Here is a 144179-nt window from a genome sequence, read left to right as displayed (position 1 = left end):
AATGATTCAGCAAAAAACAAATGTGTTTACGTACATTCATTGTGTGCCCGCCATTTGTAAGAGAGCAAGAAAAGGCAAAGGTGGCAATTATTGCTAAGTGAAGGATATACTGTGTATACCATACTATTCTTATAATCTTCCTGTAGTCTGAAAGTTTTCAAACTAAAAACTTGGGGGAAATACCAGAGAAGAATACAGTTTAGATTTGTATAGGCAAATAAGGGCTTCCTAGCCAGTGAGGATGCTAGTGAGTGTTTATTTTATCCTTAGTAAAAGGTCACTCTTCTTTGCTATGGCAAGATACAGACTACCACTTTCTATAAAATAAAATCCCACCTTTTCTCAGCATTAATATAGGGTATGTGAAATCTACCAATTGTGACAGCACAGGAAATTAATGTCTAAAGAACTGTGTATTATAGGCACATTTCACGAAGGGGCAAGCTGGTTTCTTACAAGGAACCATATGGTAATCATCAATATGCCATTGGCCTATTACTTGACTTTGAGGAACTACTTTGTAAAGATTATCTGGTGCCCAATTAAAAAGAAAGAAATTAGACTCAAGTTTAAGATGCCTCTGGTTTTCTGAAAGTATTCTGAAAGGTCATTCAAAAGGACTTCAAAATTTATATTTTTCATTCATGTATTTATTCCACATTCAAAATAAATCACAATTTAAAGCCATAACATTTTGAAAAGGTAAAGGAGAATCTGTGTCACAGCTGCATTAATAAAACACACTGCTCTAAAGTGCAACACTAAACAGGTGTTCTCTGTTCCCAAGGTGGAATAAATACATAACAATTACACATAAAATTTCACTAGTGATCGGAGATGAGGCAAATAACCCTTGGAAACAAACTGCCCGATGAATAGAGGCAGGCAACAAATAATTTTTCTTAACATTTTGTCACAAGAAGGAAAAATCCCTAAGGTGTCTACTAACTCAAACTCCTGTTTCATGCTCCTGGCCTTGGCTTCTGTCTTCCTTCCTCAGTCACATCCAAATCCAGAAAGGCTTCTGCACCCCATGCTCAAAAACACCACCATAAGTCCCTAAGGATCTCCGCACAGACTGCTGTTAATGAGCCTGTGTGCAACCTTCATCCAGAACCTCCAGGGAAATCAGGAGCTCAAAAAACAGCAGCATTTCTTTAAACAATAGTCTTAACTATCCAATGAGCTCTGATGGACCATATGCATTTCATAAACAAACCAAAATACAGCCTTAATATCTATTTTTCTGGGAAAATGTTAAGTAAACCATTCAAGTAAAAAAGAAAATGTTTACACAACAATGAAAAATGAAAATTCAAAGGGTTTATGCCAAAAAGCAAACCAGTCCTCTGCAGGCTAACTCATTTGTTTTTGGGCTGCGAAGCCATGTAGAGAGCAATCAGGCAGTAGATGGTCCCTCCCACTGTCAGCGCCATGGTGGTCCGGTACAACATTTGGTCAGGCAGGCCTCGTTTTAGGTGGATGGGCACACCGTCGGACTTCTGGAAAGCAAGGATTATCAAGGACATGGTTAATAAGAAGACTTTACAGTTTAGGCTAATAGGTCTTCATAACTAAGCCATCAACACACTGCAGGGGAAAAACCCCCAATCCCTTACAATCCTGACTCAACAGTGGTGTACATTTTCCTAAATATGCAACTAAAGCTTGGAAGGCCAAAGTCATTCTCCAAAATGGGGCCTCAGGAACCTGCATGCAACAAATTTCAAGTTTCTAAGGAATTTATCATATATTGCTTAACTAGGCCAGTCGCACTGGTGAATTTCTTTTAAAGGCAAAAGTAACCCACAGCTAAATGACTGCAGGCACAAGACATGCTCCACATTTAGTTTGACTTCTGATCATTAGTCAGTGATGTCTGAGCACACCAGGTCAGTTAGTAGGCTCAAGTCCATGTTGTATTCAGTTTCTTTCCATTAAGCTGGTAAACCCTTGTTTAAAAAGAAAAAGACTCTAGGGGCACCTGGCTGGCTCAGCTGGTAGAGCACGTAACTCTTAATCTCAGGGTTGTGAGTTCAAACCCTGGGCCTGGAGCCTACTTAAAAAGATAACAAAACCTTTAAAAAAGAGAGTCTCCATAAAATGTTTAATCCATTATTTTGCGAAGTCTCCAAACTCCCTCCCCCACTATAACTCAAGACTCCAAATGCCCAATCAAGTCTTATTTATCAGATTAAAAAGGGATTAACCTAAAAAAAAAAAAAGGGATTAACCTGACCAAAAGTCCCCAAGCCAGTCCTGAATCTACACATATTTCTGAGGATATGGGAAGCTACCTTCTAGCAACAGCAATAACAAACACTCACTCCCACAGCACCAGAGATGCAGCCGGGCCACTGACCTCTCAATTATCTGTATGTAGATTAACATTAATAATATTCTGAAATCCAATTCTGGCTGCTCTCTGTTGATCAGCAAACCCAAGAGAGCCTCTTCTAACAGCTCAGTGAATTTTAATATCAAGCAAGCAAAAACAATTAGAAGAAAACTCATTGCCAAAATAACAAGTCATTCTCTAGTGTCTCCTCTAGTGTTTTCTCTCACCTGGAAAAGCTTCTGCAGCTCAGGAACTTTGTTTTTCCCAGCATAATCATACGCAGTAAAATCAGAACTCAGTTTGGTGGGTGTGGCAAATATGATAGGCGGTGCTTCTGTGGAAACCACAGGCCTTAATCCCTGTAAGAAAAAGGAAAATGTCAAGTTGAAAGCATGTCTGGGCATATGAACAACCTTCAACAAGCAGGCTATCTGGAATCATGGAGGCAGTCATTCAACCACACAAGAGGGAAGGAAAGGCTCTCCAAGTTTGCATTACAAGGCCTTTAATTTTAAGATTTAAAGTCCTTAAACTTTTAACAAAACACTTTCCCACAGCAAACCCCATCAAGAATTCCCTGCCATTAAGATGGGGGTTTGAGGTGAGGGAGAGAGAAGCAAACAATCACAAAAGCCCAATCTGAGCTTCCAGAAAACCTATTATGTCTACCTTCCTATCAAATCAATAAAACATTTTTAAGATTTTTATTTTTGAGAGAGTGAGTGAGAGAGAGAGAGAGAGAGAGAGAGAGAGAGAGAGAAAATGAGTGGGGGAGGGGCAGAGGGAAGGAGACACAGAACCCAAAGCTGGCTCCAGGCTCTGAGCTGTCAGCACAGAGCCCAATGTAGGGCTCAAACTCATGAACGGTGAGATCATAACCTGAGCTGAAGTCAGGTGCTTAACTGACTCTGCCACCCAGGTGCCCCTCAATAAAACATTTTTAACCTGTATGAACTTTTGGCTACATTTCAAAAGGGACCTGGCTGTCCCTTTTCTCCCCCTGGGTGAGCTGATGTACTAACACAGGATTTCTAAACCCAGAGTAGACTTCAGAAACTTTCCAGACACACTGTAAAGAAAAAGCCCAATCTGGAAGAGCCTGCAATGTCTTTCAGGACCAGAAACAAAAAAATTAGAGCAACTGAAATTTCCGGCATTAATAAACCCATAAGTTAAAAAACAAATAATAAAACTTAAGGAAACTTCAATGTTCTCATCTGTGACATATATACAAAAGTAATAGTATCTACCACTGAAAAAACAGCATGAGATAATAAATATGTGCTTAACATTGAATATTTACAGTCAATAAATATAAACAGAAGGAGACTTGGGAGTTAACACAGGTTTGCTATTAGCAACTCCCAGAGCCATATGGATAGAAGGACCCACAGGCTTAAAAAGAACTTAAAGGGGAAGAAAAACAAAGTACTGTTACAGGCTATGCCAAGTAAAAGAAGCTAGTCAAAAGACCACAGATTATATGATCCCATTCATATGAAAGTCCAAAGCAAGAAAACCTAGAAAAACGGAAAGTAGATAAGCAGCTGCTTAGGGCTGGGGAATAAGCAATAGGGGGGTGATAACTGCAGGTTATAGGTTTCTTCTCAAGGGCATGAAAATGCTCTAAAATTAATGTGGTAATGGTTGCACATGGTTACACTAAAACACTGAGCTGTACACTTTAAATGAGTGAATGTATGGTATGTGAATTATATTTCAATAAAGCTATTTAAAAAAAAAAGGAACCCAAGGGAAACTCTGGTTTTCTATCTGATGGAGTAAATCTACAGTGGCAAATACAGATAAAGATGGTTCTCCAAAATAACCTGCACATTAAGATAGGAGCTAGAGTTACAAACCAATAAAACACATCCTTTTATATTAAATTCTAACTACAAAAAATAAAAACTTAAAGTTAGGAAGCAGAGTTCAAGCCCACCCTCTTCTATTTTACAGATGAAGGAGGAAAAAAACCCTTTGCTCAAATTAACATAGTTGTCAGACCCCTGGTTCTTGATCTCTTCAAAGAAATATAAATTTACCTATAACTGACAAGACCTAAAGATCATATTATTGAAAGCCTCAATGATACTCCTACCAGGTAAGCATTAGGATCAACAGGGCAACAAAAAAGTATTAAAGCAAACTTGGGTTTCGGTCCTAGACGGCAGCATAGAAAGACGCTGAACTCACCTCCTCCCAGGAACACACCAGATCTACACCTACATAGAGAGCAATTCCTCCTGAATAACAACTGAAGGCTGATTCAACAGCTTCCACACAACAAAGGATAGCGTGACCACACAGAGAACAGCTGGAGACAGAGATGGGGGGAAGGAGGGTGTTAACAGTAGAAATGTAACAACAGGAATCCCACCCTGATAGGAGGAACTGAAGTAGGGAGGGATAGCACAGATAGGCCTGCACAGATTCACCCAACCTGAGCCATGGCAAAAAAACCCAAAAAAAACAAAAAACAAAAAACCGCACACACACAACATAAACAGTAAATAGACTGTAAGTGAAGGAAACCCATTTATTAACCCTAGAGCAACTACTAAATGGTAGGGGAACTGTTAGAACTCTCTTTGGTTAGAAGGTGCTAGCAAGCACCATTATGTTCCCCCCTCTACCTTGATAGTGCAGATGGGAGCAGGCACTCTAGCCAGCCTGTACCCTCTAGCCCCAGGCCCTAGCCCACACACCAGCTCCAGGTGTCCCCCACCACATGCACCTGCCTCACTTCCAACAGTCCCACCAAGGTGCTACCCCAGCCTGCACCAACTACAGCCCTAGCTATCTCACCAAGGTGGCCCAGGCAAGAAGCACCCTGGGACACCCGGGCCTGCATCTGCTTCAGCTCCAGCCAGCCAGGGTACTTCCTATGCAGAGCACCCCAACCCATACCTGCCCTACCAGAAGCTCTTTCAGCCATCCCACTAGGGAGAGGCCCAAGGTGGAGAGCCTGAGGACAACCCAGCTCCTGCTGTCCCAGTAGGGCAGCACTGGAACCAAGCACTCCTGAACCACCTGGTCTGAACTCACCCCAGCTCCCACCATCCCACAGGGAATGTGCCCTCAGCCCATGCCCACTACAGCTCTAGCCAAACAAAGCCACCAGGCACACACAGTCTATACAAGGCACATTCCTACACAAAGCTACCCCTTTAAGACTGGAGAAGGTGGGGCGCCTGGGTGGCGCAGTCGGTTAAGCGTCCGACTTCAGCCAGGTCACGATCTCGCGGTCCGTGAGTTCGAGCCCCGCGTCAGGCTCTGGGCTGATGGCTCAGAGCCTGGAGCCTGTTTCCGATTCTGTGTCTCCCTCTCTCTCTGCTCCTCCCCCGTTCATGCTCTGTCTCTCTCTGTCCCAAAAATAAATAAACGTTGAAAAAAAAAATAAAAAAAAAAAAAGACTGGAGAAGGTAACTGTTTCACCTAATTCATAGAAACAAACATAGACCGTCAACAAAATGAGAAAAAAAGAATACATTCCAAAGAAAAGAACAAAACTTTAGAAAAAGAACCCAAAAAAATGGAGATAAGCAATCTACCTGATAAAGAGTTCAAAGCAATGGTCATAAAGATGCTCACCGGAATCGAGGAAGAGTTTAAGAGAACTCAAAGAAGAACTAGGAAAGAACCAATCAGTGTTGAAAAATAACAGTAACTGAAATGAAAAACCACTAGAAGGAATCAGCAGATTAGAAGATACAGATAAACAGATCAACAATCTGGAAGACAAAGTAACAGAAAGCACCCAAGCTGAACGGCAAAAGGCAAGAATAAGAAAAAATGAGGATGGGGCACCTGGGTGGCTCAGTAGGTTGAGCACCTGACTTCAGCTCAGGTCATGATCTCATGGTTCACGAGTTCAAGTCCAACATCTGGCTCTATGCTGACAGCTCAGCCTGGAGCCTGCTTCAGATTCTGTTTTCTCTCTCTCTCTCTTTCTCTGCCCCTTCCCCTCCCCCGCTCACACACTCTCTCAAAAAACATTAAAAAATAAAAGAAAAAAATGTGGATAGGTTAAAGGGACCCATATGATAATGTCAACTGTACTACTATTCACATTATAGGGGTCCTGGAAGGAAAAGAGAGAAAGGGGCAGAAAAGTTATTTAAAGAAATAACAGCTGAGGGGCGCCTGGGTGGCGCAGTCGGTTAAGCGTCCGACTTCAGCCAGGTCACGATCTCGCGGTCCGTGAGTTCGAGCCCCGCGTCAGGCTCTGGGCTGATGGCTCAGAGCCTGGAGCCTGTTTCCGATTCTGCGTCTCCCTCTCTCTCTGCCCCTCCCCCGTTCATGCTCTGTCTCTCTCTGTCCCAAAAATAAATAAACGTTGAAAAAGAAATAACAGCTGAAAACTTCTCTAACCTGGGAAAAGCAGACATCTAGGTTCAGGAAGCAGAGAAAGTCCCAAACAAGATGAACCCAGGAAGGTCGTACCAAGACACAATAACAAAATGTCAAAAATTAAAGACAGAATCTTAAAAGGAGCAAGAGATAAGCAACTAATTATGTACAAAGAAAACCCCATAAAGGCTATCAGCTGATTTTCCAGCAAAATCAGTGCAGACCAGAAAGGAGTGGCACAATATATGCAAAGCATTGACTGAAAGGAAAAACCCTATAACCAAGAATGCTCTACCTGACCAGATTATCATTCAGAACTGAAGGACAAATAAGAGTTTCCCAGACAAAAGTTAAAGAAGTTCATCACCACTTAACTAACCTTAGAAGAAATGTTAAAGGGACTTTAAGTGGAAAAGAAAAGGCCATAACTAAAAGAAAATTATGAAAGGAAAAAAACTTCACTGGTAAAAACAAACATAATAAAGGTAGTAAATCAATCACTTATAAAACTGGTATGAAAGTTCAAAGACAAGAGTAGTAAAATCAATTACATCTAAAAAATTTGTTGAGGGGTGCCTGAGGGGCTCAGCGGGTTAAGTGTCCAACTCTTGATTTTGGCTCGGGTCATGATCTCACAACTCATGGAATCAAGCCCCATGTCAGGCTCTGCGCTGACAGCATGAAGGCTGCTTGGGATTCTCTCTCTACCTCTCTCTGCCCCTCTTCTCCTCCTGCTTGTGTTCTCTCTCAAAATAAATATTAATAAAAAATTCGTTGGGGTGCCTGTGTGGCTCAGTCAGTTAAGCGTCCGACTTCAGCTCAGGTCATGGGTTCAGCTCAATCTCACCGTTCATGGGTTCGAGCCCCACGTCAGGCTCTGTGCTGACAGCTCAGAGCCTGGAGCCTGCTTCAGATTCTGTGTCTCCCTCTCTCTCTCTGCCCCTCCCCTGCTCACACTCTGTCTCTATCTCAAAAACAAACATTAAAGAAAATTTTTTTTAATTCACTGATAGTCATAAAATAAAAAGATGTAAAATATGACATTATACACATAAAACATGGGGGAGGGTTTATTATGTAGTGCTTTTAGAATGTGTTTGAACTTAAGCAACCATCAACTTAATATAGACTGCTATATACTTAGGATGTTATATATGAACATAAAACATGGGGGAGGGTTTATTATGTAGTGCTTTTAGAATGTGTTTGAACTTAAGCAACCATCAACTTAATATAGACTGCTATATACTTAGGATGTTATATATGAACCTCATGCTAACCATACACCTATAAAAATCCACAAAGAATAAAAAGAAAGGAATCCAAGTAAAACACTAAAGTCATCAATTACAAGAGAAGCAAGTAGAAGAAACAAGACCTACAAAAACAATAAGAACACAATTGACACAACAGCAATAAGCATAAACCTGTCAATTATTACTTTAAATGTAAATGGTCCAAATACTCCAATCAAAAGACAAGGTGACTCAATGAATAAAAAACAAGACCCATCTATATGCTGCCTACCAGAGGCTCTTTCAGTCCTAAAGACACATACAAACTGAAAGTTAAGGGACATAAAAAATATATATATTCCCCACATAAATGGAAGCAAAAAGAAAGCTGGGATAGCAAACTTATGTCAGACAAAGTAGAATTTAAAACAAAGACAGTAAAGGGGCACCTGGGTGGCTCAGGTGGTTAACTGTCTAACTTGAGCTCAGGCTAAGATCGTGTAGTTAGTGAATTCAAGCCTCACATTGGTGTTTGTGCTGACAGCTCAGAACTTGGAGCCTGCTTCAGATTCTGTGTCTCCCTCTCTCTCTGCCCCTTCCCCACCCATGTGAGAGCTCTCTCAAAAATAAATTAACATTAAAAAAATTTTAGAACAAAAATTCTAATAAGAGACAAAGAAGGGCATTATATAAAGGGATTAATCCAACAAGACGATATAACAACTGTAAATATCTATCCATGCACCCAACACAGGGGCACCATATACAGAGCAAATAGTAATAGGCACAAAGGGAGAAATTGACAGTAACACAATAACAGCAGGGGACTTTAACAACCCACTTACATCAATGGATAAAGCATCCAGACATAAAAATCAATATGGCTTTGAACAACATTAAACCAGACAGACCTGGCAGATATATATAGAATATTCCATCCCAAAACAGCAGAATATACATTCTTTTCAAGTGTACGTGGAACATTCTCCAGGACAGATTACATATTAGGCCACAAAACAAGTCTCAATTAATAAGACAGAGTATCTTCTCCAATCACAACAGTATGAAACCAGAAATCAATTACAGGGAAAAAAATGGAAAAAAACAAAAACACATGGAAGCTAAACAACATGCTCCTAAACAACCCATGGGTCAAAGAAGAAATCAAAAGGGAAATTTAAAAATCCATGGAGAAATGAAAATGGAAACAATGTTCAAAATCTCTGGGATACAACAAAAGCAGTTCTAAGAGGGAAGTTTATAGCAATGAAGGTCCACTTCAAGAAACAAGAAATATCTCAATCTTAACTTTACACCTAAAGGAACCAGAAAAAGAACAAAGACCAAAGTTAGTAGAAAGAAGAAAATAACAATTATAGTAGAACGAAGTTAAACACAGACTAATAGTAGAAATAAGTGAAATGGGGACTAAAAAAAGACCAATGAAACTAAGAGCTAGTTCTGCAAAAAGATAAACAAAATTGATAAACCTTTAGCCAGACTTACCGAGAAAAAGAGACCTCAAACAAAATCACAAATAGAAGTTACAACTGACACCACAGAAATACAAAGGATTATAAGAGACTATTATGAAAATTATATGCCAACAAGTTGGACAACTTAGAAGAAATGGATAAATTCCTACAAACATGCAATTCTTGCAAGACTCAATCAGGAAGAAATAGAAAACCTGAGCAGACCAATTATTAGCAGTGAAAGTGAATCTGTAATAAAAAAAAAAAAAAACCCTCCCAAGAAAGAAAAGCCCAGGACCACACGCTTCACAAGCAAATTCTACTAAACATTTAAAGAAGAGTTAAGGGGCACCTGGGTGGCTCAGTCGGTTAAGCATCTGACTTTGGCTCAGGTCATGATCTCTCAGTTCGTGAGTTCGAGCCCTACTCAGGTTCTGTGCTGACAGCTCAGAGCCTGCAGCCTGCTTCAGATTCTGTGTCTCCCTCTCTCTCTCTGCCCCTCCCCTGCTCACACTCTGTTTCTCTCTCTCTCAAAAAATAAACATTAAAAAAAAATAATAAGAGGGGCACCTGGGTGGCTCAGTGAAGCATCTGACTTTAACTCAGGTCATGGTCTCGCGATTCACGAGTTCAAACCCCATGTCAGGCTCTACGCTGACAGCTCAGAGCCTGGATCCTGTTTCAGATTCTATTTCTCCCTCTCTCTATGCCTCTGTCACTGTCTCTTAAAAATAAATGTTAAAAATTTTTTTAAATAAAAAAATAGTAAGAAAAAAGAGAGTTAACACTTATCTTTCTCAAATGATTCCAAAAAACTCTTCCAAATTCATTCTACAAAGCGAGCATTACCCTGATAACAAAACCAAAGACAATACAAATTTTATGTATATAGATATATATAGATATATAGATATATCTAACAGTCCAGTATCTCTGATGAATACAGATGCAAAAAATACTCAACAAAATTAGCAAACTAAATTCAACAATACATTAAAAAGATCATTCACCACAATCAAGTGGGATTTACTCCAGGATGCAAAATTGGTTTCATATCCACAAATCAAAGTGATACACAACATTAACAAAATGAAGGATAAAAATCACATTATCACCTCAACAGATGAGAAAAAACATCGGACAAAACATCGGACCCATTCATGATAAAAACTCTCAACAAAGTGGGTTTAGAGGGAACATACTTCAACATAATAAAGACCATATATAACAAATCCACAGCTAACATCATACTCAGTGGTGAAAAGTGAAAGCTTTTTCTCTAAGATCAGGAACAAGACAAGGATGTCCATTTTCACTTTTATTCAACACAGTATTCGAAGTCTTAGCCACAGTAATCAAACAAGAAAAAGAAATAAAACATATCCTAATTGGTAAGAGAAAAGTAAAAACTTTCACTATTTGCAGCTGACATAAGAAAAAACCCTAGGGGCACCTGGATGGCTCAGTCAACTGAGTGTCTGACTCACGATTTCAGCTCAAGTCATGATCCCAGGGTGTGAGATTGAGCCCTGCTTAAGATTCTCTCCCTCTGTGCCTCTCTCCTGTTCATGTTCTCTCTCTAAAAAATTAAAAAATTAAAAAAGAAAAAGAAAAAGGAAAAGAAAACCCTAAAGGCTCAACCAAAAAACTATTACAATACATGTAAAGTTGCAAGATACAAAATTAAAGAAACCTGTGGCATTTTGATATCTACTAACAATGAAGAAGCAGAGAGATTAAGGAAACAATCCCAATTACAACTGCATCAAAAAGAATAAAATATCTAAGGAATATATTTAACCAAGGAGGTGAAAGACCTGCACTTCAAAAACTATTAAGACAGTAATGAAAGAAATTGAAGACACACATAAATGAAAAAATATACCAGGCTCATTAATTGGAAGAATTCATACTGTTACAATGCCCACATAACCCAAAGCAACCTACATATTCAATGCAATCCCTATCAAAATACCAATAAGATTTTTCACAGACCTAGAATAACCCTAAAATTTGTATGGAATCACAAAAGATCCCAAATAGCCAAAGCAATCTTGAAAAAGAACAAAGCTAAAGTTATCACAATCGCAAATTTCAAGATATACTTAAAGCTACAGTAATCAAAACAGTATGGTACTGGCACTAAAACACAGATCAACAGAACAGAATACAGAGCCCAGAAATACAACACTGACACTTATATGGTCAACCCTACAACAAAGGAGACAAAAATATACAATGGGGAAATGACAGTCTCTTCATTAGTAGTGTTATTAAAACTGGACAGCTACATGCAAAAGAATGAAACTGGGGGCACCTGACTGGCTCAGTGGCACAGCATGTGACTCTAGATTCTAGGGTCATGAGTTCAAGCCCTACACTGGGCGTAGAGCTTACTTTATTTTATTGTATTTATTTTTTTAATGTTTATTTTTCAGAGAGAGACAGAGCACGAGCAGGGGAAGGGCAAAGAGAGAGGGAGACACAGAACCCAAAGCAAGCTCTGGGCTCTGAGCTGTCAGCACAGAGCACGATGTGCAGCTCAAACCCATGAACTGTGAGATCATGACCTGAGCTGAAGCTGGACACTTAACCAACTGAGCCACCCAGGTGCCCCTAGAGCTTACTTTAAAAAAAAAAAAAAAAAAAAATGCTTTTGACTTTTGGCGGAGAAGGTGAAGGTGCAACTGTTTTTGGTCATCCCAAATCTGGGTTCATCCAGCCACCTTCACCAGGCCACCTAAGTTCAACCCTAATGAGATCAAAGTCATATACAGAGGTGCACCAGTGGGAAAGTTGATGACATGTCTGCCCTGACCCACAAAATCAGCTGCCTGAGTCTGACCCAAAAAAGGTTGGTGATGACATAGCCAAGGCAACTGGTGATTGGAAGGATCTAGGGATTACAGCAAAACTGACCATTCCAAATAGATAAACCCAGATTAAAGTGGGACCTTCTTGTCTCTGCTGATTGTCAAAGCCCTCAAGGAACTACCATGAGACAGAAAGAAGCAGAGAACTATTAAGCAGAGTGGAAATATCATTTTTGATAAGTCTGTCAACACTGCCTGACAGATGTGGCACCAATCTTTAGGGGCGCCTGGGTGGCTCAGTCAGTTGAGCGTCCAACTTTGGCTCAGGTCATGACCTCACGGTCTGTGAGTTCGAGCCCCGCATCGAGCTCTGTGCTGACAGCTCAGAGCCTGGAGCCTGCTTCGGATTCTGTGTCTCCCTCCCTCTCTGCCCCTCTCCCGCTCATGCTCTATGTGTGTGTGTCTCTATGTCAAAAATAAATAAACATTAAAAAAAAAAAAAAAAGCAAAAATAAATTGGGACTACGTCAAACTAAAAACCTTTTTGCACAGTGAAGGAAACCAACAAAACAAAAAGGCAACCTACTGAATGGGAGAAGATCTGTGCAAATGATACATCCAGTAAGGGGTTAATATCTAAAATACATAAAGAACTTATACAACTCAATACCAAAAAAACGTACAGAAGACCTGGAACACACGTTTTCCAAAGACGACTTACAGACGCCCAACAGACACATAAAAAGTTGTTCAATATCACTAATTATCAGGGAAATACAAATCAAAACCACAGTGAGGTATCACCTCACACCACTCAGAATGGCAAGTATCAAAAAGACAAGAAACAACAAGTGCTGGCAAGGATGTAAAGAAAAAACAAACCTCATCCACTGTTGATGGAAATACAGACTGGTACACCCATTATGGAAAACAGTAATGCAGGTTCCTCAAAAAATTAAAACTACAAATACCATACAAACCAGTAATTCTGCTTCTGGGTATTTACTCGAAGAAAACAAAAATGTCAGTTCTAAAAGATAAGTGCACCCCTATGTTTACTGCAGTATTATTTACAATAGCCAAAATACAAAAACAACTTAAGTGTCCACTAATAGATGAATGGATAAAGAAGATGTGGAATAATATTCAGCCATAAAAATGAGATCTTGCCATTGGCCAACAACCTGGATAGGAATGAGGGTACTCTAAGTGAAATAAGTCAGGCAGAAAAAAACAAATACCATTATTATTCTACTTAAGTGTGGAATCTAAAAAATAAACAGGGGCGCCTGGGTGGCGCAGTCGGTTAAGCGTCCGACTTCAGCCAGGTCACGATCTCGCGGTCCGTGAGTTCGAGCCCCGCGTCGGGCTCTGGGCTGATGGCTCAGAGCCTGGAGCCTGTTTCCGATTCTGTGTCTCCCTCTCTCTCTGCCCCTCCCCCGTTCATGCTCTGTCTCTCTCTGTCCCAAAAATAAATAAACGTTGAAAAAAAAAATTAAAAAAAAAAATAAAAAATAAACAAAAAATATACACAGACCCACAAATACAAAGAACAAACTGGTGGTTGCCAGAGGGGAGGGGGATCAAGAGAATGAAAGAGGTGAAGGAAATAAAGAGGTACAAATATCCAGTTATAAAATACATGCCAGGAAGATGAAAAGTACAGTATAGTCAATAATGCCATAATCGCTTTGTAAGGTGACAGGTAGTAAGTACACTTACTGTAGTGAGCATTTTGTAATGTATATAATTGTGAAATCACTACGTTGTATACACCTAAAACTAATATTGTAAATCAACTACACTTCAATTAAACTCCCCCCTCCAAAAGTAAACTTGGTTTCTATTTCTTTGACATAGTCACACAAATGGGAATTATCTGCACTGCATTCACTCACTCAGCACATATTACTGAACACTTAGTGAAAATACACGATGAAGAAGACAGATACGATCTCTGCCATTATGGACATTAATGTTATGGAATAACAGCCACTAATTATCTACTGAGCCCTTGTTATACACCCAGCATCCTGTCAAGCATTTCACAGCATCATCTCATTTAATCCTCCCATTTAAACCTACCAAGATGTTACTGTTTCTATTTTATAGAGGAGAAAACTAGATGAGAGAGGGTAACTTGCCTAAGAGCATGTTGCAAAAAAGATGGAGTTTAGTGCCAAAATTCAGGCCTCTCTAAAGTCCAGAGACTTGGTTTGTTTTCTGCTTTTTAATTTTCTTTTTTAACATTTATTTATTTATTGCAAGAGAGAGAGAGAGAGAGAGACACACACACAGAGTGAGCGAGCACGCGCACATGCGTGCAAGTGTGAGTGGAGGAGGGGCAGAGAGAGACAGAGAGAGAGTCAGTCAGTCACAGATTCAGAAGCAGGCTCCAGACTCTCAGCTGTCAGCACAGAGCCTAATGTGGGGCTCAAACTCATGAACTGTGAGATCATGACCTGAGTTGAAGTTAGATGCTTAACCAACTGAGCCACCCAGGTGCCCCTGAGAGACTTGGGTTTTTAAGTATTCCACTACCTGCCCCCACTGCCCCTCTCAACTACTGCTTAAAAGCAATAATTCATGTAAAGTTTGGTGAGTAAGCCACTAGTCTAAATTTAGTAATATAATACACTCAGACTCACAAGGATTCAGAGATGGGAAGAGAGGCCCTAACGACTGAGATAAGAAGGCAAAAAAGGATCAACATGTGAGCTCTGTATTTCCTCCTCTAAGGATTTCTCCTTGAATGCAAAAATTGAAAAATCCTTTATACCAAGCATCTTCAAAAATGGTTTGAAATTAAATTCTTGTTTTGACAGGACTAATGTGGAGCATTTTTAGAAAGGATTATACCTAATTGCTCAGTGTTTGTTCACCCATCAAGTGATTCAGAACTACAGCAGCTGTTGAACAATATCTGAAAACAGGAGTATCAACCATCTGAATGGTTTTAAGTAATTCCGTATTTAGAATACTGTAAAAGTTTGGAATATAGAATTTTAAAATTACCTATAATCCCATTACCTTATCCCATCAACCATTATGAATTGTATATTCTCCTCCAATCTTTCTTCATATGCATATTTTAACATCATAAAATTCTACATCCTCAGAATGCTACAAAACCTTCATGAATATTCTTCACATCAACCCTGTAAATAAGGTATTATCAGCCCAAGCTACAGATGATTAAAACAAAGCTCAGAGATTCCATTAGGAAGGTGGGATTCAAACCTACACAATTTTATTACACCATACAATCAATAATTCAACTGTCCTGGCCCCACCAATAAAAGGAATGGACATTCATCTATCTGTCATTAAACCTCCTAACAATTTAAGAGCAGTCAATGTTTCCAATGTTTCAAGGCAGCTAGACAAGACTGACACTGGGGTTCTCAAGAGTGGACTTAATTAACCAAGAAGCTGTATTTACAGGAAAGTAAATCCCTTCATGCATGCCTCTTCCAGGGTTGCAGCTGTCCCAATATAGAATTATGAGCCTCCCCATCTGAAAACTGACAACAGCACAGTTACAGGTTTTCTGGCCCAAATCCTTGGAATCATTCTGAATTCTGCACACACACTGTAAATCCTTATGGCTCTACCTTCAAAATCTATTCAGAATCTGACCACGTCTCACCCATCTCCACCAATGCATACTCTGTCCAAGCCCCTGGATTTTTTTTTTTTTTTTTTTTTTTTTTTTTTAAGTTTACAGAGAACAAGATCAAGGGAGGAGCAGAGAAAGAGGGAGATTATGACCTGAGCCGGTGTCAAGCCTCGAAGGCTCAATCAACTGAGCTACCCAGGTGCCCCCAAACCCCTGGATTTTTATGACACCCTCTTAACTGCTCACCCTCCTTCCATTTCCACACTTGCTACCCTGCATTCTACTCTTAATGCAGCAACCAGTGATTGGAGAGATCACTACTCAGCTCAAACCTCTCCCAAAGCGTCCTATCTCACTGAGCTAAACCCAAAATTACTACAATGGCTTCCAGGGCCACGTGAGATGCACCCTTCAAACCCTACCACCCCGCCACCAACATCATCCCCTCTCCCCACCCCAGCCCACTAGACAAGCCCCTTAAATCTCCCAGGCATCAGGCATTGTTCCCTCTACCTACAATGCTCTTCTCTAGGTATCCACGTCGCTGGCACCCTCACCTCCTTCAGGTCTTTGCCCATGTGTCACCTTCTCAGTGAGACATTCCCTCACCACCCTTTTAAACTGCATGTCCTCCCACTTACCCTCTTTCTCCACAGCACTTATCAGCACCTAGCATATTGTATTTTACTTCGTTTACTGTGTCTCCCCGACTGCAATGGAAGCCCCATGAGGGCAGGTTTTGTTCACTGCTCTTACTTTCCTAGACTTAAAAAAGCAAAAAGCACATCCAATATCTGTTGCAAGTATAAATAAGCTATAGCTTCACAACAATGTAGACCTGAGTATTTCAGAACCAAAGTCATGTAAACCAAATCAGCACTTGATGGCAGAGCCTCCCATACCTCCCACGAAGAAGAAAACTAGTGAATGAATGCTGTTCTTAAAATAGTGGACTGTAGACCAAATGGAAATCACAGGTTTTGCTGGGGTTTTTTTTATTTTTATTTTTTTAATGTTTATTTTTGGAGAGAGAGAGAGAGCACAAGCAGAGGATGGGCAAAGACAGGGGGACACAGAATCCGAAGCAGGTTCCAGGCTCTGAGCTGTCAGCACAGAGCCCGACGCGGGGCTCTAACTCACGAACCATGAGATCATGACCCAAGCCGAAGTCGGACACTCAACTGACTGAGCCGCCCAGGCGCCCCGGTTTTGCTTTTTAATAGCAAATCTCTTAGCTATTTACACAATCACTACCCCTACAGTTAAAACCATTCAACCACAACCATTTAGCAGTTGAATTCTTCTTAGTCTAATTGCTCCAAAATAATTTTTAAGATTTTATTTTTAAGTAATCTCTACACTCAACACAGACTGAAACTCACAACCCCAAGATCCAAGAGAGCCAGTTCCACCAAACGAGGCAGCCAAGGGCCCCTACTACTTGCTCCAAATTTTTAGAGAGACGTACGCTTGATTTTTTTCCCCCTGAAGTTGACTGGCCCAAGTTTCCCTTTTGCTCTACCTTTTAGGTTTGAGAAAGAGAAGAAATAAGAGAATTACCCAATTTTTTTAATTTTTAGGGGCACCTGGGTGGCTCAGTCAGCTAAGCGTCCGACTTCAGCTCAAGTCATGATCTCACAGTCTGAGTTTGAGCCCCGCGTCGGGCTCTGTAATGACAGCTCAGAGCCTGGACCCTGTTTCGGACTCTGTCTCCCTCTCTTTCTGCTCCTCTCCTGCTCGTGCTCTCTCTTTCTCTCAAAGACAAATATTTAAAAAAAAATTTTTTTTAACTGATAGAAACCAAAAACCTCTTGCACTCTGATTTAGGACTAGAATCAAGTTTCAATCTGCAGTGACTCAAGTTGTTCCTGTCAGCTAGATATCACCACCTCCAATGTTTCCCAGACACGTCACACTCTGCAAGTCCTAAATTCACCCAGTTTCTCACAAATCTATTCAGGAGCCCCCTGTTTTTAAGGACAGCACCACCCTCCTCTCATTACTGTCATCTCAGAGTCCTCCTTTCTCATTTCCACAATCCCCCTCATCAGTCACTAAGTCCTTATCTCCCAGACGTCTGTTTTTCCTTTTCCCACTCAGAAGACCCTGAACTACTCTATGGGTATAAGAGGCATCCCTGGCACTGGTCTCTCCCAGTAGACTAACTTTTCGAAGCACAGCTCTGGTTATGATACTTGTTCCTCCATCATAAACCTTCATGCAACTAAAGGTAAGAAGTATGTCTTTGTTCCAACCTCTGGATAAGACTCTACCGCAACTTTCTGCATCAAGTTGCTTTGCAAATTCCTATTTGTTTCTCACAAAATTAAGTCCTACCATCCTAGACCCTTCATGACCTATCTCCACCTACCACAGCTAAACTTAATACTCAGTGATTCCCCTGCAGCAGCCCCCACCCCATCACTCCCACAAGTCCCTTTACCTAGAAGGTCATCCTGCCCTCTTAATTAGAAGAACTGTTGGGTCATAAGGTAAACACGTTTCTTTTTTCTTTTTTTTAATTTTTAACGTTTATTTATTTTTGAGAGAGAGTGAGTGTGCACACAAGCGGAGGAGGGGCAGAGAGAGAAAGAGAGAGAGACATAGAATCTGAAGCAGGCTCCAGGCTGAGTTGTCAGCACAGAGCCCGACACGGGGCTCGAACCCATGGACTGCAAGATCATGACCTGAGCCAAAGTCGGACACTTAAATGAATGAACCACCCAGGCACCCCAAAATGTTCACTTTTTAAGAAACTACTGGACTATTTCCAAAGTGGCTGTGTGGTAGGGTCCCCTCCCTAAGGAAAGAAAAAAACCTCAAGGCAACCTGACCTATATGCATAAATGACAACATCCCTCACGACCTTGTTAACAGGAGACCACTTAATCAAACTACGTGTTTGTGTGTTACCATATATGGGAGACAAAGAAGTAAAAAACGTCTTTAAAAACTACGCCACGTGGCATTCAGGGCTCAGTGCTTTGAGTACAAACCCAACTGAGCAGTGTCGGCAAGAATAAAGTTGCTTCCTGGAAAGAAAAGCCTTGGTGTCACCACCCCTGTGGGAGAATCCTGCTACAGCTGAATCATTTTACATTCCCACCAGCAATACGGTAGGGGTCCTGTTTCGCCAATCTAACACCTGTTGTCTGTCTTCTGATTTTAGCAGGTGTGAAGTGGTATCTCACTGTAGTTTTGATTTGCATTTCCCTTATGACTAATGATGTTGAGCATCTTTCCGTGTTTATTAGCCTCAATTTATTTTGACATAGGACACAAAAAGGAAAATACTTTTCTATCAACCACTGGAAAATACAATTACTTATCAAATTGATCTGCCTGTACCATTGTAGCAAACTAGCCTTTCTATACCACGTTATTCAATGCATGTTAGCTTATTCACTTTAGGTAATACTGAGAGTTACAAACATATACATTTTACATTGTTAACATTTCCAGGAAAGGAAAAACTAAAGTACTCCTAATTACCAAAGCCAGAACACCTGGTTTGGGGGTGGGGGTGGGGTGTGTGCCTGTCACAAGCACTCTGAAATCCATAAAGTCTACACAGTATACTTCTTTCAACATGGCTTAAGAAATCCTTGGGCACCTGGGTGGTTCAAAGAGCTCTTCATTTCGGCTCAGGTCATGTTCCCAGAAACCTGGGATAAGCCCGCATAGGGCTCCGCAAATAGCGTGGAGGCTGCTTGGGGTATTTTCTCTCTCCCTCTCTCTCCACCTTCTCCCCGCCCTTGCTCGCGCTCTCTTCAATCAATCAATCAATCAATCAATCAATAGGGGCGCCTGGGTGGCTCAGTCAGTTGAGTGTCCAACTTCGGCTCAGGTCATGATCTCACAATTCTTGAGTTCGAGCCCCCGCATCAGGCTCTGTGCTGACAGCTCATCTTCAGATTCTGTCTCCCTCTTTCTCCGCCCCTCCCCTGTTCGCACTCTGTCGAAAATAAACATCAAAAAAAATTTTTTAGTAAAAACAAATAAAAAATTTAAAAAACTGATTTAAAAAAAAAGGAAATCCTTAAGTGACTAAGAAGCATGAAGCCTGCTTGGGACATTCTCTCTCACTCTCTCCTTCTGCCCCTCTCCTCCACTTGCTCACGCTCCAAAAATAAATAAATAAAAACAGATCCAGGGGGAAAAAAAGGAAATCCTTAAGTAACTAAGAAGTTTAAATTCTCAAGAGAAACACAATTTAAGAGGTGCTAAAAATCTGAAGGCCCTATCTGTACCACATGCATTTCAGGGTAAAAATCTCTGCTAATCTCAGGGTAATCTCTGAGAGCTAATTTCAATATATGCTGGGGCGCCTGGGTGACTGCTGGTTAAGCATCCAACTTCGGCTCAGGTCATGGTCTCGCGTCATGAGTTCAAGCCCTACATCGGGCTCTGTGCTGACAGCTCAGAGCCTGGAACCTGCTTGGATTCTCAGTCTCCCTCTCTCTGCCCCTCCCCTGCTCGTACTTTATCACTCTCTCAAAAATAAACCAAAAAAAAAAAGTATGGAAGGACAAAAAAAACCTTACAAAAGAGTAGCATGTGGTTCCACTTCCCTGAAAATCAGAAACATGCAAAACTATTTATAAAAGTCCGAATAGGGAAGGGAACTTCCTAGGGGTGATGGAATGTCCTATATGTTAATAGGGCTGGAGGTTACAGTGTATGCATTTGTCAAAACTCATTACACTGTAACATTTAAGATCAGTGCATGAAAACTACCTCTTTTGAAACAAATATGATAGAAATGGCTATTCCCCTGTAATCTACAAAATAAATAAATCCCTATGGACAATTCCTTCTTTGACCTCCTTTGATCTTTCTTTGACCCAATTTGGCAGTCAGTGACACCACCAGGATGATTTCCCTTCTAATCTTGGTTTGTTTTTTTCAAAATGTTTATTTTTTAGAGAGAGAGCACGAGCAGGGGAGGGGCAGAGAGAGAGGGAGACAGAATCTGAAGCAGGCTCCAGGCTCCCAGCTGTCAGCACAGAGCCCAATGCTGGGCTTGAGCTCTTGAACCTCAAGACTATGATCTGAGCCGAAGTCGGACACTCAACCGACTGAGCCACGCAGGCGCCCCACCTGGTTTGTTCTTTTCATAAATTTTCCTCCTCTACCCTCCGCTTCGCATTTCTGTAGCCTAATCATCTTCCCACCTTTCTTCCTTATATGCTCCCTGGATGATCCCCTCCCCACCACAGATTCTACCAATTATGGGCTGAAGACACCCAGCTCTATTAAACTTCATATTCATAAATCCAGCTGGTACCAAACATGACATCATCAAATGGTCAACATTTATAAACCTGGACCCTTCCTCCCGAACCCCACACTCCCTCCAAAACTTGCCCTTTTTCCCCTCTCTACCCTAGTTAACATTAACAGCACGTCCAATCTTAGACTGAAATTACTCTTAAACACCTTCCCCACTTAGGCAAGCCGCTGTGTCCCCCAGAAAAAGGAGGAAGTAACATAAGAGAGCATTCTTTACACCCCACCTAGGATCCTTACCATTCCAGTCCAGTTTTCCAACTGCGTATTTCACGAACCGTTCCCACACTACTCTATGAGGATAAGGAATATGATGGTATCTAACACTCAACTTCTGGAGAATAGCTACCACTTATCAAGTACCAATCACCTGCCAAAGACTGCCAGTCATTTCACTTAACCTGTAGGAAAGCTGCCCTAGATGAAACTAAGCTCACGATAAAGTAATCCTGGGAAAGGCCATAAAATCAAGGCATCAAAGCCACGATGTTAGCTCATATTAAGAGTCTACAACCGAAGGGGGACCTGAGTGGTTCAGTCGGGTAAGCTCTTGATTTCAGCCCAGGTGGTATCTCACACTTATGAACTGGAGCCCCCATTTGGGCTCTGTGCTGATGGTATGGAGCCTACTTGGGATTCTCTCTCCCTCTCTGCCCGTGCTCTCTCTCAAAATAAATAAGTAAACTTAAAAAAAAAAAAAAAAAGTCTACCACTGAGACAAACTTCAACTGGCAAAATCTGAATGAAATTGGAATACTTTTTAGACTCAAATAACGGCCATCAACCATTTCACGGTTGGGAAACGTTAAGGTCGTTACACGTAACTGCCCAGGCTCACCTGGACATTTGAAAGAACCCATTAGGTCTCTTAATTCTGATCCTACAGCCTCTCCTGCCCCTATGGCTTCCCTCGGTGCTGTCATCCCAGCTCTCCAATCTCATGCTTTGATGAGGCTTTTGGGCTACACAGGGTGGGGTAAGCAATGGAGCACCGAGGAGACCAAAAGCGAGACCTCCTTAAAAAGGACAAAGCCGAACTTCGGGGTCGCATTCTGGGCCACGCAGACCCCACAAGCCACCCCGAAAACCCAGAAGCAGCGACCTCGGAGGTCACCTTGACCCCAGCTGAGTGCCAGGCCCAACTTCCGCCCCGGGCCAGCCCCGACGGGGAAGCAGCTACAGAATTAGGAGCCTTTATGGCCGCCGCAAGACGTTGAGAGGCGCCGGGAGGGGTCGTGCCGAGCTAAACCGAACCGCAGGCAGAAACCCCACCCGGTTCCGGCGCCACGACTGCCTGGCACAGAGGCTCGGGCAGCCACTTTTGTCCGAGAGGGCCTGGAGCTACCTGTACCTGAGGGCTGTAAGCGTCGGAAGCCCATGTTCCAGTCAACTTCTGCGTGAAGCCACTAAACTTGTAATACATGACGCCCGGTGACCGGCTTCCCGCAGCCGGTGCCTGCGCGACTGCCTCAGAGAAGGACCCTGCCTTCCCTGCCGTACGCCTTAAGCTTCAGCCCAAGGACCCTGCGCCAGGAGACGGGCTGCCCGGATATCGCCTAATTTATAACATGCCCTCTTCAGTATATGAGGGAAGAAGAAGCCGGAGTCTCATGACCAAGAAAGGCAAAAACAAAAAAACAAAATAACAAGCTCTTGGAGAGTGCAGAAAGCCGCCGGAGGGGTATCTGTAGAAACCACGAAGTTCCCTGCCCCTTACCCACATTTAGATTCGGGCAGTGCCAAGACGCCTTAAAAATGCGCAAGCGCCCCACGAAACCAGGATGGAGGCTACGGGACTCGCCCGGGTTGAGTGGGCAGGCCCTGGGCGGGGTTGAGTGGGGCGGGCCCTGGGCGGGGTTTGGGCGGGCCCTGGGCGGGGTTTGGGCGGGAGGGGCGGGGAGAGCTAGTGTTGAGGGGCTGCCACTTGGTTCTTGGTTTGAAGGCTTCTCTTCCTTTACCAAATTTAATTTGCTCAGTCTTATTTCTTTCCTTCCTTCCTTTGGTCACCTGGTGAGGCGCCCAGCTCTCACTCAGTCGGAGTATGAACCCGTCCGCCGGGCTTCTCCGGCAGCCTGGGAGTGGGGGAGCAAATAAGAAAATGTGGAATCTTTTGCTGAAAGCTTTGTAGTACACAGGGCTGGCTGTTAGGGGTTTCGCCCCAATAATATAAAGATAACCTCTTGTGCTTTGTGCAGAAGAAATACCTAGTGACCTAAACTTCAAGCACCAGGATGTATATTTTGCAAAGTTTCTCAGAACTAGTTTTTACTCTTACTTGAGTTTTATGGGAATTGGTTGGTTATTCATCCTTTTTCAGGCCTCTGCCCTTTGAGATGAATGAGGTGGGGAGTAGAGGGAAAGTAGACTAAAAATACTTGAAAATACTTGAAAAATCCTTGAGGGGCATCTGGTGGCTCAGTCAGTTAAGCCTCCAAGTCTTGATTTCAGCTCAGGTCATGATCTCATGGTTCCGGGATGGAGCCGCCCATGCAGCTGTGTGCTGACAGCACAGAGGCTGCTTGGGATTCTCTCTCCCTCCCTCCCTCTCTGCCCGCCCCCCCACTTGCAGTCTCTCTTTCTCTCTCTCCCTCTCTCAAAAAAAATAAATAAATTTTAAAAAAGAAAAGAAAATTTTGGACCTTGAACTTGGAAGATCTAGGACTACCATTTTAAGTTCCAGTAGTATTCACTTTAGTTCAGTATAAGATATTTTTAAATTAAAAATGGAAATACCATACGATTGAATAATTCCACTAGTATTTACCCAAAGAAAATGAAAACACTAATTTGAAAAGATACGTATGCAGCCCCATTTATTGCAGCATTATTTACAATAGGCAAAATATGGAAGCAACCTATGTGTCCATCAATAGACAAATTAATAAGGAATGTGTGTGTGTAGATAGATTATAATGGAATATTACACAACCGTAAAAAAGAAAGATCTTGCCATTTGTGACAACATTGATGGATCTAGAAGGTATTATGCTTAGTGAAATAAGTCAGACTGGAAAAGACAAATACTATATGATTTCACTCATAAGTAGAATGTAAAAACTTTCGAATAAGCAAATAAAAAGCAGAATCAGACCTATAAATAAATACCTGGAGGGGAGAGGGGTGGGAGGTTGGGCTAAATGGGTGAAGGGGAGTGGGAGATACAGACAGGCCTCCAGTTACAGAATGAATAAGTCACAGGAATGAAAGGCATAGCAGAAGGAATAGAGCAATGATATTGTAATAGTGATCTTTTGGAACAGAGAGTGGCTACACCTGCAGTAAACATAGCATAATATGTTAACTTGTCCAATCACTATGTTGTACACCTGAAATTAATGTAATATTGTGTCAACTATACTCAAAAAATAATATGTCTTTTAAGCCTCTGCTATGTGCAAGGTACTGTATGAAAGGAGTATACTAGTTTCCTACCTCCAGGGATAGAGCAAGGCTTTTCTTTATCGTCTAACTGCAGGTTTTCACAAGCATATTATAATGCATTTATGAAAGCATGTAGAAAACTGATAGATGATACTAACCTTTATATAGCATTTTCCACAAACAAACTCATTTAATCTTTACAACAATCCTATGAGGCAAGTGCTATTATCATCCTCATCTTATAATACAGGAAAAGGCCCAGAAAAGTTAAGTGGCTTGCCCAGGTCAGCTACTAGTTAGTAGCAGACCTAGTCATCTGGCTCAAAACCCGTACTCTGAAGCACTACGTGATAGAGAATAGACATAAATCCATTCTGAAGAGGATGAAGGCTGAGTGCTCCAGATCTAGGGTATACACCAGCATCCTGACTTTGCCAGGTATAAGCCCGAGAACCCCAAGTGTTCAGCACTGCCAGTGCTCTTAAGAGCAAAGGTTTCAGGCACATTCATATGATCAGCTCATCCAAAGTCGCTGCTTTTACAAAGCAACAGTGTGGTATCATGGAAAGAACATGCAATTTGGGTTTGAGTTGCAGTTGCAATTTCCTCAAGGCTGAGTGGTTTGCAACTAGTCATTTCCATTTTCTGAGCTTCCCTTGCCTCTTCTGTAAGGTAGGAATCATCGTCATCATCATCACCATATTTTCCCCTCACTAGTGTTCTGAGAATCAACAGTTCAGTAAGTTATAAATTTTTTTTAACGTTTATTCATTTTTTTTTGATAGAGACAGAGCGTGAGTGGAGGAAGGGCAGAGAGAGAGGGAGACAGAATCCGAAGCAGGTTCCAGGCTCTGAACTGACAGCACAGAGCCCGACGCGGGGCTCGAACTCACGGACCGTGAGATCATGACCTGAGCCGAAGTCGGACGCCCAACCGACTGAGCCACCCAGGCGCCCCAACAGGTCAGTAAGTTACAAAGCTTACACAAATGTTAACTTGCTGATCTTACCTTTCACTCATTTTATTTTTCCACAGTTCTTGATGATATGTAGAAGTCTTTTCTTGATTAATGTAATTAATCAATTAATTTTTTAAATGCTGGAATGACTCATAGTAAGAAAGGGGCATAAGCTTGTTAAAAAATACCAGGTGGAAGGAAAGGTGTTTCACAGAGTATGGATTGAAAAGAGAAAATTAAATGATTTAGGACAGCTCTTTGTTTCCGTTCTACTGTCTTCTGGACATACATTCAAGAAATAAGTAGAAAACATTCCCCAACTCTTAGTAGCACTCAGGTGTACCAGCTTCTTGAAGTATAAAGGTGCCTGTCAACACTGGTTATTTTCTTAAAGTTCCTGCCATCTGATTTTAGATCCTGCAAGACATAAATTAAGAATCCTGAAAATGTTACAACAGCCGGGCTGTTCAGTGGGAGGTAAAATGTCAGTAGCAGAGTGTGGGTTGGGATGTCACATGGAGTGGCTGATCATAGGAAGATTTTGTCTCATTTCTCAAATAAAACACAGCACTCTGACAGCACTAAAGCCAGCTATTCTCATTCTTATTTGCATATCCCACCCAACATCAAAGCATGATCTTTCTTTATATCGTGATCCCTTCAGGTTGTTCGCTGGATCCTATTCTGAGGGGAAGTGACCGCAATTCACCGTGCAGACGGACTTGTCAATCATCAGGCGATCTAGGAGAGCGTGCAGGCGGGCAAGTTCAAACGCCAGTCTGGCTCTGGGGGAATCAGACCACTGCCGCTTCTCCATTTGTGAGGACGGTGCACTAATGGCCTCTGGCAGGCTGCTCTGTGAAAGCACTGGACAGTGGATGGAAGACCAGTATAAATTTTAAATTGGTTTGTGCTGGATATAAATAGAAACTGCCTCCATGTGAAATAGTTCTTAATTTTTTTTTAATTCTCCGCTTTTCCCAGAAGTGACTTTTTAAAAATGGACGCTTGGTGGGTCGGGCCAAGTTGTAAAGCATGCAGGCCCTGTGGTAGTTGAGGGAGGTCATCGTGGGCTCCTCTCTCCGATTCCTTCGATCTTTCCCTGTCTTCAGAAGGGTTCACATATCACCTGGCCTCGGTGTCACCAGTGGGGAACAGATGTCTGCGTAATGAGCGTTTGTTCTGGGCTGATTTACCCTGGGGAAGGCGTCTCGGGCATGCAGGCCTCCAGGAAGCCCCGCTTTCCCCACTTTTATGGTTCTTCTGCTGCCAAAACTACCAACTGAGTAACTTTCTAAGCTGGGGAGGCATGTCTGTGCCTGTGCATTTTGCCCATTCTAATGTAGTTTCCCCGGTGGGAAATGGACTATAATAGTGTCATGTGTTTTTTATTGTGGCTTCTGTCTATCCTCTCTTTGGCAAAAAGGAAGGCAGAGGAAAAACATTTTCCCAACGTTCAAAACAGCTAGTGATGTCCCCAAGAAAAGCATCCCCCGTAAAACACTGGAAAACAAAAGAGAGAGCTACACACATTTTATGATTTTCAGAACGATGACACCTGCCATGCAATTATTTGGTAATTTTCATGTGGCAGAATAGGCATCTCAGCTGCCATCTTGTAGTCTTTTTGTCAAACAAAGCCCTATGGGGTGTGTGAGTTTAAGTTTGTCTTTGAAACCTGAAATCTAGATTATATCGATATTATCGGAAAACAATGAAACCTGTGTTAAAGCATTGTAATTTCACAGGAGGAAGTAAGGGTCTGAATGGCACATTTCTCACCCGTAGGAGGGGAAAAGGCAGTTGGGGTTGCAGTTGCTGGGACAGCTTTATTGCAATAGAGGATGAACATATTGACATCAACTCCCTGCTCTGACCTTCTCGTTGTTGAATGTCAATATGGTGTGTGAAGCCGCCTCACTTTCGTCTGCCTGCTTCTCGTTATGTGCAAGTCAAAAGCACATCCGCAGAGATTATGGATTTAACTCAATTTTGACACATCACATTTCATCTCTCTCGTTAAGAAAGGCTGAGGTATGACTCATAATTTATTTTAAATCATTTTAAATATACTTAATTATGCATAGAAAAAAAGTGGAAACCCAAAATAAGATTCATGCAACTTTACATTAACATCATCTATTCAAATTTAGCATATATAACATAATGTCTTGTACAGAGAATGAAAGAAGGGGCCTTCTCCAGTGGGGGTCAGAGGGTGATTCCTAACTCCTGGAGATTCTCACTCTGTGTCCTGTATGCCTGCAGCGTTGCAATATTTTACAACGAGCCTTAGTAACCTTTTTTGTAAGTCCATATGCACACAGACAAATAATACAAAGTCCCCAAAAGGCATAAAAATTAGAATTTTCGTATGTTTCCGTGTACTTATACCCCAAACCACCAATTAATTTAGAATATTCTTTTTTTCCTTAAACTTAATGTTTTTATTTACTTTTGAGAGAGAGAGAGACACAGAGTGCAGGTGGGGGAGGGGCAGAGGGAGAGAGGGAGACACAGAATCAGAGGCAGGCTCCAGGCTCTGAGCTGTCAGCACAGAGCCTGATGCAGGGCTTGAACTCACCAACCTTGAGATCGTGATCTGAGCCAGAGTCAGATGCTTAACTGACTGAGCCACCCAGGCACCCCTATAATATTCTTTTATCATCACTTGCATAGATGTGAGGAGCCTACTGAGTGACAGTCTCCAAGTATTAAGCCACAGGAAAGGTCACCTGAGGGTCCTTCTGCCCCTTAGGGTTAATTATAGTGGTTCTTCACGGGGCTGTTGGAGAAATGAATGAATGAACGAACGAACTAACAAAAGAACAAACATCACCTCCACACATTGCTGTGAGAAATGAGTGACCATCCTGGGTAGTTATTTACATGAGCATTCTGATGGCCATGGAAACTGATGATCAAGTGAAAAGAGAAATGAAAAACCTGGGTTTCAAGAAGGTAAATGTTGATGGATCATTTTCTTTTCAGGTAGTAGAACTTTCTGTCTTTAGAAAAACCTATGTAACTTTAACCAATATCAAAACATGGGTGCTCCGTAGCCAATAAAAGTTAACATGTCCAGGTGTCAGCTCTGCACTGGACTTATGTATCCTAGTTCCTCAACCTTTCTCGGCCACAGAATAAAAATTTCAACTTAACAGGGTGACTGCAACAATTAAATAAGATGGCGTGAAAAAAAATTAAGAGAAAATATGTAAATATATAGACGTCTCTATGGAAAATATTATTGAGCAAAAATTATAAAACTGAACCTAGTCACTGATATGAACCAAAAATTAATTTAGCATGATATATAAAGCATTAGAATTTTAAGTCCATTGGATTTTGTGCTTGTAGGAAGTTAGCTGGTTTCAATTAAAATTGTAACCTAAAAATCTTTCCATTTCCTCAAACGCCACCCAATCTCCCTGTAACATTTCCCTCTTCCTTTCTCCTTTCCCCAAGAGTGGTAAATATTAGGTAAGGCTGTGGGACAACAGATCAGAACTGTCAGGTAGAACCCAGCATGAAAACAGCCCCCAAAGATGTGGAATCTATCTTGAAATCTCGAAGGCCAAAGAGAGGAGTATCCCACTAAAATAATAGCCAACCTTTTAACATCAGCATGAAAATAAAAACTCACATCATTTTCAAATGCCAAATCCATAATTTTACTTGCCTCTCCTTCCGCCTTAGATTCTTAAACGGTAGAGATGTGACATCTCTCTAGTTTCTGCTACACAGAAACACAGAGTCACAGGTCTAACTTCAGATCACCTTCTAGAAGAGGGTGACAGGTACTTGGCTAGAACATTTGGCCAGAACATAAGACCAGCCTAGGGCTGAATCCCAGTTCTTTCCACTGACAAGTTTAGTTACCTTGGGAAAGTGACTTCCCCACTCATGTCTCAGAGATGAAATGAAGGATATATATCATAGGATTATCGTGTTATCCAGTAGCAAAGGTACCAGCCTGTGTTCACTAGTACATGGGCACAGGATGCCAGGTGATTCTAGATGGCCGACTTGGGGTGGAGGCACAGAGAGGTTAGCCTGGAGGTCTTCTTCCAAGAAATGGTCAGGCTCTGACTATCACTATTACAGTCTGGGAAGCAAGGCCATGGGGGTAGAGGTGGGGGGAAGGGGAGGAGGAAGTTATACATCTGGGAAAAGTGTCTAATGGAAGGCAGTTCTCCCCCTTGAAAGAAGGGGAGAGAGTATGACATTCCCAAAAATCACAGCTAAGAAACTCGGGAAGCCCAAGTCAAGCACCACTTGCCCTGGGCCTATAACCCCCAGCCACAACCCTGCCCTCCACTGACTCTGACCTAGAAGAAGAATTTGCCAAAGCACCGATCCAAACAACCCAAAGATTTCCAGCTAGAGACTTAGGTGGAAGCCTGGCTTTCTAACAGTGAGGAGAGCTGGAGAAGACGTGGTTCTTAGCACATGATTGCGTGATCATCACATCCCATTCAACTCCCAAGCTCAGGGGTACCCTGTCCTCTTTCCTGGCACCGATTCTTCTATCCTAACAGTCCATGGATCCAGAGTGGAGAACAACTGCATCTCTATTCACGTAAATCATGGTAAAGGTAAAATTCAAATCAAGGTGTTTGTGTTTTCTCCCCCGAGCAGAAGTGAGCGCCCTGCGAACACACAACCGTAGCCTTGTTTCGGCACAGATGTCAGGAACGCAGAGCCTGTAAATCTGCCCAGGCAGTTCTGTTCTTGAGTCATTAAGAACAACTGAGTGGGTGGAACGAGAACATGAAATTACTGTGTGCACTCATGTTTTGTTTATGGAGCAATCATTTCTAGACGTGTTTTCTTTTTTTATGAAGAATCTTTTCTATGTTTGCCTTCTAACACCCCACCTTCCTTCCTGTCCCCAGCTCTCCCACACCCACTAAAAAGAAACATTGAGAGCATTACAAAAATCTCCACAATTTTAAGAATAGATTACATTAAGTGTCTCTCTAAACCAATTCCTTTTCCTTAATCAAAATAAATGACTAATATGAATAACACAGGTAACTACTGAATTTGAACACAGTATATAGGTTAAAAAGCTCGTAACAACTGCTACCAAATCATGAGAAGCACCTTTCTTGCTCCATCGTGTGCCACGAGGACCCTGTTAGCCCAGTGAATTGAAATTTCTGTGATGCTAAGTCTCACCAGGGTTTAATTAGTGGTTTGTGTACCTGCCACAGGATTTTTCACTTAACTTCACTGTCACTTACTTTGTCTATAAAATGGGGACAGTATCTACTCTGCGAGGACTGAGTGCCTAGAATATAGTAAGCACTCGTGAAACTGTAGCTGCTATTACCATTGCTGATAGTTCGCAGCAGCAACGGGACAGACAGGATGGCTTTTTGCCAGATCCTGTTAACCCTTTTCTCTGATACACCCATCCCCCAGCCTTGGCTGGGGCAGAGATCCAACCAAACGGGGGCTCCCGGACTTACCGTGGTGATCACCCCAGTTAGTGCCCAGTCTTCCCGGACCCCCCGCAGTTTCTGTTCATCTCTACACTGACCTGCCCGGCTGCTACCCCCCTTCCTCCCACCATAGGAGGGCCGTGTGTGTGTTTGTTGAGCTCTGGTGCTGTGTTTACCATCTGGGTGGATCTCACTTCATCATTTTTCCTTTTGTTGTTTTTGGCTTCTTGGCGTTGTCCTGCCTGGCACACACCCCCAGCCATGTTCTCATCACAGCAATATCCCCTTGTTTTCGGGAGCCAGCCTGCTGCTAGAGGCAGAGTGGTGACATCAGGTGTTTTAAACGAGAGAGCGATTGCATTAAATCTTCTCTCGGGAAAACGAGTTTGGTTTTTAAAAAATATTCCGTGGAATGGATCTAATAACTTCGTTCTGGAATAATTTCTCCTCTGCCTCCTCTAATTGCAAGGATTCTTTCAGAAACAATGGAGTATTACTGCTTTTCAATAGGCTGATGAGACTTCATTTGCAGAGGGTTTTCATCCACAGGAGGGCCTTTCAGACTCTACCCACGACACAAACAGGTACAGGGAAGCCTCCCTGGCCCAGAAATGGACAAGGCAGGCAGCAATCCCAGGGCCAGCCTTGGAGAAGGTCTAGGAGGCCTCTGGAGTGCCACAGGTCCCCACATCATTCCCTCCCTAGGAGGGCCTGATGAGGCTCCACACAGGTACCTGCTTTTGGATCTGAAAACCTGTCCAGCCAATAACGTTTAGTGTCCAGGACAAGGTTTCGAGGCAGGGATACTAACCAGGCCAGGGGCCCGACTTCCTGCAAGCTCTGGGAGGGCTGGGGGCTGATCACATTCAAGAACTGAGAGCGGTGGCCACAGGCTTTTCCAAGAGAGCTGTAATGCTGCCAGTCAAACAGTGCTTAATTTCCGGTGGGTTGTAAAAGTGCCATTTATCCTGCAAGCGTCGGGGCGAGCGGCACGTTAGGATTCTAAGTTAAATGATGCAAGAATAAGTACTCTCCGTGAGGATTCTATGCTTCAGAATTAAAAACGAGGCAAAAAAGACCAAACCTACTTTTACACCAATGGCAAATACTGTAGCGAAGAAATCACTTTCCATTTAATTCCCCTGATAGAGCCATGTGTAACCTGAGTGCATGGCCACCACCGGAGGCCCACAGCCATCTAGCAGCACCTCATAGGCACAAAGGCAGTTTTGTCCTTATGGCCTCAGGCCATGTTTTTGCCACATTGACATTGTCTGGCCAATAAGAGGATGTCAGGGGAATGGGTGGAGTCAGGCCAATTAGGATCTGAGGTGGTCCCTGAGGCAGCTGGCAAGGGGACAGCAGCAATGGCCTTGACACAGTCAGGCAGTTGGCTGAGGATGCTGGTCTGTTGCCATCAGACGTTTATACCCCTCTCCTGGGCTTGCAGACCTATGATTTAGAAAATTATGGAGAACTTTTCGTTTCTAAGGAGGACCACATAAGAAACAACTTCACGGGGGCGCCTGGGTGGCGCAGTCGGTTAAGCGTCCGACTTCAGCCAGGTCACGATCTCGCGGTCCGTGAGTTCGAGCCCCGCATCGGGCTCTGGGCTGATGGCTCAGAGCCTGGAGCCTACTTCCGATTCTGTGTCTCCCTCTCTCTCTGCCCCTCCCCCGTTCATGCTCTGTCTCTCTCTGTCCCAAAAATAAATAAAAACGTTGAAAAAAAAAAAAAAAAAAGAAACAACTTCACGGAGCCTTGTAGCTGGAGCACTGAGTCAGTAGGGTCACTGTGTGTGGTGGGGTCTTGGGAAGATGCGATTTAGGGGGGAAAAACTACTAAGAGTTTCAGTGACTTGTTAATTAAATTACATATAGGCTACAAAAAATGCTGTTTAATAACTACTACCCCAAAATGCACAGTTAGCTTTGATAATAAAGGTAGATTAGCAGTACAATAGAACATTCTGTGGTGAGGGTAATATTGTAGGTCTGTGCCGGCCACGTGTGGCTGTCGATCACTTGAAATGTGGCTGGCAGAGCTGATGAATTTAATTTGTAACTTTACATTATTTTAATATTTCTTTGGATAACATACAGCTGATGGCTGCGATATTGGACAGCTCAGATTTAAGGGGATCAAAGTGAGAAAGAGCGGCACCTGCGTGGCTCAGTTGGCTAAGCGTCTGACTTCGGCTCAGGTCATGATCTCCAGGTTCGTGGGTTCGAGCCCCGCGTCGGGTTCTGTGCTGACAGCTCACAGCCCGGAGCCTGCTTCGGATTCTGTGCCTCCCTCTCTTTCTGCCCCTCCCCGATTCACACTCTGTATCTCTCTGTCTCTCAAAAATAACTAAACATTAAAAAAAAAAAAAAAGTGGGAAAGAGAAAGGAGACAGAACAACCTTCCTGTTTGTTCAAATCCCAAAAGTAGGAAATCCCACTCATCTGCTGATGAATTCAGGCCACAGGAGTAAAAAAAATAGTAATAATTTCAATTCAGACCCAAAGTGCTTTAATGCCTGTCTAAATGTTGAACCATAATAGCTTCTCTTTTTCACAATTTCTATGGGAAAAAAATACCATTTTATGCTTCTGGAAAGTGGAAGTGTCATTCTCAGCATGTGTCCTCCATTAGTATCTCCACCTTGGAGCCACGTAGAGCTTTGCCTCTGTAGGCTTCTCCCGTCAGATTATGATTGTTACAGCCAGACGTATAAATAAGTTCTTCTATTGCTGCCCTGATGTAGACAACCACTCCATCCAGTAATTCAGTGCGTTTCAACACTTCCGCTTGTGAAGTGGCACCTTGTTCCTCTGAGAAATGTTGCACGTGCTGATTGGTCAGCAACCAGCTCGTGCCAGCGGATTCGAGCGCCACTCTTGGGCCTAGGCGTACCCCTGAAAAGTGGTCTCGGCCCACAGACAACAGGTACAAGGGAAGGGGCAGTACACAGGCCTCCCTGCTGCCCACCCAGGCCTAAGACCCCAGCAGCTCCTGTGGAGCAGGCCTTGAAGCCCTGACCTCACTTCCTGCAAGGGACAAAGGTCAAGCAGAGGGGGCCTGAGTAAGGTGAACAAAGACCTCTCAAGCAGTGCGGGCTGGGAAGCAGGGGAAGAAGAGAGGGGTAAGGTTCTTCTGGTTAAAAACGAAAAACTAGGGGCACCTGGGTGGCTCAGCCGGTGAAGCATCTGACTCTTGATTTTGGCTCAGGTCGTGATCTCACGGTTTTCGAGTTTGAGCCCTGTATCGGGCTCTGCACTGGTGGTGCAGGGCCTGCTTGGGATTCTCTCTCCCTCTCTCTGCTCTTCCCCCACTCACGCTCTTTCTCTCTCTCTCTCTCTCCCTCTCTCAAAATAAACAAAGCAAAACACACAAAAAAACTAAAAGATTCAGGAAGCCAGCAGCTTGGGGTCAGGTGTCTGCGCTAGACGATACACTTTTTAAAATCCATGAAGTGTAAGCATCACACAACAACACCTCCTGATCTCAGAGCTCTGCCCTGATCTTGTGAAAAGCATCAGGGCCCCTAAGCGGTGAGGTGGCCCCTCCGCAGTGGGGAGGGGCCTGGGGTGTCCCAGCCGGCTTGTGGGTGTGAACACAGGCACTCGGGCCCAGGGGGTGCAGGCCTGGACAGGCAGCTCAGCCAGGCCTGCTTAATTGATACAGTCTCCTAATGAACGGGATAAACACCATTTGGGGCCATTTGCTGTGAAATGGACTGGGGTGTACGAGAAGCCGGCCTTGTACGGGCAGAAAACACGCACGTCGGCAGAAAATAATGTGCTGGAAAAGTTCTAAATTAAAGACGTGCCGTTCTGAGGGTGCAGAGGCGTTAATGCTTACGTAATTAATCATTTCATATTTGAAGATTGGGATTTTTTTTCCCTTTTAATTAATTAGCCAGTAGACTCATTATAGTACATTTTTCATGTCAAAAAGGCAGTGGATTCTAAGAGAAGGGAGGGAGGCCACAGGGGAGAAGTGACGGCAGCTGTAGTGGTATAGTGTGCTGTGAAAAGTACAGGGAACCTCTGTCATCTCTGCCTAAAAATTCCCTTTGAAGGGCTCAGGAAGGCAGAACTGGTCAAAATGCACGGGATTTATCCACGTCCCGTGAATGCAAGACTCCGCTGGTGCTCACCGTTTCAGAACCTGCCTTTAGCCCCTTACCGAGAGTTGTGGCCTACTTGGCCAATGGATTTGTCTTTTACCAGAAAGAGGGTACAGCATGAGGCTAAAGATCGGGCTCTGAAGCCAACCACCCCAAGTTCCAGTCCTGACTGTTCCTGGAGACTGTGGGCAAATCACCTAACCTTCTTCATGCCTCACTTTTCTGCTCTGCACAACTACCTTAGGGTAGTTGAAAGAAGGAAATAAAATAATGCATATCAATTGTTTACTGCCTGGCACATACTGAAGACTCAAAAACAGTAGGCTTTATTACTAGAAGAACACACTTTGTGGGACAGAACACCTCCCTTGACTCCTTCACAAAGCCACTGTGTGTGTGTGTGTGTGTGTGTGTGTGTGGTAAAATATACAGAACATAAAACTTAGGGGCGCCTGGGTAGCTCAGTCAGTTGAGCATCTGACTTGATTTCGGCTCAGGTCATGATCTCGCGGTTCGTGAGATCGAGCCCCGCCTCAGACTCTGCGCTGCCAATAGGGAGCCTGCTTGGGATTCTGTCTCTCCCTCTCTCTCTGCCCCTCCCCCCCGCTCACTCTCTCTCTCTCTTTTTCTCCGTCCTCCTCAAAATAAATAAACTTTAAAAAAATTAAAATTTAAATTAAAAAAACGGAAAATTTACTGTTTTAACTATTTTTAAGTGCACAGTTCTGTGGCATTAAGTACTTACATTGTTGTGCAAACATCACTACCATCCATCTCCAGGACTTTTTCATCTTTCCCAACTGAAATTCTGTACTCCTTAAACACTAACTCCCTATTCCCCCAAGCCCCGAGCCCAGTCCTTGGAACCACCATTCTACTTTCTGTTTCTGAATTTGACTTCTCCAGGAACCTCATATAAGAAGAATTACACAATATTTGTCCTTTGTGACTGGCTTAATTCACTTAGCATTATGCCTTCAAGGCACATCCATGTGTAACATGTCTCAAAACGTCCTTCCTTTTTTAGGGTGCATAATATTCCATCATATGTATATACCACATTCAGTTTATCCATTCATCTTTCAATGGACACTTAGGTTGCTTCCGTCTCTTGATTACTGTGAATAATACTGCTGTGAACACGAGTGCACAAATATCTGTTTGAGTTCCTGCTTTCACTTCTTTGGGGTATGTACCCAAAAGTGGAATTGTTGGATCACATGTAATTCTGTATAATATTTTGACGAATCATCATACCCCTTTCCACAGTGACTGCACTGTTTTACATTCCCACTCGCAACGTACAGGGTTTCCATTTCTCCACATCCTCGCCAGCACTTGCTATTTTCTGGGGGTTTTTATTTTTTTTAATGTTTTTATTTATTTTTGAAGGAGAGAGAGAGACAGAGCATGAGCAGGGGAGGAGCAGAGAGAGAGGGAGACACAGGATCCGAAGTAGGCTCCAGGCTGTCAGCACAGAGCCCGATGCAGGGCTCGAACTTCACAAACTGTGAGATCATGACCTGAGCTGAAGTCGGATGCTTAACCAGCTGAGCCACCCAGGCGCCCCTTTCTGGGTTTTTTTTAAATAGCCAACCTAATCAGAATGAAGTGGTACCCCATGGTTTTGACTTGCACTCCTCTAATGACTAGTGATGTTGAGCATCTTTCCTTTTCTTTTTTTTTTTTTAACTTTAAAATAATGTTTATTATTTTGAGAGAGAGAGAGAGAGAGAACACGGGTGTGAGAGCAGGGGAGGGGCAGAGAGTGAGCGGAAGAGCGAGGATCCCAACTAGGTTCAACACTGTCAGTGCAGACCCCAACACAGGGTTCGAGCTCACGAGCTGCAAGATCATGACCTGAGCCAAAATCAAGAGTCAGATGCTTAACTGACTGAGCCACCCAGGCATCCCCTGAGCATCTTTTCATACTTCATAGAGTTTTTTGACAGCAGATACAAAGGAGAGAGCATGGTAGAAACTCCTTGGGCTCTGGACACACGAACTATTGAGAATATGAGAATACAAGCTTCTGTTTCTACCAAGATGATGATGATAGACAGATAGCTATTAATATGGAGAGATATTACATTTAGTGTATGCATAGAAACGAAAGTCTAGCCTGCTTTGTGCCCAGTCATTAATGCACAGGGTTTAACTCTGGGACAGCAAGAGGATCTTTTCTATTCCTATTTTACTTTATATGTTTCATCAAAAGGGAAGATAAGGGGGTAGAATTAAAAGTGTTTTACTTTCATTTTTTAATGTTTTTTTTCTGTATTTTTCAATATTTCTACAATGTGTTGCTTTTGTAAAATTATTTTTAACTTCATAGGTTAATAGATTCAGGGAATACAGACCAGGGGATGCAAACCATAAGTGTTTACAGGGAAACTTTCTACTGCTCTTTTGCATCCTATCTGGCAAGGGCACAGTAGAAGTAGCTCTTGACTATGTTTCTGCCTCTCTGTTCAGCAATGGCCAGCACCTGCCCTGGGGTTTGCTAGAAAGCTGAAGGGAAGTCCACAGGAGTGGATCTACACCTGCTTTCAAGATATTTGCAGTCTGTTAATGCTTACACAAGACACAGCGAGGGTACCACAGAGGGCTTTACAAAAGTGCAAAATTGTGCCTGTGGATATGGTCTAGATGCTTTTGAGACAAGATTGCCCAGAACCTGGGGCGCCTGGGTGGCGCAGTCGGTTAAGCGTCCGACTTCAGCCAGGTCACGATCTCGCGGTCCGTGAGTTCGAGCCCCGCGTCGGGCTCTGGGCTGATGGCTCGGAGCCTGGAGCCTGTTTCCGATTCTGTGTCTCCCTCTCTCTCTGCCCCTCACCCGTTCATGCTCTGTCTCTCTCTGTCCCAAAATAAATGAAAAACGTTGAAAAAAAAAATTAAAAAAAAAAAAAAAAAAAGATTGCCCAGAACCTGCAAATTTGGGAACTTCACAGGGAGGAGAGACAGCAGTGGTGGGTGGATAGTGAGCCAATCTTGAAGGAAAAGGACAATTCAATGGGTATCATGGGGGAGGAAGGCAGGCAGCACTCTAGGTCCTGGGGACAGCAGCGTTCCAGGCCCTGAGGCAAACTGAACCAGGGCTGTGCGGTGGGACAAGGACTCTGAAGAATGAGCAGAAGTTCAGAGAGACTCAAATATGGTAATGTTTGGACTTCAAAAATAATACATGTTCATTACAGATTTTGTGATTAGATATAGAGATATAAATGTATAGATAATATAGATAAATATAAGTAGAAAGTAGAGCTAAAATAGTATAGATACTTATATATGGACACTTTACCAAAATAAAATGGAATCCTGTTCCACAACTTTCTATTTTCTCAACGATGCTCCTATGTCGTCATGGCCTCTCTTTACATACACACACATGCATGTGTGCATGCACGCACATACTCACCCTTCCCAATACACCTCATTTGCCTGAATGTGACATAATTTATTTTAATAGGCCCCTATTGATGAGCAACTCTGGGTTGATGAGGGTATGCATCTCAATTTTGTTAGGTATTGACTTACCTTACCGAAAGGCTGCAGCCATTTCTCCAGCCCCTCTACCCCAGGGTGTGTGGGAAGGGTGCAGGCTGGGGTGTGGGGCCTCAGCCCTGCTCCCGCCTCATGGCTACGCCACCTGCTTAGCATCACTAAGCCTCACTCCCTATCAGGAATGAGAATGACAGAACCAGCAGCAAAGGTTGCTGTGGGTGCTACATCAGGGAATCCCTCCCAAAGTGCCTGGCATGACCTAAGCACCCATAAAGTCAGCTGCCCTTATTATCTTTCAAATGTTAGCTAATCTGATAGGCAAAAATGTTCTTTTCTTGTTTAAATTTGTATTTCTTAAACCACAAAGATGATTATGGCCATTTCTCCTCACAGATTTGCTGGCTTCTCAATGATGTATTCATTCGGCCAGCGGATTGGGAAAGTCACACACCAGACTAGTCCCAGCACTCTGCTGGGAGCGCTATGGGCCTCCTATGGCAGGCAGTGTCTTCTCCCAGGGCTGATGCGGGAAGATCCAGAATTTGCAACAGCTCTGGGGGGCCTTGCGTAGCATCCAGACCTCCCTTGCTTCATCCTCAGGACTGGCCCGTGGCTGGGCTTAGAGGACCAGGACACCGGAGGTAGTTGAGGATAAGGAGGGCTCAGTTTTCCAAGGGGTCGGGAACCTGATGGTGGGTCCCAGAAGGCCTGCACACCCAGATCTACCCTCAATGGGGCCACCCCCCAATTCAGCTAATGGTGGGGTGGTCAGGTTTAACAAATAGTAATATGAAACACACTGTTAAATTTGAAGTTCAGATAAATAACAAATAATTTTTCAGTATAAGTACATCCCAAATTTTGCATGGGACGTACTTACACCAAAAAAATACATTAAAAATTGTATTGAAAAAAACCATTCATTGTTGGGGTGCCTGGGTGGCTCAGTCGGTTGGGTGTCCAACTTTGGCTCAGGTCATGATCTCACGGTCCGTGAGTTTGAGCCCCGCGTCGGGCTCTGTGCTGTGCTGACAGCTCAGAGCCTGGAGCCTGCTTCAGATTCTATGTCTCCCTCTCTCTGACCCTCCCCCGTTCATGCTCTGTCTCTCTCTGTCTCAAAAATAAATAAACATTAAAAATAATAATAAAAATAAATAAATAAATAAATAAATAAATAAATAAATAAATAAATAAAACATTTTAAAAAAAGAAAGTCTTGGGGCGCCTGGATGGCTCAGTTGCTTAAGTGTCTGACTTCGGTTCAGGTCATGATCTTGCAGTTCATGAGTTCAAGCCCTGCATTAGGCTCTGTGCTGACAGCTCAGAGCCTAGAGCCTCCTTGGGATTCTGTGTCTCCCTCTCTCTCTGCCCCTTCCCCACTTTCTCTCTCTCTCTCTCTCTCTCCCAAACGAGTGAACATTAAACAAAGAAAAGTCCTTAAAAAAAAAAAACAACTATTCATTATCTGAAATTCAAATTTAGCTGGGTGTTTTTATTTGATCTGGTGACAGTTAACCTGCTGCAGGTTAAACTAATTAGTTTAGGGGCGCCTGGGTGGCGCAGTCGGTTAAGCGTCCGACTTCAGCCAGGTCACGATCTCGCGGTCTGTGAGTTCGAGCCCCGAGTCAGGCTCTGGGCTGATGGCTCGGAGCCTGGAGCCTGTTTCCGATTCTGTGTCTCCCTTTCTCTCTGCCCCTCACCCGTTCATGCTTTGTTTCTCTCTGTCCCAAAAATAAATAAAAAACGTTGAAAAAAAAATTTAAACTAATTAGTTTAACTAATAGTTAAACTAATTAGTTTTCTATAGTTAGGAAACTAATAGCTTCCTATTAGTGCTATAGCAAATTACCATATATTTAGTGGCTTAAAGCAGTACAAATTTACTCATAATTCTGGGGGCCAGAAGTCCAAAATCAGTTCCACTGGACTAACATCATGCTGTTGGCAGGGATGGTTCCTTTTCCAGATTCTCGAGGATGCCTTCATTCTTTGGCTCACGGCCCCTTCCTCTGTCTTAAAAGATAGCAGTATAACAGCTTTAAATCTTTCTCTCTCTGAGTCTGACATTTCTACTCTTACAAGGACTCTTGTGATTATGTTGGGCCCACTTGGATAAACCAAGTTAATCTCCCCTTCTCTAATTGTGTGATTTAATTATGTATGAGGTCTCTTTTACCATGTAAAGTAATATATTCACAGGTTCTGGGGATCTGGATTTGGACATCTTTGGGGTGTCTTTATTCAACCTATTATATCTGCCCGGAAACCAACAAGCATTACATTGTTTCTATTGCATTCTAAATTCCTAACTCCAACTCTCCACCCCAATGTCTATAACAGCACTTGGCGTACTATACTGTACCTATTTCATAAATGTCTGTCTCTGTCTTCCTACTCCCCTGCTTTGAGGATAGACACAAGACCTATTCCTCTGGTCTGTCCTGTGCTTGATACGATGAAGATCGACATGTGTGCTTGAGCAAATGATGATTGAATGTGTACATACTGAGCTGTAAATTAAGGTGTGCCTCTACAATATACTTATGTTACCAAAATAAACAAGCAAACATGCTGGGTGCGAATGCGACTCCATGCGCAGAGAGATGGGCTCTGGACCAGAGAGCTGAGCAGCAGAAGGAAGAGAGATGAGGGGCAGGGAGCCTTGGGTAGGAGAGAAAAAAAATGAGGCAGAAAGGCAGGAGTGCCCTAAGCCATGGCCCTTCCCTGGTCCTGGGTGCAGACAGTGTAAACCTAGGAGGTGGTTATGAATGCAGTAGGGCTCCCCAAGCACACCATGAGGCAAACATTTGAGTGCAAGCACGTTATTTGAGAGATGGCCTTAGGAAGTACAGAAAGAGTAATGAGATTGGACCAAGGGTGTGTGTTGATGTGCTCTGGGGGCACCCAGGGCTCCACCTCCTGAGGGCCCTCAGAATTACCCCACACAGGGGCGCCTGGGTGGCTCAGTCGGTTAAGTAGTCGACTTCAGCTCAGCTCATGATCTCACAGTTCGTGGGTTCAAGCCCCAGGTCACGCTCTGAGCTGACAGCTCAAAGCCTGGAGCCTGCTTTGGATTCTGTGTCTCCCTCTCTCTCTCTGCCTCTTCCCCACTCGTGCTCTCTCTCTCTTTCAAAAATAATACACATTAGGGGCGCCTGGGTGGCTCAGTCGGTTAGGCGGCCGACTTCAGAGCCTGGCAGTTCACTTGAGTTCTTCATACTCAGAGGGGTCCTGTCACTTATGACAACTAGTTTGATGGCGTTTTTCTTCATGGCTCACACTCAAGAACCAAGGAATGAATGCAGATACTCACACAGACCAGTCCAGTGTGGGATAGTCACTGTCTGAAACCAGTCAGATAGGGGCGCCTGGGTGGCTCTGTCGGTTAAACATCTGACTTCGGCTCAGGTCATGATCTCACAGCTCGTGAGTTCGAGCCCTGCCTCAGGCTCTGTGCTGACAGCTCGGAGCCTGGAGCCTGTTTCAGATTCTGTGTCTCCCTCTCTGACCCTCCCCCGTTCATGCTCTGTCTCTCTCTGTCTCAAAAAAATAAATAAACGTTAAAAAAAAATTTTTTTTTAAATAATACACATTAAAAAAAAAAAAAAGAATTACTCCACACAGATGGATCTGCGGAAGACATTCATCGCCCCTTGCTTGGGTTGTGAATATGAGACCTGTTTTCAGGTGAACTGAGGGGACCCCCAATGGAATATGGCAGGACCAACCAGCATCCACTCAAAGTGGTCTTACAAGGTAAGATTACATGGATATACACCTCCAATTTTATTTACTTTTATAACGTTTAAAGATTTTATGGGGTGCCTAGCTGGCTCAGTCGGTGAAGCATGTGACTCTTGATCTTAGGGTGGTGGGTTCAAGCCCCACATTGGATACAGAGATTACCTAAAAGTTAAAATCTTAAATAAGTAAATAAATAAATAACTACATTTTAGGGGCGCCTGGGTGGCCCAGTCAGTTAAGCGTCTGACTTCGTTCGGCTCAGGTCGTGATCTCACAGTTTGTGAGTTCGAGCCCCGCATCGGGTTCTGTGCTGACAGCTCAGAGCCTGGAGCCTGCTTCGGATTCTGTGTCTCCTTCTCTCTCTCCCCTCCCCAACTTGTGCTCTGTCTCTCTATGTCTCTCAAAAAATAAATAAATGGGAAAAAGTTAAAAAAAAAACTACATTTTGTAAAGTTTTATTAAAAAAAGAGGAATATTTCCATTTTGTAAAAAATATAAATAATTGCAGGAAATATACATTCTCTACCCCTTAAAGTCCGTGTTGGACCCCTTGAGAATGACTGGTTTTCAGCCCCCAAGGCAGCTGCCACCTCAATTCTCCCAGTCTGATTGATGTACAGAAAACATCCCGCTGGAATTTCTGATTTTGCTCAGCTAAATTCTCCTCTTTCTCCCAATCCCTGGTTGGGCCACAATCACTACGTAGTTATCACTTTCCAGCCTTGATTCATCAGAGTCCATCTCTGATAAGTGGTTCTTCTCAAAGGAAAATATCTGAGTAATTATAAAATCACTGAGTTTCATCCTAACAGAATGAACTTTGTTTCTTTTATTTTCTTGCTATAATTAATTTTGTTTTATCTGTTTTCAAAAAAAAAATTTTTTTTTAACGTTTATTCATTTTTCAGAGACAGCATGCAAGTCGGGGAGAGGCAGAGAGAGAAGGAGACACGGAATCCGAAGCAGGCTCCAGTCTCTGAGCTGTCAGCACAGAGCCTGAGGCAGGGCTCGAACTCACGAGCTGTGAGATCATGACCTGAGCCGAAGTCAGATGTTTAACCGACTGAGCCACCCGGGCGCCCCTATCTGACTGGTTTCAGACAGTGACTATCCCACACTGGGACTGGTCTGTGTGAGTATCTGCATTCATTCCTTGGTTCTTGAGTGTGAGCCATGAAGAAAAACGCCATCAAACTAGTTGTCATAAGTGACAGGACCCCTCTGAGTATGAGGAACTCAAGTGAACTGCCAGGCTCTTTGGCAGTGGAACGCCACCCCTTGGGGTCCATGACGACAAGACAGCTGCTCCCAGGTGCAAATGAAGAATAACAACCCTCCCTGAGACTCTGCAAGTTTGGTAGATAACGGTTTCATGGATCACACAATAACCATCACAACTCAAAGTCACTGAAGCCACGTCTCCTGTCTAGTTCCTCGAAGAAAGAAAGAAAAACATAGAACAGGTTTTGGTTTTGGTTTTGGCTTTTTCACTTATTCATCCCACGAATTCTTGTTGAGTATCCATGATGGGCCAAGCACTGTGCAGAGTATTCAGAGAAAATGTGGAGGAAAATGTGTGATACCTGAGATGCTATCCCAAGTCCGCTCTGAAATAAAACAAACAAGGGTGGGAAGGAAACAGAAAAGGGGAGAGGAAACAATCTCCACCCGGGAGAAACACTAGCGACACAGCCAACTGGTGACCACACCGATAGTGGCAAAGTTTAGAAATGCATGGTATTGGGGCGCCTGGGTGGCTCAGTCAGTTAAGCGTCCAACTTCGGCTCAGGTCATGATCTCACAGTTCGTGGGTTCAAGCCCCGGGTAGGGCTCTGTGCTGACGGCTCAGAGCCTGGAGCCTGCTTCGGATTCTGTCTCTGTCTCTGTCTCTCTGTCTCTCTCTCTCAAAAATAAATAAACAGAAAGAAAGAAAGAAAGAAAGAAAGAAAGAAAGAAAGAAAGAAAGAAAGAAAGAAAGAAAGAAAGAAACACATTGTATCACATACTATCCAAAACCTCAAGGAACAGTTTTTCCATAAGTAAGCACTGCTCACACACACACACGCATTCCAAATGTCCTACTATCTGTCACATACAGTGGAGTGGGAGGGTTGCATTTTTGTTTACTTTGGCAAATCTAAATTTGGATCTAGGGCCTCATCACAAAGGCTGCCTCACAGACCCTGGTCCCTGTCGTGCACGTGTCCCTCAGGCAGCAGGCCCTGGCAACGGGGAGAATAGGCCAACCCACTAACGAGGGCTAAAGGCCAGGCCTGGGGTCCCCTGCCAGACGCTCCCTGACTGCCCACCATTCTGCCCTTTGACTGAACAATCTGTCTCGCAAAAACAATTGCCATTCAGTGTTCAGGAGATGAGCACCAAGTGCAAAATATTTACCATCCAGAAGTTAAGCTTCGGCACAAAATTGGTTGCCTCCTCAGTGAATTAAATTCAATTAGCTGCCTCCTTATCTCAGCTGTGCGTTGTAATAGCTGGTGACACCCGCCTCTGCCCACGTCTATGTAAGGGAGTTCGGGGAGCGGGGGGCGACGCGGGCACTTGGTGGGGTGTGCCGTCAGCAGACTATTTTGCCGCAAGACGATCACCTCCTTAGCAGCAAAGGAATCATCGGCTTTTCCTCCTCATTTATTTCCGCTGAGGATTTTGCTCCCCCTGCCCTCCCCACATCCACACTCAGCACTCAGAGAGCGGCAGGAGACCACTCTGCTCTGACAACCGTCTCTGCCACTGACATTATCTCCTAATTATCTTCTCAGCAGCGATGGCTGGGTACCAGTCCTCAACTTGTGCAAAATGATTCTCATACCCCATCTGATTGGGAGGAAAGGAAAAGTCTGTCGTTCTTCGAGCTTCTCGGGGCTGTTACCGCTTTTCCAAAGGAGACTAAATAATGTTCACAACAATCAGAAGGGAGAAAACACACACGTTACTTCAAGTGACCATTACTCAGAGCAGGAGAATGTGTTCGCAGCCAGATGAATGTTTCTGTACAGGGTAACTCTTATCCTCAGCAGACCTTCCAAGCGCCAGGGCCATTAAGTTAATGGCCTGAAACAGAGCCCAAAGACCCGTGTTTCTTCTACGACACTCGCTCTGCATGGTGGGATGTACTGGAGGCTTCAAAACAGGATTACTATTTTTTTTTAGAACAGATGACTTTTTTCCAACAGCCTTGAGGGACGCAGCTGCACGGTCCGTGGCAAGCTTTGCAAGGGAGAAGCCAGTTTGGCCTGGAAATCAGGTGGATGTGTTTAAAGGTCAACTTTAACAGGTTTGTCCTTAGAGGAACCAAGGCTGGAAGTCCCTCCCCCCTCTCCAAAATCCCTCCCCGACCTCAAGCCCCTTCTCCGGCCTCTAGTCACCTCTTGGTGACTTATGCCAGTGTCTGATGACCTCAGCTTGTTTCTTTTCCCCCCACTGCCAGTGAAGAGCCAGTTGGTCAGATAAATGGAGCCTAAAACGACTGAGCTTTGGGTAACTCCTCTTAGTTTCATAAACCCAGAATCCTGGCCCGCCACGTTGGTGGTTCAAGGGGAACCAGTAAAGGGCTGCGGATGGAAACAGCACCCAAAGTGTTTGCAGGCCTGACACCTTGGGTAAGGACCACTCACAGAGTTCCACTGTGGGTCAGTCAGCCACCCTCCTAAACCATTCCTCCTCAGGGACTCTCAGGGGACAGTCTCAGGGAAGGACAAAGGCCTGAGAGTTTGACACAGGGCACGCCACGATGTTACTTGCTTCTTGAAGATCTGGTCAACAGCTTTTAGACCTCCGGACCAGAGCAGGCATGGGGGTTTGCTCTAACTGGGAACTGGAGTTGGAGCTCTGGTTTGACTCTGAGCCTACTGTGTAATTATCTACAAAACACCTACTGGTTTAATAACAACAACAACTGGGCCGTTTTCTTTCACTTTGCAAAAATAAAGTTATTAGAGTAACCTCCCAAGCCATCAGATTACTGGTCTTCAAGCCTCAGAATTGCTCAGGTAAAAGGAACTGTCTAAATTTTAAAAAGCAGCATTAACGATTCTATTACTGGCTTTTATGAGAGAAAATGTTGGAAGAGGGTGTTGCAAAGCCCAAGCTGAAATATCCTGGCTTCTTTTTTCCAAAAATACAGCAGCCGGTGCTTCCTCAAGCCTCCTTTCCTCCATCCTGTCCCCCTGCCCCCCAGCTCTGCAGGGTGCCAGCTTTGCCTGTCTCTGGAGTGTGGTCATCAGCAAGGCCACCCCCCTGCCACTCTAGGAAGCTGGGACACATGGGTCATCAGCTGGGCTGCCAGCTGATGTTTATAACTTCAGGCCTCTGGTATTTCTTGTAAATAATTGGGGGAATAAATGCCTCCCCAGTGCTAGTCTTTCCTTATTCAGTCCTCAAATCGCACAAAGGTTTGATTTGTTGGCCAGTTACTGCGTGTCCTACAGTGGAGGAGAGAAAAATGTAATCCCGGTGAAGAAGTATTAATCATTGGCGAGGACCTGCAAGGCACTGAGGTGGGCCCGGAGAATGCCAGCATGAACAAGCGCTGCCTTTGGGATGCTGAGCAAAGACCAGCCCTCACTCTTGAGGAGCATAGAGCCCCAGAGACAAAGGGCAGGTGCTAGTCTGTGACACGAGGCTGGCCAGGTCAGGCTGTGGCCAAGTGCTCGGAGGCAGCAGAGGGAGCCCTTCCCAAAGCGGGGACGGGGGAAGGCTTCCAGGAGGCTGAGCTGGACTGAGATACACAGGATTTCTGTAGGAAGAGAGAATGACGCGGGGACATAAGGCAGAAAAGTGCTAGTGTCCGCAGAGGGCAGGAAGGTTTCGAGGAAAGCCAGCAGGGGCGTGTAGAGGAGCAGAGAGATGGGCTGTGTCTGCAGGACAGGCCACTAGGGGGGCATGGAGGCCATGCTGAAGAATCTGAGTCTGAGTCTGCACTCTGCCGATATTGGGCAGCCACGGAGAGTTTAAAAGGGAGGGCCTCGGGGCGCCTGGGTGGCGCAGTCGGTTAAGCGTCCGACTTCAGCCAGGTCACGATCTCGCGGTCCGTGAGTTCGAGCCCCGCGTCAGGCTCTGGGCTGATGGCTCAGAGCCTGGAGCCTGTTTCCGGTTCTGTGTCTCCCTCTCTCTCTGCCCCTCCCCCGTTCATGCTCTGTATCTCTCTGTCCCAAAAATAAATAAACGTTGAAAAAAAAAATTATAAAAGGGAGGGCCTCTGTCTGATACTCGTGCTCCCTGTGACTGAAGCGTCCCCCTCCTCCTGCTGAGGACCTCTCACCTTCCAGGCATAAGGAGTAAGGCAGGGAGAGGGCCACCACCCGGCCACCAGCTCTCTCCTCACCCCACCAGCGACAGTGCAAGTGCTGGGGGCTCTGACACCTGGGTCGGTCCCAACTCTGATCACACTGCTCTGCTGCGTGACAGCAGGTCAGTCCCACCCCCCGTCTGAATTTCACTCGGGGATGTAAATTGACCTCTGAGGTCCTGAACCACTCCAAGAGCATCTTCACGATTTAGGGACAGCCCATTTAGGAACAGGGGCATGGCTACGGGCTGCAGCTCTGCCTTCCCTATTTCCCCCGTGGGAGGAAGGTCAAGGGGGAAAGACCAGAACCATCCCTTTCACCAGTGGCTAACACACCTTTGCACCAAACCTCAGCAATTTACCTGTATCTATGGGCAGCTTTAGGGCTCAGCAACTGGTAGTGGTGGATGCAGAAACCAATAAGCCTGAAGCCACAAACGATAATGACCGCCGTTACCAACGTGTGCTGGGCACCTTACATAAGGTCTCCCTTAAACCTTAAAACAACTTGTGTGCTAGATATTCTGTGGATGGGAAATCCGAGGCTAAGAGAGGTGAAGTAAAGTGAGCAGCAGACTCCACCAGTGGTGGAGCAGGTCGGTCCGGCCCATCCCGTACACTGTTCCCAGATTCATCCTTCTGAAGCAGGTTTGCCGAAGCAGCTTTGCTCTGTGTCCTGTGTATGAACTTCCTTCCGGGGCCTACCCACCAATCAGGAAACAGAGTCCAAACAGAGTCCAAACTTCTTAGCATCGCACTTCGAGACCTATTATGTGGTTCCAGTCTTCTCTCTACTCCCCAAACCTTGAATTACCTGTCATCCTGAGACTGTGCCCTGTGTGTTCTCACGTCTGGTGTCGGCTCACCTTGCCCCCTCCATCTATGATATCCCGGTGTCATGTGTGCCTGTCAAAACACCCCCCCACACACACACCTGTAGACATCAGCTCAGTGTCGTCTCCCTGGAAGCTCCAGCCTCTCCACCCAGCCCTGTGTTTTCCCTGCACCAGATCCTCCTTTAAGACACTCAGCATTTTGAGCCAGACAAGTTTGTGTTGCACGGAACACTTCCCAAGACTGCAGGATGTTCAGTATCCCTGGACCTGCCCAAGCCCTGTGCCAAGAGATGATCCCCAGCGTTTGTGACAGTTAAAATAATGTCCCTCGCATTTCCAACCACTCTCCGGATTGAAACCTGACTGCCTTGGGTAACAGTGTGTTTACGTGTCTATCTCCCCCAGTGGACTACTCATATCTTGAGAGTAGGTATTATTTTTGGGTTCGGCTTTGCATTTCCTATAAGCCAAGTGCAATGCCCTGCACATTTCAAGCACAGGTATGTCCACTGAATGTACATAGAGGACAGTGGTTTTATTTCCCTACTTTATACGTACACTGATTTTTTAACTTCCATAGTCAAAGAGAGCAGTAGTAATCCCCATGCCAATACAAACCCTTACTGGTTCTGTCATTTAGTCACCTAAATTTTTATTTGATTCTCTGAACATTAAGAATCTAGAAAATAGGGGCACCTGGGTGGCTCAGTCCATTAAGCATCCGACTTCAGCTCGGGGCATGATCCACCAGTTCATGAGTTAGAGCCCTCAGTCAGGCTCTCTGCTGTCAGCGTGGAACCTGCTTCAGATCCTCTCTCTCCCTCCCTCTGTGCCCCTTCCCCACGCTCTCTCTCTCTCTCTTTCAAAAATAAATAAACATCTGGGGCACCTGGGTGGCTCAGTCAGTTAAGCCTCAAACTCTTGGTTTCAGCTCAAGTCATGATCTCCCAGCTTTGTGGGTTCAAGCCCCAAGTTGGGCTCTGTGCTGACAGAATGCAGCCTGCTTAGGATTCTCTCTCTCTCCATTCTCTCTCTCTCTCTCTCTCTCTCTGCTGTTCCCTCACTTGTGCTATCTCTCTCTCTCTCAAAATAAATAACTTTAAAAATAACTATTTTTACAAAAGTTCCTATATCTGCCATTCACTAATGCATTCATTCACTAATGCAAAAACTACAGAATCTCCAAGAGAACATAAAGATATTTATCCAAGCTCCTACTACTGGCCGATGTGGAACAAGTACATAAAGACATCTGAAGCTAGATCCCAACACTGACAGGTCCTGACATTTCCAGCTCAGGCAGGGTCACTTTCAGAAAACACCACCTTGCTTCTGGAGCCTAGCGTCCAGGCTTCACCTTGCAGCCAGGTAGATGCACAGGGTAAATCAAGGCTGCTTGCTTGAACCTCCATCAAAGCTGGCACAGCCTTTGAGTTTCCAGAAATAGGTCATGGTTGGCACGGAAGTAGAAGAATGTAATGTCTTTCTGTCTCCAGTACGAAATTTATGAGGACCAGAATTTGCCCGGGGTGGGACTCTGGGGGACTGAGTCAGCTCTCTGAATCCTACACGGGAGATGGCCCAGGACTGCTACACAAGAAAGAGCTGGAACGGCAGTAACTGATAGCAGAGATGGGCACTGGTCTTGGGAGTCAAGAGGCCCAGGTCCTGGTCCTGGCTCCAGCTCCACTAGGCATGTGACCTTGTCAAGTCAAGTAACCTCCCCGAACTTCACCCATGGGGTGTGATATTACCTGCTTGCTTACCTCTATGGTAGTCAAATGAGTTAATATATACAGATATGCGTTTTATTTATTTATTTTTGAAGGTTTATTTTTGAGAGAGAGTACGTGAGCAGAGGAGGAGCAGGTGGGAGGGTGGGTGACAGAGGATCTGAAGCGGGATTTGTGCTGAGAGCAGCGAGCCTGATGCGGGGCTCAAAGTCACGAACTGTGAGATTCTGACCCGAGCTGAAGTCGGGACCCTTAACTGACTGAGCCACCCAGGCGCCCCTTATTTTTTTTTTAAGATTTTATTTTTAAGTACTCTCTACACCCAAAGTGGGGCTCCAATTGACAACCCCAAGATCAAGATTAGGGCATGACTGCAGGTTGACTCCACGAGGAAATGACTGCAAAGACTATTCCTGAAGGAGACTCGGGCAGTTGTGTTTCCTTCTGTCAATAGTAAACAAAACACAATTTTCACATTCTTTGTCCTCCAGATAATAAAGCAATTCGTATTCACTACGGAAAAGCAGAGAGCAAAACCAAGAAAACCTAGTATATCCACTGTCTTAGTCAGCTCGGGCCGCCATAACAAAATGCCACAGACCGGGTGCCTTTAACAACAGACATTTACTTTCTCACAGTTCTGGGGGCTGAAAGTCTGAGATCAGGGTGTCGGTGTGGTCAGGTTCTGGGGAGACCTTTCTTCTTGGCTTGCAGACAGCTGCCTTCTAGCTTCGTTTTCACTTGATGCACGTGCAAGTGCCCAGAGAGAGACATCTCTCTTCTTCCTATAAGGTCTAATTCTATAGAGAATTAGGACCCCTCCCTTATGACTTCATTTAACCCTAATTGCCTCCAGACAGGCCCTATCTCCAAATACAATCAGTCACGTTGGGAGTCTAGAGCTGCAACATATGAATTAAAGGAGACACAATTCAGGCCATAGCACCCACAATCTCACTTGCCTGGAGAAAACCACTCTTTATCCTTAGAGGTGTATCCTTAGTAGGTGTATCTCCTACTATTCTCCTAAGTGCACGGATTAAGAGAGAGAGAAAAACATGACACCATGAGGAATAGTTTGTGGCTGGCTATTTTCACTCAACAGTATATGGTGACAGTCTTTCCACATCATCAAATTTACTTTCCCCACATTGATTTTAGTAACCCACCTATTCCTCGGTATGGCCGCATTATTGTTCCTATGGTCCCAATTTTAGCCTTTTAGTTTGCAGCCAACTTTCCCCATTACAGAGTGTGCTGGGATGAACAGCCTTGACTGCTTCCTTAGGACAGATTACTGAGAGTGCAGGTATAGGTCAATGGGCCTGGGCACTTCTAAAGACTTTTTTTTTTTAATTAAAAATTTTAAAGTTTATTTATTTATTTTGATAGAGACAGAGACGGCATGAGCAGGGAAAGGGCAGAGAGAGAGGGAGAGGGAGAATCTCAAGCAGGCTCCCAGCTGCCAGCGCAGAGCCCGACGCAAGGCTCCAACTCGCAAAACCGTGAGATCGTGACCTGAGCTGAAACCAAGAGTCAGATGCTCAACCGACTGAGCCACCCAGGTCCCCCTCTGAAACCTTTGATGAGCAGTGTCAGAACATCTGCGCTCATTTATACTCCCACCAGTAGCAAATGAAAATGTAGCCTCACTTTTTTTCAACATTAACTTTTTATTTGGGGATAAATTTCTACCTACAGAAAAGTTGCAATGACAGTACAGAGAACAGAGTTCCTATATGCCTATTACCCAGTTTCTCCTAGGGCTAAATAACATATTACCAAACCATGGTGCATCTGTCAAATCTGAGAAATTAACACTAATACATTACTGTTCACTCAACTGCAGACTTAGTTCTCACTTCACCAGCTTTTCTGCTAAGGCCCTCCTACTCTCCCAGGATTTAACCCAGGACACCACGTTGTGGGGTTTTGTTTGTTTGTTTGTCATACTGCATTGTGTATTGTGTGGCATCACGCAGCATTATTTACAATGGCCAAATTATGGAAGCAGCCCAAGTGTCCATGGACAGATGAGCGGGTAAAGACGATGTACACTTTTTAACTCTTACTTTTTATCAGCTACAGGAAAATCCCCTGGTGTTTTGGGGGCCTGCTGTGTCTAATGCTAACTAGTAATTATTGTTCATTGTTTCAGGGTATGTCTTGTTCCAGCCTATGCTTGTTGCATCAGCAAAGTTACTGCGATACAAGGCAGTGAGAGTGATTTAGAGAAATTGACCATTATGGTTTATCTCCCCAAACTCTGTAAAATGCCAAGGGGAAGGCTCTTTGTGTGGGAAAGGTCATGCATGTGTTCCCACAGGGTCTCTCATGTCACTGTTAGGCAGGAATCAAACAACAGCATCACAATTGGATTTTGCTCTATATTTGGAAAATTTGGCTCCTCATTACAAGGCAAGTTGATGCTATCTTATTTAGTTCATTCTTTTGCTCATCTCCTGTAATCATTAAATTACAGAGCCATATTTCCAAAGCTCTAGGGCGGGGGGCGGGGGGACGGATTAGGAATAAAATCTTTTAAGCTTCTGCAGAAAAGATTTGGATTCGTTTACGAATGGTGGGTGCAGAGCCTGGGGAATGATCTATTCGCAGCCGACCTAGGTGAATGATTTGCTTCATTTTCCGTGGCTCTGTGATGTTCTCTTTTTAATGCAGAACAAGGATGGCACCTTTAATATTCTGTTCCTGAATGTATCCCTGATGGCTCCATGACCCTATCCCTAGAGGTAACAGTGAATGGAGGAACTAGAAGTCATAAAATATAGGAATGATCAGAAGGGAGAAAATGAAAGCTGAGAAAAGGCTGCTGGGTTGTTTATCAAACTACCCTGAATAAGGCCGTTTTGATCCCGCGGAGCAGCTCTGTGCCTTTCTCAGCACTGTCTATTTGAAAGTCTTTGTTCTTTCCTTAGAGAGACTGTTTCTCTTAGGTGATTCAAAAACTTAACAAATATTTAGTGAGCCATTAGAACAATTCTCAGGCCAGCATTCATAGGACTTATCTCCCAAGCTCCACATCTATCTGAAACCATGATTGATTTGCTTATATTTTCATTTTCTCTCATTTTCTCTGAGAGTCCAATTTGGACACTTCCAGCAAGTGACGGTGGGGACAACTATTTGTTTCTTCAGGCAGTCTAGCCTCAGCTTAGGATTTCCCCCAGGCCATCGCCACCGGCCCCTATTCAGAGGGGAAGTAATATGGGACCAAGTTTGTGGTTCTCCTGGGTAATCTTCTAGAAGGACTCTACTGGTGAGAGCTGCTACAACTGTCTCCTCCCAGGCAACTCTGCCAGGATGTGGCTCTGCAGGCCAGATTTTCATTCCAAATGCAGGACCCACGTGCCTCATTATATCGCGTGTCTTAATTAAGAATGCGAGAGAAAAATCAGAGCAGAAATACATCTCTAAGATGGTATTATTGATCCCGTAGCCTCCTCATGGAGTCCCCCAAGGACCACCCTCCTCGACTGTCCTTACTTCTGTGACCAGGAGGCAAGCCCCTGAGAGCTGCCTGAGGACCAAGGGCAAACGGACGCACAGCCCCCACAAATCACAGCTAACCAGCATGAGCTCAGTGTCTCAAGCACCTTCTAGCGTGCAAAGGTGTGCTTGAGGTTGGCTTGTTTAAAATCACCTTGGGGACCAAGGACTGGAATTGATGTCCCTAAGTATTGCAAGTTGCAGAGAGCTCAGGCAATAAAAGGAACAGCCAAATTTCTTGCTTATAGCTTCCTTCAGGCTGCACCTCCAGACCTCATTAATCAAAGGAGTTAACATCCAGACACATTCATTTCTCTTATCTATCTATCTACCTACCTACCTATCTAGAACATGATCAAGAGAGAAGCAGAGGGACAGAGAGAGAGAGAGAGAGAGAGAGAGAGAATCTTAAGCAGGCTCCATGCCCAGCTTGGAGCCGGACGTGAGGCTTCATCTGACAGCCCTGGGATCTAGACCTGAGCCCAAATCAAGAGTTGGATGCTTAACTGACTGAGCTACCCAGGCACCCTCATCTCTCTTTTTAACACTTTATGTCTCGTGTCTTTGATTAATTCAATCAATAAAGACGATTTCATGGTGCCAAGCGCTCTTATTAGTATCTTAAAATTTGGCCTCTAATTTTACCGACCGGGGATATAGCAGAATCTAGGGGGATCTCTTTGTTCCTAATGAGCCAAGCATCTGAAATTGGCGAAAGGATTCTTTCACCAGTTCTATTCAAATGAAGTCAAGATGTACAAAAGCCCATGCCTGGGAATCCGTCCTGAGGAAATGGTTCAAAATGTTGGAAATGCGTTTGGGGAAAGGGGCCTTGTCTGCCATTTGCTCTTTGTCCGTGCTGCTGCCTGCAGCCCGCACCCTGCTCTGCCACGTCACTGGGTCCTTCCCCCCTGCTTCTCAGACCTTTGCCTGCACCACAGCCGCTCACAACTTGTAGCTCTGAAATCCCCTTCATTCCCTTCAGTGTCAGGGGACAGGGGACTCTTGGAGGTCCAGGGGTGGGCGGGAGTGTGCTTACTGCCTGGTATCTTATAAATCATTCACCAGGGATTCTGAAAAGTCACCAACACCGCACGACTGTGGTGGGTGGCAGGTTCTGGGATTGCACTGCACAGCCGTGTTGGTGAGGACTGGGTTTGGCCATGCTGAGGTAACAGACCGGTGCTTACAAGCCCAAATCGCCTAGTTTACTAGCTTTTACTAGCTACGTCACTTCAGGCAAGTTAGGTAACCACGTCGTGCTTCACTGCTCATGTGTCAAACAGGGACAGTAATAGTACTGACTTCATAAGTTGGTATAAAAATTAGTATATAAGCCAAGCACTTAGAGCAGTACTTGGCATGTGATAGTGATTATAACGATAAAACAGAGGGGGGGGGGAACCCCAAAGAATTTTCTTCTGTACGTTTTAAAAAAAAAGGGGGGGGGGAAGTCCAGACGTAAATAGTGCAGAACTGGTATGGGAGCTTCATGGTATTATTAGAGCCAGACTCCTCTCTTTCTGTTCCCTCTTCAAGGTTACTTCATAACACAAGATAACTGCTGGAGCTCCAGTCATTGCAGAGTTCTCTCAAAATCCTCCTCCTCAGTGCAATGCTGGGCAATTCAGCTTCCTCTTTGTGCTGCCCTCACCTAGATCTGAATACCCAGGGGTCTTCTACAACCAAAATGCTCATCAAACCAATCAAGCATTTCTCGAAACCAAAGACTGGATAAGCTGGTGGGTAGATCCATGTATTTCTCCTGCCCCCTCCTCTTACTCCTCCAAAGCATCAGTAAAGGGATTTGGAAAGGATGCAAACCCGCAAGGGCCATGAAGAGACAGAAGAGGGGATGGCAACAACAATATTTTGGAAGCCAAAAAGCAGATGGGGAAGTGCCGAATGATTTAGGCATTTCTGAGAAAGCTGAAATAGAAGCCAACAGGTAGGAAACAAACACACACACAAACAAAACAAACAGGAGTCCCTTTTACAGCCCACCCCCAAAGGCTCAGGGATTGGCCAACAGGTACCATGGGTAATGACGGTGAAGGTGGAGCCCAAAGCAGGATTGGTGAAAAGGCTGTTTCAGAAACAGTTGGAGGGATACCGGGCTGGCTCAGTTGGTAGAGCATATGACCCTTGATCTCAGGGTCGTGAGTTCCAGCCCCATGTTGGATGTAGAGATTAGTTTTTTTTTTTGTTTTTTTTTTTTTTTTAATTTTAATGTTTATTTCTTTTTAAGAAGGAAAGAGAGAGACAGAGTGCGAGCAGGGGAAGGGCAGAGAGGGAGAGGGAGACACAGAATCTGAAGCAGGCTCCAGGCTCTGAACTGTCAGCACAGAGCCCGCCGCAGTGCTCGAATCCACAAGCCATGAGATCACAACCTCAGCTGAAGTCGGACGCTTAACTGACTGAGCCACCCAAGTGCCCCTAGAGATCACTTAAAAAAAAAAAGTGTTTAGACCCCCAGATCCCCTCTCCTGGGTGGTGGTCTCCCCCCTACCCCAGCTAGAAACTTGAGGTCTATTATCTGGAGACAAGAGAGGGTCTCGGGTCTGGGAAACATGACCCAAGTTTTCAGTTGGAACACAGGGTAATTGGAGGATGTTTAAGTGTTGAATATTGAAAGCCCAAACTCCTTCTCCCACTGGCTCCCAGGTGTATACTCTCCAAGCAAGAAACTGGCTGGATGCATCTTCTCAGGGAATGAGACTTCCTGACATCAGGGAGACATCGATAGGACCCAGCCGATAAGGACAAGACCCACAAGGTAAACAATCCACAACTGGCAGAGATCCCAATCAGTCTAGGATCAGCCTCTCGGGAAAGAGATCAAAAAACCCAACAGAAACTACCTGGAATGAACAAAACTTAAAAAAAAAAAAAAGACAAAAAAACATGGCATAAAGAAACAAGGTCAATGACATCATGAATAAACAATCAGACAAATCAAGGATGTGGGACACATCAGAAGACAATTGGCCAAGTCTCTTGGAGTCAGTTTGATGACAAAAAGGGGTATGAGGGGGAACCCGCTTTAAATAAAAAAGATATAACAACCAAATGCAGTCTGTGGTATTTGATTGGATCCTGGTTTAAAAAACACATTGTAAAAGATATTTTTGGAACAACCAAAGAAATTTGAATACTAGGTGTCAGAAACTAGGGACCTTCCTTTTTCCAGGTGGCCGGGAAGATGGCGGACATTCAGACTGAGTGTACCTACCAAAAGCAGCCAACCATCTTTCAAAATAAGACGAGGGTCCTGCTAGGAGAAACTGGCTGGAGAAGTTCCTTCGATACTACAGAAACATCGGTCTGGGCTTCAAGATGCCCAAGGAGGTCATTGGGGGCACCTAATATTGACCAAAAATGCCCCTTTACTGACGTCTCCATCCAAGGGCAGATTCTGTCTGGTGTGATGACCAAAACAAAGATGCAGAAGACCATTGTCACCTCCACCACATCTGAAAGTATAACCACTTTGAGAAACACCATAAGAACATGTCCGTGCACCTGTCCCCGTTTCAGGGATGCCCAGATTGGCGACACTGTCACAGTGGGCAAGTGCTGGCCCTTGATCAAGACTGTGTGCTTCAATGTACTCAAAGTCACAAAGGCCACTGGCACCAAGGAACAATTCCAGTAAGTTCCGAGACTAGAAGTCTGCCCACACCCCCAAAGGAAATAAAGTTATTTTCCCAGTCAAAAGAAAAAAAAAAAAAAAAACAAGAAAAGAAAGAGAAAAAGAAAAGAAAAAAAAGAAACTAGGAAATTAGTCTACTTTTAAAAAAGTACTGTTTATTATTGAAAGGTATGTGATGAAGTTTATTTTGGAGAATGCCCTTACTTTTTGGATTGCTTCAGATTCTGTGTCTCCCTTTCTCTCTGCCCCTACCCCACTCATATTGTCTCTCTCAAAAATAAAATAAGCATTACAAAAATTAAAAAAAAAAAAAAAAATGAGCGACGCCTAACTGACTGAGCCACCCAGGCACCCATGGCTTTGTTCGTAATGGTATAAAACTGAAAAGGACTTAAATGTCCATTGTTTAGAAAACTGGTTGAACGAGCTAAAATATAGCCACACATTGCCATAAAAAGCAATGAGGAAAAACTCTATTGACATGGAATGGTCTTCAGGATATACTGTTTAATGAAAAAACTATAGTGTGCTACTTTTCACATGGGAAGGAAGGGAAAATACTAATTATATAAGCACTGGAGGGCGCCTGGGTGGCTCACTCAGTCGAGCGTCTGACTTCGGTCAGGTCATGATATCATGGTCTGTGAGTCCGAGCCCAAAATCGGCTCTGTGCTGACAGCTCAGAGCCTGGAGCCTGCTTCGGATTCTGTGTCTTCCTCACTCTCTGCCCCTCCCCTGCTCGTGCTCTGGCTCTCTGTCTCTCAAAAATAAACATTAAAAAAAAAAAAAAGCACTGGAAAGCAAATCATCAACAAATAAAATGGTTAGAAGCAGGCAACGGGGCAGGGGAGGAAAGGGGTCAGCACTCACTTACACACCGATTATATAGTTTCAGCTTTGGAATCATGGTTTCATAACCAAAAAATTTACTGGTAAAGAGAAAAACCCCTAGGTTTACAAAGACTGAAATAATGTGAGAAAGTCTTGTGATATTAGGTATAAATGTAATACTCAACATCTTATGTTCCACATGTTTACAACAGTGTGAAAAAATAGTCCTAGCCTTGGCATGGAATAATGACTACAAGGGCATGGGACACAGAGTTACATGGTTGCTCTCCTTCTCCTTGCTTCTGTTCTCAAAACTCTCATGCATCTGAACTCATTTAATGATGGGAAAAAAAGAGAATCGACTTTTTTTTTTTTCTAGAAAAGTACTTTAGTTATGAGCAAAAAAAAAAAAAAGTGAATTAGAAGTAAAGAGAATCGACTTTTAAGAAGCCGCAGCTGGCCGTGCTCTGTACTAGAAGAACTTGCATTTGTGAGCCCCTACACTCACCCTCACACATATTCATTCCGTCATGTAATTCTCATGACAGCTCCAACCGGCAGATGCGTCTTTAAAATCGCGGCAAGGTAACAACGCTTTGGAGTTGGACTCTGAGACCAGGGCTTCTTGCCACAGCTGCCTCCAACATTTTGGTGGGCGGCCCTCATTTTGTTCAGGCCAGAGGTGAGAAGGTGGCCCCTCCAGGAAAAGCTCTGGGAATCGGGATCTGGTTCCAGCACCCAGGACACACTGAAGTCCTACCATGAGTTTTTGAGACACACGACATTATGAAAGACTTGGAAAGGTTTCGATAATGATTATGACCTTCCAAATGAAATAAACAAAAATCCTCTAAAGAAACCAGTCCTTTAGAGACCTAAAAAAAAAAAAAAAAAAAAAAAAAACACAGGAAGAGTCCAAGAATGTAGCAGCTGCTTCCAAAGGAAACCCCATTACAATTTAAAGCTCTGGGTATCTATGACACACGTAACCTGATTATTAATTCTGAAATGGCCTTGGAAGAACACAATTTACAAAAGTAGAAGGTTTATCCCTTCCTCTCTGCAAGTGAGGGGATCCACAAGATGCCAACGAGCTACAGACAGGCACACAGAGATGGAAGATGGAGGGGGAAAGCTTCCCATGGTGTCCTGGGGGCAGCACAGGGGGCTCATTCCAGGGACTCAGGGCCAACAGGAGTCCTACTTGCATCAGGATCCCAGAGCTCCCAGGAGAAATGGGAAAAGAATTTCTGACAGATGGCACCGTGAACAACACTGCCCCAAAGAAGAGAGACAACGGCTGCCCGACCTTCTGGGAGCAGGATGGGAAATGCCTCAGCCTCAGCATCTTTTCAATGTTCATTGCCCTACAATGTTCAGCTTTCTGACTTGCCTGTTCATATCCTTTGCCCATTTTTAAAAATTCTGGGTTGGCGCTTTCTTTTTGATTTGTAGAAGTTCTCTATTCTAGTTCTCTGTGTCACAGGATGTTAAAAGAGGGCTCTTCCTGCTTCAATTCTAATCTTCACTCAGAGGTACTGATATGTTCTATACCAAAATACCAAAGTGGGCATGCGGCTTGCTCTCCATATGCAGAATTTACAAAGGAAGTTTCAGAAAACTAGAGTCCTTAGCCAAGTCAAGAATAATGGGGGCGCCTGGGGGGCTCAGTTGGTTAAGCATACAACTCTTGATTCCGGCTCAGGTCTTGATCTCACCATTTTTTGTTTTTTTTTTTAATTTTTTTTCAACGTTTATTTATTTTTGGGACAGAAAGAGACAGAGCATGAACGGGGGAGGGGCAGAGAGAGAGGGAGACACAGAATCGGAAGCAGGCTCCAGGCTCCGAGCCATCAGCCCAGAGCCCGACGCGGGGCTCGAACTCACGGACTGCGAGATCGTGACCTGAGTCGAAGTCGGATGCTTAACCGACTGAGCCACCCAGGCGCCCCTTGAGCTCACCGTTTCTGAGTTCGAGGCCGGCATTGGGTTCCGCGCTGAGTGCAGAGCCTGCTTGGGATTCTGTCTCTTTCCTCTCTGTCCCTCACTCTCTGTCTCAAAAATAAATAAACAGTAAAAAACAATAGAAGAGTCAGAGTGTGGAGAGAGAAGAGAAATTTCTGAAGAGACTTCTTCAGAGGCTTTTTGCCCTAGAATGAATAGTTGCTGGCCCATCTCGGCAGGAGGCACAGGGTTGCTTCCTACTTTGCCTCAATCCTAGAGAGGATGGACAGATCACTGCAACACCACTCATGGAGCTCGCCGTGTGTGTTCCTATAGTTGGGGTCTCTGTGGATCAGCATTAGACTCTTGTCCAGGAAACCCAGAGAGCAGGCATGAGAACGGATTGCTTAGATGGGAGAGCCAAGAGACTGCTGCTGCTTTGGCTCCCTATTCTGAGTTCATCAAGAAAAAGGATGCAGGAGTGTTTCCATGAATAAAACGAGGGCAGTGTGGAGAGGGCTGGCAATGGTCCTGTCCAATGAGGCTGTGGTCCTGTCCAGTGGGGCTGCTTGAAGAAGCAAAGGGGACCCAGCAGCAAGAAGCTAGAGATGAATCCCGTTCCTAGGGGGCTAGAAGGAGACACAGCAGCCACTCACCACAGAACACATCTGTGAGGGTGGAGGGACCTGCAGGAAAGAGGACCCTAAGAGAATCTCCTAAGAGGGCCATGAAAGTGTCACCGAGAGAGAAAAAAAAATGCTTTAATCTCTGCCAAACCCATAGCTCAAAGCCATGTTATGAGGGAGCCCTGCTCATTTCTTCCCTTCTACCCCTGGGCCATGGAAAGATAAGAACCAAGGCTAGGGTGTGGGGTCTGGAGAGAGCCCAAGACAATGACCTAGCAAAAACACTAACTGCCCCCTTCTTTCTCACTTCAGGCTGCCCACTCAAAGCAGATCTCAGTTGGAGGAAAGAAAAACTTTCTACATTAAATCAAGTTCAAAGTTTTTTGTTTTTTGTTTTTTTAAGATTTTATTTTTAAGCAATCTCCACACAGGACGTGTGATCAGCCCTGAGGTCAAGAGTTGCACACTCCACCAATTGAGCCAGCCAGGCGCCCCAAGTTCAAAGTTTTAAGATCTTGAATGGGTAATATTTATAAACCGAGAATAGGCTTATGCGTTAAAGTGACTCTAAGAATGCTATCTAAGAATGAATGGAAAAGTCTCAGACTTGCCAGAGTTTTAAATCTAGGAGTAGGAAAAGATTACACCATTGAAAAAATTTTTTTATTTTTAAGTTTATTTATTTTTGAGAGAGACAGAGAAAACGAGTGCGGGAGGGGCACAGAGAGAGGGAGAGAGAGAATCCCAAGCAGGCTCCGCCCTGTTAGCACAGAGCCCGATGTGGGGCTCGAACTCACAAACCGTGAAATCATTCCCTGAGCCAAAATCAAGAGTCGTTGCTTAACCCACTGAGCCACAAAGGTGCCCCATTAAAGAGAGGTTGGAGCAATGGGGCATCTGGGTGGCTCAGTGGGTTAAGCGTCCAACTCTTGATTTTGGCTCAGGTCATGATCTCACAGTTCATGAATTCGGCTCTGCACTGACAGCACAGAGCCTGCTTGGAATTCTCTCTCTCCCTCTCTGCCCCTCCCTGGCTCATACACAGCCTTTCTCTCTCTCTCTTTCAAAATAAATAAATAAATTTTTAAAAATACAAATAAAAAATAGGGGTGCCTTGGTGGCTCAGTCAGTTAAGTGCTCTCGATCTCAGCTCAGATCATGAACTCACGGTTTGTGAGTTCGAGTCCCCCATAGGGCTCCATGCTGACAGCGCATAGCCTGCTTGGGATTTTCTCTCTCTCTCTGTCTCTCTACCCCTCCCCGTGCTCTCTCACTCTCAAAATAAGTAAATAAACATTTAAAAAACTAAAATTTTTTTTAAATTTTGAAACATTAAAAACACTTTTAACAGTTTTCAAGTTTTGTTTTCATGCTCAGATTTTCAATTCATCTGGAAGTTGTTTTTGGTGTTAAAAAAGGATCAAGTAAAAAAGGGTGCCTGGGTAGCTCAGTTGGTTAAGCATCTGACTCTTGATTTGATTTTAGCTGGCGTCATGATCCCGGGGCCATGGGATGGAGCCCCATGTCGGGCCCTGCACTGCGCGGGGAGCCTGCTTAAGATTGTCTCTCTCCCTCAGAAAGAAAGAAAGAAAGAAAGAAAGAAAGAAAGAAAGAAAGAAAGAGAGAAAGAAAGAAAGAGAGAAAGAAAGAGAGACAGAGAGAGAGAAGGAAGGAAGGAAGGAAGGAAAGAAAGAAAGAAAGAAAGAAAGAAAGAAAGAAAGAAAGAAAGAGGCAAGTCATTAGCGCTATCAACGAGATGTGAATGAAAATGAAGCGTGCCACTTCCAACTAGAAATCCTAAGATCCTGCATGCTTCGCCATCTTCTCTTTTTCCCTCTGGCACGAGAATAGCAACATCTCAAGATGAAGGCAGCTTCTTCACCCTGGCTCCTGGAATGAAAAGGATACGGCCAGAATCACAGCCAATCTGTGAAAGACATGTAATGTGAGCAAAAAATAAACTTTTCTGCTTGTAAGAAATGAAGATTTAGGGGGTTGCTGGTTAGCACTGCATAGCTTCGTCCAAGGTGACTGATACAAACTTCAAGCTGTCAAGTGTAAATACATTTTAAAAATATTTTTATCACATATTTTATATCGTTTCTAAGTGTTTAGAGTAAATGTGAAAATTACATACCCACTGTGCTTTTCTTTTTTTATCACGGTAAAATATACATAAAATTTGCCATTTTAACCATTTCAAGTGTATAATTCAGTGGCATTAAGTACATTCAAAATGCTCTGAATGGCAACCATCGCTGCCATTTCCAGATATTTTCATCATTCCAAACAGAAACTCTATACCCATTCAACAATTTCTCCAGTCCTTCCACCCCAAGCTCCTGGCAATCCTCTATTCTGCTTTTTGTCTCTAGAAACTTGTATATTCTAGCTACCTCACATAAGTGGAACCCTACATTATTTGTCCTTTTGTGTCTGGCTTATTAACTTAGTATAATGTTTTCAAAGTTTATCCATGTAGGAGCATGTATGAGAAACTCATTCGTTTCTAAGGCTGAGTATTGTTCCTTTGTGTGTGTGCATGTGTGTGTGCGTGTACGCATGTGTGTACCCCCAACATCTCCTCTGTCCATTCATCTGTTAATGGACATGAGTTATTTCTACCTTTCTGGCTACTGTTACTATGCATTCTTAATTTAATAGTAGTTAAATACATACATGCTATTATAGAAAAAGGTCTAAAATATTACACAAGAAACACTACCAGTGGGTGTCAATTTATTTATTTTTAAAAAAATTTTTAATGTCTATATATTTTAGAGAGCGAGAAAGAGACAGAGCACAAGCGGGGGAGGGGCAGAGAGAGGGAGACACAGAATCCAAAGCAGGCTGTCAGCACAGAGACTGATGCGGGGCTTGAACTCATGAACTGTGAGCCGAAGTCGGATGCTCAACTGACTGAGCCACCCAAGCACTCCTGTTGGGTTCAACTTAGAATGGAGAAAACTTTTAGTCTTCATTCTATATATTCTTATATTATTTAAATTTGTTTTAATTTTTATGCAACTTAAAAAACTAATAAAGAGTTTTAAAAATAAATGTTTCCTTTTGATGAGAAGCGGGACAAACAAGAGACATAATGAGTCACTGAAAATATGGTTTGGTTTTGTTTTTATTAACTTTTTTTAACACTTATTTATTTTTTCAGAGACAGAGACAGAGCATGAGCTGGGGAGGGGACAGAGAGAGAGGGGGAGTCACAGATTCCAAAGCAGGCTCCGGGCTCTGAGCTGTCAGCACAGAGCCCGGTGCGGGGCTCGAACTCATGAACCACAAGATCACGACCTGAGCCCAAGTTGGATGCCCAACGAACTGAGCCACCCAGGTGCCCCTGTTTTGTTTTGTTTTTAAATAAACTCTATACTCAACGTGGGGCTTGAACTTACAAACCTGAGATCCAGTCATGTGCTCTACCAACTGAGCCAGTCAGGTTTCCCTGCAAATGTGTTTTTAAAAATTATTTGTAAAAGGGGTGCCTGGGTGGCTCAGTCGGTTGAGTGGCCAGCCCCTGATTTCGGCTCAGGTCATAATCTCATGGGTTCGTGGGTTTGAGCCCTGTATCAGTCTCTATGTTCACATCTCGGAGCCTGCTTCAGATCCTCTGTCTCCCTCTCTCTGTCCCTCCCTCTCTCTCTCTCTCTCTCTCTCTCTCAAAAATAAACATTAAAAAAATAGAAAATCCTTTAAAAAATTATTAGTCAAGGCTCAGGGTGCCTCCACTAGTGGGCCAGCAACAGAACTTCCATAAATGAAGAACATTAATTAAAAATTAAAACTACCCTGCAGGAAGCTGTAAATGACTAAATGACACTCTTCCACATGATACTGTCACTTTTTTTCTCCTTTAATTCTCCTATTCTTCTGTATCAGATTTTATGGGCCATAATGATTAATGATTATTAGTAATAACAGTCCTTTTTGGACAAAGCTGAAGCTCATTACAGTATCATATTCCCTGAGCCTAAATGTGATTAAGAATACACTTCATTTCAGCTACATCATTTGCAGTAAAAACGCTACCTTGTGTAACTGCTCCTGGTTTTTAACTGAAAAAGCTACTGGGATTCCAGCTGTTCACACTGTGGAACACTGTTCCTGGCAGGCCCCAGGGAGCTCTCCTCCGCATCTCCCAGGTGCTTGAGAATGATGTTCCAACCCTGCTTCTTAACATCCTTGGAAGAGGTTACACTCCAGCAAATGGCAACCTGGAATCAAAGATCTGCCAGGCGGCCGGACGGCCTGGAGTGACGCTCAGCTACGTCCACCTTGTATGCAACGTGACCTGAACTTTCTGCTCTCGATTTCACGTTCTGGGCCAGTGGGACACAGCTGCCACGGTAGAAGCAGCTACTCACAGCGAGCCAACAGTGGTGCTCGGGGCCAAATCCCGACCGGGCTTCCAGGCCAGCACCACTCACACGAACCCAGGCTGCTGGTCAGTTTTGACCACAGATTCCCTCTCTTCCACGGGGCAGTCCGTCCAGGGTGAAGATTCAGCCATCGAAGAGCTAGGTTTAATTTCAGCCGAAATTTAACTAGAGCTCCCAGTGGCTGAGTCCAGTGATTGCTTCCCAGTCTTGCGCTCTCCTGACTGTTGGGAGTCACTCGACATTGCAGGGCCCCTCACCCTCCCCTCCTCCTCTGGCCTCATTTGCTAGTCTCCTGGAGGTGAATGCAGGTTGCCTCCTCTATTCCCTCAATACTCCCTTTCAGAGGAATTTCTTTCTTATCCTATTCCAGACTAGCTTCTATTTTCATCTATGTGCCAAGGATTCCCAAATCCTGACCGCTTCGATGACTCTAGATTAGACCTCTCCCCAGGGCTTCAGGCAGAGTCACTAGCATTTGGATGCTGCCTAGCCTCCTCAGATTTAACGTCCAAAATGGAGTTAACTCCCACTCTCTCCCTGTCTCTTGTCTCTGCTACCGGATCCTCTCTTATCTCACTTCTTCCTATCTGGGTGATGAGTTGGTCCCACTCCACCCTTGACTTAGCTCAAAGAGTGACCCTTCCTTGGTGCGCCTGGGAGGCTCAGTCTGTTAAGTATCTGACTCTTGATTTCCGTCCAGGTCATGATCTCACAGTCGTGGGATCAAGCCCCAGGTGGGCCCCTGGGCTGGGTGTGGAGCCAGCTTAAGATTCTCTCTCCTTCTGCCTTTGCCCTTCCCCCACTTGTGCTCACTTGCACAAGTGTGCGCGCTCTCTCTCTCTCAAAACAAAACACAACAACAACAACAAAAACGATCTTGAAAAAGAGTGATCCTCCCTAAGGACAAACCTTGCCATGCCATTCTCCTGGTTTATGTCCTTTGGTGGCTCCCTCCCTGCAGGGTCAAGCCCATCTCCTTGGCTGGCACATGTGGCCTTGCCTAATCTGGCCTCTGCCCACTCACTAGCACCCCACCCCCCAACACTCTTCTCTGTGCACTTGCCGGCCAAGTGCAGTTGCCAGAGTAAGTCATGTTCTCCTGCTGCACGCTGAACCCTGCACATGTTGCAAATCCTTAAGAGCCTGTCTCCCTGAACTGAATTTCAGAATCACTTCCTCCAGGAAGCCGTCCTTGACTCCTGAGCTGAATGAGGTGACTGTCTTCCGGGATCCACAGCAGTCATTTTATAAACTTTACCCCTAATGCCCTTTCATGTTTTCTTACTGGTCTGTTTATCCACTGGGAGTTCATCAAGAATAGGAAGCGTGTCTTCCACACGCATGCGTAGGGCCCACCACAGACAGAAATGAGGCAATAAAAGGTATACATAAAGCCAGGTGAGGACAGTAACTTGTAACACTGATGGGGAAGTATGTAGTTATTTTTTTTTCTCTTCTGGTTTCCTATGTTTTCTAGTGTGTGTATTATACTACTATCACACACTTTTAAAAAATTTTTGTTTTAACGTCTTATTTATTTTTGAGACAGAGAGAGACAAAGCATGAGCAGGGGAGGGTCAGAGAGAGAGGGAGACACAGAATCCGAAGCAGGCTCCAGGCTCTGAGCTGTCAGCACAGAGCCCGACGCGCAGCTCGAACTCACGAACCGCGAGATCATGACCTGAGCCGAAGTCGGACGCTTAACTGACTGAGCCACCCAGGCGCCCCACTACTTTCACACATTTTTGAAAATCAGTTAATTTTTAAGATGTGTCCAATCTCTCCTACATAGCTCCAATAAAAAGAATTCACTGCCTAAGCAGTCAAGTTCCTTTCTCCTCAGATGCCTCTGGCTCCTTAAGACCCCTGCCTCAAGCACCACAAATTCTTCAGAACTGAGCAGCGTAGAAACACTTATTTCAACATTTTCAGCACACAGAAGGACCACCCACACACACACAAATTCCTTGGCCTTGAAAAGGTTACACTGCTCTACTAGCTGAGTGCCAAAACCCATTTTTGGCCAAATATCCGTCAGAACCTTGCTGTATTCGCAGCCGAACACAAGCAGAGAGGTACATTCACAGAACCCACCTAAGAGTTATACACGATGGAGATGATGGAGCTTCTGAGGGATATCTCTCTTGCCTTGTCAACTCAAGACACTAAGGAGGTGGGGGGGGGGGGTCTTCCAAAAATTCCCCCCCCCCTTTTCTTAACCAAAACATTAATTATCTTCTCAGCCACCAAAAATTTCAACCATGCACACTGGCTGGTAATTCTTTTAAATATGTGAAAAATAATCCAACCATACAATGTTCAGTCTGACATTTGCTATTGTTTTTCCCTAAAAGAAAACAAAAACCTGATTAGTTCCAAAAATAAAACATAAAGAAAAACTCAGTTGAGAAGCAAACCCCGTGGCTTAGAAGCCATCATTCTGATTAACAGCACATAAGTGTTACCTGACGAATGGATTCCTATCTTAAATGCAATTATCACAAATTCCTTGTGGTCCCCACTGTTTTTGTAGCTTTATGCCCAGCTCCTGAAACAATAACTTTAATAGCAATAAACGAAAACCCCACCTCAGCGCTTGGGCCGACTAGACTGTTTTCCCACCTCAGTCAGCAGGGACCCTGGGGGGAACGTGTTGAGCCTGAACTCGACAGCTATCCAGGAAGGTACCTACTTCTCTGTCCTCAGCGGTCCCTACATCTACTCCTGGAGGGGTGCTTTCCACAATTAAGCCCATTTCCAAGGCCTGCTGAGACAATCAGGACAAGCAGAGCCTCTGCTCTCAGGAAATGCCTGCCTGAGCCATGGCTGGCCTCTGCTGAGGACTCTGCCATGCTGTTGGCTGCTCAGAGCAAGGGGCTTCTGGCAGTGGGGCTGACGTACCATCAAACCAAGGGGCTGCTGGAGTACAAGAGTGTCTAATCTAAACTCCCTTTCTCCAGGCAGTCAGGGGAGTGGGGGGTGGGTGTGTGGGCAGGGATCATGCAGAAGAGAGAGACATGAGGGATAAAGGCGGGGGGGGGAGGGTCGTGCAGCCTTTTCACTAAGAAAACTGAAAGGGTCTGGCAGGCACTTGTGTCACTGAGAAGATACTACAAACAAGCGTAGCGTCTAGAAGGTACAAACTCCAAAATTTCTGATTCAGCTCCACACATACTATGTGCCTATGGGCACCTGTCATCACAGCCTGGGAACTTACCTCACATAGATGATTCGTGTTCTCAGCACAGAGAAGAGGAGTTGTTAAAAGGGAGAAAAAGAAAATGTGAAAGCAGGTCAGAGAAAGATCAAAGGATTGATTCAAAGCCACGTGACCGTCAGAGACACTGTCACAGCCAGGAGACATCTTTTGTGCTTCAACCACCATTCGTTTATTGCAAAGTGAAGTTTTGGTTCGGAACAAAAGGGAGACAGTCCACCAAGAATGAATTACACTAGTTACTGAAGTCAACTCGACAGACAGTGACATGTACTTAGCAGCGGTGGGTGGTTCTCAAAGTCAAAATTTATTAACTATTTCAATGTTCAGGCTGTACAGATTATTTTCAGATGTACATACAACATAATGATATTGTAACAAAGCTAATTTTCTTTTTTATAAAATATTTCCTTAAGGATTAAAGATGCTAAAAAGCTTCAACCATTAATTAATTAAATATTTGATGCACATTTCAGGTACTCTAAAAGATCTAACATAAATACATAAGTTGCACAGCCGAGTAAGAAAAGCTATGACCCATATGGTTGCACATTTTACTAATCCCATATTAAAGTAGAAAACAACAAAATTGTGCCACATAAATTGAGCTGATTTTAGCAATCGTTTTATTAGATAGAAACTATGTCCATTTAAACCATCATTCCTAAAAGAGCTACCAAATAATAAAATGATTACCTGAAATCCAAAACTATATATAATACAGTCTTTACTATCCAAATTACCTTCCCTCTTGTTTGATACAGTACATCTGATTCCTCCATGATTTATGCAATGGCCAATAATAATGACAATTAGCACTAGTTATGAATACACAGTGGAAGTAATAGAACTGGCCATACAAACATTTGAATCACTATTCCCATTGAGAATAAGGTCAATAAGAAATAATGGTTAAAACCAATACATATTTAATCTATTCAACCACTTGCTATCTTTAGCAGTGAATGCTACCCCCCCCCCACACACACACACATTAATTTTTCCCATAAAAATCTTGACATGTCAAAATGCTTTTTAATCTAGGTTTAGATTGCTAACAATGAAAAGATGTTCATCTTCTTTCTTACCTCCAAGGACTTTATCAGGCCTGCAGTCACCAGGTGCACAGAAAGATGAGTAACTGGAAAGACAATTCGACCACAGCTGTTTGCAAAACAGAAGTGCTCTATTTTAAGGCAAGTATCTTTATCACACACATACACAGCAATTTATCCACTGGTGAACTTTATCATAGGACAGTACAAAATTCAACAAAAAACTGAGGTATAACTTTACTCAATTAACATAAATACAAATGTCAGAAAGTGTAAAGACATTCTCAATGTACTTAACATATTTTACCCATAACGAAATACGGAACTCTTTTCAAAGTTCTTGTATGTCCAGAAATACCCAAGATTCTGAATTCTAGAAAAAATACTAGAAATTAAATACTCTAAAATCTTTGCAATAAGGCTCTCCACATAAGGCTACCTTTGATATAAGGCTACTTCAACTTGGTTTCTGAAAATAGCAAAAATGTGCACCAAAATTTAAGCTATTCTGAACTAAAGAGAGGACTTGGTCTCATGTGGGATGGTGAGATGATGAGCTTATTGAGCAAAATTAAACTTAAGCAAAAAGCAAATTTTAAAATACATCCAAGAAAAACTTTTCCTATCATTTTTTAACATAAGACTGAACTACTGCGATATAAAAATGGTTGAATGTATAAGGTACTATTTAGTGCAAAACAGACATATATATACCTTTACTTAAGTAATTTAAATAGAATAGCATTTATAACTCGGTATGTATAATATATTTAAAAAAATCTACATTCTGTGACCTTTACAAAAGTAGATATATTCTTTACTTTCAAGTTAGAAATGGCGTAACAGTTTTACCTTTGGATATTTCCAGTCAATGGCTGTATACAGTGAAAGATAATATAAATCTAAGTCATAAGCCATTCAGTACACTAACATGTAAGCCATTAGTTTGGGGCCCAAAAGTGAAAAGTGAGGGATACTACGTAAAGTGGAAAAAAATGTACCCTAGATTTCTGCTTGTTCAAAAACGTACAGTCTCCATGTATTTTTAGTTATTGAATAGTCTGATGCAATGACATTCAGTGAAGAAATCTGATTACTAACAGTACTCACGTTAAAAATGTTTTCCGTGAAATGAAAGTAGATAGTATTCATTGTGTCTAAATACAAAGGTAAACTAATGACAGCGTAAATTATTTTAAGTTTGATCATTACTGCACCTGTTTCCTTTGCCAAACTCCCAGTGATATTAAGAGAAAAAAAAATTCTAATTATTTTCACCTATTAATTTAATCAGGTACTCTAGAAAAACACTGTTCTAAGGGGGAAGTTCAACAGGAAATGCTTCTTAAATTGCCAAATTAGATCAAAATAAGGGAAACAACGAGGGACTCAAAAAATTAGACTATGTAAATGAATAGATAATAGTAACAAAAAAGCTGAATAATATCCCAGATTTGGAGGGGGCTCCTGGCTGGCTCAGCCAGAAGAGCATGTGACTCTTGATCTTGGGGTCATGGGTTCAAGCCCCATGACGGGCATACAGAATTACGTAAATAAATTTTTAAAGCTTTTTTGGCATATGAACAAAAAGAGTTTAAGACTGTGGACAGATGAACGGAAGTTTCCATTAGGACAGACATACACAGAGTAACCGGAGGATCCACAACCTAAATCCCACTTCCACAGTGGTATCAGGCACCAGCTGGTTGTGGGGGTCTCCAGCTGATTCCTAGAGGGACAGGCACAAAGCACCCTCAAGTTCTCATTGGCACCAAACTCAGATTTCTCCTTTGTAAAAATGTCCTGACATTGGTTAATAGTAGGGGGCAAAGGAAAGCAGCTCCAAGTGTAAAGGTTAAGTGTTCCTTCATTTGAAGGCATCTAGAAATCTGCTTATTTAGTAATTAACCACACATGCCACTGACTTCAAACACTCAGGACTTCTAGAGACAGCCACAAATCAGCCACAGCTTCTGCCCACAGAATGACTTACTCTTGTAACTGTGGCTAATCGCAACAACAACTTCAACTCTGGGTAAGATCAGTTTTCTACTCTGACTACACCAGACAAGGCCAATCACTAAGTACTTGCTACTACTACCTGTTTGTCACGTCCAATCGGCAAAATGCCCTAAACATGGTGGCCTGGGTTGGCGTTCTGCGCAATCTCCCAGCAGAACAATTATGGCACTTTCAACATCTCCTCCTCAAGAGAAACTGCCCTGCCCACAGCAATATCCCCGCCTCAGAAAGATTGCTCTCCCAGAGCCTGGAGGCCTGGCTTAGAAAACCACTCCCATTCCTTAGTGATGGTAATGCTACTCTGGAATTTGAACCGAGAAAGAAGAAGAATCAACCAGTGTGTACCAGGTGAAGACAACACCGGAAGGGGTGCATTGCTGAGGGATGCCATCTCCGAGCGGCAGAAGAGAAATCAAAACCGCCAGACTCAGGCAGCTGCTGCTCGGTCTTTTACAACAAACACCCATTACTTCCGGTGCCCACAGGTTCCCTGTGAACCGTGAACCCATAAATACCGTGAGACTAATGTATTTTTGAGTTACTGCTAGTTACACTTTTTTTCTCTCAATTTTTTTTTTAATGTTTATTACTGAGAGAGAGAGACAGAGTGTGAGCAGGGGAGGGGCAGAGAGAGAGACACACACAGAATCTCAAGCAGGCTCCAGGCTCTGAGCTGTCAGCACAGAGCCTGATGTGGGGCTCGAACTCACGAACAGTAAGATCATGACCTGAGCCGAAGCCGGACGCTTAACCAACTGAGCCACCCAGGTGCCCCAGCAAATTTTGTTTTTTAGGATGACCAACTAGGGTCAGAGATTTACTTTCAGAATAGTTAATAAAAGTAGTAAGTAAAAACAAAAGAATGGTTAAGACATTAGTACATTTTATGAAAAAGCAGCCATAATTCTCATTACCCTGTAAATATAAGGAACGATAGTCATTATTAAAGTATTCAGTGACTAGCAATTGGGAATTCTACTATTCCTAAGAATGGTTGTTATGAATAGTACCGAATACATTTGTAGCAAAGAACACCTCTCTTTGAAACTTTTTTTCCTAAACATTTTTAGTAAATAACACTACAAAAGTAGGGTGTCCAAAATCCTGGATCGTAACTCCATCGGGTCTGACGTCCACATTTGTACTGAAGATTATTAACATTCACCCAGCATACTCGTGAGATTTATTAAAACTGTAGTCAGTAACCAAAGGCCTTTGGGGCATATGTACAAAAGTAGACAGCTGTTAAGTATTCAGTCAAATACCACATTAGCAATATGACTCGTAAAAAAAAAAAAAAAAATGCCAGTGGAGCTCTACCCATTAAAAGTTAGTCAGACTGCAAAACGCGACCTTGTAAGTGATCTTCCAAACCATTTGGGGAAGCGTTGTTTACGGATAATATTGAGCTTTCCTTCAATTATTTTACTGACATAATTTCCTAGAGGAATTTCACAATGATTATATTCACGGTGAGGGATTACGTTTAAAAAAATCTGGGCTTAGTATTTGTGAAAAGGACCCTCAGGTTAAACCAATAACAAAATGAATCTTTTGCACAGAACGGAATGGGTTTTTCAAAGGGTACCTGCCAGGGTGAGGCCAGCTGACAGTCACCTCTGTGGGCCCCGAAGGGCCCAGCACAGCAGTGATACTTGTTAGGCAAACCCTCCTACTATGTGCACACAAAGGATTTAAATAAATAAATAAATAACTTTCCTACAGCAATGCCACAGGTTAATTAACTATCAAGTCTTGTTTTGGAGATGACTCCTCCCCGTCCCAGTAATTCAGTGATTCTTGCACTTCCTGTAAGTACTATGAAAGGATGTGGACTTAACACACGCTAGGAAATCCAGTCCCCGGGAGTGCAGAGAGGCTCCCTGCTTCTTGAGCTTTTCTACCAAGGTACCCCCAAGACAGGCGGAAGAGAACTGCACGCAACAGCAAGGGCTGTTCATGGGGATGGAGCCCGCCTCTCTCCACCCCCTGGCATCCTGCCACCATTCCTGGACTATCTGAGTATGAGAAGCACAAGGTCAGGTAATAAAAAGGCATTAAAAAAACCCAACCAACAGAAACACATTATCTTTCTTGTGTCTGTGCGTCTCTGTATCTTTAGGCAAGTGAACACAAACTCAAATTAACTTGAGGTAATGAAGAGAATCGGTTTAATAGTCTTAGAAACCATTAAATGTACATCAATTGATGAACCGTAAAAAGCATCAACAAGCAATTCTATGGCTTCAACCCGATTAGTTATCTTGTAGAGAGTTGGAAACCCACTTCAACAAAACCTATTTCCTGACACTGACAGTACAACTCAACTCACAATAAAATCTACCCATCTCTTCATTAAAACACATTTCTACAATCCAAAAACCTTTCATGATAAAGCACTGAACAAACTAGAAATACAGGAAAGGTTTCTCAACCCGTTCAAGAGCATCTATGAAAAACCCGTAGCGAACATCATACCTAATGGTGAAAGACTGGAAGTTTTCTCCCTAAGATCAGGAATATCCACCCTCACCACATCTATTTGAGACTTCTAGCGAAGTTCTAGCTGGGGTAATTCAGTAAGACAAAGAGATAAAAGGAAGGAAGAAGTAAAATTATCTCTCTTTGCAGATGATATGTAAAAACCTGTGAAGAATCCTCAAAAAACTATTAGAACTATTAAAGCTCAGCAAGGTTCCAGGACACAAGATCAAGATAGAAAAATCAGTTGTGTTTCTATACACTACCAATGAATAATCTGAAAATGAAATTAAGAAAGCAACTGCATTAACAATAGCATCAAAAAGAATAAATACTAAGAATAAATTAAACCAAAGAAGTGCAAGGCTTCTGTACTGTAAACTATAGAACACTGAAGGAAATTAAACAAGACTTAAGTAAATGGAAAGACATACTGTGTTCATGGATTGGGAAGACTCAATATTGTTAAGAGGGCAGTACTACCCTGATTGATCTACATTCTCAATCAGAATTCAATGAAATTCTCTATCAAATTTCCAACTGCCTTTTTTTGCAGAAGTGGACAAGCTGATACTAAATTCATATGGAAATGCAAGAGATCCGTAACAATCCTGTAAAAGAAGAACTCACACTTCCTGATTTCCAAACTTACTCCAAAGTCTTCTCTGTGGTTCTGGAATAACAAACATATAGATCAATGGAAGAGAACTGAGTGTTCAGGAGAAATAAACACATACATCTATGGCAATCTGGTTTTGACAATTATGCCAATACCACTCGATGGTGGAAAAAAGAGTGTCTTCAATGGTAGAGGAACAACAAACAGGATACCACCTCGAAAAAATGAAGTTGGACCCCTACCTCATACCATATACAAAAATTAACTCAAAATGGATCAGATCCCTGAAAGTAAGACCTAGAACTATAAAATTTTTAGAAGGAAACATAGGAGTAAATCTTCATGACCTTGAGTTTCTTAGATACAACACCAAAAGCAGAAGAGACAAAAAACTGAGCCAGTTAGTTAACCAACTCTTGGTTTCAGCTTGGGTCATGATCTCACGGTTTGTGAGTTTGAGTCTCATGTCAGGCTTTGTGTTGCTGGTGTGGAGCCTGCTTAGGATTCTCTCTCTCTCTCTCTCTCTCTCTCTCTCTCTCTCTCTCTCTCCCTGCCTCTCCCACTGTCTTTCTCTCTCAAAATAAATAAATAAACTTAAAAAAATTTGCATGCCACGACATATCAGATAAAGGGTTAGTATCCAAAATCTATAAAGAACTTATTAAACTCAACACCCCAAAAACAAATAATCCAGTGAAGAAATGGGCAAAAGACATGAATAGACACTTCTCCAAAGAAGACATCCAGATGGCTAACAGACACATGAAAAAATGCTCAACATCACTCATCATCAGGGAAATACAAATCAAAACCACGATGAGATACCACCTTACACCTGTCAGAATGGCTAACATTAACAAATCAGGCAACAGCAGATGTTGCCGAGGATGCAGAGAAAGAGGATCTCTTTTGCATTGTTGGTGACAACGCAAGCTGGTGCAGCCACCCTGGAAAACAGTATGGAGGTTCCTCAAAAAACTGAAAATAGAACTACCCTACGACCCAGCAATTGCACTACTAGGCATTTATCCAAGGGATACAGGTGTGCTGTTTCGAAGGGACACATGCACCCCCATGTTTCAAAGGTACACATGCACCCCCATGTTTATAGCAGCACTGTCAACAATAGCCAAAGTATGGAAAGAGCCCAAATGTCCATCGATGGATGAATGGATAAAGAAGATGTGTTATATATACTCAATGGAGTATTACTCGGCAATCAAAAAGAATGAAATCTTGCCATTTGCAACTACGTGGATGGAACTGGAAGGTATTATACTAAGTGAAATTAGTCAGTCAGAGAAAGACAAAAATCATATGACTTCACTCCTATGAGGACTTTAAGAGACAAAACAGATGAACATAAGGGAAGGGAAACAAAAATAATATACAAACAGGGAGGGGGACAACACAGAAGAGACTCATAAATATAGAGAACAAACTGAGGGTTGCTGGTGGGGTTGTGGGAGGGGGGATGGGCTAAATGGGTAAGGGGCATTAAGGAATCTACTCCTGAAATCATTGTTTCACTATATGCTAACTAATTTGGATGTAAATTTAAAAAAACTAAAAAGAAAATTTAAAATAAAGAAAATTAAAAAAAATTTGCATGCTACAAATGATACCCTTAAGCAAGTGAAAAGACAACCCTCAAACTGAGAGAAAAGATTTGTAAATCATGTATCTGTTAAGGATCTGGTATCTAGAATATGTAAAGAAGTCTTATCATTCAACAATAAAAAGACAACCCATTTTTTAAATGGGAAAATTATTTGAATAGACATTTCTCCCAAAGGTACATAAACCATTATAAGTACATGAAAATATGCTCAAAATCATTAGTCATTAGGGAAATGCAAATCAAAATCACAATGAGGGGTGCCTGGCTGGCTTAGTCAGAATCTGAAGCAGGCTCCAGGCTCACAAACCATGAGATCATGACCTGAGCCGAAGTCAGGCGCTTAACCGACTGAGCCATCCTGGTGCCCCAATTTAATCTGATTCTGATTCCTATACAGGTATGCCCATCTCATAAGACCTCATTATTATATACATGAAAAGTCAAACCTAAAAAACATATGCTAGGGGATAATAACACAAACGAAGTTTGACTCACAGGAAGGATTCCCTAATTGAGTTCCTGTACACATCCATTATTGTGTATATGAAATATGATGAAGTTTACCAACCTTTTTTTCCATACAAATGTTTGAAAACCTATTTATTACAAAAAGTGGGATGCACCTAATTATTTCTTGCATGCTACAGTCCTCCTACCTCTGCCTTGCACTGCAGCATATAAAGATGCATAAATTTGGGGCGCCTGGGTGGCGCAGTCGGTTAAGCGTCCGACTTCAGCCAGGTCACGATCTCGCGGTCCGTGAGTTCGAGCCCCGCGTCAGGCTCTGGGCTGATGGCTCAGAGCCTGGAGCCTGCTTCCGATTCTGTGTCTCCCTCTCTCTCTGCCCCTCGCCCGTTCATGCTCTGTCTCTCTCTGTCCCAAAAATAAATAAACGTTGAAAAAAAAAAATTTAAAAAAAAAAATAAAAAAAATAAAGATGCATAAATTTTAAAAATGTATATAAGGGGCACCTGGGTGGCTCAGTCTGTTGAGTGTCTGACTCTTGATTTTGGCTCAGGTCATGATCCCAGGGTTGTGGGATGGAGCCCCACATCAGGCTCCGTGCTAAGCATGGAGCCCACTTGGGATTCTCTCTCTCTCCCTCTGCCCCTCTCCCCCGGTCATGCTCTCTCTCTAAAATAAATAAAATGGGGAAAAAAAACTGTAGTCAAAAATTTAAAAATTACTTAAGAAAAAGACAAACATATGTTGCTCAACTTCCACCTGATCTTTTTAAATTGAGTTAATTGGGAAAGTTAATAAAATGTGATTTCCCTTAAATCATTATAAGACAAATCTTATCAAGAAAGGGACCATGACCCATTATTCTAATTTTACAACTATGATTTCTACTATTTATAATAGTAAATAGTGGTTTATAATAGTAAACTTCCAAATGATAAGAAAAATGGAATAAAAATACAGATAAGAAGCTAGGCAGTTTATCTCAAAGCAAAAAATCTAAACTTTCCAATTCTGTCCTATGAACAAAACCTTTCACTTGAAACTTACAAACCTTACGTCAATTTCATGATTTTGCATTTTTACCTCCAAGTGTTTCATATAAAAGATTCACTATGGCTAAAACAATAAAACAAAATAAATGCACGTTTAGCTATGGCCACACACACACCCCGCTTGTATCAGGGGTTTGTTCAGGATTTGTAACTCGAATACTGTTCTCCACTAAAAACGTGGAATTCTCCTGCCTTCTGTATGGCAGAGAAGGAAAACACAGAAACCCACCAGAGCTGTCAGATCAAGCTTGTAGCACACAGGTAAAAAATATGTAAATTGAACCATTCATTGTATATTAATACAACAAAAACACCTGTCATTACTTATGTGTTCTTTCTTTAAAAACAAATCACCTTGGGGCGCCCGGGTGGCTCAGTCGGTCAGGCATCCCACTTCGACTCAGGTCACGATGTCTTGGTTCCTGAGTTCAAGCCCCACACCAGGTTCTCTGCGATCAGTGCGAAGTTCGCTTCAGATCTTCGGTCCCCCTCTCTCTGCCCGCCCCTGCTCGCAGGCGCTCTCTTTCTCACTCTGCCCCTCTCAAAATAAATAAACTTTAAAAAAAAAATGAAATAATTAAAGTCTAAGGGGAGGGGAAACTACCTAATACAAAATTGTGTGAAATTTTAGTTTCAGTGTTAACACAATGTTGCATAAATAAAGTAAGATCACTTCTTCAGATATAAATGACATCGCATTACTTAGTTCTGGTAGGTGAAATCCAAATATTTATTCCCTCAGGCTTTCATTCACTAAATGTCATTTATGTTTTCACTATGCTTGGTATAGTGTTAAATCAAAGGATTCTCACCAAAGCTACTTTAATTAATTTGCTTAAATTATAGCATAAATGCAGATTATCAAGTTCAATTCACTAAAACAATAAACTGACAATTAAATTGACACTAATGGCCCAAACTTTAAGTACTTACTGGAGGGCGCCTGGGTGGCTCAGTCTGTGAGGGGCTCTGCCCCTCTGGCATGAGCACTGCATGCCAGTGCTCGCTCTCTCGCTCTCTCTCAAAATAAATAAATAAACTTAAAAACTCTACTGAAAGTCTGAGTTCCCTATACACTTGTCCCAAGCCATCCTTCCTGGCATGTAGGGTGTCTACATTTGCTCTTTATTTGACCTATAAGAAGGGGCTCCAAGGCCCCAAAGAAAATATTTAAAAAGAAATCCTTCATGCTTTCTGATGTTATAAAATAGAAGTATGTCCAAAGACTACTGAACTAAAAATCTGAAAATCAGGTTTCGGGGGCCTGACCTGATACTAGGGTGACCAACTCTCCCAGGTGACCATGTCTCCTGAGATGAAAGGATCTCCCCGGATGGGGGGACCTTCAGTGGTAAAACGAAGAAAGTCCCAGGTAAATCAGGATGACAGCTAACTCATAAGCCACTGGGAACACAGTTCCTTGGCCGCTGACATTTGGACAAGATAAAGGGCAAAGGAAGGGGACATGGTAGACCAGAAGGTCTCTAGGGCTCTTTAGTTCTTTTTGTTTTTTAATGTTTATTTATTTTTGAGAGAGAGACAGAGCATGAGCGGGGGAGGGGCAGAGAGAGACGGAGACTCAGAATCCGAAGCAGGCTCCAGGCTCCAAGCTGTCAGCACAGAGCCTGATGTGGGGCTCAAACCCACGAACCATGAGATCATGACCTGAGCTGAAGTCGGATGCTTAACTGACCCCTAGGGCCCTTTAGTTCTAATTTACTGTCACGCTATGAAATATTTACACCGTATTTGTTTGGACTGTATGTTGCATACTATAAGTGAATGTACATTTATGTAGGATCAGAGAGCTCTGGAAATGTTTTGTGAAGCTATGTATGAAGTTTGGGGTTACAGAAGCTTAATAGTGAAGCACAGCTAGGAGGTTTCAGTTTTTTATTTTTCATTTCTATAACAAAGAGGAAAAATAAGCTGCTTTTAGAAAATATCAAGCCAACAAAGGAAATCCTTCCAACACCAATATCCAATGTAACCCCATCTTCCCCACCTCCCAGGTCACAGGAGACCTAAGGAAGACATCTGGACCCAAACTTAAAAACAGAATACTACTTTGACTTACTGACAGCCACTGTGAAAGGACGTATTTCTACATTTTTTAAGAAAGGAAGAACTTACAAATGTGTGGTGACAAGTAACTGCGAAAACCAAGAGCCAAGCAAATGCAAATGCCAGTTTCAACCAGCAACCCACAGTACAAAAGACCCATAAAAGAAAAAGATAAATAAGGCCTTGGATTGTTAAGAGTATGTTCGCTTTTAAAGGCATTCTGTAATTGGTATCTTTAATCTGGAAAAAAACCCACCATCTTAGAGGATACAAAACAAGATATACCTAAGATTAAGTTACAATCTCACATGTGGTAAAACCAGAACCAACATTCGGGTTTCCTCTTTCCTCACTGAGCATTCTAATAATTTAGAATAACATCTGACTTACTGGTATTTATTAACACAGATCCTAATGAAAGTATCTGTGCTGTGACGATGGAGTTATGAGAAACGTCCAAGTGCACAACTAAAAAATCGTCCTACTGAATGGCTTTTTAAAAAGCAGTAACATTCAGGGAAAAGTTTCAAGAAAAACGCCTCTGTTCCTCAAAAATTACAATGTCCATGATATAGTCTCTTAACTCATGAAGTATTCTATAATTTCTTATCACCTTTCTTAGTAAATGGGTAGCTGGATTAGTCATTAGACGTCCTTGGTCTGCCACCACCAACAGGAGATTTCTTGTTCCTTAAGGGCAGCCTCAAAGTCTGTGTGTGTGTTCACACATGCGGCTCTACATGTGCACTTGTGGGTGTGGGCTTCTCCTTGCCTCTTCACACAGAAATCTCTCCCCCCAAATCAGTCAACGATAGCATGTGCCCAAATCTGTCACAGACGCTGTGGGGCTATGAAGGTGTGTGCCGGAAAGAGGGCCCCAGCCCTCAAGATAATTATAATTTATTTGGGGACATAAGACATATTTCCATGAAGGCTTCCCAGTGCCAGCAAAATGGATGGCTGCCATATTTTTATTAGTAATATGGGGATGCTTTCATCTGCATATTATTCGCATGAACCACAAGGCCTGAATCAAAATAGGTAAAAAATAAATCCATGCCATTTATTTCAAATATATTAAAATACAATAAGTAGACAATAAATAACAGAATTTATTTTGAGTATATAATAAGCAGCATACCAGTGTGCAATGGTAAAAAAGATGGGGTGAGATTCTTTTCATGGCCAAAATGTCACATAAACTCAGAAATTAGGAAAAAGGAATGGTTTTGCTATTATTACCCCAGCAACGGCAATGGCAAAGAAGTGTGGCTTCTTGACGCTTTTCTCAAACCCTAAACATGTGTTAAGAATAAGCTGCTGGGCTAAGTAGGTTTTTAGACATCCAGGTTTGGGCCCTCATTCCTCCACAGTCATATCCTCTCTTGCCCTGGTTGTCTACTTGTGCTAGTTGACGTTTGAACTAGATGATAGCTAATAGTCTTTTAATGAACACTTCTGTTCTGTAATAAATATATCCAGGCCCCATCTCCTCTCCACCCACCCTCTCCACTCCCACTAAATTGCAGTCTATAACATTAAATTATTTGTGAATCTATGACTTTAATTTTTTGTGTTTATATATTAACTTCTTTACGGCAACTGGTTAACAAAGCAAAATCTTAATTCATATTGCTAAATTTTAGCACTAAACAGTCAACAGTTTTATATTATCTAATCCTAATAATCTACCCAGATTAATGTGGCATATTATTCAATATTGTTACAAGAAGTTTTGGTGTAGCTGCAATTCAACGTGGTGAAGCTCAGATCAAACAATTATGTATTCACTGCTTTTAGCTGGCTTAAAACTGGCTTAGCTACATAGCAACCAAGAGTAAGGAAATATTTAATTTCTCTTTTTATGATAATCCCGTGACAACATCTAAATATGACTTTGGTATAAAAAGGCTACATAAACATCCTTTCATCTGCTAAGTCTTATTAAACCCACGGAAAAAAATTAAGAGCGGAAGTAGATAAATATGGGTTGTAACATCAAACTATTTCTATTATCATTCCTATGTTGGAAATACTCTTGTTTGGACATCTGAATGTTAGGACAATTATCACCTAGTAACAGCAGTGAATGAATTCAAGTAAAATGAACTCCAATAAAATGCTAAAACAATACAAGCTCCCCTCATTCTGAAATACTCTGTTGAGTCACTTCAGTAAAAAGATAAAAGAAATCCAAAACGGAAAAAAGAAAACATGCTCAAGCTTCCGTAAAGCTGTATGATAAGGTGAATAATAGAAACAAAAACAAATCAGGGAATTGAGAAATATGCTAGGAAAGTTTTTCAAATACTATCCTTGCTCATATCTAGCTCCATTATACAGTTTAAAATTTGGCCAAATTTTTAAAGTATTTGTTAAACAGTTCCTGCATGTGACATATGTTTCCAGGATACTTCTGACATTGATATGAGAGATTATAAAACATTTAGAAATAAAAATGTTACTCTCCAACAAAAAAAAACACTGTAACTTCCAAGCTTCTTCTGAATTTCATAAGATGGGAAAACATTTGGAAAATGGTACCTTTTGGCTTTAAAACGTTCAAATACTATACTTTAAAACAAACACAAAAAGTGTAATTGTTCAAGGCAAGAAGAAGACAGGCATAAATAAAATAAGGTCCTAAAATTTATTCTAGGAGTCATTGTTTTCCCTTCACGGTCTCAATCCTACTTACTCCATTATCAGTACATTTTTTCATCCCTTCAGCTGGGAAGGGTAATTTTTACCCTGCCAACAGGACGGTAGTACCACTGCAGCACTCACCCAGCAAGAAGCACATGATGACTAGGAAGGAGAGTCAACTCTTTCTATCAAACGAAGTGTGTGCAAGAATTGATTTGCAATGCATTAATTTAGGAACTCAGCAGAGAGGCTTCTACTATATCTAGCTGATCTAAACTTGAGCTCATGGTAACACTGCACGAAGCTATGGTAGATAAAAGTGATAGGTAATGCCAAGAGAACAATCCCACTGACAACACAAACTCCTCCAAGAATTCTTCCGGGCATGGTGATAGGATACATATCTCCATAGCCAACTGTAGTCATAGAGATAATCACCCACCAGCAGGCAGCAGGGATGCTGGCGAAGTCCTTGTTGGATGTTTCCAGGTCCAACCCATGTTCAAGAAGCTGAGAAAGTGCACTAAAGATTGCCATGGCAACACAAATGAAGACAAGTAACATAACCATCTCTCGATAACATCGTTTGAGAGTCAAACCAAGTGTCTGGAGACCAATGAAGTGACGGGCAAGCTTAATCACCCAAAAAATCCTCATCATTCTAAGCACCCTCAAGGTGACTCCAGCCCTCTGGAGTTGAGAGTTCTCGCCCGTAAATACTGTCATTAACACGGAGATGTAATACGGAGTGATTGCCAGTAAATCAATGATGTTCAGGGGTCTCTTGACAAACTCACACTTGTTTTTGGAGACGATGAACCTCACGATGCACTCTGCAGTGAACCAACCTATGCAGATAGCTTCAATTATCCTGTCAAGAGAACAAAGAGAGAATTGATCATTTTATTTTTAAGCATTTTAACAGCTCTTAGATATCTTCAGATAATACTACATTGACATACTAATTCAGTTACTTTTTCCAGAAAACATAAAGAACAGACAGCATTACCAACATCATCAGACCCACCAGGACACAACAGAACAACAAATATAATTCAAATGAAAATTGAACTTGATAAAGTTTCTATTTATACACTGCATGTAGTACCACTATTATTTTTTTTTTTTGCTTGTCACCAATTCTTTAAAAAACTTGATCTCTTATTTGTTGTTTTAAAATTACCTTATATGCAGCTAGCCACAATATGAAATGTTACTTACGCTGTGAGGACAGTTGTTCCCAACTGTGACGTCACTTATGATGTGGGTCAGAATGCCTTTGTTCCTACAGATGGTGGACATATCCAAGTTTTCATCAATTCATTTCTTGGTAAATAAGAGTGAACTCAAGACCATTTCCTAAAATGTTACTCTACTTTCTTTTCCTATGAGCTTGTGTGGGAAACACTGAAGCCAAGCCAGCTTTTTGGGCTATGCAAAAGTGCCAGTGCCCTCACCAGGATGGCCACCGGGTCATGACCATCCTCATCACAAGGGTCGTGGTGGAAAAAAGGCTAAGGACTCCTGCACTGGAGCAAAACGATCACTAAATTTTCCCCAAAGATCCAGCAAGTTTGTTTGTTTGTTTTCCATAGGTGGTTTTATGCAACATGTATTCTAAAATATAAGGCCACAGTTTACCTAGAGCAGAATTTGCCAACCTTTCCACATCACTGCGCACATTGAAAATAATAATATTTACATAGCACACTGTCAGCAACGGGCAGTATTCTCGAAGTAGAAGCCACCAGCCGGGGGGGTGGGGGATGGGCTCTGGCTACCCTGGCCCTCGCCTGCACTCCTCAAGGCTGAGGAAATTAAATCTCAGCACACTGTTTTGGAAGCCTTGATCCAGAAAGGGAGGTAATTCTGAGGTAATTTTTAATCAAATTACCTTTTGAAATTCTAAGCAAAAGTTGTAATTATTACAGCATCATTTATTTTTCTCCACATAATTCTTTCCCACCACTGACTTACCCCCCGAACACCAGAAGAGAGAGAGAAGAAATTGGAGTAGGTGGGATGGGAGGGCCCAGGGGGCAACATTCTGAAAAGAATGACAAGTGCATTCCACAGATCACAAGTTGTGCATTCCACAAGATCACAATAAAATGAACCATGGTCCCTTACTGTAGGGTTGGCAGAACTGTAAAGGTTAATTTTATTTGCTTTCTTTTGAATAGGTAGTAGATTCACATGGTTTAAATTTAAAAGAGGAGAAAAGAGAGTAAGGAGGGGCGCCTGGGTAGCTCAGTTGGTTGAGTGACTGACTCTGCACTTCGGTTCAGGTCATGATCTCATGGTTCGTGGGTTCCAGGCCCATGTAAGGCTCTGCACTGACAAGCACAAAGCCTGTTTAGGATTATCTCTCCCCCTCCCAACTCGTGCGTGCTCTCTCTCTCTCTCTCTCTCTCTCTCAAAAATGAATAAACATTAAAAAAAAAAAAAACTTTTAAAAAAAAGAAAGAAAAAAGAGTATGGAAAGAAAATTTTCACTCTTGCCCCATCCCCCAGTTACTGGGCCACAATCCCTTCGGAGGCTCTAGAGGAGAATCCACTCCTTGCCTCTTCCAGCTTCTGATGGCTGTGGGCATTCCTTGGCTTGTAGCCATGTCACTCTAGTCTCTGCCTCCATGGTCCACTGCCTCCTCCTCTTCTGTCAGAGTGTCAAATCCCTCTGCTCCCTTCTCATGAGGATACATGTGACAGCATTCAGGGCCCACTGGGCTAATCCAGGATAACCCCCAACTCAAGATCCTTAATCTAATCAATCTGCGAAACCCCTGATGCCATATAGGTAACACCCACTGGCTCCAGGGATCAGGACCTGCTATCTATGGGGTAAAGAAAGGGGGGAGGATTTTTCAGCCTACCACACAAAGTAACCACACCAAGTCAGCAGAAGAAGTCACAGTTGCCCCCGCCATTTCTCTGTTGTATTATCTGCTGCTCTGCTCATGAATCCCATAACTCTGCGATTGGCAGCAGCTTCCCTGTCCCTACCAGGCCATCAGTAAAAGCTGCTGCCATGGTGGCCTCTTTGAACCTGGAGGCTTAGAAAATTGGGAGATTAAATGAAACTTGGCAGATCTAGAAAATCGGAAGCTGCATTTTTTTCAATATGTAGTTTCTTTGTTAATATTCATTTATTTTGGGGAGAGTGAAAGTGGGGGAGGGGCAGGCAGAGAGAGGGGGACAGAGGATCCAAAGCCTGCTCTGCTCTGACAGGCTGACAGCAGTGAGCCCAACGTGGGGCTTGAACTCACGAACTACGAGATCATGACCTGAGCCAAAGTCAGATGCTCAACCGACTTAGCCACCCAGGTGCCCCTCAATATATAGTTTTAACACACATAATACCACATATCACCTCTCCTTGGTAATGCTCATCGAATATTCCATAGGTTCCCCCATATTTCCAGTCCCCCTGCAGTTAGGCAGGGTCATACGACCAGTATGGACCAATGAACTATGAGCAAAATGACTCTATCACTTCTAGGCAAAAACACTGAAGAGTGAATGCTGATTCTCTTCCCTGCCATGGCAACCTGGAAGTCATGAGTCCCCCTAAATGGCTACAAGATGTTTGGGGCCCCTATCAGCCCAAGCCCCTGAGTGTCTGTATAGAGAAAGACAGACATTCTCCACCCTGACTCTGATTGGATATGATATGTGAGCAACAAATAAATCTTGGTTGTGTTAAGCCACTGAGATTGCTAAATTGGCTGCTATTCTAGGTAATAAGCTGGTAAATACAGTACGTAGGAAGATGAATACTCAAAAGAGACCGCAGGGGCGACTGGGTGGCTCAGTCGGTTGAGCGTCTGACCTTGGCTCAGGTCGTGATCTCACGGTTTGTGAGTTCGAGCCCCGCGTCTGTGCTGACAGGTCAGAGCCTGCAGCCCGCTTCTGCTTCTGTGTCTCCCTCTCTCTCTGCCCCTAACCCACTCGCATTCTGTCTCTGTCAAAAATAAATAAACATTAAAAAAAAAAAATTTTTTTTTTTTTTTTTAAAGAGAGACTGCAGCAGCACACAGTGGTGATAGCAATCATTTTCTCAGGTTGGCTGTGGTTAAAACACCCCAGTCCTACAGCTAAAGTACTGTGTCTCTCCTCTAGCCACACAGGAGCAGGAGTGCCCCACCTGTTGCCAAAGGCCTGCCGAAGGGGCCTATCAAGCGGCAGACTCACAGTGGTCTTGCAAGGGCCCTCCCAGCAATAAAACCCTCACATTCCACTAAATTAAGAAAAGCAAAAATGCCAATTGTGCCAAAAATACCAGCACGTGTTCTAATTATTTCCACCAGGAGCCAAAGTTGTTCGGATTAAAAAGGAGGAAATCGAAATGGTGTAGAATAAACTGTCGGTAAGGGAATTTCAAAGAGGTAAACTCCTTTGTAATGAGGCCCTCTGGGCTCTTCCTGCCCACCCCCCCAAGTCAGATGCAGTTTATCCAGAATTCTCTGCCAAAGGGATGAATCAGTGAGAAACCCCAGGCATCCCTCCTTCACCCAGGACTATGCCAAGGCAGTCTCCAACAACAAACACGACAAAGCCTGCCAAAACTCCCCATGTTTCCAAATGGCATTCTCGCCAAAGCCACCACCACCAACTGCTGGAAAACGGAGTACTGTTTTACTGAGTGCTAGCTACAGCCAACAAGTGGGTACTTCCAAAAGGTCACTTCTATAAAAAACAAACGGGAAAAAAGAACTAAAGAAGACACCAAGGGACACCATATTCCACTGAAGCCCATTTTGATTTCTTTTGAGGCCCAAACACAGAAGTTCGTGAATTCATGGCTAATAAAAATATTCACCACCTGTTGGAGCCTTTCAACGCTGGGCACTGTGCTAAGCACTTTACAGACATCACCTCATTGAATCCTTTTCTAGAGGGCTATGAAGTGTGCATTTCCCCTAATATCTCCATTTTCCAGATGATGAAACTGAGCCTGAAAATTTAAACATCTTTTCCAAGGTCACACAACTGAGATTATAGTGGCATGTGTAAGGAGACCCAGCTCCCCTGGGCTTTGAAGCTCTAAGAAACATTTAAAGATGCTAACGATTTTGATGGCAACGTTCGCTGTGAACGTGAAATGATGTGTGTCAATCTTTCGGTCTCCATGGTTTACGTGTTACAGCAGCATTTTTCAAACTGTCAGTTCTTAACCCGTTAATGGATCAAAACTGGCCTTTTTTTTTTTTTCTTCCAAAAATTGAATAGCAAACATCAGAATGCAAAGTATAGTTCTATGAAATTTTTGCTTTGGTTACGTATAATTGTACCTTAAGTTACAACGTAAAACATATTCCTTCCTGTAGGTACTGGAGCACCACAGCCAATTGCTGGCTAGCATCAGTCATTCAACTGATCCCCCGTGATAGAAGGCACATCTGTCCAGAGGTTCCAAAAGGGAGCAGATGCTTTCAGTACTAACCAGTTCTACCGCTCACCCTCCCACCCTGACAAAACCCATGTGGCCATTAACTATGCTCTGTGGGGTAAAGGTAAGTCTCTGCGTACCACCCGCTCATCTTCTTTCGTCAACATTTTATTATGAAACATGTCAAGCAGGGAGCAAATTCACTTTAAATATACTTGCTTATCATCTATTAACCTCTCTACGCATCTATTACTTTTTGTATTTTGATTGATTTTTAAATGTTTGCTTATTTTTGAGACAGGGAGAGAGGGAGAGAGAGAGCACATAAGCAGGGGAGGGATAGAGAAAGAGACAGAGACAGAGACAGAATCTAAAGCAGGCTCCGGGCTCTGAGCCGTCAGCACAGACCCTGACACTGGGCTCAAACCCAAGAACGGTGAGATCATGACCCGAGCCAAAGTTGGACGCTCAACCAACTGAGCCATCCAGGCGCCACCATAGGCACAGAGTTCCAGATTTGCAGGATGAAAATATCTTTTTTCTTTTTTTCAAAGAGGGAAATGCACTTGTCTCTAAAAACTTCAAAGTGCTTATCATCAACTAGAGTTCAATATTTGTTTCTTTTTTTTATGTAAACTTCACATGCAATGAAATGCATAAACCCTAAGTGTACATTCACGGAGTTTTGACAAATGCGTAGCCTCTATAATCTAAACTCCTATAGAGATGCAGAGCATTCACATCACCCCAGAGATGTGAATTTTTTATTATTTTATTATCTTTATTCTAGTTGTTATTTTACTGTTTTTGTTTTGTCTCCTTCTCTTATTTCCCAGACCCATCAGACACTTAGCATGTACTCAACAGAAGTTTGTCCAGTATGACGTAAATAACTTTGATCGAACTCAAGAGCCTGGGATGGCCACTCCACAGGCACAAGAAGCCTTCTGGATTCTTCTGGACCCTTAAGGGATAATTGAAGCACACCATCAAAAACATCCATTCAATTGGACCCTGGTATTATACCATACACAAAAATGAACTCAAAAATGGACTATAGACCTCAAACTATGAAACTCCTAAAAGAAAACATAGGGAAATAACGTCATGACATTGGACTTGGCCAATGATTTTTTGGATATGACACCAAGAGCAGAGACACCAAAAGACAAATGGGAAGATATCAAACTTAAACACTTTTGTGCATCAGAAGACACAGTCTGTGAACAGAGTGAAAAGGCAAACTACAGAATCGGGGACGTTATTTCCAAATTATATATCTGATAAAGGGTCAAAATCCAGGGTATACGAAGAATTCCTACAACTCAACAACAAAAATCAAATTACCTAATTAAAAAATTAGCAAAGGACATGGAGTGTCTGGGTGGCTCAGTCGGTTAAGTGTCTGACTTCAGCATAGGTCATGATCTTGAGGTTCACTGAGTTCAAGCCCTGTCTGCACTAGCAGCACAGAGCCCGCATTGGATTCTGTGTCTCCCTTTCTCTCTGCCCCCCCCCCCCCCCGCTCATTCTCTGTCTCTGTCAAAAATAAAAATAAACACTAAAAAAAAAAAAAAAAAATGAATGGATAGGGGCGCCCAGGTTGCTCAGTTGGTTAAGCAACCGACTTCGGCTCAGGTCATGATCTCACAGTTTGTGAGCTCGAGCCCCGCATCGGGCTCTGTGCTGACAACTCAGAGCCTGAAGCCTGCTTCAGATTCTGTGTCTCTTCTCTCTCTACCCCTCCCCTGCTCACGCTCTGTGTCTCTCGGTCTCTCAATAATGAATAAATGTTAAAGAAATAAAAATTTATAAAAAATAAAAACAATGAACGGATAAACAAAATGTGGTGTATACATACGATGGAGAGTTATTCAGCCTTGCCAAGGAAGGAAACTTGTCACATGCTACAAGATGGATAAACCTTGAGGACATTATACTACGTGAAATAATTCAGCCACAAAAAGACAAACGCTGTATGATTTCCCTTTTATGATATCTAAAGTAGTCAACCTCATAGAAACAGAAAGTAGAACGGTGGTTATCAGGGGCTAGGGGGACAGGAGAAAGAGGAATTATTGTTCCACAGGCACAGAGTTTCAGATTTGCAGGATGAAAATGTTCTGGAGATCTATTTCACAACAACATGAATATACCTAACACTACTGAAATGTACATACAAAAATGATTAAAATGGTAAATTTTACGGGTTTTTTTTTTAATCAAAATTAAAAAAAAAAAAAAGGCAGCGGTGGGATTCAAACCTACCAGAGACTGGAGCCAGAGCCTCAGACCACTGAGCCATGCTGGCAAATGGGGGGAAAATGGTGCTGGCCCTGTCATTAATTAACTAGGTAACTTATTCTGCTTTACCTCAAAAGGATTTAAGGTGATTGCTCTTGTGATGTGCACCAAGAAGAACCTGATTCAAATTCAATACCACAGGGACAATTAAGAAAATAGGGGCACCTCGGCGGCTCAGTTGGTTAAGCATCCGACTTTGGCTCAGGTCATGATCTCACGGTTCATGAGTTCAAGCCACATGTTGGGCTCTGTGCTGACAGCTCAGAGCCTGGAGCCTGCTTCAGATTCTGTGTCTCCTTCTCTCTCTGCCCCTCCCCTGCTCGTACTCTGTCTCTGTCTCTCAAAAATGAACAGACATTAAAAAAATTAAAATAAAATAGAAAAAGAAAAGAAAAATATAAAGGCACGTGGGTGGCTCAGTCAGTTAAGTGTCCGACTTTGGCTCAGGTCATGATCTCACGGTCCATCAGTTCAGGTCCTGTGTCAGGCTCTGTGCTGACAGCTCAGAGCCTGGAGCCTGCTTCAGATTCTGTCTCTCTCTCTCTGCCCCTCCCCCACTCACACTCTGTCTCTCTCTCTCTCTCTCTCCCTCTCTCAAAAAAAAATAAACATTAAAAAATTTGAAAACAAAAAAAGACAAAAGAAAAATATATAAACAGCCAACGACTGAATGTTTTTACTGGATAGTTGACTTGATAAAGCTAAATGAACTATACAAACATACAAGAGAACATACAAGAGAACAGAGAACCATCTGAAATAGTTATTACACACACATTATATATTTTACACACTTATATGCATATGCACATCTATACATATGTAATTATAACAAAGCTATATTAAAATAACAATATCACAATGTATAATACAACATAAGAAAATGTTGTATTAATTCAAATCCCAATAACTCTTTTTCCTATTAAATTATCTTTTAAAAATGTTTTCTATTCTATTTCTTTCCAGTTTTACTGAGACATGACTGATAGATAACATTGCATTAGTTTTAGCTGTACAACACAACAATTTGGTCTATGTATATACTGCGAAATGACTGCCACAGTAAGTTTAATTAACATCCATCACCTCACAGTTACAAGTATTTTTTAAGATGAGAACTTTTAAGATCTACTCTCTTTGTAACTTTTCGGTACTGCAGTAACACAGTACCGTTGACTATAGTCACCATGCTGTACGTTACATCCCCAGAACTACTGATCATGTAACTGGAAGTTTGTACCTCTTGACACGTTCACCCACATTTCTCCTACCCCCACGCCCCTCCTCTGGCAACCATCAAACTGTTCTATCTATAAAGTTTGGCCTTTTGGGATTCCATAGATAAGATTATAGAGTATTTTTTTTTTTTAAGTTTACTTATTTATTTTGAGAGAGAACACGAGCATGGGAGAGTCAGAGAGAGAGAGAGCAAGAGAGAATCCCCAGCAGGCTCCTCACCGTCAGCGTGCAGCCTGACCCAGGACTCCCACCCACAAACTGCAAGATCATGACCTGAGCGCTAACCAAGAGTTAGACACTTAACCGATTGAGCCACCCAGGTGTCCCAAGATATACAGTATTTATCTTTCTTTGTCTGACCTATTTCACTTAGCAAAATGCCCTCAAGGTCCATTCATGTGGTCACAAACGGCAAGACTCCCTTCTTTTTTATGGACGAATAATATTCCATTATATATGCCACATTTTTTTCATTCGTTCATCTGTCAATGGACACACACTGTTTCCAAGTCTTGGCTGTTGTAAATAATGCTGCAACAAACACGGGGTGCAGGTATATTTCTGACATAATAACTTCAAATTATCTTTAAATTGGAATAGGATTTTAAGGGTTCAATTTATTTAAAACAAATTTTTTTTAATATTTATTTTTGAGAGAGAGAGAGACAGAGTGCGAGCGAGAGAGGGGCAGGGAGAGAGGGAGACACAGAATCTGAAGCAGGCTCCAGGCTCCAAGCTGTCAGCACAGTCCAACACTTAAATGACTGAGTCACCCAGGCACCCCAGTTATCGGCAACTTTAGGACTTTATACTGTGTAGGCATGGAAAGGAATAAGGTGCATTACTGAGCTTTGATGTGAAACATTCTTCAAGATGTATAGATGTAGAACAGTACATAATCATGCTATAATTGTGTGAATGTATGTGTATGCACGCATGCACGTTCTAGAAGGCTACTTCAAGAAACTGGTAACACCAGTTTCTGCCTCTAGGAAGAGAGCCTGGGAACCTGATGCAGGATGGAAACCCAGTTTTTTACTTTCAATCCCTTTTGTACTGTTAAATGCTTGACTGTGTGCACATATTATTTTTCCAATTTAAAAACACTTTTTTTTTTTAAGAAAAAGTAAAAAGCATGCCCAAATAGAAGAGCAATCACCATGATGGAGTTGTCAGCAGCTTGAACCAGCCAGCACAACCCCAGGAGCGCCACAAAGGGCACACCCTTCCTACCCCAAGCTTTCAGACTTAAATGTATAACGCATTTCCAATCACATTTCTAACAGGCACAGAGAGTGTAATAATACATGGTGTAATAAAAATTTCCAACAAACTGCACATCAATGTTCACCACATTACCTAGAATGTCTTTTATATCCCTACAAGAGTTTTCCCCACAACAATAAGTTAAATGGGAAAAATACCAGAATTTTAAAAACAAATCTTGATTTTTCTTGTGCACTTTAATTACCTTTAAAAAATCCATACCAAAAAAAATCCATACCATTCATATCTTTTTATCTTCCAATCTAGATCAATGAGAATAAATAAAAACAGATTATGGGCCCACTCAAGTACCAAGCATCTTCCTCTAAATATACATGTACTAATTAATCCACAACAACTAAATGCAGTAAGTTTTGCTATTTTCACCACTTATAAATGAGGAAACTGAAGCAAAGAGAAGTCATTTGTTCATGCCACACAGCTAATAAATGGTAGATTAATAATATATATTCATAGACCACCTGGGTGGCTCAGTCGGTTGAGCATCTGACTCTTGATTTTGGCTCAAGTCACGATCACAGGGTGGTGGGCTGGAGCCCTGCATCAGGCTCCACATTGAGCATGGACCCTGCTTGAAATTCCTTCCCTCTGCCCCCTCCCCTGCCCACACACTCTCTCTCTCTCTCTCTCTCTCTCTCTCTCTCTCTCTCTCTATATATATATATATATATATACACATACACACACACACAAACACATATATATAATATTAGTAATAATTATTATAATAATAACTGGGTGGCTCAGTTGGTTAAGCGTCCGACTTCAGCTCAGGTCATGATCTTACTGTGAGTTCAAGCCCCGCATCAGACTCGCTGCCGTCAGCACAGAGCTGGCTTCGGACCCTCTGTCCCCCTCTCTCTCTGCCCCTCGCCTGCTCACGCTCATTCTCTCTCAAAACTAAATAAATGTTGGGGAAAAAAATTGTTTAAGTAATATATACTCATTGGTTGTGTACTACGTTGAGTCCTGGCTGGGATCTATGTATTTCCTTATTGCTGTAATCAATGTATACTTGTTACTTTATGTTCCTCCGTTGATATTACTGTGCTTACTCATGCCTGTGTTTGGATGGCGATTTCTTTAGAATATGTGGCAGGATATGGAATAGTGATAAATAGAAAGGCCCTGAGAGTTGAGGATTGGCTATGCAGGACTAGGCTCTCTCACGGGAGGTTTAAAGAAGCTGCTATTATGCTGCTGGACGTCTTCTCCCTATGACCACAGGCACTGGGCTGCCCGTGCTCCTTTACTCCCCACTTAGTAGACAGGAGCATGCACTTCTCTCCCTTGCCTGAGTAAAATGGGGCTCTACCTCCTAACTGCACAGCATAGTTTCTCCTCTGTCACTTCTCTGTCCTCTATTTTAACAACGTGGGCACCAGATCCACATTTTCTCTTTACAAATAGGGACGAGTGATCTTCTACAAAGGAACAACCAAATTCTTGACTATACATCCAAGGGTCACAGTACCTGCTCTGCCAGGACAAGGGGCTATTCACCATATATAAATCCATCAAACATCAGAGGGTGTTTCTGTGAAAATCACAGGCAATTAACAAATAACCCTGACCTTCTCCTTCAGGCATAATAATCAGTCCCATTTTCAACCCAAATACATGAATTAAGTGCACTGTAGTAGAACCTGAGTATCTTGCTAGGAACTCTGTCCTGCTAGTGTGACTTAGTAGAGATGGATTCTAAAACCTAAGGAAGAAACGGTTATGATGCTTTGGCAATGTGGCGGTGTGTGTAGGGGGGACGAGGGGGCTAACTTTCGAGATGAGGAAATCGAGACCCATTCAACATACAAATGAAGACAGAATGGTGTTATGAACCCCCACGTACCCAGTCCCATCAACCATCAGCTCATAGCTAATTCTTCCATACACACACCCGCATCCACGTCCCTCCGCAGGTATTATTTTGAAATAAATCCCAGGTGTGGGCATGTATCTCAGAACCCTTTCTTGTCCTCCCTGCCTGGTGGGTCAAACAAATGTTCATGAAGAGAGTCAGGAAATGTCCAAGGCCTCGATCTGAGTCTCCTGAGACAGGTCCGTACAAGCCAGGGCAATCCAACGTCCTGTAGTAAGGCTGGGATGACAATCTATTACTTGGCTGTGATTCTAAGTCCATGAGCACACCAGACTCTATAGAGCCACAGAGAGGTCTAGAAAGAGGAATTACAGATAGAACTATAGTTATATAAGATGTTAACTGGAGAAAGCTCAATGAAGGGTACACTAGAACTTTCTATGCTATTTCTGCAACCTCTTGTGAGTCTGAAGTTGTTTCAAAATAAAAAGTTTTTTTAAAAAAGATACAATTTTGGGGACGCTTGGCTGGCTCAGTACATACAGCATCTGACTCTTGACCGCAGGATCATGAGTTTGAGCCCCATGCTGGGCACGGAGATCATTTTTTAGAAAAAGATAACAATTTCAAGCTTTGAGCTTCTGAGTTTGTGAACACGTGGAGATTTGGCCCTTTCTCCATATATTGCCCTATGTATTTCTTCATCTGGCTGTTGATTTGTATCCTTTATCACATCCTTCAATAAACTGGTAAACCCGAGAAGGAGGAGGAGAAGAAAAAGAAAGACTATAACTTAGTCTAAAAATTTTTTTTAATTTAGTAAAAAGGTAAGACATGCTATCTCCAACAACCTTACCCATATAAACTCAAATATAAAATGTAGAAAGTGGTAAATGCTGTAATCAACTACCTGAAGTTCAGCAGAAGAAGGTAAGTTTTCCTTCACCTAGGGGACTATGGAAGGCTTCTTTGAAAAAGTGGCAATTTAATTTGTCATGGAAAGACCAGCACAAGCAAAGGCAGGAAAGTACTGGGTAAACCTAGAGACGTAAAAGCAGCTACATTTAAGAAGATGGAAAGGTAAATTGGAGCCTGAAGTTTATGTGATGGCAATGATCATGGGCACCATTTATTAAAGTGACTATGAGGTTGGTGCATTAAATACACCATGTCATGTTATAGGTACATATGTACCCAGGAAAGGAGCCAAGGGATCATATCATTAACAGTGGTGATCCCAAGAGGAAGAGGGAAATTGGCAAGTAGAGGATTGTAAGGGTAGGAATCCATTTTTCACCATAAACATCCATGAATAGTTGAATTTTTCACAACTGGAATGTATTCAAGTATTAACCATGTGATTTTTAAAAAGTTTTTTTTACTTTTTTTTAATGTTTATCTTTTATTTTTTTAAGTTTATTTATTTGTTTTGAGAGAGACAGGGAGAGCTCAGGGGAGAGGGCAAGGGCAGAGACAGGGAGAGAGAGAGAATCTCAAGCAGATTCTGTCCATGCAGTCAGTACTCAGAGACTGATGTGGGGCTCGAACTCATGCAACCATGAGATCATGACCTGAGCTGAGATCAAGAGTCTGATGCTTAACCCACTGAGCCACCCAGGCACCCCAATGTTTACTTATTTTTGAGGGCGTGATCAGGGGAGGGGCAGAGAGCGAGGGAGAGGGAATCCCAAGCAGGCCCCGCACCATCAGTGCAGAGGGCTCAAACCCATGAAATGTGAGTTCATGACCTAAGCTGAAACCAAGAGGTGGACACTTAACCAACTGAGCCACCCAGGGGCCCCTATTTATTTATTTTGAGAGAAAGAGCAAGCATGAGATGGGGAGGGGCAGAGAGAGGGAGAGACACAATCCCAAGCAGGCTCTGCATTGCCAGCAAAGAGCCTGACACAGGGCTCAAACTCATGAACCGTGATCCAAGAGCCAAGGTCAATAAGTTGGATGCTTAATCAACTGAGCCATCCAAGCCAAGTCAGAAAAAGCACAGAATCAGAAAAGCACCATGGCACTCAGAGAACAGGAGCCTCGCCTGGTTGCAAAGTGAGATGTGTAGTGGGAAGGGCGGGGTGGTGAACGTGGGAATTATGGCTGGGTGTGTACACAGAAGCCTTACAGTGAAGCTGATGGCTTATGATAGACAAGTTACAGCCTTTTTTTTTTTTTTTTTTTTTTTTGAGAGAGAGCAAGTGCATGAGCAGGGGAGGGGCAGACAGACGATCCAACACAGGCTCTGAGTTGACAACACAGAGCCCAACGCAGAGCTCAAACTCATGAGCTGAGAAATCATGCCCTGAGCTGAAAGTTGGACACTTAACCTACTGAGCCACCCAGGTGCTCCTCAAGTTACAGCTTTAAAGGCAAAGGGAACCCATTAAAGATTTGGCAACAGGTGGATTCATTCATTCGATAAGCATTTCTTAAGAGGTTACTATGTGCTGGGCATGGTGCCAGAACCGTGAGCTGGGAAGTGGCCTAGCAGGCTGTGGGAATATGCATCAGGCAGGAGTTTATGGGATGGCTGGAGTGTGCAAACAGTCAGGAGGCTATGACACAGGGAAGACACATGGAAGGCCCAAACTAGTAGATGATAGGAGTGAAATGGAATGAAATGAAATGAAATGATAGGAGATAGATGTCAGAAGCCTTCAGCAAGACCCTGCCACTGGCTGGCAGTGAGGGGCAGAGAATCGGGCTACAAGGATGTGAGCAGATGCCCAGCACTCGACAGACATTCATCACTGTCCCAAACCTCCTGGAGAGATGTATGAGGCAGAGGAACCAGGCTGTCCCTGAACTGAAAAATCTCACTACAAGAGATGGCCACTCTGAACCATTCTCTTCATTTTCCTAACAGATGGAAAGACAGAAATCATCTTTTCGGAGTGAAATTATGTAAAGAATTGCATCAACACTTTCTTCAGTGTTCATGTTCATTACCCTCTAATTAAGGACCTCAGCTCTGTTGTGACTGTGAAGAAACCATCTGCATTTTGGTCTGAGCCGAGGCTCTCCAAGTCAGGACCATTGGGCTGGCTTCTCTTCACCAACTGCTAAGGAATACGCTTTTAGAAGATTACCATGTTCAGTGGACGTACAATTACAAGTACAGAGACCCACAATCTGTGGTTACAAGTCTCACTACTAAAAAACTTCCAAGGGGGCGCCTGGTGGCTCAGTCGGTTGAGCGCCCGACTTCAGCTCAGGTCAGGATCTCGCAGTTCGTGAGTTCGAGCTCCGCGTCAGGCTCTGTGCTGAAAGCTCAGAGCCTGGAGCCTGTTTCAGATTCTGTGTCTCTCTCTCTCTGCCCCTTCCCTGCTCTCTCTCTGTCTCTCAAAAATGAATAAACGTTAAAAAAAATTTTTTTTAATTAAAAAAAAATTAAAAAATAAATAAAAAACTTCCAAGAGATAAGAGCAATAGAAATCCAAACTGATCAGCACCTGCCCTTCCAGGCCACCTGAGTGTCCACAGCAGGTGGACCCCCTTCATCTGCAGGCATAGTGATCTCTCCCAGCACCTTCACCACGGCCTCAAACAACACAAATCCATCTAAATACTGTAAGAAAATCAATCTGTTCTGTTCCCATTCCATATGTAACTCTCTAGATGGGTTCTAGTCCCTTTTTATTTAATTGGCAATTCATTAGTAAAAGAATTAAGAAACAGGAAGTGACATCAGGAGACCATCCTCCTCTTCAGACAAGATCATCTCATAAAAATGGATGTCATTTCTTTTCTGTAATGGCACTTTATCATTTTGATGTCAAAAATGTTTTTGCCTGCAAAGCCACTCAAAATTAATTTCAAAAGAACGACATTTTCAAAAGTGAGGTATTTCATGTTAATATCATTATTTGCTATTTTTTTAAGTTTATTTGAGAGAGGAGAGAAAGTGTGTGTGTGCATGTGCGTACTCATAAGTAGTGGAGGGGCAGAGAGAGAAAGAGAATCCCAAAGAGGCTCTGTGCTGTCTGCGCAGAGCCCCACATGGGGCTCGATCCCACAAACTGAGAGATCACGACCTGAACCAAAATCAAGAGAAAGATACTTGGGGAGCCTGGGTGGCTCAGTTAGGCCTCTGGCTTTGGCTCACGTCACGATCTTGCAGTTCATGAGTTCAAGCCTTGCATCCGGCTCTGTGCTAACAGCTCAGAGTGTGGAGCCTACTTCAGATTCTGTGTCTCCCTCTCTCCTCCTCACCCTGTCTCTCTCTCTCAAAAATAATTAAAAAAAAAAAGGGTCAGACACTTAACAAACTAAGCCATCCAGGCTCTCCTTTATTTGCTATTTTCTAACCACAGGTAAACAGTAAGTCCAGAACTTAGGTTGAGTTATTTTTGCTTAATTACTGTGTACCAGGTTCCCATATGCAAACATCAGGACATAAATGATACTTTTCCCACAAAACTTCCAACAACATACACACAAAAGATTTAATCAATCATAGGGCTATTAAAATATGCAGAAGTTAGGTCTTACTGAAACAAGTTAACTGTCTTATTCTACAGTCAAGGATACAAAACATTTGCAGCACTAAAAGCAGCAATGTTCAACTCCCAGTAATGAGTTACTGACTCCCAACTATCATCAGATAGAAGCTGAATACATGATCACACCATACAAGGCTCCAGATCATGTCACTCACCGCCTTGCACCATCTGTTCCAGGCAATGTGAAACATTCTCATGCCTCTTCCTTTGCACATCTAACCCCCCCATCCTGGCTAACAGCAACCAGACTTTCGAATCTAAGCTCAAGTATCACCACCCTTGGAAAGCCTCACCTTAGTTTCTAAGCATGACTGGGTTTCTCCTATGCCCCTGAAAACAGTCAGTGTTTACCTCTAGCATAGCACATACCACACTGTGACATGATTGTGTATTTATCTGTTTCCCCAGCTAGGAGGGATTTGGGGGGGGGGGAGGGGGAGTCTGTCTTTTTAAAAATCACTTTAGTGCCTAATCATGAGGTATTCGATAATGTTTGAATAAATGGTATAATAAATTTCATCATTAGTGACTGCATTGTTGTGTTTGTTGTGTTGATTTAAAGGAACAAACAGGGGGTGCCTGGGTGGCTCAGTCGGTTAAGTGATCAACTCTTGATCTCAGCTTAGGTCATGATCTCATCGTTCATGAGTTCGAGCCCCACATCAGGCTCCACACTGACAGGGTAGAGCCTGCTTGGGATTCTTTCACTCCCTCTCTCTCTCTGCCTCTCCCATGCTCTCTCTCTCTTTCACTCTCTCACCATGTTGGGTATAGAGATTACTTAAATTTACTAAATTTACTATTTACTAAATAAATAAAAATTAAAAAAAAATAAAGATAATATATTAGATAGAGTATAAAAGCTAAAATCATAAAAATTTTAGAAGAAAAATGCAGGAATCATCTTTGTGATTTGCGTACAACTTTTGTACACAGGACAAAGTACTTATCATAAAAGAAAATATTGGTAAGTTAGATTTCATCACAATTAAACTTTGGTACCTTAGTCCTCCCTTATCCATGGGGGATACATTCCAGACAGACCCCAGTGGATACCTGAAACCACAGATAGTACCCAATCCTATATATGTTTTTTCTTATACATACGTACCTCTGATAAAGTTTAATTTACCAATTAGGCACAATTAGAGATGAACAACAGTAACTAATTATAAAATCAAACAATTTTTACAATATACTGCGATACAAGTCATGTAATTGCGGTTTCTCTCCCCCTTTCTCTCTCAAAATGTTTTACTGCACTGTACTCATCCTTCTCGTGATGATACGAGATGATAAGCCTCACGTGATGAGATGAAATGAGATGCATGATGTAGGCACTGTGACATAGCGTTAGGCCACTACTGACCTTCTGATGTCAGAAGGAGGCTCATCTACTTCTGGACCGTGGTTGACTGTGGGTAACAGAAACTGCGGGAAGCAAAACTGCAGTTGGGAGAGGGGCTACTGTATGTACAACAAAAGACACCATTAAGAAACTGAGTAGGCGGGGCGCCTGGGTGGCGCAGTCGGTTAAGCGTCCGACTTCAGCCAGGTCACGATCTCGCGGTCCGTGAGTTCGAGCCCCGCGTCGGGCTCTGGGCTGATGGCTCGGAGCCTGGAGTCTGTTTCCGATTCTGTGTCTCCCTCTCTCTCTGCCCCTCCCCGTTCATGCTCTGTTTCTCTCTGTCCCAAAATAAATAAAAAACGTTGAAAAAAATTAAAAAAAAAAAAAAGAAAGAAAGAAACTGAGTAGGCAAGCCAGTCACTAGAGGAAAACACATGCAAAACATTTATCTGACAAAGGACTGGTATCCAGGATGCATAAAGAGCTCCTGTAATTCAGTAATAAAGACCAAAAGCCCAATTTAAAAAAATATGCTCAGTATTTGAACACTTCACATAATATAAATGGCCAATAAATACATGAAAAACATGATCAATATTCTCATCATCAGGGAAATGAAAATTAAAACCACAATGAGATATTACTATTCACCCAAAATTGGTAACGCCAAACATTGGCAAGGATATGAAATAACTGAAACTCTTATACTTCGTGGATGGTGGTACAGCATGGCACGTCCAGTCTGGGAAACAGTGTGGCCATAGCCCCCACGCCCTAGATAGACTTCTGATGGACTAAAACACATGACACAATCAATGAGTTAATGATTTCCTGAAATGAGTTTTCATTAAAGCAAATTTTGTATGACTCGGAAACAGAACTACTAGAGGGCAGAAGGGAAAACAAAGAGTCAGGAAAGTAATAAAGATCAAAAAACACAAATATAAAAAGGACACAAAGATACAAAAAAGAGAAGAACAAAACCAAAAGCTGTTTCCATGAAAAGATTAATGATATCTTGCCCCTAGTAAGACTCACCAAGGAAAAAAAAAAAAGGCAACAAAAAGCAATGGGGAGAAGGGTGAACCCAGAAGTCCACATACTCACAGAGATGGGATCCATGGCAGACAAGGTTCTCCACATCAGTGGGGTAAATACTGGACTATTCTACAGTGCTGAGGAAACTGTTATCCACATGAAAAAAACAAATTAGGGGTGCCTGGGTGGCTCAGTCAGTTAAGCGTCTGACTCTTGATTTCTGTTCAGGTCATGATCTCATAGTCATGAGATTGAGCCCTGTGTCAGGCTCAGGTGTAACCTGCTTGGGATTCTCTCTCCCTTCCCTTCTCTCTGCCACCCCACCCCCCGCCCCAAAATCAATAAACATTAAAAAAAGAAAAAGAAAAAGAGGGGCGCCTGAGTGGCGCAGTCGGTTAAGCGTCCGACTTCAGCCAGGTCACGATCTCGCGGTCCGTGAGTTCGAGCCCCGCGTCGGGCTCTGGGCTGATGGCTCAGAGCCTGGAGCCTGTTTCCGATTCTGTGTCTCCCTCTCTCTCTGCCCCTCCCCCGTTCACGCTCTGTCTCTCTCTGTCCCAAAAATAAATAAACGTTGAAAAAAAAAAAGAAAAGAAAAAGAAAAAAATTAGATTTCTCACACTGTAAATAATTTTAGATAAAGGCCAAATTCAAAAATAAAAGTTACATAAATTTTCTAAATATTTTTTCAGTTTTAAGAAAATATTTAAAAATATACAAGAATCCTTATAATGTTAAAGATAGGAGATGTTTTCTTAATAAAACACGCAAACCATAAAGGACTATACTGATAAATTTGTCTATGCTAAACTGTATAGCTTCTGTACACCAAAAAAACACTATAAAGTCAAAGGCAAGCCACAGTCAGGAAGAAAATATTTGCAATTTACATAATTGACAGAAATCAGTACCCAGGATGTATAATTAATCATTAAGAAAAAAATAGAAATAGGGGCACCTGGGTGGCTCAGCCGGTTGAGCATCCAACTTCGGCTCAGGTCATGATCTCGCGGTTTGTAGGTTTGAGTCCCGCATCAGGCTCTGTGCTGACAGCTCAGAGCCTGGAGCCTGTTACAAATCCTGTGTCTCCCTCTGTCTCTGCCCCTCCCCCTGCTCATGCTTTCTCTCTCTCTCTCTGTCTCTCCCTCTCTCTCTCTCTCAAAAAATAAATAAAAATAAATTTTAAAAATTTAAAAAAAAAAGAAAAAGAAAAAAATAGAAATAGGGGCACCTGGGTGGTTCAGTTGGTTAAGTCCGACCCTTGATTTTGGCTCAGGTCATGATCTCGTGGTTCGTGGGTTCAAGCCCCACGTGGGGCTCCAGGCTGACAGCACGGGACCTGCTTAGGATTCTCTCCCTCCCTTTCTTTCTACCCCTCCCTGGCTCTCTCTCTTTCTCTCTCAAAATAAATAAATAAACTAAAAAAAAATTTTAATAGAAAAAAAAGCATAGGATATGAACATACAATTCACAAAGAGGAAATGCATATGGCAAAAAATAATATGAAAAGATGTTCAACTTCACTAGTAATCAGGAAAATGCAAATTAACCACAATGACATGCCATACACTCCCACTAGAACAGCCAAAATTAGAGACTGACAAGACCTAGCGTTAGTGAGGACACAAAGCAACTGAAACTCTCATACACTGTTGGTGGGAGTATAAAATAGTACAACCACTTTAGAAAACAGTTTGTCAGTATCTTAAAAGTTAAATATACATCTACTCCATGATCCAACAGTTCACTCCTAGGTATTTGTCCAAGAGGAAAAAAAAAATGTCCATAAAAACTCTTGTACAAGAGTGTCCATAACAGATTTATTTATCACTGAAAAAAAGTGGGGCGCCTAGGTGGCTCAGTCGGTTAAGCATCCGACTTCGGCTCAGGTCATGATCTTGCAGTTTGTGAGTTCGGGCCCGCATCAGGCTCTCTGCCATCAGCACAGAGTCCACTTCAGATCCTCTCTCCCTCATTCTTTCTGCCCTTCCCCCGAGCTTGCTCGCGCACTCTCTCTCTCTCTCCCTCTCAAAAATAAACATTGAAAAGAAAAAAAAGAGGAAGCAGGAGTGCCTGGCTGGCTCAGTGGGTGGAGTGTGGGACCCGGGGCCTTGGGCTTATGAGTTTGAGCCCACGTTGGGTATAGAGATTACTTAAAAATTAAATCTTAAAAAAAAATAAAAAATAAAATAAAAACAAGAGATAGTGCAAATGCCTATTAAGTGAGGAACTGATAAACAAAATGTGGTATATTCATACAATGGAATATTACAAAAAAGAATGATCTTTCCTCAAAAAATTACCCAGAATTACCATATGACCAGCAATTCCATTCCTAGGTATCTACCCCAAAGAAATGAAAACATGTGTTGACACAAAAACTTGCAATATACGAATGCTCATAGCAGCATTATTCATAAAAGAGTGGAAACAACCCACATGCTCATCAACTGATGAATGGATAAACAAAATGGGGCATAACCATACAACAGACTCTTACTCAGCCATAAAGAGGAATGAGGCACTGATTCATGTTACGTACACATTGATGAACCTTGAAAACATTATGCTAAGTGAAAGAAGCCAGACACAAAAGACTCCATTATTGTATAACTGCATTTATATATGTCCAGAACAGGCAAATCCATAGGGACAAAAGTAGATTAATGGCTGTCAGGGGATAGGAGGAGAGGGGAATGAAGAGTGACTGCTATCAGATCGGAGGTTTCTTTCTGGGGTGATGAAATGTTCTGGAACAGTGGTGATGGTTACACAATACAGTGACTATAATAAAAACCATCAAATTATACACTTGAAGAAAATGGTGAGTTTTATGTGAATTACATCTACAATTTTTTTTAAGTAACAAACTACTGATATAAATAACACATGGATGAATGTTTAAAAACATTATAACAATGGGCCGCCTTACTAGGTCAGTCAGAAGAGCTTGTGACTCTTGAGTTCAGGGGTCGTGAGTTCGAGCCCCACACTGGGTAGAAAGATTATTTAAATAAACTTTGGGGCGCCTGGGTGGCGCAGTCGGTTAAGCGTCCGACTTCAGCCAGGTCACGATCTCGCGGTCCGTAGTTCGAGCCCCGCGTCGGGCTCTGGGCTGATGGCTCAGAGCCTGGAGCCTGTTTCCGATTCTGTGTCTCCCTCTCTCTCTGCCCCTCCCCCGTTCATGCTCTGTCTCTCTCTGTCCCAAAAAATAAATAAATGTTGAAAAAAAAATTAAAATAAATAAATAAATAAATAAACTTTAAAAAACACAAAAAACATTATGCTGATGAAAAGAAGCCAGACACAAAAGAGTACAACCTGTATAACTCTAGTCATATTAAATTCTAAGTACAGGGATCCCTGGCTGGCTCAGTCCATGGAGCATGGCGACTCTTGATCTCATGGTCATAGGTTCGAGCCCCACATTGGATGTAGAGATTATAAACAAATGAACTTTAAAAAAATATTTCTAAGTACTGAGCCTGGGTGGCTCAGTCAGTTGAATGTCCAACTTCAGCTCAGGTCATGATCTCACAGCTATGAGTTCAAGCCCCACGTTGGGCTCTGTGCTGACAGCTCAGAACCTGGAGCCTACTTCGGATTCTGTGTCTCCCTCTCTCTCTGTCCTCCCCTGCTCACACTCTTGTCTCTCTCTCTCTCTCTCTCTCTCAAAATAAATAAACATTAAATTTAAAAAAATATTTTTTTCATTTCTAAGTACATACAGTGACGAAAATCAGTAGCTGCCTAAGGCAATAAGACAACTTTTTAGGGTGAAAAAATGTTTGTATTCTGATTAGGATGGTAAGCACACGGATACACACATTTGTCAAATATCAAACTATATACTTAAAAAGGGATGCACTTCATTTTATGTAAATTATAGCCCAATAAAATTGCTTTAAAAAGAATAAAATGTGAGATATTATTTCATACCAATTAGATTAGCCAAAGTTTTAAAGTCTGACATCTGGTAACATGTGGATACAGCAAGGACTGAGCAAAAAAGGCTCTCATTCCCAACCAGTAGGAAAATAAATCAGTGCAACTACTCTGGAGAGCTATTAGCAACATCTAGGGGAGATGTGCATATCTTACAATATAGCAACTCCAGTCCTAGATAGATACATTACAGCAATTCTCCTATATGTGCACCGAGACATAAACAATACTATTCATTGCAGCACTACAGTAAAAGCAAAATTTCCACTGCAGGAAGAACAAATAAATCAATGCTTACCACATTACAGTTAAAATGAAAGGGCTACAGCTATAGATATCAATATACACAAATCTCAAAAACATATAAAGTTGAGCTAAAAAAGCAAGCTGCAGGGGCGCCTGGGTGGCTCAGTCAGTTACACGTCCGACTTCAGCTCAGCACATGATCTTGGGGTTCGTGAGTTCGATCCCTGCATTGGGCTCTGTACTGATAGCTCAGAGCCTGGAGCCTGCTTGGGATTCTGTGGTAGTTGTGGTCCAGGAAAATACATTTCGATTGGCATAAGGAATTCTACATTTTTTTAATGCTTAAGTTTTGTTGTATTTCCCATAGTCTCTTATCTTAAAAAAAAAAAAAAAAAATTCCTCAGACCATTACAGCAAATGCTCTTTAAAGCAACAACATTTAAATAAATTACACAGACTGAGAAAAAAAGGAAAAGCACAATTTGCTTCAAAGCCCATTGTATATTGTACTGTTGTTAGCTAGTAAGACAAGTTTTATCTTTCTAGAGACTGAAAAATTACTTTCATTTACTTAAACGACATACATAAAAATAACTATCAATTAAATTCAACACGGTCCTTAATGAGGTTCCTGAGACAAGTCAAAGGTCTCCCCGCATCGTCTACCTGCCCCAAAGCAGAGCTGCTGGAACCTGACTCAGGTGATCCCCAATGCCTTCACATTCCTGTGACCTACAGTCGGTTATTCGACTGCCCTATGGCCTAACCTACGACCTATGACCCGACATACCAACAACCTCAGAGTGCATCGTCGGTGTGGCTGGGCAGATAGTGGGGAGCTCTGGAATATTTATTTCACCTACTCCCACCCTGCACACGCGCAAAGGTGCTCGCGAGATGATGTGCCAACTAGCCCAGACTGCGAAGTTTCCCTTAACGTGACACAAAGAAAGGAAAGGTTTCTATTTCTCTACAGAACGTGTCACATCATATCACACAACCATATCCTTGGGGATTATAAATTAATGCACATCATTAGTAAATGAATCCAGGGTGGCCAATGTTCGATGAAGAGGCATTTTATAAAATCCAAAAGCTTAATGCTGTCTTCCAATGCTGTATTTCAGTATTGTTATGTAAGGGTTTAAATGCTTCTTTGGCATCCTGTCCCCTTCTCATAAAGGTAAACACTCCGGGAACTTAACGTGTCACTCCGGGAACTGCTGCCCAACCTGACGCCCCGTCTGTGACCACCCTCATCTCCTGACACCTCATGGCGCTCTCCTGACTTACTGACCGGCAGCAATGTGATCCTCCAAAACCATCCCGGCAGCTCTCACCTCCCTCCTCACTCCCTTGAGCAGAGTGGTCCCCAAACCTTTTGCTCATGTGACTCTTGAAACAGTTTAGAAAAACTATGGATCTCCCTAGGACGATTTTATTTTGACCCAACAATTTTTATTAAGTTAGTATAGTTGCAAAGCATGTAAATTCTGGCAGGTTGCAAATATTGATTTTTTAAAAATAAAATGTTACTTCATTTTAAAAAATCATCTAGGGGGGCACCTGGGTGGCTCAGTCGGTTGAGCGCCCGACTTCAGCTCAGGTCATGATCTCATTAATGTGAGTTCGAGCCCCGAGTCAGGCTCTGTGCTGACAGCTCGGAGCCTGGAGCCTGCTTCGGATTCTGTGTCTCCCTCTCTCTCTGCCCCTCCCCCACTCATGCTCTGTCTCTCTCTCTCTCTGTCTCTCTGTCAAAAGTAAGTAAAACATTAAAAAAAAAAATCTTTGAAAATTATCTAGGGGCACCTGGGTGGCTCGGTCGGTTAAGCGTCCAACTCTTAATTTCGGCTTAGGGCATGATCTCGCAGTTTGTGGGTTCAAGCCCTGCATCTGCAATGTCAACAAGGAGCCTGCTTGGGATTCTCTCTCTCTCTCTCTCTCTCTCTCTCTCTCTCTCTGCCGCTGCTCCCATATACTCTCTATGTCGCTCAAAATAAATAAATATACTTTAAAAAAATTATCTAATGAGTCCAAATACTGTAGTGTTTTGATACAACCCATCAACTTTCATTTAAAAAATACACTAACAGGGGCGCCTGGGTGGCGCAGTCGGTTAAGCGTCCGACTTCAGCCAGGTCACGATCTCGCGGTCCGTGAGTTCGAGCCCCGCGTCGGGCTCTGGGCTGATGGCTCAGAGCCTGGAGCCTGTTTCCGATTCTGTGTCTCCCTCTCTCTCTGCCCCTCCCCCATTCATGCTCTGTCTCTCTCTGTCCCAAAAATAAATAAACGTTGAAAAAAAAAAAAAAAAAAAAAAAAAAAAAAAAAAAAAAAGTTTAAAAAATACACTAACAAACCCTCCTTTAACAGAAATTTTACACTGTTACTTTTTCTCATAAAACTTCTATTTCCGGGGCGCCTGGGTGGCTCAGTCAGTTAAATGTCCAACTTTGGCTCAGGTCACGATCTCACGGCTTGTGAGTTCAAGCCTAACATCGGGCTGTGTGCTGACAGCTGGGAACCTGAAGCCTGCTTCAGATTCTGTGTTTCCCTCTCTCTTTTTCCCTCCCCCACTAATGCTCTGTCTCTGTCCCTCAAAAATAAACATTAAAAAAAAAATAAACTTGTATTTCCATTCCACGTCTCTCACATAATTTTGCTCTGATGTGATATATTTCTATGCTTGAAAAAATTTAAACATACTATTATACACCTAAATGCTTATATCTTAATTTTCATTGAATCTATAATTTCCTGTAATCTGTGTTAAATTCGTTATCATTACAAAGTTCAACATGTAATTAAGCATAAAGTAAAATTTTATTTGAACTGCATCTTTTAATGAAATTGATAGGTTTCTTTCCTTTTCAATTAGTTTATGTCCTTTTAGCATTTGGATTTTTTTTTTTAATGTTTATTCATTTTCTGAGAGAGACAGAGCATAAGTGGGGGAGGGACAGAGAGAGAGGGAGATAGAATCTGAAGCAGGCTCCAGGCTCTGAGCTGTCAGCACAGAGTCGGACACGGGACTTGAACTCACAAGCCACAAGACCATGACCTGAGCCGAAGTCAGATGCTTAACCGACTGAGCCACCCAGGCGCCCCAGCAGTTGGATATTTTAATTCAAATTAATACAGGAGTATTTCCTCCAATTGGTAGAATGACATAGATCAGCATCATTTCTAATCCTATTTTTGTTTTTACACATTAAATGGCTGAGAATCCTTATTTACTTAAACAAGTAGAGGAAAATGGAAGAAGCTGTATTATAGGAATGTTATTCTTTTACCTCCTTCCAAGTATATGCAAAAAAAAAAAAAATCACATTCTGATCCATTATCATCTATCATCAATAATTCTTTTCACAGGGGCACCTGGCTGGCTCCGTCAGAAGAGCATGTGACTCTAGATCTCAAGGTTGTGAGTTCAAGCCCCACACTGGGTATAGAGATTACTTAAAAATGAAATCTTTAGGGCCACCTGGGTGGCTCAGTCAGTTAGGTGTCCAACTCTTGATTTCAGCTCAGATCATGATCTCATGGTTTGTGAGTTTGAGCCCTGAGGTGGGCTCTGGGCTGACAGTGTGGAGCCTACTTCAGATTCTCTCTCTTTCTGCCCTTCCCCTCCCAAAATAAACATGACAAAAATGAAATCTTTTTTAAAAATTCCTTATACATCTATGTAGAATTTCTATCGAGAAGTTTTGACTTGAATATAATTAAGAAAGCATCAGACAAGTTCAAATTCAGGGACATGTATAAAACAACTGGCCTAGAGTCTCCAAAACCATCACTGTTAAATAATATCCAGGGGCACCTGGGTAGCTCAGTTGGTTGAACATTCATCCGACTCTTGATTTCGGATCAGCTCATGATCCCAGGGTGGTGGGATGGAGCCCTGCTCTGTCTGTCTCTTATCCTGATTGTGATCATTGTTTTGTTAGATGGGAAAATGTTCTTGTTTTTAGAAGGTATGTGCAGAAGTATTTAGGGATGAAGTGTCAAGATGTTTGCAACCAACTCTCAAATTTTCCAGCCAAGTATAATAATTACAGATACAAAGAGGCTGTTCTTTGTATTATTCTTGCAACTTTCCTATAGGCTTGATATTTATAAAATTAAAAATTGGAAAAAATTGTTTTTAATAATCTACTGTAAAGTCAATTATGTTCTTCAAATTTGCTGAAAGCAAAATTGACCATCACCTAATTTGCAAAAGGATTCATTGCACCTCATTAGAATCACTCACTTTCACACTTCCTGGGAGGTACTGCATTAAAAGAAACATTTAGAGGGGAGGGTGGGTGATGGGTATTGAGGAGGGCACCTTTTGGGATGAGCACTGGGTGTTGTATGGAAACCAATTTGACAATAAATTTCATATATTGAAAAAAAAAAAAAAAAGAAACATTTAGACCAAGATGCATTCAGCGGCTGCCAGATACACCAGTCACTCCTCTGCTTTAAGGCACCAGTTCTAAATCTGATCAATATTACAGAGGGTTGAGATATTAAAATATTTCAATACATCTTTGTCAGTACAACATTTTATTTTAATGTTCATTTGTTTTTTTATTATAAAAGTTTATTTGTTCTGAGTCCAACATGGGGCTCAAACTCCCAACCCCTAGATCAAAAGTTGCATGCTCTTCCAAAAGACAGACAGGCACCCTGTCAATACATCATTTCAAATGGAATATTTATATCTTACTATGTGCTTTAAGTATGTTTTCACCAAAACCTTGCAACTGCACACTTATTCAGCTTTTGGAACATGCTTGCCATGTAATTGAATCTGCAAAGTCAATCCTCACTGTGAAACCAATCATTCAAATCAGATGTACTTTCTTAAGGAACAGACAGATTTCTTTTTTTCAGTTCAAATGATGTGTAAATGCATTTCCCTATGACAACCTTCTCCACTTTTGAATTCTAAGACAAAAAGAGAGAAAAAGGAAGGGAGAGAGGGAAGGAGGGAAGGAGACAGAAGGAGGGAGAGATAGAGAATTGAAATATATATATATATATAACAGCTGAATTTTTCATATCTGTTCCTGCATTCGGTATATCATACTATGTTGTTTTATTTATTTAGAGAGAAAGCACATGCACCAGCAAGGGAAAGCCAGAGGGAGATGGAAAGAGAATCTTAAGCAGGCTCAGCAAAGAGCCTGATGCAGGGCTTGATTCCATGACCGACTGTGAGATCATGACCTGAGCCAAAATCAAGAGTCAGATGCCCAACCGATTGAGCCACCCAGGCGCCCCAAAAAGTGGTAGTTTCTTAAAGGCTAGCTACCATGTGGAAGCAAATCTTGTCACTGAACTTTTGATGTTCAGTTACCATAAAACCCATTAGTTCCCGGTCACTCGGGGTGGATCTTTTGCATGGTATTGTAACATCAGGTGTTGGGTCATTTAGGATGTATTGGTTCCTGAGTTATGCACATCTTCCAAATGTTAACACATTTCGTGCTATAATATTTTAAAAATCACACTTATTAATATCACTACCAATCTCATCAGAAAAGTTAAGTATTGGGAAGCTGGCAAGTGCACAGTGGCTGGTTCAAGTTTTCCAAGTGTCTAATTTTTACTTGGGAGCTCTCATTTTTTTTATAATTTTTTTTTAACGTTTATTTTTGAGACAGAGAGAGACAGAGCATGAACGGGGGAGGGTCGGAGAGAGAGGGAGACACAGAATCTGAAACAGGCTCCTGGCTCTGAGCTGTCAGCACAGAGCCCGACGCGGGGCTCGAACTCACGGACCACGAGATCATGACCTGAGCTGAAGTCGGACGCTTAACCGACTGAGCCACCCAGGCGCCCCAGGGAGCTCTCATTTTATCACTGGCAACAAATGCTGGCCATCGTTGTCCTTGAAGTGACAGACTCACCTTGTTCATTTATGAGAAAATGTCTGCTAAGGTATTCAAGTCTGAATACCACAGTTTGTCAGTCATTCTTGCAAATAACAATGTTTCGTGAAAACAGGTGCTGGTGCAGCTTGCAACTCATCCAACTGTACAAGTTCTTTCCCTCGAGACAGCCACAGGATTTCAGTATACAACAGAAGTGCCCGCTGCAACTTCCCGTTTCATCACGTAAAAGATGTTAAAATACATACTTAAGGGTCAGGTGTAATAAAAGCAGTAATTTCGACTACATTGCCAAGGGCATTCCTTGTGACACTTTTTTCTAACCACGAGTACACGGTAGTGGAGAACACAACAGCTACTAACACCATCTGGTGCCGCCGTCCCTTCCCTGGAGCTCTTGTGCCCGGCATTCCAGGAATGCCAGGAAGACTTAAATGACACTACACCAGAAGTGACACCCCAGGGAGCACTAGTTCTGCTCCTGCGCCTGTGTTCCCTTCTACAGCAGGACCATCTCACCTCACCTTCTCGCCATCAGTGACTCTGGTTCCTCCCCTCCCTACACAGGAAGCTACTGGATGGCAAGGGCTGTCTTGGTTATGTCTCAAGGCCAACTGAGTTACACCATATATTAATAAATAGGACTCCCTTCCTTTTTTGTTTTGTTTTTTTGTTTTTATTTTAGAGGAGAGAGAGAGAGCTGGGGAGAGGGACAAAGGGGTAGAGAGAGAAAGAGAGAGAGAGAGAGAGAGAGAGAGAGAGAGAGAGAGAGAGAGAGAGAGAATATCTTAAGCAGACTCCACACTCAGAGCAGATCTGGACTTAGGGCTCGATCCCATGACCCTGGGATCATGACCTGAGCTGAAATCGAAAGTCAGACGCTCAACCGACTGAGCCAGCCAGGCATCCCAGGACACCTTCCTTTTCTGATATGTACTTCCCATTTTATTTCCCATAAAAATGCAGTCCCTGATTTACTAGGACCCTACCTGGTGAATCCCAGTTTTGATCATCCATCCTTTCCCCAACTACCTCTCACATTCACCAGTTCAGAGTAAATTGGTAAGTCTAAATCTGTGATCTGAAATTAATACAGACAGCCCCTAACTTATAAATACTGGATTTCCCACCCCAACCGAAAATGCTAATAAAAGTCCCTACTGTACCAGAACTCTTAGGATCGAATAATGAGCTCTGGTTAGGGGAAGTATCTTGGGAAAACAGAACAATCTGTGAGTCAGGGTGGGCCTCAGTGAGATCCAAGGGCAGCATCTGGCATCAAGCTGGTTAGAAGACAGCAGTTAGTAACCCATCCTCAACCCTCTACCGCTATCCTTACTTTACAAATGAGAACACCGAGGCTTCCCGAGGCTTCGAGAAGGAATGTGCCCGAGGACACACAGCCGGACAGGCTGAAACCTACGACAAGACCATTCTAGACCCAGGGTTAACAAGCTTTTTCTGTAAAGAGCCAGAGAGTCAACGTTTCAGGCTTTGCAAGCCAGCTAGCCTCTGTTGCAAATGTTCAAGTGTTCAACTCCACCCAAGTAGCAGGAAGCTGCCATAGACAACATGTAAACAAATGAGCATGGCTGTGCCCCAATAAAACTGTATTTATGGACGCTGAAATCTGAATGTCAGATAATTTGCATGAGTCATAAAACAGTCTTCTTTTGATTTTTTTCCTCACCATTTTAAAAGTGTAAAAACCATTTAGCTCAGGGCTGTACAGAAACAGGCAGCGGGCCCAAGTTGTCTGCAGGCCACAGTCTGCCCACCCTTGCTCCAGACCACCATCCTGCAACAGAGTGTGGGGGGAACAGCAGAGCCCTGGTCATGCAATGATGTCAGAGGCAAGCCTGACCAATTACGACAATAGTTTTACCCAGAAAACAAAAAAGGAAACCCTGCCACGGCAACTCAGATCAACACGGCAGCTAGCAGCCTGGACCCAGGGCTCTAGGCAGCCCTTTGAGTATTAGGTGAAATGGGGGTCCTAACTGGCCTCACTGGCTCCACCCGTGCCCCCTAGAGTCTGCCCTCCATACCGGGGCCAGAGTCATCTCTTAAAATTTTAAATTAAATCAGGGGCACCTGGCTGGCTCAGTCCATAGACCATCCAACTTTTGACCTCTGGGTCATGAGTTTGAGCCCCCCGTTGGGTGCAGAGATTACTTTAAAATTTTTTTTAATTCAATCAAGTTATGTCTTCTGCTCAAAACCCACATTCCAATACAAATCCAAAGCCCTTACCATTTTATTTTCTCTTTTAAAAATGAGGACTATCAAAAGTAAATCCCTTTAGCTGGTGCACCCATACAGCTCTATAAGAACTCCATTCCCCCACTGTTACTGTCACCATCACCCCCAATTCCCAACCCCTACCCCTCTGCTGTACAAAAACAGGCAACGGGCCTAAGTTGTCTGCAGGCCACAGTCTGCCCACCCTTGTTCCAGACCACCAGTCCTGCAACAGAATGTGTGGGGGACAGCAGAGACCCTGGTCACCCCTACCTCTCTGCTTCCTTGCTGTTCCTCCAACAGACCAAGGGCACACCCCCCTCAAAGTCTGTGCTTACATGCTCTCTGCCTGGAACTCTTCATGTTCTTCATGACTGCCACCTGCATCCCTCCCGGTCCTTGTTCAGACATCCACCGCCTGATTAGAGAGGCCTTTCCTGACTATGGTCCACACTCTATAAATCCCTTAATTCTGCTTTGTTTCTTCATAGCATCTATCACTACCATTATATATTTATTTATTAGAACAGATGGTTCTTGAGGGCAAGGACTCTGGTTGTTGTTTTTGTTGTTGTTCACTGCTATATCTCCAGCCCCCAGAACAGTCCCAGATATACAGGAGTTGTTCAATAAATGTTTGTCGAACTTCATGAATAAATGAATGGAAAGCCATAAAACCCATTTGCCAGTAAGTCCTTAAAATATAACCTACTCATAGGTTGAAGGCAACTTATAAAAACACACACTCTCGGGGCGCCTGGGTGGCTCAGTCGGTTGAGCGGCCGACTTCGGCTCAGGTCATGATCTCGCGGTCCGTGAGTTTGAGCCCCGCGTCGGGCTCTGTGCTGACAGCTCAGAGCCTGGAGCCTGTTTCAGATTCTGTGTCTCCCTCTCGCTGACCCTCCCCTGTTCATGCTCTGTCTCTCTCTGTCTCAAAAATAAATAAAACGCTAAAAAAAAAAAAAAAAAAAAAATTAAAAAAAAACACACACTCTCGTATCAAAAATGAAAATGTGGGGCACCTGGCTGGCTCAGTTGCTGGAGCATGCAGATCTTGATCTCAGGATTGCGAGCTCAAGCCCCATGGTGGGTGCAGAGATTATACTTAATAAAATCTTTAGGGGCACCTGGGTGGCTCAGTTGGTTAAGCATCCAACTCTTGATTTTGGCTCAGGTCATGATCTCACAATTTATGGGATCAAGTCCCGTGTTTGGCTCGACACTAAGGATGGCACCTGCTTAAGATTCTCTCTCTCTCTCTCTCTCTCTCTCTCTCGCTCTCTCTCTCTCTCCCTCCCTCCCCTTCTCTATCTCTCTCTTGCTCACGCACACTCTTGGTCTCTCTCTCTCTCTCTCTCTCTCTCTCAAAATAATTAAACATTTTAAACATAAATAAAGAAGGCAAAATAAAAATCTTTTAAAAAATGAAAACACTGTTGTACCTGCATGTTTCTTTCACACATATATAAAATACACACTGAAGGACTGCCCATGTGCAAGGTATTGAACTACATGTTGTGAAGAAAGAAATTTCTGTTCTCAAAGAACTTGTAGACGAAAAGGGAGGTAAGACATTCACAAGCAACTCAAGAAAAGAGAGACAGCGGGAAAAGGCCCAATACAAGGAAAGGTAACGAGCTAAGGAGTTCAGTTTCCTGCTGAGGGCTCAGTCTTCATTCTCTCATTGACCCTTCTGTGTAAAATCCCCACTTAACTGAGGAGGGTACAGGCCCAGAGCAGGGTAATGAATTAACTCCAGGGAGGCCTCCCGACTCGGGAGTCCTGAATTCTTAACACCATCGCCTTTTCCTTTTGACATTTTTTTGGCCTGAGAAAGTCAGATGATTGCCTCAATTACACACTTCCCTTCGCCAGTAGAGGAAAAGCTGAGGAGTCCTTGCTACTAGCAGGCAGAGAAAATCACTCAAATACATATAACTCTTCCAAACACTCCAACGAACCCACCCGTTCATGAATGAATGAATGAATTCAAACACAAATGTTTTGCCTATTGCTTCATCTGATTCATCTGCTCAGTCAAAATGCCTGGGTCCCTTTCTAAGCCATTCATGGGTTCCAGCTTTCTAACACATTTTAATACTCCTTCAAACACATCACCAAAACATAATGCTTCAAGTAGAATGGATGATGATCGATACTTGTACAACTCGGTGAATACAGTAAAATTCACTGAATTGTGTGCTTTACTTAATTTTTTTTTAAGTAGGCTCCATGCCCAGTGTGGGGTTTGAACTCATGAATCTTCTCAGGATCAAGAGTCTTCTGCTCAACAGAGTGAACCAGCTGGGCACTCCTGAATTGTACATTTTTAAATTTTTTTTTAATTCATTTTTGAGAGAGAGGCAAACAGAGAAAGAGAGAGAGAGATGGAAAGAGAGAGAGAGACAGAGCATGAATGGGGGAGGGGCAGAGGGAGACTCGGGCTCCAGGGTCTGAGCTGTCAGCATAAAGCCTGGTGCAGGGCTTGAACCCATGAACCTTGAGATCATGACCTGAGCCGAAGTCAGCCGCTTAACCGACTGAGCCACCTAGGCGCCCCATGAATTGTGCACTTTAAAGGTGAGTTCTACAGTATGTGAGTTATATCTCAATAAAGCAGTTACATATTTGCGGCTCTTGCGTGGCTCAGTCAGTTAAGCATCCAACTTTGGCTCAGGTCATGATCTCACAGTCTATGAACTCGAGCCCCACGTCAGGCTCTGTGCTGACAGCTCAGAACATGGAGCCTGCTTTGGATTCTGTGTCTCCCTCTCTCTCTGCCCCTTCCCTGCTCATGCTCTCTCTCTGTCTCAAAAAAAATAAATAAATAAAAACATTTAAAAAAAAAACTAAGAAAAAAAAGCTGTTACATATTTTTTAAGACATTCTTTTTTTTTTAAGTTTATTTATTTATTTTGAGAGAGAGAAAGAACAAGCTGGGGAGGGGCAAAGAAAGAGGGGGACAGAGGATCCAAAGCGGGCTCTGTGCTGAGAGGAGCAGACAGCCCAATGTGGGGCTTGAACTTAGGAACTGAGCTCATGACCTGAGCCAAAGTCAGATGTTTAACCAATTGAGTCACTCAGGCTCCCCTTTAAAGCTGTTTTATTTTTTTAAGGTGATTATTTCCAAATGTTTTCTATTAAAATTTTATTAACATTAGCATTCTATTCATTATTAATTGCATTCGTATTGTAACAGTCACTATCACTAATAAAGAGTAGTGCTAAATTGCACTCAGTTTAGGGGAAATTTGGTAATAGCTGACAAAATAAAAAAAAATTTTTTTTTAATCTTTATTTATTTTTGAGAGAGAGAGAGAGACAGAGCGTGAGCAGGGGAGGAACAGAGACAGAGGGAGACAGAATCTGAAGCAGGCTCCAGGCTCTGAGCTGTCAGCCTAGAGCCCAACACGGGGCTTGACCTTGCGTACCATGAGATCATGACCCGAACTGAAGTCGGACACTTAACTGACCGAGCCACCCAGGCGCCCCGACAAAAAAACTTTTTTTTAAATACAATCCTCAGGGCGCCTGGGTGGCTCAGTCGGTTGAGCATCCGACTTCGGCTCAGGTCATGATCTCACAGTCCGTGGGTTCGAGCCCCGTGTCAGGCTCTGTGCTGACAGCTCAGAGCCTGGAGCCTGCTTCGGATTCTGTGTCTCCCCCTCTCTCTGCCCCTCCCCTGCTCATGCTCTGTCTGTCTCTGTCTCAAAAATAAATAAAAATATTAACAAAAAAAAAATTTAAACACAATCCTCTTGATCCAGCAATTTCCACTTCAGAATTTATCTAACATATATACTCACACCAATTTGCAAAAAAGATACATGAAAAAGACTGTTCTTTACCACCATTTGCATTTTTGAAAAACTGGAGTCAAAACCAAACATTCCACAGTAGTATGGAGCAGGGACATGGGAATCAAATGCCGGGTCACCATTTACCCACTCTGTGAGCTTACGTGCCGCTTCACCTCTCTAAATCTCACTCATAAAATGAAGATAGTAACGGTACCACCTCACAGGATTGTTACAGGAGACTTAGATGACAAACTACATGTAAAAACTTAACAAGCAGCTAGCATATACGAACTATGAAATAAATTTAACTATGACAGCCATCACTATTACTGACAGGACAGAGTCTTGGTCACTGAACTGTGGTCCGGCCATACAATGGAACATTCTACAGGTTTTCAAAAGAACGAGGAAGATTTCTATCAACTGATAAGGAAAGAGTTCCAAGACGTGCAGACAAAAAAGCAAATTGTTAAACAACATTATAGAATGATCCGAGTCATAAATTTTTAAAAATATGTACGTATAATTTATACACACGTGTGTGTGTGTGCACACGCGCGTGTACCTACATTTATATGGGCATTTCAGGAAAGAATACCGAGAAAATGGGTAATGGGATTGAGGAGAGAGGGGCATGTTTACACTTCACTTCACAACACTTAGAACCATACTTCATTCCAGTGAGCAAACTTTTCACTTAAAAAAAAAATAAAATAAAAAGAACAACATTGAAAATTAATTTGCTTACTAAGGGAGAAAAAAAGCACCTTGATTAAAAAGAGTATTGACAAAAGAAAGTTTCCACTACATTCTAAAACTGGCAGCAGATAGAAAAACCCTGTACATATATTAAAAGAAACAGTCCACTGTGCAAGAACAAAATTTAACTGAGATTCAGGGTTATGTTCAATCCTATCAGAGATCTATTAATTACCAGCTTCTGAAAATATCCACCTTATCTGCAAAGTAAAAGCACTGAGACTTTCACCTTCAGTTTCAAATATTGCTTTTTATTTTTAAAGTACTTAAAAACCTACTGAATTTATACAATATTGACCTAATAGGCAATAGAAATAATACAATTGATTTTTAAATTTCCATCACTTGGTGTTTCATTTTGATTATGTATTTCATTTTTAAAACTTGGGTTAAAAATAACACTGCAAAAAAACTTGAACATCTTTACATCTTCCTCAGATTCTCACTACCACACCACAAAACAATACAAATTAAAGATCAAAATTCCAACATGAAGCAACTTTTAGAAATCATTTCTGGGGGCGCCTGGGTGGCGCAGTCGGTTAAGCGTCCGACTTCAGCCAGGTCACGATCTCGCGGTCCGTGAGTTCGAGCCCCGCGTCGGGCTCTGGGCTGATGGCTCAGAGCCTGGAGCCTGTTTCCGATTCTGTGTCTCCCTCTCTCTCTGCCCCTCCCCCATTCATGCTCTGTCTCTCTCTGTCCCAAAAATAAATAAACGTTGGAAAAAAAAAAAAAAAAAAGAAAGAAATCATTTCTGAAGGACAGATTAAAATTACAGCAAGACTTTGCACCATAGATTTAAAATTCAAAAGACAACACAACAGCTGAGATTGGCTGAGGGGACATAAGTTCAGAGGCAAAGGGGACCAAAAAGTAAAGGTGAGAAGTACTTTATATGTGACCTTTTCCTCAAAGTTCTGACTAGCATAGAGTATCTTTTTATGACACAGGCAGCCATGCTGAGTGATTTTATCTATTTTTGTGAGTGACAGAGCACAAGCAGGGGAAGAGAGAGAGAGAGAGAGAGAGAGAGAAAGAGAGAGAGAGAGAGAGAGAGAGGCACTGAATTTGAGGCAGCCTCCAGGCTCTGAGCTGTCAGCACAGAGCCCAACGCAGGGCTCGAGCCCAGGAACTGCGAGATCATAACCTGAGCTGAAGTTGGACCCTTAAGCCACCCAGGCGCCCCATGAGTGGTTTTAAAAGAGTGGGTCAGGTGCCTGGCTGGCTCAGTCATTTGAGTGTCTGACTCTTTTAAATTTTTTTTTTTCAACGTTTTTTATTTATTTTTGGGACAGAGAGAGACAGAGCATGAACGGGGGAGGGGCAGAGAGAGAGGGAGACACAGAATCGGAAACAGGCTCCAGGCTCCGAGCCATCAGCCCAGAGCCTGACGCGGGGCTCGAACTCACGGACCGCGAGATCGTGACCTGGCTGAAGTCGGACGCTTAACCGACTGCGCCACCCAGGCGCCCCTGAGTGTCTGACTCTTGATCTTTGCTCAGGTCACGACCTGGGGGTTCGTGAGTTAGAGCCCCATGTTAGGCTCTGAGCTGACAGTGTGAGCCTGCTTGAGATTCTGTCTCTGCCCCTCCTCTGCTCATACACATGCACTCTCTCTCTCAAAATAAAATAAACTTTAAAAATAAAAAATAAAAAAACAGAAAGAAAAAGCATATTTTCCCACACATTGCAGGCAGGAGTATAAAACGATATCATCTTTTTGAAGAGCACTTTGGAATTACCTATGCAAATTACAAATGCACATGCCCTTTGACCATATGTCTTAACTTTCAGGAGTTTATCCTATGGATAAAAGCAAACTAATGTACATGTACAAGGATATTCATTGCAGCATTCTCTATAGATGAGACAACATAAATGTCCAAAAATTATGAGACATTCATACAGTGGAATATTATACAGCTGCATAAAATAATTGGGTAGCTCTTTATAGACTTATACAGAACAATCTCCAAGACATGTTGGTTAGTTTGAAAAGAAAGTTTCAGAAAAGTATTATTGTACTGTTTTTGTTGTGTTGTTTGTAAATATATATGATATGTTTGTAAGTACATAAGATGTCTCTAAAATGACACACAAAATCAAGTAACTTTGGTTACATCTAGGGAAAAGAAGTAAATGCCCAGGAGATGGAGAAAGGCTTGCTTTTATAGCGTCTGGACTTTAGACCATTATTTATATGATTGTTAATCATCTAGAACAAATCAATTTAAAAGGAACATATTCATGGGGTACCTAGGTGGCTCAGTCAGTTAAACGTGGACTCTTGATTTCAGCTTAGGTCATGATCTCACGATTCATGAGTTTAAGCCCCATGTCCGGCTCTGTGCTGACAGTGCAGAGCCTGCTTGGGATTCTCTCTCTCTCTCTCTGAAGACAAATAAACCTTAAAAAAAAAAAAGATCATATTCATACAGAAAAAACTTTCAAATTATTGATTTGGAAGACCTCTCAAGATTTCTTCCAAACTTGAGATTGTATGCTATTCTAATATTTCAAAGATTAATAAAAAGAAATCCTATGCTTATCTTTATTCCTTTTGCAAAATCACTACTTGATAAACAATCATTCCTTGATTTAACAGACTTTTTTTTCTCATTCTTAGCACAAGATCCTGTCCTCCTCAACTAAGAGTTCCACCAGCTGAAGCCCACAGCCTTACCCCACACAGCTCTTCAATCTATGCAACAGATAATATCATCCTGGAAGGCTGTATTTTGAATTATAATATAAACAGTAGACATTTATTGTGCCGAAATAATTTTTTTTCTAAAAGATGCTGTCATAATAAATAGTATAGAATTTAGCTGCCTTCTAGGCTTTTTCCTCTCATCTAGTTTAGAAACGAGGACGTGTTTATATGAAAAAATAACTACCATGCTAGGAAGGACATTATAGATGGCAAATAAGCAGTACAAATAAGAAATCCCTCAAGAAATTCAAAAGAAAACATCACATCTATTCAGGTAGGCAGGAAAGGCTTCAAAAAAGAAACAGAATCTAAGTTGGGCTTGATGGATGATTCAATTTCGACAGGCAAGGGACTGCACAGTAAGGAACATTCGGGTGGGTTCAGGAACAAGTGAGCAGGCCAGTATGGACAAATGGAGCCGGCAAGTGACAGGGAGTACTCCTAGCTCCTGGAAGTCCAAGTACTCAGTCCCTGATGCCTGTATCCTTCCAATGCCCTGGATTAATTATGAGTCTTTCTAATATTTTCCAGAGAGATCATTCCTTCTCCATTCTTACCACCTCAGAGCAATCCTTCCCTCTGCAAAGATCTCCAAACTCATCCTCCTGTTTCCAATCTTCCCCATCCCCAGTTCGCAGTGCACAACTCATGACCCCCATGATTTAATATACATAACCTACTTACCCCAAACCTGCCAACAGCTAACTACTGCCTACGAAATAAAATCATTATCCTTCTCCTTTGAGGCTTTCTAACATCTGCTGTGCCTCCACCTCTCACTCAATCATTGGACTCACACTCCCTAAACATAATATGCAAATTTCATGCCTATGCCCCTGCTGTTCTCTTTACCTGGAAAATTCTCCTTATTATGTTCTCAGGTGGAGCATACCTGGTTGTAAAGGTTGTGAATACAGTTTTTATAAATGACAACCACCCCCCCACCACTGTTGGGCAGTGCACAACCTCTGCAACCTTCCAAAGATGACTTGTTTCCATCCCCTTCCACTTTGAAGGCCAGACTGTATCCCAGAACAACTCAATTGTTAATCAATTGTGCCTCTCATTCCGACATCACCAATTTGACACCTTTTCTTTAGAAAACAACCAGGAAAAAAGTTACAATATTTGGAGTACGAACAGTGCCTTAAACAGCACATACTCAAAAAAGATGCTTGCAAATGACGACAGGATAAGTCAAGAAAGGCAGATTGTGGGTAACCCATAAAGAGCTTTGAAGGACAAGGAAAATGTTTTGGCTTTATTTGGTAGGTGCCAAATATGGTCAGATGATCAGAATGATGTTTTAAAAAGTCTAATTTCGGCAAACACAAGCAAGCAGGGTTTGAGAGACTATTTGTCAAAGCACCAGCGTAGAGGCCCTGTCAGTTGGAGGAGGCCTATGGGAGGCTCCCTCTGTGACTTCCAGCCTCCTCAGCTGCTCACTCGTCCTTCAGCTTACCTGTTTGGGATTACAGAGGTTGATTTTCATACCTACACTTGGAGTGTGAAGCTTAAAACTGGGCCATTAAGCCAAGAAAAAACATGCTTTTGCCTGAAATATCTGGGTATCTAGGAAACAGTTCTGACTTGAATAATTATACACATACGTAAAATACATATACACAAATCAAGAATTCCTCTTCTTCCTTCACTTCTTTTGCAGACTCAGGAAGTCTAACTCAATTCTCCTGTTTCCTTTGCTAATGTAGCTTGAACTTTCACTAACCTTAGAATTCCACAATTACTAGTGAATCATTTCAAGGCTCATTGTCCTATGGTTTCCTAAAAGAATCAAGGGCATTTATGTATTTAGGTATATAAATTAATTTCATTGTACTGATGAGTACCAAATAAGTAATTCTTATCTGTAAATCAAAAACTCAGAACCTAATACATTACACACAATTAGTCTACTAATGAATTTCCTTTTAAAGCATGTATCTTGGATTTCATGCCAAGATATCACTATATCGGTAATGGACTCTGTGGTACTAGGCAATTTTATTTACCTCTTACATTAAAAAACAATCTTCACTCTCCAAAGGAAGACTATTATGTGGAACTAATGCACTGTAACATCAAGGCATATAATACCACCGGAAACACGCGCATCTCTATCAGGAAAAGATTATCAGGCACAACCTAATTTTAAAAATGAATGGAAGGAGAAAAATAAAAAAATAAGGAAATAAATATGAATGGCCGAGGCATCTTAAAACAGTGTCAAAGGTAAAACAGAATATACAATCTTGTGTTTGTGCCCCCAAGAGACTGTTTCCCTTCAAAGCCAACTTTACTGTTTAATTCCTCCAACCAAATATGCAAAATGAACTCACTAGCTCTAAAAACAGAAGTGTGTTATCTCTATTGAAAGGTAAACATGATCTAAGGAAAGATTAAAATATTTTCCTTTTATCCCAATAAAGTGGAAAAAAAAAAAAGATTAACTAGTCCAATAATGTTTCTGGATTTGGGGCAGTTTAAATGTTTCTTCTTTTCCAAGGTAGTGATTTTTTCCCTCCCCACACTGAAGACCCTTCTGAAAGCCACAGTGTGTATCTTTGGTACCAAGCAGTGAACAGGTGCTTTGCTAACTACATACTTTGTAGGAAAAGAAGAGAGAAAAGGGCAGACATCCATTATTTAGAGCCTTTTGTCGTTAATCTCTTTGATAATACAATTCCATTAAAGTAGATATTATGTAGAGTGTTTAGAATGTGTGGCCAGTGCATAGTAAACCACATTTCACCATAACAATACTTCATCTTTTCAACCACCAAAAATTGGCAAATAATTCAAACTGCTCTTAGTCCAAGGTTAAATTGTAATGCTAACAATAAAAGTTTAAAGAAATCTAATTAGTTGCTATTTGCTCAAAAGTAAACTAAAAGATGGGAGGCTTGTTTATCTCTACCTGCCCTTCCCCATGCCTGGCGACTCGCCCTCAAGAAGGGAGTCTAGAGGCGCCTAGGTGGCTCAGTCGATTAAGCATCCAACCTCAGCTCGGGTCATGATTTCCCCGTTTGTGAGTTCGAGCCCCACGTCGGGCTCTGTGCTGACAGCCTAGAGGCTGCTTTAGATTCTATGTCTCCCTTTCTCTGCCTCTCCCCCTCTCTCACTCTGTCTTTCAAGGGTAAAAGATTAAAAAAAAAAAAAAAAAAAAAAAGAGGGGAGTCTAGTGTAAGGACCAGAGCCGCTTGGTCCCAGGTAAATAGGGAGTGGGGAGTGAGGACAAACCCATCCCCTGGCTGGCCCCGCCTGGGGCCCCGCTGGGCCGGGAACCTAGCCTGGCTCGGCAGCCCGGAGGCAAATAGGACGGAGACGGGACCGACGGACGGGACGGACAGACGCGACAGGACGGACGGGACGGGCAGAGAAGCAGTGCGTCCTACCCGGAGGGCTCCCTCCCAGGGCCGGCGGAGTACCTGCTCCGGTCATCCAGGCTGCGGTTATCGGCCGCCGCGGCGCGCCAGTCGGGCAGTGTGCTGGCGCACAGCACCACCATGGACACGATCACGAACACTACCGACACGCTGGCCAGGATCTGCGCGGCCAGAGACGACGTGGGCTCCTCGAAGGTCCGCCGCATGCGCTCGAGCCAGCGCCTGGAGGGGGCCGCCTCGGCACCGCCCGGTCGCACCTCGTCGCGGCCCAGGGCGCCGGGCTCGTCGGCCGAGTAGAAGGTGTAGGTGTCGGACATGCGGTCGTCGAGGCGGCGCTGGCAGCAGTACTCTAGGTGCGCGCCCTCCAGGCCCCAGTAGATCATCTCGTTGTAAAATGAGAGCTCGCACATCCGCGGCGCGAAGCGCAGCTTTCCGTGGCCGCGCACGTAGAGCAGGATGAAGCCGAAGGCCTCCGAGTGCCGGTCGAAGAAGTACTCGTTGCGCTCGCGGTCGTAGTCGTCGCACACCTCCAGCACGTCGCGCTCAGAGCGGCAGCCGTGCAGCCGGCTCACGCGGCGCAGCGGGAAGTCCTTCAGCAGCTCCCGGGACAGCGAGTACCGGGCGCCGCCCACGTTCAGCACCACCGAGGCCGCCCCGCTGCGCCCGAAGGTCATGGCTGGCCGCCCCGAGGCCCCGAGGCCCGAGGCCGCCGCCGCCTCCGCCCCCCCGGTCGCCGCGCGGGGCCTGCCTGCCGTTGGCCGACGGAGGAGCGCGCCGTCGGGGCCCGCGGGCTGGCCGGCCGGCTCTCGCTGCGGGCTCCGCTCCTGCCCTTCGCCGACCCGGAGACCCCTCGGCTCTAGCCTCCTCCGCGGCCAGGCGTTGCTGCTAGCGACGCTCCCTCGGCGCGGCGGTACCTGCAGGTGGCCGGGGAGTCCCCTCAGGCGTCAGCGCTGCGCCCAGTTGGCTGGGAATGAGACTGTCAGCGACTGGGGGGGGTGCCCCCCTGCGAGGCCAGGGTGTCCTTTCAAAGCGGCGGCCCTGTGCCCCCCGTGAGGGGCGCGGGCGGCGGGCGGAGGCACCGGTGCGGGATGGCTCACGGTCCCCGGCGCTCCCTCTGGCCGCGATTCCGGCAACCGCCCCGCCGCCGTCCAGAGGCGAGAGGCAAAGTGAGCGGGTTCGGAGGCGGCGGAGAGCCGGCTCCGCGAGGCGGGGGCGGGGCCTCCTCGCGGTTCCCCCTCCTCGCCTCCCGGCTCAGCTCGGCTCACCTCCCTCCACGCGCCGCCCTCCTCTGCCCACCCGCGCCCGCACCTCCCGGGCCCGCTCGGCTGGGATTCCCCGGCGCCCCGCCCTGGACCTCGGGCTCCCCGCCTCGTGACGCCGTCCTCCCCCTCCGCTCCCGCCCGCTGCGGCCAGGAGTGGTCCGCGGGGCGGGGAAGGGAGCAACGGGGAGCCCCGGGGGTGGGGGCGGCCAAGCCCCGCGGCCAAGCCCCGCGGCCGGGGTGCCTGTTCCCGCGTGCCACCCGGGGCCATCAGGATGACTTGGGCGGCCCCCTTTTAACCGCTCCCCCCCCCCCCCGCCAAATGGAGGCGGCAGGAGGGTAAGGAGGGGTGAGGATTGGGGTGCAGGATTTGAGGAGCGGGGGCAGACGGCGTTTGGAGAGCTTTTTCCAGAAACTATCCGGAACCCAGCGCAGTTTCTGAGAGCGCCCCAAGGGATTTCTCAAAGAAGGCACCCCAGCAATTGCTTTTCTTGACGACTTGCTTTTCCTCTGGCGGCACGGAGACCCACATACCGCTCTAAAGGCGACCACACACCCCAGCACCCAGGCTCGTTGTCGCCCTCCCGCCTGTCCTCCCGCGGAAGGGAGGGGCCCCACCCCCAGCGTTGTGGGGCGCGGGTCCTAAAAGGGCGCCTACGTGTACCTCTCCTGGACACCCTCCCCCCCCCCCAGGACGCTTTCTGTAGAGTGGGGTGAAAGTCAGGAGAATCGCTCTGCCACTGGCAAGAACACAATTTTCCCGTAGCCTTCATCTGCGCCCTCCTTTTCATAATGTCTTGATTTCCCCTGTGCACCCCCGAGCCGGCTGCAGCACTGGCTCTTGGAGCTTGAAGTGCCCTTTAAGGCTCCTCAGTGCGAACTGCCCTGCCTTCTGGTCGAAGCGCAGGGAGTGGGTTCCACTTGGCAGGGATTATATTTTAAACTGCTACCTGCAATTCACGCGACTTCCGACACCGGTAGCCCAGCCCGCGCGGTGCCCGCCAGAGGCGAAACAGGTGAGTTGTAAGGCAAACTGTTCAATGCAAAACAAATACTGGAATTAAAAATAAGGGTGGGGTAAGGGTGGGGTAAGGGTGGGGGTGGGGTGGGGTGGGGTGGGATGCGGTCTTCTGACCGCCGAGTAACCCAGCTGGTTACTGGGAAGGGTTTTACTTTGCCCTTCACTTTTCATAATTTTGTAGGATTGTCCCGTGCCCACTAGAGGTCACCATAAAGAGTCATTTTGCCCTGATTCTAGTGTGGATTCAGCTTAAAAGCAAGACACCTACAAATTCAAGTGCCTATATCCCTCCTCACAAAGTAAAATCCCTCTGGGTGGTTTCTTAAAGAATGGAAATCTCTATAAGTTGCTTATCCCTTGACTTGGATAATTTATCTTAAAAGCACTTAATGTGATTAAAAGCTCAAAAACAAGAGTTGTTTGTTTGCAAAGTAGCTACTAAACCAGGAAAACATCCTGAAGGAAATGAGTTTCAAGATAGATGGTTTCAAGAGGTGGTGGTCTTGTGCTGGCAGAGAGAAAGAGCAGAAAAGCATTCCAAATAGAATCTCAGATGTAAAGGATTAAAGTCTGTAAAGAAAGCTAATGCATTTGCTTGGCTCAAAGGAAGGGGATCTCAACTGCAGAATTTAGATTTCAAACTCGAAGTAATGGGATGCCTGAATGTTTTAATAACAAAAATGGCTTGATGAAAGCTTCATTCAGGAAGGTTCTTTTGCCCTTCAATTTATTCTAAGGAGAAGACCATTTCTGCCACCCAGGAATGGGAACCCCAACCCAAATCTTTGTAGATGAGGAAAAGCCAGTTCTTTCTTTTCTTCCCCCCCCCCCTTTTTTTTTTCTTTTTTGAGGCAGTGTCAGTTCTGAAAAACACTGAGACCAAGGACTCAGCAAAGCTTGGAAATGGTTTGTTATAGGATATGAGAATGGAGAAAAGTTTGCGGATGTGAGCAGAGAGAAGAACCTGGCTTCATTCCAGCAAAAGCCAATTCCTCAGGGAGTTGTTGAAAATACCTTCTAGAAGCATCACAGCAACAGAACAACTATTTTGTTGATTATTTTCTCCAACGTTATTGTATCTATTTCCTGTGTTCTCTATCTAAAATCCCTTTAAAGTCTGTTGACTGAACCAGTTGGAGAAATATCACATTTTAAATTAAATTTGAGCTTAGAAAACAAATTAATTTGATGATAATATAATTTGTGCCTCCTAGGTATATTTTCATAAAATTTCTTAGAGAGGTAGGTTTAAATAATTTCATTTGTTTCAAGAGTAATATGTTTATTTGATTTTAATATCATCAACCACTGCTGCCGCAGCAATACCCAAATCATGTTCTTTTTCTCCCCCCTCAAATCACGTTCTTAAACAAAACAGTAAGATGCAGAAATGATGGGCCTGTCTCAATATAATCCAGTTTAGAAAATATTTTTAAAAACTGTGTTCTTAGAATTACTAAAAATTCTATTCCTTTGTACTTTCAAAAGACTACTTTGAGAATCATTTCATCTAAATTCTTTTCGGGATTCTGGATGATATTTAGGGCTTTCATAATATAAATCTTTAGAATGCATTAAAATTTAAAGGCACCAGGCAGAATTTTAGAGTTTGAAAGAACCAAGAGATTGTCTCGTCTCAATTTATCAACCCATTATTTAGGGAGGAGTAACAAGATGTCAGAGATGTGGCTGTAACTTGCCTAAGGTTCCCCATAGCAGCATTATGGTAGAGCCCAGGCTGGAACCGAGTTTTCTAGCTCCAAACTCTGGTCACTCGATCTCCAGGGCCTGTCTTCCTGCCACAACCTTCCGTCTGATCTCTCCATGCTCCAGTTCTTTCCTTCCTCTGTGAATCCTGTATTATGCCACCAGACAGCTCTTTCTGTTCATTTTGATCAAGCCATTCCCCAGTTCAGAACCTTAAAGGACTATAGATCTGTGGAATTACAAGTTGTCTAATAACGAGTCTGAACTGGTTATTAAGGCCCTCCCTAGATTGAAATTCTGGCTGCACAATTTATTTGCTAAGTGATCTGGAACAAATTCTTTGAGCCTCAGTTTTGTCATCCATAGAATGGAGAGAATGGTAGCTTTATCATAGGGTGACGTGAGGATTAAGAGATCATATGGGGGTGTCCTACAGCTCAGGGCATGATACTAGAAAATTCACTTTGTGTATGCTTCCACTAGCCCAGTCAAGCCATGCTCACTCTTATTCCTGTGTTCTAAATAAAGACAAATGGATTCATCTAAAAATGTGACCAAGCAGGGGCGCCTGGGTGGCTCAGTCGGATAAGCGTCCGACTTCAGCTCAGGTCATGATCTCGCGGTTTATGAGTTTGAGCCCCGAGTTGGGCTCTGTGCTGACGGCTCAGAGCCTGGAGCCTGCTTCAGATTCTGTGTCTCCCTCTCTCTTCTAACCCCTCTCCCCTGCTCACATTCTGTGTCTCTCTGTCTCTCAATAATAAACATGTAAAAAATTTTATTTAAAAAAAATGTGACCAATCACAATAGTAACCTAAAACATCAAAAATTCAGTGAAACGTGCTGCCCCTCATACTGCTGAGTCTGAGTGGAACACACATTCCTCTATCACTTAGCATTGCACAACTAGTTGTGCTCTGGGACTCTGAACACCCTGCCCCAAAGCTTTATAACTTGAAATACCCTGTGGGCACTATCGGTCTTTGCTGCTTACTTATTGACTGCTTTGAAAAGCTCTCACTCTGCTGTTATTTCTTATTTCCAAGTGTTTATGGTTACACCAGCTTATTTCTCAGCATCTGCAGAATCAGTGGATGCTTTAAAAGGTCAGTTTTTGGGGCGCCTGGGTGGCGCAGTCGGTTAAGCGTCCGACTTCAGCCAGGTCACGATCTCGCGGTCCGTGAGTTCGAGCCCCGCGTCGGGCTCCGGGCCGATGGCTCGGAGCCTGGAGCCTGCTTCCGATTCTGTGTCTCCCTCTCTCTCTGCCCCTCCCCCGTTCATGCTCTGTCTCTCTCTGTCCCAAAAATAAATAAACGTTGAAAAAAAAAAAATTTAAAAAAAAAAAAAATAAAATAAAAGGTCAGTTTTTTGGGGCACCTGGGTGGCTCAGTTGGTTGAGTGTCCAACTTCGGCTCAGGTCATGAACTTATGGTTTGTGAGTTTGAGCCCCGCGTGGGGTTGGGCTCTGTGCTGACAGCTCAGAGCCTGGAGCCTGCTTCAGATTCTGTCTCCTTCTCTCTCTGCCCCTCCCCACTTGTGCTGTCTCTCTGTCTCTCAAAAATAAATAAATGTAAAAAAAAATTAAAAAAAAAAAGGTCAGTTTTTTGAACGGAAACATAGCCTTCCAATGTCTCCAATTTTATATAAAGGAAAGACTCTAATGACTTCACCTACTATGCACAGTTACCCAAGTAGAAGATAAAACTGCGACTTTTAATAAGTTGTCCTCAAAACCGTCCCACCACATGAACCCCGTTCTTTTTTTTTTTTTTTTAATGTTTATTTATTTTTGAGAGAGACAGAGCATGAGTAGGGGAAGGGTAGAGAGAGAGGGAGACATAGAATCCGAAGCAGGCTCCAGGCTGTGAGCCATCAGCACAGAGCCCAATGCAGGCTTGAACCCATGAATCATGAAATCACAACCTGAACCGAAGCTGGACACTCACCTGACTGAGCCACCCAGGTTCCCTGACACAAACCCTGTTCTTAACCCTGTTCTTAAACCCTGTGGTGAGAAGCCACCAGAGGGATTTTCACCCTCACCAGTGTCCTGCCTTATTCTCTGCTCCAGGACATTTTATGCTCTTAAAGCATAAAGGAACACTATCTTCCTTAAATCTCCAGCTTTGAGAAGATTACTGTGTAATCATTATAAGGGGAGGCATAATTTTACTTCCAGCATTTTAGGGTTTTTGACTGGGCCTAAGAATTAAGCTGATATAGGACAAATTAATAGAGAAAAGCATACAAATTTAAGTTTTATGTGACCTAGGAGCCCTCGTAAGAAAACAAAGACCCGGGGCACCTGGGTGGCTCACTTGGTTAAGCATCCGACTTCGGCTCAGGTCATGATCCCACGGTTCGTGAGTTCAAGCCCTGCATCGGGCTCTGTGCTGACAGCTCAGAGCCTGGAGCCTTCTTCAGATTCTGTGTCTCCCTCTCTCTCTCTGCCCCTCCCCTGCTCCTGCTCTGTCTCTCAAAAATAAATAAATGTTTAAAAAAAACTTAAAAAAAGAAAATGAAGACCCAAGGAAGTAGCAGAACCTAAATGCTTTTTTTTTTTTTTTTTTTTTGAGGGAAAGAGAATCTTAAGCAGACGCCAATGCGTGAAACCCAACGCAGGGCTCGATCTCATGACCACGAAATCATGACCTGAGCAGAAATCAAGAGTTGAATACTTAACTGACTTAATCACCCAGGTGCCCCGCTTAAATGCCTTTATATCGGTTGAACAAAGAAAGGCAGTTACGGAAAAGTAACTAAAATATATGGGGAGGCTAAAGGAAGACAAATTGTTTTGACAAAGTCTGCTTGTACAGAACTCTCTCCGCTTCAACTTCTCTCATCCTTGATGATAAAAATGGTACTTAACTCCTAGTATAGGGAAGACATCTTCCATATGGGGGTTTCATCTGCTTTTAGAAAGAAAAGGGGGAAGATCAGAGCACCCTTCTTGTACCTGATGTTTTTGTAAGTGCTTTTAGCTCAAAGTGATCCTTATGCCAAAGTGGCATATTTTAGAGTGGCATATTCTGCTACCCTTCAGCATTAACAGCAAAAACATTGTTGGTGCCTTTTACAGAATGGCCCTTCTCCTTTATCTTCACCCAAGCCTCATTCCTACGCTGCTATGTTGGATGGTGGTATAATGGCCCCTTCTCCCCACTACCACTCCTTGCCCCTTGCTGCTTACCGTAACTGAGAGCCCTTACTGTGTGGCACCACAAGCTCAGCTTTCCACAAAAACCTCTTCCTCTAACCCTCACTTTCCAAATAAGGAAATGAGGCTTCAAGAGGTTGGACTTGCTTAAGGACCCACAGCTGCTAGGAAGCACTAGCCCCAGTACGGAAACCCAAAGTCCATGCAGGGTCTCCTGCCTACCATGTTATCTCACCACTGACTCCCCTCTCTACCAAGCATCATATACCCCTGGGGAGGGAGGAACGATTTTGGTTGATCCAGAGACAAGAATCTGACAAATCTTGAAGGGGGTCATTCTACAAGATAGCTAATCTTCAAAAAGTCACCTTCAGATCCTGAGATACTTAAGCAGGAGAGGATATAATGTCTGATATTTGCTTCAAAATAATCAAGGGGGGGGGGGGCGCCTAGGTGGCTCAGTTGGTTAAGCATCTGACCAGCTCAAGTCATAATCTCGTGGTTCATGAGTTCAAGCCCCACATCGGGCTCCGTGCAGATGGCTCACAGCCTGGAGCCTTCTTAGGATTCCGTGTCTCCCCCTCTCTCTGCTCCTTCCCAGCTTGTGCTCTGTCTCTCAAAAATAAATAAGCATTAAAATTTTTTTAAGAAAATAAGCAAGAGCAAGTGGATTGAGGACATAGATGAAACAAGATTAACCATGAGTTGATAATTGTTGAAGCTGAGTGATAGAGTTCATGATATTAATCTCTCCCCATTTGTGTTTATTTCAAATTGTCCATAATACAAAAATAAAAATAAAAATTTTAAACCTTGAGCTTAATTTTTTTTTTAATTTTTTTTTTTATGTTTATTCATTCTTGAAAGACAGAGACAGAGCACAAGCAGGGGTGGGGCAGAGAGAGAGGGAGACACAGAATCTGAAGCAGGCTCCAGGCTCTGAGCTGTCAGCACAGAGCCCAATGCGGGGCTCGAACTCACGAACTGCAAGATCATGACCTAAGCCGAAGTCGGACGCTCAACCAACTGAGCCACCCAGGCGCCCCGAGCTTCATTTAAGCTTATTTATGAATGTTGACAATTATTCCTTCACACCAGATCAGAATGTACCTCTTCATGATGTCTATAATGAAGAGTCCCTCTAATTTCTCTAGAGTATAAAAAAGCTGAACACACATTCGACGATGCCTATTAAAATTTTAAATGCACACACCTAATGGTCCAGCAATTTTAACGCTAGGAATTTATCCTACAAGTAAATTCACATATTTCATAGAGACGTACATTTAAGGATCATTGCACTGTTTTCAGTAGCAAAAGTCTAGAAAGTACCTAAATGTCCATAATTAGGGAACTGTGCTAAGTCCTGTGCTATAGGTTAAATTATGCCCTCTTTATATTAAAGATACATGGATATATTGGGGTGCCTGGGTGTCTCAGTTGGTTGAGCATCCAACTCTTGATTTCAGCTCAGGTCATGACCTCAGGTGTCATGGAATTGAGACCCACATCAGCCTCCACACTGAGCATGGAGCTTGCTTGGGATTCTCTCTCTCTTTCTCCCTCTGCCCCCGTGCTCTGCTCATGCTCTCTCTCTCTCTCAAATAAAAAATAAATTAAATTTTTAAAAATACATAGAGGGGCGCCTGGGTGGCTCAGTCGGTTAAGCGTCTGACTTCAGCTCAGGTCATGATCTCGCAGTCCATGAGTTCGAGCCCCACGTCAGGCTCTGTGCTGACAGCTCAGAGTCTGGAGCCTGTTTCGGATTCTGTGTCTCCCTCTCTCTGACCCTCCCCCATCCATGCTGTGTGTCTCTCTCTGTCTCAAAAATAAATAAACATTTAAAAACAAATACATGGATATGAATATATGATAAGGCTTCTGAAAGGATACATAAAATACAGTTACGGGTAATTGTTTCCTAGTCAAGGGACTGGGAAGGTTAGAGTAAATATGAGACCTACTTTTATTGGTTGTAAACCTTCTGTGTGTTTTTTTCTTTTAACTGAGTTCAAAGATTGTTTTCAGTTTAAAAAAAAAAAAAGTTCAAAAAAGAAAAATTCTCAGTACATGTCCTCCTACCAAATTCTCTTTTCCCTTGGGCCAGTTCTTGGTGTATCCTGCTCTGCTCAGTTACATCTGGGACCAGGCACCCACTGCTCCCTCTGCCTGGAACACTCTGACCCAGAGCATTATGTGGCTGCCTCCTTGTTTCTCAAGTCTCAGTTCAAAGGTCACTTCCTTGGAGAGGCCTTCCCCGAACACCCATGCTAGTGTATGAGCCTATTTTTTTTATCCCCTTATCACGATTTTAAAAAGAATCATCTTGTTCATCCACCTGTTACTTGTTTATCATCTGTCTCCCCCATCAGACTCTGCTCACTCCCTTCGAGAACGGGCCTGGGGACTGGTTCACAGCAACGTCCTAGAGCAGCTCCTAGAACAGCACCGGGCTCCTTGCTGAAGCGCAATAACTGTATGTTGAATGAGGGAATAAATGACTATTGTTTTTGATTAAAATAATGTTCTAAATCAAAACAGGAATGCTTAAAATAATGTTCTCTGTGGGCGCCTGGGTAGCTCAGTCAGTTAAGCACCTGACTCTTGATCCCAGCTTAGGTCTCGATCAAGCCCCACCCTGGGCTCCATAATCGGCATGGAGGCTACTTTAAAATGGTACTTTAAAATAATGGTGATAATAATAGTGTTCTCTGCGTGCTGAACTGGCGGTGTCAGTGTATACATAATAGTGAAGTTAGAAATGACCAACTTGAAAAAAACAAGCTCTTTCTGAAAAGCCACTTCAGTTTCGTTAAATGATTGGCATACTGGCAGAGAAGATCTTGGCACTGTTTTCCCCCAGACCTACAGCGTATGCCAGCTTCCTAGCATTAAAAGCACTGCAGAAGCTCTACTCATTTAGCAGGCCCCAACCCTGGGTCAGGCCCCAACCCTGAAGTCCTTACCTAGCAACTGCTTTCATTAGAAAAATTCTTGGAATCAGTTCTATTCGTGTCTGGGTCCCATCATCCACCTGTACCTGTCCTTGGAGGAAGGACATATTGTGGAAGCAGACTAGAGGCTTCAAGGGAAAAAAACTGGCCATGACTGAATTAAACACTTCAAAATTATTACCAAAAAAATAAATAAAACTGTCCAGAAAGGGTTGGATGTGGATCCAGGAGGTTCTGTGTATCTTGGCTCAGGAACTATAGAAAATATGGAAAGTAATCTAAAAGGCTCTTGCCCTGATGGTAGACTGACATCTCAGAGACCCTACTGGCTGATTGGGTGTTCCAGATCAGCAGGAGAAGCTTTCCAGCAAAGCAGGCTTTGAGCCCAGACAGGAAGGAAGTGGGAGAGCCAAGCAGAGAGAGAGGGATTCCCCCACTTTGCCCCTTACCACATCACAGGGCATATTCAAACAGCCCAAGAAAGGATTCTACACACAAGAAAAATCAAAGACATTTTCAAAATGAATGAAAGTTCCCTGCTGCGTTCTATCCATTCTGCAAAGAAGAGAGCTGCCTTTATCAACATTAATGAACCAAAATTAACTAGTTTAGGAGTCTGCTTTGAAAAACACCTGCTGTTCTTACCCTTCTGTCCCTGTAACAATCTTGTTTCCCTGCCCCACAATCCCAGCCCTCCTCCCCACCCCCACCAATGCCCACGGCTATTATTTCTGCCTCAGAGGAAAGATTGGGGCTGGAGTTGACTGAAACGAAGCTTATGGTATTCCTGGAAATGATCTTCTCGTAGATGCAACCAAAATAGCATTGGCTCCACACTTAATAATTGATACACTCTTCAACAGCGATTGCATTTTTCGCTAAGGTACAGGATTTAAAATACAGACTGTTTTTCTCCAGTTCTTAACCGGAGATAAAAATCATCCAGCTCCGGTTTGTGTGATCCCATACCCTTCTACGGCAAAACCCCAGCCTCTGTTTTCCCTGAGATACATGTCCAACGGGTTAGCAAAAAGTATGCTTTTAGTGGAAAGCTGAGAAATGCAGCAATCTGGAAGATTTACAGTTTTTAAAGGAGGTCTGGAGCAGATGCAATTACGTCGGTATAAGCCTCGCTAAGGCCTGGGTCGGAGAACAGAGCCAATGGCTCAGCAAAAAACGCTCAACTGAGTGCTGGCTGTAATGCCACGTGGCTAAGTGGCATCAGATCCTATCTTCAGATAGGACCTTCCTATGCCTGAGAGGGACCTTGCCCTCTGCTTAACATCTGTTAGTACCGTCGGGCTTCCAAGGAGGATTTTTTCCTTTCCAGAGGAAACTAATCACAAATAAAAAATCTTTGTAGCAAAGGAACACCGAGAAGCTTTTTATACCCTTTCACTAGCTTCTATTGTGATGGATGAAACTGCAAGAACAATTAGAGTAAATGTCAGTGTAAATCTCCAAAGAAAGAAGAAAATAGGCTTACCAAGTTCCCTTTGCCGATGCCAAGGCATTCTCTTCTCTCGATGTAGTCTGTATTTAACTTAGATGGTGTCAAGGGATCAAGCAGCAAACGCTCAATGACTATGCCAGTGGGCTATCTCAGTAGCAACAGATACTTCACGGAAAGGGAGAAATTGTGAATATAACTCCCATTGAATCAGCATTAGTCAGGACTTTCCATTTATAGTTCGCTGTGATTTCCCCCTAGTGACCAAGTCAAGAGTGATATTTATATACCGCATAGATTAAACATTGCCAAGACATCCCCTCACTTATAGGACCCTTATGGAAACCGGTTTGAATGGTGCCACTCAATCCATTCTCCCAAACTGTGAAAATGCAAGGTATACAAGTAACCCTGCCACTTCATTTGAGGCCGTCACCATGGGATCCTCTAGAGGAATGTTCATTCTTGTCCTCACTTCTAACCTGCTAAATAATCAACTAGGCACATAGGAGAGGCTGGCATCTCCGGTTACCCCTTCAGGGGGCAGCCCATTTTATCTCTGCCTTAGCAAGTGCCTTGTTGGATGTTTCGGGTATTTTTTAGATGTTGAACTATAGTGATTCATATTGCAAAAACCGATTAGGGTCAGAAGGACTTTAAGGAACAAAATGAGAACAACTTGGAATACTTGCCATCATTGAGCTTCAGTGGGTCAATCTTCTCAGTTTCACACATATCCTTGGAACTGAACATTTCAGGAGCTAAAAGAAGAACCTGCTTGAGGGCCACGAGGAGGCCTAGAAAGAAAAGACCAGTGACCACACCCAGGAAAAGGGATGGGTTCTAAGTTACGAAGAAAGTGGTCTCCAGAGACCACATTGTCAATGGGAACACTACACTTAAAGCTATCATGGGACATAGCTCCATGGAAGAGTATAACCAGACTTATCAAGACCTGCTGGAAAGACATTTGGAAAGTTAGGCCCAGCTGATCTGAAGTCCAGGCAATGAGACCCGGAATCAATAAGCTGGGAATCAAGGAGACTCAGAAGGCCAGAGAAGCACACAGGTCACCAGGCATCCCAGGCTGGTCTGAGAGGCAAATGGAAGCTCATTCTCAGGAAGGCCAGGGAAAGATCTCAGACTCCCATCAGACCAGCAATACTGGCCCTCCAACTCCCCCTCAGGTTGAGAGAGAGAAATGAGGGCTCGAAGAATCCCAGGCCTGTAATAAGGAAAGTTGGGAAGATCATGGTTATCTCAGGACAAGGAAACTGTGCTGCTAGCTCACCATTTTTATGCTGTTTGTACAAAATCTATACTTTCATGTTTTCATTTGTGTGCGTATGTGTGTGTGTGTGTTTATTTTAAAAGCTCTTTCTGTAAAAGCTCAGTTTGTGTTTATTAAACCGAAGGGAAAGGGATTTGGGTTTCAGGGCAATAGCCACAGAGATAAATTTTAAAAACACCATAAATATTGCTCCCTTTTCCTTTGATCCAGGCTTTTTATTAAGCAAAAAAAAAAAAAAAAAAAAAAAAAAGAACACATCTTCATAAAACTCAGTGGACCCTGGTTTAGGATCCCAACTCAACCAGGTCCCTGGGTGTCCAGCTGACTGCCTTTCTCCTTCCCCACCAATGGGTTTACAAAATTCTAATTATCTTACTTTACTTATTTTTTAAATGTTTATTCATTTTTGAGAGACAGAGACAGAGCGTGAGCAGGGGAGGGGCAAAGAGAGAAGGAGACACAGAATCCAAAGCAGGCTCCAGGCTCTGAGCTGTCAGCACAGAGCTCGACGCAGGGCTCAAACTCACAAACCGTGAGATCATGACCTGAGCCGAAGTCAGGCACTCAAGTGACTGAGCCACCCAGGTGCCCCCAGAATTCCAATTTTTATAGGCTTACAAACTCAAAGCAAATGTTATAGTTTTATTTTGCAAAATGGCAATCAATACCCTTACATTCAGAAGGAGAGAAATGACTATGGGAGCTTAAGTCTAGACATGAAACAGTAAATGTGACTGAGAAATCTAGTGGTGACAACCCACGGACATCAGTCCAGCCAAAGTCCATTTAAGCACCTTTATATGTAAAGAGAAAGCAGAAGAGAGAATGCATATCAAAGTGTACAAAGAGGGGTGCCTGGGTGGCTCAGTTTGTTAAGCATCCAACTCTTGATTTTGGCTCAGGTCATGATCTCACAGTCATGAGATCAAGCCCCACATTGGGCTCCACAATGGGCATGGAGCCTGCTTAAGATTCTCCTTCTGCTCCTCCCCACCCCTGGAAAAAAGCCCACAAAGTATACAAAGAAATTAAGAACCCATAATGGAAACAAAAGTAGGCCTTTGAAAAAGTATAGCACATTTTATCTTAGGTGAGGAAGTAAAGTTTGAAAATACAGTTGAGTTGAACATACTCAGCACCCAGATCTTGGTTTCTTTCTTTTTTTTTTTTTTTAATTTTTTTTTTTTAACGTTTATTGATTTTTGAAACAGGGAGAGACAGAGCATGAACAGGGGAGGGTCAGAGAGAGAGGGAGACACAGAATCTGAAACAGGCTCCAGGCTCTGAGCTGTCAGCACAGAGCCCGACGCGGGGCTCAAACTCACAGACCTCGAGATCATGACCTGAGCCGAAGTCGGACGCTTAACTGACTGAGCCACCCAGGCACCCCCAGATCTTGGTTTCTAATGCTACTCTGCAAAAAAGGAACTCAAAAACACCGCAATGATGGCAGTATGTCAAAGCAACAGACAAGTCAACGAGAAGGGCTTCCAATGGTGAAAGCTAGAACAATTTGAACAAAATTGTCACCATCACCAATGATACCTTGTGAATAGTAAGTACCCCTTGAAATGAGGTGATGAGAATGACACATTATCTCTGGTCTTCTTCCCCAAAACCTTTCCCAAACTGGCTCTTCTTCTGCTTGGCCTTTCTACCCTAATGTCCCAGCTTCCTAGCTCCAACCTCAAGTCCTTGACTTTGATAAATACCTCACTCCTTTGTCCTGACATCTCCTAGAACTGACAAACCTCTATTGGCATTCCGTCTTTGACACTTCTGTGGTAGGCAGCCTGTAAGATGACCCCCAGTGATTTCTTGGATAGTCTCCTCCTCTAGAGTACGGACTGGACCTAGTAACTCACTTCTAATCAATAAAACACAGCAAAGGTGATACAATGATATTTTCAAGATTAGTTTACAAAAAGACTGCAGCTTCCATCTTGGGTGTTCTCTCTTGTTCTCATTTGCTCACTCTGAGGAGGGAAGCCAGCTGCCATGTTGTGAGCTGCTCTACAGAGAGGCCCATATGGCAAGGAGACGATGTGCCTGGTCAACAAATAGAGAGGACCCAAGGCCTACCAACAGCCACAGGAGTGAACTTGGAGGCCGATCCTACCCTAGTTGAGCCTTGTGATGACTGCTGCCTCAGCCAGCAAACTGACCGCAACCTTGTGAGAGATCCTGAACAAGAGACACCCAGATAAGCTGTGGCCAGATGCCTGACAACAGAAACTGAGATAATAAATGTTTTATACTGCTACGTTTTGGGGTAATTTGTCACACAGCAATAGATAACCAGTATACCTCTCAAACCCTTGTACCACCTTCATGGGTAACTCAAACTGGGTGAGCCCAACGTCACACTTAGAAACCAGATATCGTTATGCAGGGCCATGAATGAGAGTTCAAAAGGAATGAGTGGCACCCAAGAGTAGGCAGAACCTGGGGTGCCTGGATGGCTTATTCGGAAGAACATGCAACTCTTGATCTTGGGTTTGTGAGTTTGAGCCCCATGATGGGTATAGAGATTACTTAAAATAAGGGGCGCTTGGGTGACTCAGTCGGTTAAGCCCAACTTCAGCTCGGGTCATGATCTCGCTGTTTGTGAGTTTGAGCCCCTCCGTCAGGCTTTCTGCTGTCAGCACAGTGCCCGCTTCAGATCATCTGTAGACCTCGCTCTCTGCCCCTCCCCTGCTCGCATGCACACACACACACACTCTGTCTCTCTCTCAAAAATAAATACTAAAATATAAAATTAAATTAAAAATGTAGGCAGAACACTTTCCTTTTCATTAATTCAAGCCAGTTTGGGAAGCCTTTTGTCAGACTGGCTAATCTAGGCTGGCTAGTTGCCAGATAATTGTATCTGATTCCTTCTAAGGCAGCTGAGCCAAGCTGTCCAAGTTCCTCATGCAAATAGATAATTTACTAATCTTTCCAGCTGTGTGATAGAGGCTGACTGAGCAGTCTTCCTAATTTTAAACCCGACTGGGGAGACTGAGAGATAGTTAACAACATGCTCCCTTCCTAACTTCAACATGCTGTAGGATCATGAGGTTACTCCCGGCAGAATATAAGATATCTGTGTCTCGAATTTGTGGGAAGCGTATAGTCAGGGCACAGTGGCGTCTCCAGGAAGGTTGGGGCAGATGACTTGTGGCTCTTGGTATGGGGCTTGCTCTGGAATAATGTTATTCCAGTGGTCAGCCCCTCTGGAATAAGACACATAAGCCAACTGCTTAGCAGAACTGGAGGCCCCGTGCTTCTAGAAGGCTCAGGGAAGAGCAAGAAGCCAAGGTATAGTCTTAATGGTAGAACAGAGATTAGACTGAGCTTCCATTCATCCCTCAGGTCCAAGCACAGGCAGAAGAAGGCAGAAGATCCATGTCCCCCTGAAACACATAGACCTACGCTTATGGTGGGAGGTCATCAGACCCTCAAGGTACCTGCCAGAGTCTCCTGGAAAATTTGCAAAGCATGAAAGTAACAAACTGGGACCCTGCCAAGATTACCACTGCCTAGTATGTGTTCCAAGCTCTACACATTTTCAAAACCACCTCCAAGGCTCAGCTACTTTGAATAGCTTGTCCTATTCTTTGGCTGCTGTATCCCCAGCTAACAAACTGAAGCTTGTGAGGCTTCCTGAACTAGGGTGTGGTCAGGCATTTGGATAATAATTCATGGGACAATTTTCCCTTCTCTGGAAATGTTCTCAGGCTGATGACCAGGGTTCTTGTCTGTGTTTTTCCTCCCAGCTCCTGGCTAGGGCTGACTGAGAGGGAATGACAGCTGACCCAGCCTGGGACAGCCACATTCTCTTGCTGGTGGATCTGGAGCATTCAATGAATCAATAACAACCAAGCCTCAGTGTTGGGAGCTGAATCCAGAATATTGCCCTACAGAAAATGTCCATGAACCAGCTGCCGAGGCCCCTGTAGCTGTGCCAGTTCCCGTTCTTTCTGAGACTTTGTACTGAGCTCCTTTTTGTCAATTCTAGGAGTCACCCAGAGAAGCTTTCCACTCATCTCTCAATAATATTTTCTTGCAACTAAAAGAAACTTAACTAACACAAACTTCAACGTATATTTATTAGCAACATCTATGTGTAGTTACTGTGCTAGATTCTGGGAATTTAAGATGCAAAGATGAAATTTTTTAAGGATTTTATTTTTATGTAATCTCCATACCCAACATAGAGCTCAAACTCACAACCCTGAGATCAAGTCACATGCTGTACCGACTGAGCCAGCCAGGCGCCCCATAAAGACGAATTAAAAAAAAAATTTTTTTTTAACGTTTATTCATTTTTTGAGAGAGACAGAGTGTGAGTGGGGGAGGGGTGGAGAGAGAAGGAGACACAGAATCCGAAGCAAGCTCCAGGCTCTGAACTGACAGCACAGAGCCCGACACAGGGCTCGAACTCACGGACTGAGAGATCATGACCTGAGCTGAAGTCGGACGCTTAACTGACTGAGCCAGCCAGGCGCCCCATAAAGATGAATTTTTAACCAATCATTATCCTAAAAGGACTTATAGTTCAGTCTACATTTCTTGAACTTGGCCTCAAAGTTCTAAATGTGGGCGGACACAGGGTCTCCTCCTACCTCCTCACTGCTGGAATCTGGACAAAGCAATGGACCAGCTTCAACCAGGGAGATGAGACCCTAGCAGATGGAGGAACCATAGGAAGGAACCTGGCCTCTAAATAACCTCAAGAGGCAAAGTTACCTCCTGACCTAGACACTCATCTCAGATGTTATGCGAAAGAGAAATCAGCTTCTTTGTTCTTAAAGTCACTGAATTTTGGGCTTCTCTTTGGAACAGTAACTTAGACACCCTCTCTCCCCACGACTAATACAATCACCTCTTCAGAAACAGGGACGCTGTGGTATGGCCAGAGGTGGCCATCCTGAAGTACCTCTTCAACCAGGGCATGCCGACTCTAGCAAAGGTGACCGTGGTCAAGTCTTGTTGAAGGCGAACCAACAGGCACTTGGTTATACTAATTGTGGGACCCATTAAAACTGCATTGATTAAATAAATGATTGCAGGTGCTTGGATTACAAAAAAAAAAAATCTTGGGGCAACTGACTGGCTCAGCTGGTAAAGCATGTGACTCTTGATCTTGGGGTTGTGAGTTCAAGCCCCACATTGAGCACAGAGCTTACTTTAAAAAAAGAAATCATGGGTGAGACCAAGATTCATGTCTCGGCCTATGTCCCACACTTCCCTAGGCCTCCAGGGTCCTGCCAAGATGATTAATGCATTCCTTGGAACTTCTATTGGCCCTGCCAACACTCGCTGTGCTCTGCCATGTGAACCCAGACAAATGACAGGCACCCCGAGGGCAGCTGCATTCACCCTCATCTCTGGGCCCTCTAGAAGATGGCCTGTGTTTCTGAGCCCCCCCTCCCCCTATGTCTGGGCCATGATTTATTTTGTTATTCTTCCATTCAACATTTATTGAGAAATCCCTATGTGCCTGGCATTGTTGTATTTTCTGAGAATACAACAATGAACAAAACTCTCTGTAGTTTGGGAGCCTATGTTCTAATGGAGAAATGGAGATGATACAAAAAAAGTAAATATAAACATTCTATAAAGTACCTGACCAATACTCCTCAAAACTGCGAAATAAAGTTTAATGATATATATTTTTTTAAGTAAGTATATGTTAGGTGCTGATTAATGCTATGAAGAAAAAGCAGGGTTAAGGCTTTTAGATAAGGTAGTCAAGGAAACCCTCTCCATTCAGCAGAAACCTCAGTGAAGGAAAGGGGTTAGGTGTGGGGCTTTTGGAGGAGAGGGAAAGAGAGAGGAGTGCAAAGGCCCTGACGCAGCAACATGCTGAGTGTGTTGCAGGAATACTAAGGAGGCCTGCATGGCTTTGTCTCATGTTAGTCACTCCCTTTCTTCCCTCCCCTCTCTCCCTCCCTCCCTTTCTTCCTTCCTTTCTTTCTTTCTTTTTTTTTTTTTTTTTATGTTTTATTTTGAGAGAGAAAGAGAGAGAGTGCGGGTGTGAGCAGGGGAGGGGCAGAGAGAAAGGGAGAGAGACAATCCCAAGCAGGCTCCATGCTCAGTGCAGACAGAGCCCAATGAGGGGCTCAATCCCATGACCTTGAGATCATGACCTGAACCGAAATCAGGTGTCCGATGCTCAACCGACTCACCCACCCAGGCGCCCCCTACCTTCTCTTTTTTACTGAAAAAGTATGTTGAATGTTCAGTTTGGAAGGAGAACAGCTGGATGTGGCCCTGAGAATATGCTCATATGCAGCTATGAGCCCCTTAAGGCACAAGTCTTGACCTCCAGATATTACAAATAGACAAAGATAATGCAAGTTTGAAGAGCCTAGGGAAGGCATGTTGACTCAAACTTCAGTCTTCTGACATATTTCAAATACTTTTTCTTCTTCATAAAAAAAAATACTCGTTTTTTTTTTTAATGTTTATTTAGAGAGAGAGAGAGTAGGGGAGGGGCAGAGAGAGAAACACAGAATCTGAAGCAGGCTCCAGGCTCTGAGCTGTCAACACAGATCCCAACACAGGGCTCGAACTCACAAACCTCGAGATCATGACCTGAGCCGAAGTTGGGTGCTTAACCAACTGAGCCGTCCAGACACCCCCTAAAATACTGCTTTTTAATAAGTAAAAATGTTGCACCTGGGTGGCTCAGTCATTTGAGCATCTGACATGATCTTGCAGTTTGTGAGTTCAAGCCCTGCATTGGGTTTTCTGCTGTTAGCATAGAGCCTGCTTTGAATCCTCTGTCTCCCTCTCTATCTTTGCCCCTCCCCCCCTCCTCTCTCTCTCTCTTTCTCTCTCTCCCTGTGGCTCAGTCGGTTAAGCGTCTGACTTCGGCTCAGGTCATGATCTCGCAGTCTGAGAGTTCGAGGCCTCATCGGGCTCTGTGCTGACAGCTCGGAGCCTGGAGCCTGCTTCCGATTCTGTGTCTCCCTCTCTCTCTGCCCCTCCCCTGCTCACGCTCTGTCTCTCTCAATAATAATAAATAAAATGTTTTAAAAAAATAAATAAATAAAAAATAAAAATAAAATGAATAAACATTTAAAAATAAAATAAAAATGTCAAAATTCTTCT

General features: G+C 43.2%; 2 protein-coding genes and 1 pseudogene across 5 annotated transcripts; 1 reads left to right on the top strand and 2 right to left on the bottom strand.

The window, feature by feature from the left end:
* Nucleotides 1–628: 628 nt before the first annotated feature.
* LOC115510899 (cytochrome c oxidase subunit 7A-related protein, mitochondrial) lies at nucleotides 629–22630 on the bottom strand. 2 transcript variants are annotated; one of them, XM_030311222.1, is made up of 3 exons: nucleotides 22468–22630; nucleotides 2566–2697; nucleotides 629–1502 (listed from the first exon to the last, which is right to left on the bottom strand). In XM_030311222.1, the coding sequence occupies exons 1-3, from the start codon at nucleotides 22543–22545 to the stop codon at nucleotides 1362–1364; spliced, it is 351 nt and encodes a 116-aa protein (XP_030167082.1). In that variant the 5' UTR covers nucleotides 22546–22630; the 3' UTR covers nucleotides 629–1361. The 2 variants fall into 2 exon arrangements, with proteins under 2 accessions (XP_030167082.1, XP_030167083.1); XM_030311223.1 differs by having other exon boundaries at nucleotides 22474–22624.
* A 20024-nt stretch (nucleotides 22631–42654) lies between these two features.
* LOC115511276 lies at nucleotides 42655–65264 on the top strand (annotated as a pseudogene).
* A 3338-nt stretch (nucleotides 65265–68602) lies between these two features.
* KCNG3 (potassium voltage-gated channel modifier subfamily G member 3) lies at nucleotides 68603–124913 on the bottom strand. Of its 3 annotated transcripts, XM_030311211.1 has the most exons (3): nucleotides 124249–124913; nucleotides 82784–83212; nucleotides 68603–69457 (listed from the first exon to the last, which is right to left on the bottom strand). In XM_030311211.1, the coding sequence occupies exons 1-3, from the start codon at nucleotides 124911–124913 to the stop codon at nucleotides 69352–69354; spliced, it is 1200 nt and encodes a 399-aa protein (XP_030167071.1). In that variant the 3' UTR covers nucleotides 68603–69351. The 3 variants fall into 3 exon arrangements, with proteins under 3 accessions (XP_030167071.1, XP_030167069.1, XP_030167070.1); XM_030311209.1 differs by lacking the exon at nucleotides 68603–69457 and having other exon boundaries at nucleotides 79316–83212; XM_030311210.1 differs by lacking the exon at nucleotides 68603–69457 and having other exon boundaries at nucleotides 79316–83212; nucleotides 124282–124913.
* Nucleotides 124914–144179: the final 19266 nt, after the last annotated feature.

Source organism: Lynx canadensis, chromosome A3 (genome assembly GCF_007474595.2).
Source record: "Lynx canadensis isolate LIC74 chromosome A3, mLynCan4.pri.v2, whole genome shotgun sequence".
NCBI lineage: Eukaryota > Metazoa > Chordata > Mammalia > Carnivora > Felidae > Lynx > Lynx canadensis.
The sequence above is the reverse complement of the archived record's forward strand: the minus strand, read 5'-3'. Positions and strand labels throughout refer to the sequence as shown.

Coding starts and splice junctions, on each gene's coding strand:
- LOC115510899 (XM_030311222.1), bottom strand. CDS start 22,545: ATGTATTACAAGTTTAGTGGCTTCACGCAGAAGTTGACTGGAACATGG. Junction 2,698..22,467: donor CTTACAGCCCTCAGGTACAG/GTAGCTCCAGGC, acceptor TTTTTCTTACAG/GGATTAAGGCCTGTGGTTTC. Junction 1,503..2,565: donor AGCTGCAGAAGCTTTTCCAG/GTGAGAGAAAAC, acceptor CTTGCTTTCCAG/AAGTCCGACGGTGTGCCCAT.
- KCNG3 (XM_030311209.1), bottom strand. CDS start 124,913: ATGACCTTCGGGCGCAGCGGGGCGGCCTCGGTGGTGCTGAACGTGGGC. Junction 83,213..124,248: donor CCTGGGAGGGAGCCCTCCGG/GTAGGACGCACT, acceptor TTCTCTTGACAG/GATAATTGAAGCTATCTGCA.